The sequence below is a fragment of the Trachurus trachurus genome, assembly GCF_905171665.1.
Source record: "Trachurus trachurus genome assembly, chromosome: 12".
NCBI classification, from domain to species: Eukaryota; Metazoa; Chordata; class Actinopteri; order Carangiformes; family Carangidae; genus Trachurus; species Trachurus trachurus.
Genome location: NC_139908.1, coordinates 3,519,063 through 3,663,241, shown reverse-complemented (window position 1 = coordinate 3,663,241; position 144,179 = coordinate 3,519,063). Strand labels below are relative to the sequence as shown.

Sequence of the window (144,179 nt, the reverse complement as noted above, 5' to 3'; positions counted from 1 at the left end):
GTACGTACATTGTAAATACATAGTGTATTTTGGTGTACTTACAGGTCCTTGTTACACTTGTAATAAGAAATGCTTGTTACAATACCTGGTCAAAGTGGCCTCTCTCTTTGGGGAAGGGGTACATCTGCAAGAAAAATGGGTGAAACCACAACCCATGTTGCCTGGGAAAACTTTTCCCTCAGTCTTCATCCTGCCTCTTGAGTCTTGGAACATTTATGCTGTTTCACAACTTAGTCTATGTAACAGTTGTGTTAGTACACCGTTGTTACTCTTTGATACAGTGTAATAAGCACATTAAAGTGTACCTGCTGGGATACCTCAGTCCTTAAACATTAACTGCAATAACCAGTGTCTTTGATAGTGTACCACGTGTGCTGTTACACAACTTAGTATATGTAACAGTTGTGTTAATACACCTTTGTTACTCTTTGATACAGTGTAATAAGAACATTAAAGTGTACCTGCTGGGATACCTCAGTCCTTAAACATTAACTGCAATAACCAGTGTCTTCGATAGTGTACCACATGTGCTGTTACACAACTTAGTATATGTAATAGTTGTGTTAGTACACACTAGTTACTCTTTGATACAGTGAAATAAGCACATTAAAATAAAGTGTACCTGGGTCGGGATACCTCAACTCTTATAAATTAACTGCAATAACCAGTGTCGTTGTACTGTCTTTGAGGGTTAAAAAAGTTAAAATGTATATGTGCTTTTGTTCAAAGAAACCATGTCCGAGTGAGTGGTCTTCTCTTTGGTTCAGAGAAACCGCGTCGAAGTGAGCGCTCGGCTCGTCAAGTCCAGCTATGTTGTGTTTTTTCTGTTGCATGCTCACTTCTCATGCTCGGGTGTAAAAGTGAGCACAGACGGCTAAACAGACTGCTAAATAATATTGTTGGATGCTTTTGCCTTGGGGAATGTCTATCTGTGAGTAGAATATGTCAATAGTGTTACATGATTGTGTGTTTTTGTAATTAAGACATAATTAGTTATGTTTTCGGTAGGCTAAATATACCTTGCTAGCTTTCAGTCTATGCTAACTCTTTTCATTTTGTTAATCTGGATGCTAATTGAAGTGTACCTATTCATGCAATGATACTGTAAGTACTGTAAGTAAATTGTGTTTCTGTGATCATTTCAGTTTTACGGAGGAGAAATAGAGGACTTCATTAAAGGACAGGAAAAGATCAAGCCGTGTGGTTTTTTGGGGATAATAAAAATAAAGGACGATAAAGGAACACTGAAATGCATTTTTTTGAGTGTGTGGTTTATGCATACAGATTGCTGATGATGTTTTCAGTTCCATATGAATTGAGCATTGTCTCATTTTCTGAAAAAATGCTATTCTAGTTATTGGTTTATGTAAAAATACTTGAGTACCAAGTTTCTGCATGATGTTACATGTAAGTATGTAGCAGGTACACTTTATTTTAATGTGCTTATTCCACTGTATCAAAGAGTAACAAGTGTGTCCTAACACAATCGTTACATATACTAAGTTGTGTAACAGCACAAGTGGTACAAGATCGAAGACACTGATTATTGCAGTTAATGTTTAAGGACTGAGGTATCCCAGCAGGTACACTTTAATGTGCTTATTACACTGTATCAAAGAGTAACAAAGGTGTACTAACACAACTGTTACATATACTAAGTTGTGTAACAGCACGCGTGGTACACTATCAAAGATACTGGTTATCACAGTTAATGTATAAGAGTTGAGGTATCCCGACCCAGGTACACTTTATTTTAATGTGCTTATTCCACTGTATCAACGAGTAACAACGGTGTACTAACACCACTGTTACATATATTAAGTTGTGTAACAGCACACGTGGTACACTATCGAAGACACTGGTTATTGCAGTTAATGTTTAAGGACTGAGGTATCCCAGCAGGTACACTTTAATGTGCTTATTACACTGTATCAAAGAGTAACAACGGTGTACTAACACAACTGTTACATATACTAAGTTGTGTAACAGCACACGTGGTACACTATCAAAGACACTGGTTATTGCAGTTAATGTGTAAGAACTGAGGTATCCCAGCAGGTACACTTTAATGGGCTCATTCCACTGTATCAAAGAGTAACAAGTGTGTACTAACACAACTGTTACATAGACTAAGTTGTGAAACAGCATAAATGTTCCAAGACTCAAGAGGCAGGATGAAGACTGAGGGAAAAGTTTTCCCAGGCAACATGGGTTGTGGTTTCACCCATTTTTCTTGCAGATGTACCCCTTCCCCAAAGAGAGAGGCCACTTTGACCAGGTATTGTAACAAGCATTTCTTATTACAAGTGTAACAAGGACCTGTAAGTACACCAAAATACACTATGTATTTACAATGTAAGTACATGCTATTACATGCAGTTACATAGGTAATTACACTGTAATTAATTAGGTAATTACACAGGAACAAGGACCCCTTAAAATAAAGTGTTACCATTGTTTTTTTTTGTTTTGTTTTGTTTTGTTTTTGTCATTGTGGCCATCAAGGCATTTATGGAGCAGCTACAGTGTCCAAGACAAATTTCCCTGAACGGGACAATAAAGTTTATCGTATCGTATCGTATCGTATCTTATCGAATTATATGAGCTTGGTGCTTTTATTTTGACGGAAAGATAAAAACAGAGATTACATTAATTTTTTCTGAACAACTTTTCCATGTGGCGGCTTCAGGACACTTGGGATGATTGGTGAATTATCGATTTTGGGTGAAGTATCCCTTTAATATCTTGCATGTTTATATCTAGATAGCTTTATATTGTTCAGTCCTATTCCCATCCCTAATCACAACAACAACAACAACAACAACACACGCTGAGTTGCCACATGAATTAAAACAGTGACAAATGATCAGAGTCAATAATCCAGTGAAGCTCTAAATCCTCTCAGAGGAGCCAACGAGTCGAACTTCAAGCTGTTTCTGCAGAATGACGAGCCTGGTAACTGGAAACAAGTCCGTCCCAGTTCACAGTCGGTTCCTTTAATGGAAATCTGTGCTGGGATCTGATGTTCATGGTTAACGGTGTGGTGGGGGGGGGGGGGGGGGGGGGGGGGGGGGGGGGGATCTCTCTGTTAGTGGCGGCGCCGATTAGAATTACATGAGCGTATCGTCTCTCTCTTCAGTCAGAGTGCGGGTGTCAAAACAAAGTATTTTCCTCTTCATGAGATGCTGTTGGTTGGGTATAAAGTGACAGGGAGAAAAACTGTGTCTTTATTTTTCATTCATCTGTCGTCTGTGTTTGTGAAACGAGCAGAAAACAAAGTGGCTTTTACAGCGGCGACGCGGCTGCTTCCCTCTCGGCCCCGGACGCCTCGTAAAAATAACAGCACAAACACTTTTATTGTGCCGAGACCTTGAGGAGCGTTTACTGCACCAGAAGAACATGTATAGGACATAATGATGGCAGGAAATGTTCACACCAAATAGATCCCAGGCTGCACAAAGTGGCACAGACAGGACTGTTGAGCTGACAGGGTAAGTAAAGGAAAGCAGCGCAGGGATCAGGGCCGACGGTCTCTTCAATGCTGTTATTATTGCTACTATTATTATTTTTTTCTTCCTTGTGTCTCGTCATGAAGAAGCTGCGGATCCATCTGAGCTCTTTGCTGTTAGTCCGGTACAAAAGCAGTGAAGTGCATTAGTGTCCATGTCACTGTGAATAGACCACACACTCAGCAGCTCAATGAAACAAAGCTCCCGCTGAAGAATTAGCTCCTGTAAAAGCTGCTCGTCACATAGTGAAACACTCATGTATGCAGCTGTAGAGAAGATAAGATATTCATCTATTTCATCTATTAGTACTCCCATAGTGGGGAAATTGTCAGTATCGACAAACAGCAATGAAATGGAATAAAGTGCAATAAATAATAAATACAAAGTACTAAAAAAACAATATTTGTAAAACATAAATGAATGAAATTGTTCATAGAAATAGTTCACATCCTGATGAATAACAGACAAAGGAACTGCTCAGAAAATCAAAGTCAAAGAGAGTAAACCTGCACCACCATGCTAACATGCTGTAAATAAAGACGAACATTGCAGGTTTCTGAAGCTCACAGCGAGCTGCTGCGCCCTCGTCATCTTGTCAGAGTCCGACTCCGCCCCCTAACTCCTGTCTCATCCAAATATGGTCAAAGAGGAGCTGAGACTTCAGATTAGGATGGTTTGAGATGAGCAAAATACTCATCCAACTGTCAGGTGACATAACCTTAAACCTTAAAGGGACTATACGAGGAGTTTTCACACTACATTTCCCATGAGCCTCTGCGTGCACAGTGAAATTCTTGGACCGATGCAAGACGGAGGAAAGCCAAAACATTTGCCAAGAATGTTTTTATTCATCAAGAACGAAAGTCGGAGGTTGGAAGACAATCAGATACCATCATAGTACCATAAACGATGCCAACTAGCGATCCAGCGGCGTTATATTTGCATATTTTATATTATTAATTTTTTTTTTTTTTTCCTGCCAGATTTTTGTTTTTGGGCCGGATTTTTATCTTCTACTTTTGCCATTTTTTGCCCTTTTTTTTTTTTTTCTTGGCAGATTTTTTTTTTTCTTTTTCTGGCTTTTTTTTGTTGTGCTGGCCCTAATAGTCCTTCGTACACAGGTGACTGACTTTTTTCATATTTGTGAAAAAGCATTTAATTAATTGGTTGCAATCGGAGTGTGAAGAGGATTTCAAACAATTCTGTAAAAAAAGAATGCTCTAGAATTGGATCTCCAACCCTAACCTTTAATAAACCATAAACAGTTGGAGACTCACTCTAGTGGTCAGTGGAGGAACTGCAGCTGCAGGTTTTTAGCTCTGTAGACTGATGATTGGTGCTTGCTAATTAGCGGTAAATCAAAGCACAGCTGAGGCTGATGGGAACGTCACACGTGTCAGGTTACAACTTAAAGTACTGGAGAAATTAAAATGTGAACCAGGTGAAGGGACAACGAGGAGTTTTGGAAAAGCGAAGCGTTTTCACACTACATTTATGAGCCTCCGCGCACCGTGAAATTCTTTGACCGGCGCAAGACCGACTCATGTTTTCATTCATCAAGAATTAAAGTCAGAGGTTCAAAGACGATCACATACCGTCGTAGTTCCCACCATAAACGGCGATTCGGCGGCGTTATTCTCATGACTCGCCACGAAACCTAAACCACCACTAATAATAACAAAATAACAATAGAGACAAAACGATATATTTATAGAAAATGGGCCCATTAACAAGTGTGGGTAGCAGAGATTCATCCACATTAACGTGAGACTTTTTTATAACCAAATAGAAACTCCTCGTTGTCCCTTTAAATGAGTTATTATTGTTCATCCTGTCTAGACAATATCCAACAAATGTCAGAGCATCAACAAAAATACAAATCCTCGTCCTCTGAGGATCACGAACGTCTCTGACAGCGTCTGATCAGAATGAAGGATGAGTGATGATGATGCAGCAGGCCTGAATCCTGAATCCTGCAGCCGGCTCAAAGCTTTCAGCGCTCTCTATTCACAAGTTAAGACATTTGTTCACCAGGGCGATCACACTGCCATTTCCTCACAAAGAGCCGCTCGCCATGAATGAGTATGACTTTCAGCTGCTGCTCGTGTGTGTGTGTGTGTGTGTGTGTGTGTGTGTGTGTGTGTGTGTAGGGGGATATGGATAATGCTTGGCTCCTCCAGCATTAAACTCAGCCAAAGTACGAGGGCTCGACTTCAGCATTTCTATGGGGAGGATTCCTGTAAGCCGAGGAAGAGCTCTGTGGGCAGGTGATCAGTGGGATAAAGACGGGAGGAGGCGAGGAAGGAGGAGGGGAGGAGACAAGGGAAGGAGATGAGAGAGCACACGAGGAGGCAAGGGAAGGAGATAAGGATGGAAAACAAAGAGACAAAAAGAAGAATAGAAGAAAGAAGTAGAGAAAGAAAGAGATAGAAGAGAGGAAAATAATTAGTGATATCACTGTTATAGATTATGTCAAGAGAAATAATCACAATATCACAATTATAATGCATCAATATCTTCACAACACTATGAATGTGTGAAATCAAATATAGTCACTAAATACTAATTATATACACAAAATATTTGAAGTATCTGTTAATATAAGACCAATTTTTAATCCCTCGGGGGAAAAGTTTGAAATATTCATGTCGTAGATTATCTTCCATAAAGACAAGGACAAAAGAAGTTTATGACACATTACATCTTCGGACACCGACACTGTCGATCATGTTTGCACGCAAACTGCGAAACTATCCATCAAAGAAGTTTTCGGGACATGTTCGGTTTTTTGCATCCAACTCTGTGTGGTAACGTTGTGTTATTATCTCATAGTGTGGTGAATGTCCAGGTCACAACTTGTCCACCAGAGCGTTGTGGAGTTGTTGGATTGTGTATTTGATGAGTTTGATGAGGGAAACCAAGAAATCCCATGAGCCTCCGTAGCGTAGCTCTGAGCAGCTCACGGCTCTGCTCCGCCGTTCTAAAAATAGCTTGCACCGACAATTAAAGGTAACGAACCTACTGCTATGACTATAGGGATTATGGCAATGGGCCAATTTGCCAAAATGTTGAACTATCCCTTTAAATGAATGCCATTTAACTTTTCAACTTTGTTGAGGAATCTATACAACTGATTTATTAACCGTGGCGCTCAATACCACGTGACATCGCTACACAGAATTAGAGCTGCACAATTAATCACAATTGAATCAAAATCACAATATGGCCAAGTGCAACAACCAAGATGTGAGAGCTGTAAAATGTAAAATGTGGAACAACATTGTTTGTCGTCTGTTGTGTTGCTGCAGAGACATCAAATCATTCTCACGATGTAAAAGGGACCGGATTCAGCAAACATTGTTTTGAAATGGAAAATAAAAATCATATACATCTGCCCCATGTAATCACAGTATGATGCTGTTTGCATTTCATGCAGCCGAGACTAGAAAACATAGAAAACAAGGAGAGGAAACAAGAGGGGAGAAGAGCAAAGGAGGAGGAGGAGGAGGACAGAAAGAAGAGAAGAAAGTCAGACTGAACAATTAATCCATTTTGGCTCCAAATGATCTCAAAACATTCATACATATAGTTTTATTAATGACATCCTACACACACACATAACCGTGTAAACAATCATGATTTCAATACTGAACAAAATGACCGTGATTGTCATTATTTCCATAGTTGTACATCCCTAAAGAAAGTGTGGTGAGGGGAAGAAGAGGGGAAATGAGCGGAGGAAGGTGAGAAGAGTAAAGGAGGAGGAGAGGACAGGACATTCATACATATAGTTTTATTCTGAACGACATCCGACACACACATAATCGTGATTTCAATACTGAACAAAATTATCGTGCCCTAAAGAAAGTGTGGTGAGAGAATAAAAGGAGAGGAAACAAGAGGGGAAATGAGCGGAGGAAGGTGAGAAGAGAGAAGAAAGTGTAGTGAGGACAGAATAAAAAAGGGGAGAAAACTACTGTAGGGAAATAAAAATAAGAGAGGAGGGAAGATGAGAAGAGAAGAGGAAGTAAAAGAGCAGCAGAGTTAATGGAGAGATGAACAGAGAGCGGAGAAGACAATGACAGAAAACAAAGTGGAGGACGGAGGACCAGAGCCGTCCGGTCTCATCAGAGACGGCTGACATTATATCTCTGTCCTCCTCTCTCTCTCTCTCTCTGCCCCCCCTTCCTCCCCTCCTCTCCTCCCTCTCTCTTCTCCAATCTGCTGCTGCTGTTAGTTTGTTCTCCTAACAAGCCCTCATTTGCTGCAGCGTCCCTCAGGACAGGAGCCGGCTCATGTTTGAATAATGACAGAATAAGGATGGATAATAACCTCCAACAGACCCAGCTGTGTGTGTTTATGCATGCATGTGTGCTCAGCTGCTCTGCATCACACACACACACACACACACACACACACACACACACCAACACACACCTCTTTGCTGCTAACTCACTTCCTAATGCAGGAGTGCATGCAAGCCACTTTGTCTGGGAGTGCGTGTGTGTGCGTGTGTGTTTCTCTCGCTGTTCGTCACATACAGATCCTCCGACAAATCTATGTGGCAGCAACACAGCAGATAGAGTTCATATGGATTCATCCGGCATATGACAGATACTGGAAATGGATTTCAGAGCCTGTCAAAACAAACAATGCGTTTGTTGCTGCAGGCTGAGAGAGAGAGAGGCAGCCGGAGGGGAGCGGAGATGGATGGAGGATAGCGCCCGGCTCTGTCTCTCTGACTCTCTGACTCTCTGCTCCCTCGCCGCCACCGCTGCCGTCGAGCCTCAACCCGGCTCTTAATGCGGAAAGTTCACCCAAAATTCAAATTTCACTCAATATCTACTCACCCTCATGTCGACTAAGAGCTAGGGCTGTCACTTTGTATTCGACATTCGAAAATTCGTTCGAATGTGGGGTGAAAAGTTCGTATTCGAGCGGTAATGAGCTGCTCGATATGCAGGCTGCAGCAAAGATAGTACTCCATTTACCGTCTTTGGCTGCAGTGGCCAGTGCCTACCCTAACCCTAACCCTAACCCTAATTAGGGTTGGGATAATATTCGAATATATCCGAACGAATTACGGGTCATTCGATATTCGTTCGAACCTCATTTTTCTAAAAACTGACAGCCCTACTAAGAGCTGTGAGAAGTTTCAGAGTCCTCCGTTCCTTCTCTGAGTTACGGGGGGGGTCCGCGCAGCAGTATTTGTCCATATAATGGTTGTCAATGGATACCAACTTTCTTTGTCCAAAAAGACACACCAAAAAACATCCAAATACCTCCATACTGCTCGCTTGTAATGTCCCTCTTGTATTGAAGCCCCGACATGAGAAATTGTTCCGCCGGTCAGTGCAAATCACGCGAGATTTGCACTGACACAGGAAGAGCAGTGAACTGAGACACTGGGAGCTTCTGCTACAAACAAGCTTAAAATATAGACTTATTTAATTTTTTTCGGAACAATTTCTCATGTCGGGGCTTCGATACAAGAGGGACATTACAGACGAGCAGCATGGAGGTATTTGGATGTTTTTTGGTGTGTCTTTTTGTTACGAAGAAAGTCGGTATCCATTGACAACCATTATATGGACATATACTGCTACGCCGAGACCCCCTGTAACTCAGAGAAGCCACGGATATCTCTGAAAATTCTCACAGCTCGTAGTTGACATGAGGGTGAGTAGATGAGATGAGTGAAATTTGAATTTTGGGTGAACTATCCCTTTAATGCGGAAAGTTCACAGGCAGGCCAACACATACACACACATATACTACACACATGTACACATATACGTTCACACAGGGAGTGGTATATGTATGCAAACACACGTAGTGACACATTAAAGCACTTGTTTATTATCCCACTCCTTCTTCCTTTTCTTCGTCTTCCTCTTGCTCGCGTTCCATCCCATCATCAACGCTGTAACCAGATCCAGTGGTGTGTGACTAACACGGCTCGGGCTGCAGGGATGTGACCTCTGCTGCTTCCGATCCACTCGCTGTGTTCACGCCGCAGCAGGTTGAGTCAGACTGAACGGCTGTTAAGCTGGAGAAGCGGCGCTGCTGCTGCTGCTGCTGCTGCTGCTATCAGCGTGAGAGCGTTGAAGGGGAAAGGGTGTGAATTCGTCTTAGAAGTACAAATCTCACCAATCACAAATGTGTATATGCATGAAGTGTGTCAGTCAGTCAGTCAGTCAGAGAGACACACAACACACAACAGTCATTTAGAAACGCTCGACACGCTGCACACGTGTGAAAAGCTGCTGATAAACACACACATGTGAACTGTGTCCACACCAAATCGTGTCTTTTTTTACACTTTTTTTTCTCACCGAGCGTAAAATGAAACACAAAACGCTACGAGGTTTGTGGTTTTCTCACTGCGCCGCCATCTGCCTGGACTCTGATGAGCATCGCTGCAGCTCCAAGCACCAACACCACACATGAAGCAACTTCCAAGGACACGGTGACTCCACATGCACCTGTCTGCAGCGACGGCCGCTCACCTGAGGGAGATACAAGGACTCTCAGTGCGTTTCCATTATGTATGAAACCTAAATATTGCAATTAATAGCTGGTAACGGAAACATTCAAATTTCAAAAAACCTCTCCAAAACATTTTTACACTTTCATGAGGTGGTTTTTCAGACGTGTCGATATAAGAGTGTATCACAAAGTGTGATGGAAACACTTTTTTTCGCATTTACACGTCACTCCATGTAATTCATAATGTTTATCTGTTTCCGTTCGCTCTCTCTCTCTCTCTCCGTCTTTTCACCCAACCGGGTTATTTTAATAAAACTTTGGTGTGTGAGGTAGCTGCCTTGCACGCGATTTCATTTGCTGGAAACCATGGACCCAATTTTTCCCTCAATGAGGGAGCCAATCACAGAACGGGGGAGGGGGCAGCAAGACGATGACAACACACCGAAGCGCCTATGTTGATAGCTTGTCGATCCAACATGGCGGCAGACAGACGCTTTACCTTTTGATGCAGCGTTAGAAAGTGTTTTAAAGGAGCATTATCGCAAATCCAAATTCTTAATTCGGCCACTAGATGGAGCCAGGCGGAGCTTATCAGATATAAACAAGTGGGCAGCTGTCAGAGAGAGAGAGCAGCCTCGTTTAGTCCCCCCCCCCCCCCCCCTCCTCCTCCTCCCCCCTCCTCCTCCCTCGCAGGCTGAATGAACGTGCAATCGCGGGAAAAAGAAAACTCGCTAGTGGAAGCGGCAGCTCTACGTCACGCACAACCACAACAACGACAACAACAGCAACTGCAACTTCCTCCTTAATAACGCTGAGAGGACAGCTGAAGAAAGACACGGGACGTGGAGACAAAGTGTTCTACCAGCGATTCAGTGACTGTGAGCAGCCTAACACTGCTCCATTACTATTTACTGTTGCATATTTGTCCGGTTCGGAGGTCGGATTTGCGAGTTCCGAGTGCAATTGAACGCAGCAAGCGCCGGGCCGGCTTGGATCATAACAAAGACAAATGCTGCATTTGCCCCACGGACACTATACTGTTGGCGATTTTTTTTGTAAATTTAGTTATGGCTCCCCCCGACCCATCTTTTACATATGTCAGCTTATTTTATGCCATTACTGCTGTATTTGCGATAATGCTCCTTTAAGTAGTTTAGACCGCAATTTTATTTTGAAAAAAGAGCAACGTTTAGCGTTTTTTTCCACATCGGATTTCTGTCGCTCTACATACATCATCGGGTATGATTGAAACGATTGGCTATGAGCTACGTACAGACGCATTTGATAGACATTTGTAGCGCACTATAAACAGCTCTGGGCTTTCGTAAACCACGCGTCAAATATGAAAAAATGAACGGATGGTTCCCAGACCGAATCTCCAACTACACTGAGACGAGGTCTGGTGTTAGCCAGACTACATGTGAGGTCCAATCATTCAACTCAGTCTGATGACTCAGGTGGTGTCACACAATAACACGTCCGTGTGAATAACCAAACAATAGTTTAGTGAGACTACACTTTACTAGAATTACGGCTCATTCACAAAACACTTTTCAATGGAAACATCTGCAAATAGGAGTTGTAATTTTTCAAAATTTTATAAATATCACTTTTATTTTGGGAAAACCTGCAATGGAAACACAGCTAGTGATGCAGAAACATCCCAAATAAAAACTGCAGCCACACAAACCTGATGGAAACTAAGAGTTAGGCACATCATCAGCCAAATGTCCCGCTGTACGACGAACCTGTTCAACATCACGATGACGATATGACTTGCGATAAATTACCAAATATTCAGGTACGTTACGTTACGTTACGCCTAACGGTGTAGCTCAGGTTACAGTTAGAAGGTGCACTCGTAATTAAAACTTACTCGTGGCATTTCAGGCAACTTTTACTCGTGTTTATCATGCATGAAAATACAATTTATCAAGCAGCCCTAGTTCTGGTTTACCTAACAAGCCTAATTCAGACTTTCACAGCTCCTGGTTTAGGCCAGGAAAAGCTCCTGGTCTGGTTTCATGCGGAAAGAGTTTGTTATCAAAACCCCACAGAGACAGGAGTCTGCAGACAAACCTGGACTTTAGATCTGAGCCCAAACTCGGCTGCAAGTCGTCTCCATCATCAACCCCGACCAGACCAGACCACCTCCTGCAGACTCCACCGCTGTTCATTCAGAAAATACGGTGCCTTTGAACGCCTTGCACCCTCCTGGCTGTTATGTCCTCCTATAAAAACACATTTCCTGCTGCAGTTTAGTTGTATAGAAAGGTAATTTAGAGGAGATGCGGCTAGGAGGATGACGCCCTGCTGGGCTCCATCACAACACACTGACCACACAGCATGGTGGGTGGGGGGAGGTGGGGGAAGGAGAGACTGAGCAAAACAGTGGAGGAAGTGGTCAGTTCCAGTTAGTACAGAACAACCAGGCAGCAGGGAAATAATGAAAACGTACCGTGAATGTGACTGTGTCAGTGAACGCACCTCTGAAGTGCCGCGGCTGTTCAGTATTTTACTCACGCCGAGGTTAATGAGTGTCTGTTGAAACCCCGGACCAGACAGATTCCCACTGACAACCTCTATCTCTCTCCTCCGACATTATAGAAAATAAATACCGCGGGAAACTGTGCAAATTACAGGAAGCCAAGCACATTACAGTCTCTTAACGCAGAGCTACCGAGCTGTAAAACATATCTAAATTGCTTCACTAATTTTTATGCGGGGCAAGTGTGTGCACTGCAAGATCTATAATTATGAGCAAAAAAGGAAAAAAAAAAGAGTAGAAAATATAAATAATGAGTAATAAATGTAGTAACAATCTCCATAAGTGACATGTAAATGCTGCTCTTCACTACAGAAATGAGAGACTCTTGCACAGATGGCATGAAATCTGATACTACTGGAATATTTATGACACATTAATATCATATATTATATAGAGCAGAGCAGTGTTTCTCTACCAGGGGCACTCGGACCCCCAGTGGTACTTGGTGTAACTGCAAGGGGTAATTAAAATATTACTGTAATATTTACAGACATTCACCATTTTACTAAAATAGTGACCGGAGACATCCATCATTATTGCTAAAGCTGACAAATACAATTCAATATTTCATGCTTTTTTTCTGTACTTTTAATGTTTGTTTTTATTTTTATTTTTTCCATTTCCAATTCTTACTGTTAAATGTTTTCTTTTTGAGTTGCCCCTTAGTATGAAATGCGCTATAAAGCTGCCTTGCCGTGCCTAATCCAAGGCATTTTGTCCTAATCCCATATGTTTTAATGGGCAATTATATTATTATGCATTAATTAATTTCACAACACTATGAATATGCGAAATCAAACATAGTTTACACAAAATATTTAAGTATTTATTAAAATAGGACCAATTATTAATCCCAAAGTGGAAGTGTTTGAAATATTCAAGTCATTAATTGTCATCTATAACAAATGTTTAACTTTATTTGAATCGTTTTTTGTGTTTGTTTTTTATTAGAAACAACATGCTAACATTTAAATTCAATGTTACATAAGGTGAATGGACCAGTATCTGTGCATTTACCTTTACTTTGGTGCTGATCTGCCTTTTTTAGAAAGTGACGTATTTATGAATCTTTACGATTAATTAATTGTGGCTAATCTAATGCTACTAATATTATCTAATACTGCAATTAATTGTGAAAACAAGTAATTGTGACATCCCTACTACAAAGTCAACACTTTGTTCTTGTCAAATTATGAGTGTTTCAATAATAATAATAATAATAATAATAATAATAATAATGAATTTTATTTGTAATGCACTTTATATTGAGCAAACAATCTCAAAGTGCTACATAAAAAAAGTTAAAATTTGGAGAGAGAACGTCTCCCCAAAAGAAACAACTAATGAAAGGCTTGGAAGGCATGGAAAGTCTCCATTCATTTCTTAAGTGGGCTTTATTATGAAATATCACAAGATGGTGTTAAACTCACTGTTTGCTGTTTGTTACACACATCTGAAAAATACAGCATTAAAACTGTATAATTAGCGTCAGTAACTATGCAATGATGCAATTAAAAAGGCTTTTATTATTGCTGTCAAATGGGGTTTGGGACCTTTTTGAGTAACTGACATAGAGGCCATAGAATATGTAAAGATAGACATGACACAGACCAGATAGTGGGTGAAGCTGTTTCAATTTAATCACTAGATCACAAATTAGAAAACAACACGAGATGATCAAAGCCGGAGAGGAAACATGGTGCGTTCACAAGGCTGCACAGATGTCGGTAAGAAACAACAACAGAAGGGCATTAAAGAGAGCGAGGAAACACACGGTGTATGTTTTCATTACTGCTGCTCCATGGATGTGAGGTTTATCCACTACACTTCTGCTGTTTTCTGCTGTATATTTTCCACTAGTAGCCATCCTGTTGCTGGTATTGATCTTTAAGTCTGCGGACCCCCCTCTGTCTCCCCCAATTTCCCATCTCTCACTGTGACTAAAGTTTAAAAAAAGGCAAAAGTCTGAAACATATCTTTGAAAAAATATATATAAAATAAAAATGTTCTGTCTCCAACTTTCGAAGCGCTCATCTAAAAACACAGTCCCAGACTGTCTGTCTGTCTCGACATCTTAGTTTTACTTTTACTCTGTGGCAGACTCAATCAATTACTCACAAATACAGGAATCAGACACGGTCACATCCAAAGGAACCACTGCAGACCTGTGTAGTTATAGCGATATACACACACACACACACATACAGATCCACAGCAGAGCAGCAAAAAGAAAAAGTTCAACTCACAGTTTTTGGCGCAAGTCCATCAGAAACCACTTCCGGTCAGATGAAGCAGCAGAGGCCTCTCATGTCCCGTCAGCAATGGTGTCCTCCCATGGATATAGAGAGCCGAAGCGGAAGCAGGAAGTAACGGCGCCATGGGACCTCAATTCGAAAAAAGTCTCCATAGAGAAGAACGGGAGTCCAAGATTTATTTCGTGATCCGTTTGAATTGTGCGATGACGAAAAAATATGTCCTCTACCTGTTTAAAACATCACGTTTCATGAAGAGAAATCAGCAGTTTGTTGTAAAACTATTGTAAAATAAAATTCAGAAGAATCCGTATAACCAGAAAGACTACAGGTCTCGTAGGTGACGTCACCACATGCCGCCCTTTCCCGTGTCAGTTGATGACGTATTTTTTATGGGACACCAAATCTGTAGCGAGTCGTCACACAAAATACATTCTTCTGTTGCCGTTTTACGATAAACTGCTGATTTCTCTACATGAAATGTGATGTTTTAAACAGGTAGAGGACATATTTTTTTCTCATGGCACAATTCAAACGGATCACGAAATAAAATTTGCACTCCCGTTCTTTTCTATGGAGCCTTTTTTCGAATTGAGGACCCATGGCGCCGTTACTTCCTGCTTCCGCTTCGGCTCTCTATGTCCATGCGTCCTCTGGTGTTGCAGTTTACATCCACAGGTTAGCCTGCTTTAGCTTATGCTGCGTTCGAGACACCTCAGAACAATCAGAACAATGAATCTCCCAGTTGAAAACTCCGATTTCCAACTTCAAGGCGTTGAGATGCACCACAAAACATGGCAGACCGCGACAAACTCTTCATCAGTAGGTAATCTGTAAGCGTAAGTAAATATTGTGATTTTTTTTTTCTCCGACTTTCCCCGAGTGGGAGCTCCGACATGAGGTGGCGTTCAAATGCACTTTGTCAAGTAGCAGGTCAGACAATTCAGAGTTCCGAGTTGTCCTGAACGCAGCATCAGCACCGCCGCGTTCAAAGAGACCTGTCCGGTTAGCAACAGCTTCCTCTCTGCCGACTCCATTTTGGCTCGAACAAACTACACTTACCTATTCTACTACAACTAATTATTCTAACTAACTGCAGCCAATCAAAAACACAACATGGCGATATTTCCTCACAAAAACGTTCAACATCTTGTTTTGAATCTTCCGTTTCTTTCTGTATTTCTCCGTTTCGCGCTTCTCTCTTTTTTCCAGCTACCGTCATTTCCAGTTTCTCTCCCGTTCTGTTTCCGCCCCCTACCACACCCCTGACCAATTAACACAGGTGACAATGACTGACGTCTTCAACAACCAATCAAACAGCGCTACTGAAACTAAAGGGCACATTCTGTATTTTTCTTCTCTTCAATTTACCACAATTTGCTGTTTTTATATCATTAACAACGGTTATTTTTGACTTTCTCATTTAATTATGCATATATTTTCTTATTTACGACCAAATGATCTTAATCTTTCCCTTCTGAAACCAAATGACTTCCAGTTTAATTACTTTACAGAAGTATTGCCATTTTATCGTCACTTCATTGGAAATTAACTTGTTTTAGTCCCTTTTTTTATACACAAGGGCAACATTAGAAAATAGCTTTTTAAAAAGAAAAAAGAACAATTTCTGAGCAGAGCCCCCTGGCACAAAACTGTCCACAAACCCTACTAGCACTCAGCAGGACTGCATGGCCGCGCTCCAAGTGTGGACACATGACTGATTACAGATGCATGGTGCTTGATGTCACGGCCCACTGCTTCCACAGGCAACACGACACTGAGGCAGAACCACGAGCCAGGATCACATCCACTCCACAGGTCCTGAAAAAACAACATGCAAATAACTGGCTAATTAGACCGAGCCCTGCACTGCACTTAATTAGTGTTCGAAATCTAAAAAAACAGACAATATCCCGGAAGATTATTGTGAAACTCTGTTGAATATAGGCTATGTCTTGTCAGCTGTGCATCAGAAACAGCTTTTCTTTTTTTTCTTCTTTTTTTTCTTTTTTCACAAGAAATGAGCCTGTACGATTTTTTAATCCACTGTGATCCCATAGTGTGACCTCTGGGAGGACAAGACCTGATTTACATGATTGATTTAAGACCTGAAATTAAACGTATGGCTCTGACAGTAATGAAACTGCTGTGATTCATGTCCGTGGAGAACTTCTGCCGCGCTCTGAAAACTTCTTGACTAATGCTCTCACACTTTAGTCAAACTTGGCTCAACGTGGTTCATGAGGACTTTTTGGAAAATAAAAAGTAAATATAGGTTAAATGGATAGTTCAACATTTTGGCAAATTGGCCCATTGCCATAATCCCTATAGTCATAGCAGTATAGGTTTATTACCTTTAATTGTCGGTGCAAGCTATTTTTAGAACGGCGGAGCAGAGCCGCGAGCTGCTCAGAGCTAGAGTTGTTTTAGAGGTAAATTCAGAGACTGCTTGATGAAAAACTGTCCCTGAAGGCAACGAGCATCAGTGGTTTTGCATGAATTTACCTCTAAAACAACTCTGTGTGGTAACGTTGTGTTATTATCTCATAGCGTGGTGAATGTGCAGCTCACAACTTGTCCACCAGAGCGTTGTGGAGTTGTTGGATTGTGTATGAGGGAAACCCCATTAGAAGAAATCCCATTAGCCTCCGTAGCGTAGCTCTGAGCAGCTCACGGCTCTGCTCCACCGTTCTAAAAACAGCTTGCACCGACAATTACAGGTAACGAACCTACTGCTATGACTATAGGGATTATGGCAATGGGCCAATTTGCCAAAATGTTGAACTATCCCTTTAAGGATCAATTGGTTCCTATTACATTGCTCCATTTAGAAAATGCAAATATAATACAAACAAAATGATAATATAACCTTCCATTTTCAAACTATGAAATGTAACCTGTTGATAATAAAAAAAAAGTACATATACATAATTACCATTATGTACCGTAGCATAATTGGGTGTAGATTGTTCAACCTGTCGCTGCTCTCTGAGTGTGTGTAAATGATAAAATATTCATAATATCAGGTCACCGACGCTGCTGCGACAACAAGCTCTCCACAACTCATCAGCTCAGCTCGTCATAGTTTTCAAATTAAACCTCAATTTCCTCCTGATATTTTTAAAAATATTTTTCCCCTGGCATCTCGAGAGCTGCTCGTAATTGTCGCTCTGTGTGTGTGTGTGTGTGTCTGTGTATGTGTGTGTGTCTAAATTATATGTTTGTTGTGAATCTCAGTGTTTTGGCTCATGTTCACACCGTGTATGTTTTCATGTCTCCCTCAGAGAAACTACCTGAATAGAGGAGCGGAATAAATAGCTGCTGTTAGCTCACAGTGTTAGCCACGGCTGCAGCTGAACGCTTTGTAGCTTGCTGAGGTGTGTGTGTGTGTGTGTCTGTGTGTGTGTGTGTGTGTGTCTGTGTGCGTCTGTTGGCTCTGACACTGTGACAGTTAGAATAACACCTTGTTAGTTGCTGATGTTACACACACACACATCAGCCCAGTGTGTGGGTGCAGGTTAAGAGAGGAGGGGGTTGTTCTTTGTGTCATGGGCCAAACTGAAAACACCTGTTACTGAGGAGACGTTCACCTGATGACCCAACACACACACACACACACACACACACACACAGAGGCTGCTACCAAGCTCAGTTTATTCCACAACGCTCTGGTGGACAAGTTGTGACCTGCACATTCACCACGCTATGAGATAATCACGTATAATTATGTAACATTACGACACATGAAGCAAATACTCTGAACTACTTCGCACTTTTGAAATCCCTCCGCCCAGCAGCCGCGTCTGGAATGTAGTTCCGGCTGCATTTACCTCTAAAACAACTCCGTCTCCTAATGTTACATGATTATCTCATAGTGTGGTGATTGTGCAGCTCACAACTTGTCCACCAGAGCGTTTTGGAGTTGTTGGATTGTGTATTTGATGAGTTTGATGAGGGACAGGGGACCTGTACCGTTCACCTCCATTGTGTTCACTGAGTAGCTCACGTCTCTGCCCCGCTGATCTCAAAACAACATGCACCGATAATTAAAGGTAATGAAACTACTGCTATGACTATAGGGATTATGGTGAGAGGAGGATCTGACTAAATATTGAACTATCCCTTTAATTTGATATGCATTTACATGCATTGTCCCTGTCAAACAAATAAACACATATCTTAAAGGGATAGTTCAACATTTTGGCAAATTGGCCCATTGCCATAATCCCTATAGTCATAGCAGTAGGTTCGTTACCTTTATTTGTCGGTGCAAGCTGTTTTTAGAACGGCGGAGCAGAGCCGTGAGCTGCTCAGAGCTACGCTACGGAGGCTCATGGGATTTCTTGGTTTCCCTCATCAAACTCATCAAATACACAATCCAACATGAGATAATAACACAACGTTACCACACAGAGTTGTTTTAGAGGTAAATTCATGCAAAACCACTGATGCGCGTTGCCTTCAGGGACAGTTTTTCATCAACAGTCTCTGTATTTCCCTCTAAAACAACTCTGTGTGGTAACGTTGTGTTATTATCTCATAGCGTGGTGAATGTGCAGGTCACAACTTGTCCACCAGAGCGTTGTGGAGTTGTTGGATTGTGTATTTGATGAGTTTGATGATGAGGGAAACCAAGAAATCCCATAATGAGCCTCCGTAGCGTAGCTCTGAGCAGCTCACGGCTCTGCTCCGCCGTTCTAAAAATAGCTTGCACCGACAATTAAACATAACGAACCTACTGCTATGACTATAGGGATTATGGCAGTGGGCCACTTTGCCAAAATGTTGAACTATCTCTTTAAATAAAATGAATCAACAGACAGCCTAGTGCTGCACAGTGTATCAACCATCTTGACTCACTGGTTTCCACTCATGTGTTTGCCTCCTTGTGCGTGAGTGAGTGTGTGCACAAGTGCATGTGACCCGTGTTAATGTGTGTGATCACGCATGAGCGTTTTAACATTGTTATTTCAATTATTCCTGTGTTGTGTGGTCGAGAATAAATAGTGACAGCTCATGAATAATTCCAGTCTTGTGCAGGGAGCGTGTGTTTATCTACCCTTTAGACTGCTTATTGACATCACACACACACACACACATACACACAGAGGTCCCCACAACATGAGCAATACCTGGACCACACCCCCACAAACACACACAAACACACACACACACACACACACACTGCTCCACTGGGCTGATAATGCCACTGATAATTAAGAGCGATACTGAATTAGAAAATGTAGGAGATAACGCCGCGTTGAGTCTAATTAAAGGCCGCTTGGCCCTCTTTAGCAGAAAATTAATTTGAATGCACACAGAAAAAATACATTCATGTATGTTGGCTTTTGCACGCACACTCACACACACACACACACAAACACACACATTCACAAGCGAGCAGAAGTAAACAAGAATAAATGATGCTCTCCTGGCAGAGAGCGGCGGCTGCACCGTGTTCCTGACCCTCAGCCAGAAACATTTATCACACAGGATTACAAAGGAAACACACAGTGGATGCTCCTGGAGATTAGCTGGGCTGCTATCAGCGCTCTGCATTTAAATACAGTACAGCCCTGACGCAGCCAATCACACACAGCTTTAACATGAGCTTCTTTATATTATCTTAAATAAATCCATATAATAATACATATTTTAACCCAACCTCCGTCTCAGCTTCATTTCTCTATTCTTATATCGTATTGGATATTAAAAATACTCATCTGCCCTCATTTTATTCTACTCTCATCGCAATTTTATATTTAAACTAGAGAATGCATTTCGTGAAGGAAATACAGCTGAATGAGCTAAATAAATTGTTGAAGCAATGCTGAATTAAGTGAAGAAACTGCTGAAGCAATCTTGAAGAGATGAAACAATATATGAAGAGTATGAAATTGTTGGAAATTACTTGAATTGTATATTAAAAACACATCATCTTCCCTCATTTTATTCTACTCTTATTGCAATTTTGTATACTAGAGAATGCATTTCCTGAAGGAAATACGGGTGAATGCTGAAAGCTGGAAGCTGAATGAGCTAAATAAATTGTTGAAACAATGCTGAATCAAGTGAAGAAACTGCTGAGGCAATCTTGAAGAGATGAAACAGTATGAAATTGTTGGAAACTACTTGAATTGTAAAAATACATCATCTGCCCTCATTTTATTCTACTCTTATCGCAATTTTATAGTTAAACTAGGGAATGCATTTTCTGAAGGAAATACGGGTGAATGCTGAAAGCTGGAAGCTGAATCAGCTGAATAAATTGTTGAAACAACGCTGAATTAAGTGAAGAAACTGCTGAAGCAATCTTGAAGAGATGAAACAATATATGAAGTATATGAGTATGAAATTGTTGGAAATTACTTGAATTGTATATTAAAAATACATCATCCCTCATTTTATTCTACTCTTATCACAATTTTATATTTAAATTAGATGCTCAAGCTGCACCAGCCAATCAGATTTGAGCAAATTTAGGCGTCTTATACTGAATGTGGCTTGTTTATAATTGGTCAAATGTACAAGGACAAAATAAAATACTTTTTATTTATTCACATCTATAGAGCTCGGCCTGCACACAAACCCACACACTGGTTTCCAAATGCCTCATGTGAGCTTTAACATGAGCTTCTTTATATTATCTAAAGTCATATAAAGCCATATAGCTAATAATTCATAAGACATACGGCTGTCATGTGTTTCATTTTAACCCCCTCTTCCTCCGTCTCATAGGAGAAGAGCTTCATTTATATCGAAGTATCTCTTTTTATATGGATTTGAATATTAAAAATACATAATCTGCCCTCTTCCTGTATCTTATTCTAGTCTTATAATGTATTTTACATTCAAAGTAAATGCTTTAAGTGACCTATACTGAATGTGGCTTGTTTATAATTGGACAACTAGATGAAGACGGAATAAAATACTTTTAATTAATTCATATAGAGCCTGGCCTATACACACACACACACACACACGGCACATGTACACACGACTAAACACATGTACACACCTGCTCATTTCATTCACTCACAACACGTCACTATAACATTAAAAGACAAACGACTGTGAACAATGCATGAATCAGTTAATTGAGTCGCTCTCTGCACGGTCGTCACCCCCCTCTGTGTGTGTTTGTGTATGTGTGTGTGTGTGTGTGTGTGTGTGTGTGTGTGTGTGTGTGTGTGTGTGTGTGTGTGTGTGTGTGTGTGTGTGTGTGGACGACAGACACGACACCGGACGTGTTTTTAAAAAGTCCATTAAATTAGAGACAAATGAGGAAACAATGGATTCAGTGTTGGAGACACGAGGGAGGTTTGTGAAACGCTCCTGTGCACAAAGAGAAAGTTTCAGACCCCTGCAGCGATGCTGAACCCGCTAACACTGACTGCCTGCTGCAAGCAGCCACACACACACACACACACACACACACACACAGCTCCCAGCAGTGTGTCTGTCCACACACACACACATACACACACAGTGGCAGAGCACCAGTCACTGTGAGCAATCAGAGCAGTGTAGAGAGACAGAGATGCCACATACCTGCCACTATACATCAACATCACTGCCTCACACTCGTCCATTCACATTCATGTCAACCAGAGAGGAAGAGGGGAGGGAAGGGGGGGAGGAGGAGGAGGAGGAGAGGAGAGATGGAGAGGAGAGGAGAGGAGAGGAGAGGAGAGGAGAGGAGAGGAGAGGAGAGGAGAGGAGAGGAGAGGAGAGGAGAGGTGGGGAGGAGAGGAGAGGAGGAGGAGGAAGAAGAGAGGAGAGGATAGGAGAAGAGAGGAGAGGAGAGGAGAGGAGAGAGGAGAAAGAAGAGAGGAGAGGAGGAGGAAGAGGAGAGGAGAGAAGAGAGGAGAGGAGAAGAGAGGAGAGGAGGAGAGAGGAGGAGGAAAAGGAAGAGGAGAGGAGGAATAAGCGAGGAGAGGAGAGGAGAGGAGAGGAGAGGAGAGGAGGAGCCATTCTTTCGTTTAGTGTTTGTTTCTTCTTAGCCGTTAGCACTCCGAATTAGCGACACAATATTTTTGTATATAGTAAATCACATTAAAGATGAACTCTCCTCCTCTGTGTCTCTAACTCTCCTGCATCTCCATCAACGAAGAAGCCGGTGAGAAATGAATCCATGGAGCAGTGGATAAGGTTATTTATCATCTACCATGTTACCATGTGTATGTCTGTGTAGTCTTATCTGTCATAAACAAAAAGAGATTATGGGTTACGGGTTAGCGCGTTACGTTTGTGTGGCGGCGTCGCCATGGAGACGAGAGCTGGGACACCGGGTCGGAGGCTCTGATCTTACAAGGTTGGTTTTCAGCCAAGAGACGCTCCATTCTCCCTGGAACTAGTTACTAGTCATTGTTTTAACCAGAACTAGGACTCTAGTAGGAGCTGGGAGTTAAGGTGGAAATGGAGCAGAGTTAAGGTGGAAATCCTGCAAACGTCTTCTCTGTGACTCCGCCCACAGGTTTCTGAAGCTCGGAGTGAAGCTGCTGCACTGTCACCATCTTGGCAGCGTCTGACTCCGCCTCCTAACTTCCTGCTAAGCCCAAATATGGTCAAAGAGGAGGAGCTGAGACTTTGTGGTCCTTTAAAGAGGAACTATGTAAATCCGGTCGCTTTTCCGCTGTTTTGCTAACCCTCCTCTCCTCCGTGTGCATTTGTTTCCAACGAAGCCGGTGAGAAATCAATCGATAAGAGCGGTAGATAACGTTATTTATCATATAGCCTACAATGTTACGACGTGTTTATTTGTGTAGTTTAATCTGTTATAAACAGGAGATTACACGTTACGGAGTGCGTTAAAGTTGTTTTTCAGCCAAGAGACCTCCATTCCCCCTCGTAAAAAGTTAAGTCATTTATTAAACCATCACAATTATTCCAAAGCTGTTGAATTAAAGTATACAGATGTAGCATAGTTAAGCTACAGATCCTGCAAAGTTAGATAGTAGGTAGATACTGTGCCAAACACACACACAGTCCCATTAGCGTCGTTAGCACAGCTGGGCGTCTTGCTCCGAGGCTAACCCGAGGCTAATTCATCTGCCTGCTAATAAGCTAATTAATGAGCTACACAAACAATCGAGGTGGTGAATACAGACACTGATACATGATACCGTAGTGGAACAACCTGTCAATAAATCGACACAGGCCAAATCAAATTATATTATTTTAAACTTCTCGACAAACTGACTCAGCTGTTTTTTTGTACGGTCACTTTTTAACACATAGCCTATATGAAGATATACTGTATGTTTAAGATGTAGCTATACATTAAACATGATGAATGTGATTCCAGATTAATGTTGACATTTACATCCTGGGAAAATGTATGTTTCATATGACTGCAAATATAAACCTACATAAATATATAAATGTACATGTGATATAGTCATATGGGAAAATTGAATATGTGATCTAAATGTGTCAAAAACAGTGTGTGTGTGTGTGTTTGTGGATGAAGAAGGCTGGAGTTTTGTTATTCAGCTGTGATGTGGAGGTTTTAGGGTTGGGGCGAAGGAATGTATTATGTTAATGAGTGTCCTCGCAGAGATAGACCGTGTGTGTGTGTGTGTGTGTGTGTGTGTGTGTGTGTGTGTGTGTGTGTGTGTGTGTGTGTGTGTGTGTGTGTGTGTGTGTGTGTGTGTGTGTGTGTGTGTGTGTGTGTGTCCTGACCTCGGGGATGACAAAACTTGTCCTCTTAAATGTCAGCCCACAGGTTTGTGTCCCTTCACCTGGTGGAAGTGATTTACATGATGCAGCCTTTTTGGGACCGAAATCAGACTTAACCCCCGAGACAGAGACAGAGAGAGAGACAGAGACAGAGAGAGAGAGGGAGAGACAGACACCGGGCGGACAAACAGACAGACAGAGAAACAGAGAGGGAGACAGACAGACAGACAGACGGATAGATGGACAGACAGACAGGTGGACAGAAAGAGAAACAGAGAGAGAGACAGACAGAGAGAAAGACAGACAGATGGACAGAGAGAGACAGACAGGTGGACAGAAAGACAGACAGAGAAACAGAGAGAAAAACAGACAGACGCACGGATAGAGAGAGACAAACAGAAAGACAGAGAGACAGACAGATGGAAAGAAAGACAGACAGGAAAACAGAGAGAAAGACAGACGGATAGATGGACAAACAGACAGGTGGACAGAAAGACAGACAGAGAAACAGACAGATGGAGGGATAGATGGACAAACAGACAGAGAAAAAGAGAGAGAGACAAACAGGTTGACAGAAAGACAGACAGAGAAACAGAGAGAGAGACAGACAGACTGATAGACAGAGAGAGACAAACAAACAGACAGGGAGAGAGACAGACAGGTGGACAGAAAGACAGACAGAAACAGAGAGAGAGAGACAGATGGATGGAGAGATTTTTTTTTTTTTTTAAACCAAACTTTAATTATCAGTCCATACTATGTCACATAACTCTGTCAACTTCAATCACACAGTTGTGACAGAGAAAAACAGGACACAATCAACAGAGCAAAAGACAATGCTGGATGGAGAGATAGAAAGAGAAAGAGAGACAGACAGACAGGTGTTCTCTCTGTCTCCCTCTGTATCTGTGTGTGGGCACCATGTTTCCCTGCAGGCTGACCTCTGACCTCTAACTCTCTCCTCCTCCTCTGGTAGGTAAAAGAGTTTGAGTTTCTCGTGAGGAAACGCAGCAGAAATGAACCTGGTGATGAAGAGTCTGAAGCAGCAGGTGAAGCAGAAAGTTGTGATGATGAAAAACATGTTGTTTAATTTCAGGTGTAGTTTTGGTATCTGTGGGGAAGGAAACAGCTGATTGTCTGTTTCAGCCTGTGGCTTCGTGTCTCTGACTAAATATCACAGGGAATTCTCCAAAAGACGGAGATTAAAGGAAAACGGTGTTTTATTGTTTTCTACACCTGTTTAGATTATTATAAATGTTAGCTGGGAGTGAACAGGGATCTCTCTTTCTCTCACTTTGCCCGTGTTTAATGAAAACATGCTTCTTTCAAGGCATCATGGGAAATGTAAGATTCAGTGAGTGCTGCTGGACTACATGTACATGTACAAGTCCCTGTGAGATGTTTAAGGCCCATGGGATGTAACAGTACCTCTTCTTCTTCTGTCTGGCTGTGGTAAAATGAGAAGGAGGAGAAAGAGTCTCTGACACAGATTTAGATAAATATATTCCAGCCAACAGAGACACTAGTGATACTGTTACCGTCTGTTTATACAGCTGTTTAACTATGACACCTCAGAGACAGATGTTTGTGTTAAAGCTCCATACAGTATAAAGGTAGATGTTTGTGTTAAAGCTCCATACAGTATAAAGGTAGATGTTTGTGTTAAAGCTCCATACGGTATAAAGGTAGATGTTTGTGTTAAAGCTCCATACAGTATAAAGGTATATGTTTGTATTAAAGCTCCATACAGTATAAAGGTAGATGTTTGTGTTAAAGCTCCATACAGTATAAAGGTAGATGTTTGTATTAAAGCTCCATACAGTATAAAGGTAGATGTTTGTGTTAAAGCTCCATACAGTATAAAGGTAGATGTTTGTGTTAAAGCTCCATACAGTATAAAGGTAGATGTTTGTATTAAAGCTCCATACAGTATAAAGGTAGATGTTTGTATTAAAGCTCCATACAGTATAAAGGTAGATGTTTGTGTTAAAGCTCCATACAGTATAAAGGTAGATGTCCATGTGTAGTGTGATTATAAAGCAGCTCTAGGTTCTATATTAATACTGTGAAAGTATCAAAGCCTCAGTCCACAGAGAAATGCACACAGCCTGTATTCAGAAACTGAGCCTTAAAACCAGCCGTCAGGACTTCCTGTCACTTTGTGATGTCACAACGAAGCCCCGCCCCCTCATCACCTGGACCCACCATCCAACAACTTTGCAGGATTTGGTTTCTCTGGGTGTTTTATTCTGAAATCTGCTCTAATTGTATTGGATCAGTCAGAAAACAGTCAGCCAATCAGAAGAGAGGCTCAGAACCTCCTCTCTTCTGATTGGCTGAAACAGACTTGTTGCTCCAGAGAGAAGCTGAGATGTTTTGTAACTTCTGTGTCCTTGTGTTTTCTGTTCAGACATGAGTCGGAGATGTTCAATCTCCTCAGACTCTGTTCTACCATTTATTCTCGTCTTGTCTGAAAAACTGAACACGTTGGTCGGTCGTTGTCTTTGACTCACTGAAGAAGAACACACACACACACGATGTCTCTTAAGTAAATATTTAATCTTTTAATGAGAATGAAATCAAATGTAACTGTGGGACGTGGAGACGCTGAGCTCGTCCTCTTCTCTCCTCCTCCCACAGCACATCTCTCAGATCACAGTGAATTGTATTGAGATGAAGTGGTGTTGTTTTCTCTGAGTGTCTTTAGGGGGTGTATGAAGGGGGGGAGCGGGGGGTACTTTACTTTTATTCAGCCGAGGTTTGTGCAAGTTAAACAAAAACACAGAGAGAAACCACATCCAAACGGTTCAGACGCAGCTTTATCTGGTGTCTCAGCGGCTCATGCTCAGCTGTCCACAGAGAGCTCTGACCACTGTTTGGCTTTAGAGCGTCGCTTTCATCTTCCATAAAGCTCCTCTGGAAAAAAAAAAAGAGAGAGAAAGAAAACAACAACGCAACGGCGGCCTATATCAGACGCTGTCGGGCACTTAACCGACTTTGACTCTCATCTTTAAGTTGAACTTTCATGCGTGACCTGGTGGCATTTTGGAGACGAAGACACGACTCATCAACGACCGCTGAAGAGCTGGGTGAAATGTTCCCACATATGATTTTTATTATTGGATCAGAGAGAGAAGATAAACACACACACACACACACCCAGACAGAAGCTGCTGCGTCGATATCCACAGAGGAACTCTCACAGGTCAACAGCGCCTCCCTGTGGTCGTTTACAAAACTACACCGGTCTCACACTTGATTAAAATTAATAAAAAAAGATGTAAAGTGAATGAAAATGTAATTTACCAATTGACCTTCGGGTTTCAAATGTCCTTGAATCGAAAATACTTCAATTATTAAAAATCTTGTTATTAATAAATAGTCATATTCAACTATTTAAAGCTCCATAAAGGTATATCTTTGTGTTAAAGCTCCATACAGTATAAAGGTAGATGTTTGTATTAAAGCTCCATACAGTATAAAGGTAGATGTTTGTGTTAAAGCTCCATACAGTATAAAGGTAGATGTTTGTGTTAAAGCTCCATACAGTATAAAGGTAGATGTTTGTATTAAAGCTCCATACAGTATAAAGGTAGATGTTTGTGTTAAAGCTCCATACAGTATAAAGGTAGATGTTTGTGTTAAAGCTCCATACAGTATAAAGGTAGATGTTTGTATTAAAGCTCCATACAGTATAAAGGTAGATGTTTGTATTAAAGCTCCATACAGTATAAAGGTAGATGTTTGTATTAAAGCTCCATACAGTATAAAGGTAGATGTTTGCGTTAAAGCTCCTTCAGTATAAAGGTAGATGTTTGTGTTAAAGCTCCTTCAAAATAAAGGTAGATGTTTGTGTTAAAGCTCCATACAGTATGAAGGTAGATGTACTGTAAATATTAAGCCTATTGAGCCTTAAAACCAGCCGTCAGGACTTCCTGTTACTTTGTGATGTCACAACAAAGCAGTCACGCCAAAGCCCCGCCCACCATCCAACCGACAACTTGCAGGATTTGGTTTCTCTGAGTGTTTTATTCTTAAATCTGTTCTATTTTCATTAGATCACTCAGAAAACAGTCAGCCAATCAGATAAGAGGCTACAGCTCCCATGATGCATTGGTGCCATCCATGGTTGTCTTTTATTTTTCTGTGAGCTACAACTTTTTTAACTCATATTTGTTTCCTGTTAGTTGTAAAAGCAGCCGAATCACCTGTGGTCCCTTCCTATTTGCAGTGCAAGTAGATAAAAACTCAGAGGTTAATCCTGACAGTTACGTCCAAGCCACGTTTCATCTCCGTCCATCCAGTAATTGTTGAGATGTGTCAGTCTGGAACAACACTGACATTCACAGTATTGATCAGTGGATGGATGTTAATACATTTATTGTTGGATGGAGTGGAGCTCCTGCTGGAACTCTCTGCCTGTTTATGATGCATGAAGCATCTCATAAATAAACATTCAATGCATCCTGCCTCATAAATAATCCGTCAATACTTGTCACACACCTAAATGTGATTAAAACACGACGGCAACGGATCAGAGTGATGAGACGACAGCTTTTATTTCACATGATACTTGAGGCACCGTCAGGAAACAACATTCAACAACAAGGCATGCAAGCTGATGATCACCACCAGTCAATGTGCACACTGTTCAAACAGAAATACATAATTCATACACATTTGAAGGCTGATGTGCAGCAGACAAGTCGAGAACTGAGAGATCACACAAACACAGAGTAACATGAAACACAAAGAAACCAGAGCTTTGAGCTTTTGGCACCAGAACAAAAAGAAAAAGAAGAGTCGACAACATCAAGAGGACGTCTGGTTGGAAAAAAAAAAAGCTCACATCACACATCAGCATCGTTTAAATGTCCAACACTTTTACTCTAATGTCCCATCACAGACATGGCTTTCATGTAAAGGCATGCATCAGAGCCAAACACACACTCCCAACAAGGCCTCGTACTGTATGTCACCACGGCAACACAACACAAGTGTCACAGTCAGTCGAACGGCAGGAATGTGAAACACCTCGCATTCACTCAGGTGAGACTCGTTCCCCCCTGAATCAGCTGCACATGAACTGAGAGAAATAAAATAATCTGAAAATTAACATATATGCAAATTAAACAGGAAATGAAAACATCCTGGACACTGTGACATCACTGTAGGTGCAGCGAGGGGGCGGCGGCTTATACAGCTTTATTACCTTTAGAATAAAACTTAACTTGGTGTTATTTCCTCTTTTTTTTGAGTCTACATCGCCATCTACAGGCCTCAACGCAGACCGAACGCACACTGACAAAAATGCAATCGTTTAATTTTCAGCCCTTTAAAATCTGGCTCCGCCCCCTCCTTCTCACCACAGCCAATCACAACCACTTGCTGGTTTTTTTAAGTCTCTGTTTCTCACCAAAAATCTTTGTATGAACAGCAAAAAACTATTTCTGGATGCGTCCTTAAACACACCACACATTAAAACATTCCTCCGTTTGACATCTTTGGAAATATTCTTATTAGTTTGTGTTCTGGAAAATACATGTTATATCTTATTTGTTTAATTCAGACAAACACTAAACTGTAAAAATGTACAGTTTGTCATTGTACAGGCAGGATTGTGTTGTGGTTTGGTCTTTACTGTGGCTTCTTCTTCCCGTACAAGACACAAAAATAATCATGATTTCCTCATTACACACATAACACATTATTTCCTCCTTCACACTCGACATTCTCACTGTAAACATGAAACCTCTGTGTGTGTTGGAGTGTGTTTCTCCTCCTGTTGAGTGGATTGTTCGTGAAAAAGGCCGCATGAAGTTTCACAGGACGGTCACAGCATCAACACAACACCGTATGAAGGCAGTGAGGTCTGAATGAAGCACATGGAAGCAGCGCGGGGCTGGAAGTGGGCGTCGGAGGTCCCGTTAGTGTTTGGCCTCTCGGGGGTAGAACTCGGCTAAGGTGCTCTGAGGGATCCTCTTCAACATCTCTTTGGGGAAGATCCTCATCAGCTGCCATCCGATGTCCAGAGTCTCAAACACACTCCTGTTCTCATAGGCACCTGGACACAGAACAGAGGTTAGTACATCCACACTGTAATAACCCAGTGATGGACTTAAAGTATTGATCAGGATTAGTTTTCCTTATTGACACCTTTACTCTCACAAAAAAAAAACGCGTCAAAGCAGAAGTTAATCCCTCCCTGAGCTTGATAACTGACTTCAAAATCTACATATTCTAATGCTGCGTTCAAGACAACTCGGAAGTCGGAAAAAAACGAGCTCCGAGTTGTAAAAAATGAATTGAACGGAGTTGAACTCGGAAATTACAGGTCGGAAACTCGGGTATCATATCAGAGCTCCGACTTTCCGACTTGACGTCACGACAACATCAAAACATGGCGGCCCTCGTCTTAAACGGTTAGAATTTAGACATTTTAAGTTATTTTATGACGTTTTAATGCATATTTTTGTGTATTATTGCAGTAGCCTTTATGAAATACATTTATATTAAGCTGTGATTGTTGTATGGTGTGAAATTGCGGTCCTCGTATGTGACGGAAATAACGTTGAACTGTTATCAAGGCCATAACATTATATATGTGCACTCATCTGCAGCGTCTCCTCTCCTCCAAAATAAACATCATTTACTGCTGCATTTATTTTTCGTATTCAGCTATGAGCCACAATATGCCAAACTTCCTTCAGGTATCCATGTTTTTTTTCTTCCGAGTTCCTGCAGCGTGAACGCAATGATGTCGGAAGTCGGAAATTTTCGAGTTGGGAATCCCGACCTCCGAGTTGTTATGAACACAGCATTAATATTACAATCTATCAGTTGGTTCAGCAGCTAAGAATCATCAGCTGTGGCCCCACTGCACCTTGGGCAATGAAGTTTTTCTCGAACTTAGTCAGGAACTCCAGGTAGAGCAGATCATCGGCCGTCAGAGCCTCCTCCCCCACCACAGCCTTCATGGCCTGGACGTCCTTCCCTATGGCGTAACATGCGTACTACACACACCACACACACACACACACACACAAACAAACAAACATGTTTTTAGACTCATATGGAAAAGCCCTGTGTGTAGAATGATGCAGGAGTGTGTGTGTGTGTGGTGTGTGTGGACGTACCAGCTGGTTGGACACGTCGGAGTGGTCTCTGCGGGTCATTCCTTCGCCAATGGCAGATTTCATCAGACGAGAGAGCGATGGAAGCACGTTGATTGGAGGATAAATCTGAGGACACAGGAACACAAAGTCACCAGCTCATCACACACTTCCTGTCCTGAGTGACTCCTTATGGTCGTATCCCTCCGCCAAACAGACTAGTTCCAGTAACATCCTGTTAATAGACAGAGCTCAGAGCCTGGCTGTGACACATGTAAACCACTAGAGGCAGCAAACATACTGTCCAATTAGAGCTGTCAAGACCAGTAAGTTTCACGTCAAGCCTCTTGTTAGGAACAAGTCTTGATTAAACTCTCAAGCTAAGACCAGCAAGTCTCAGATCAGGTTAAAAAAAGTTTCATTTCAGGACTCAACAAAACGAGTTCCAAGTCAAGACCAACAAGGTCCAAGTCAAGACCAACAAGTTCCAAGTCAAGACCAACAAGTTCCAAGTCAAGACCAACAAGGTCCAAGTCAAGACCAACAACTTCCAAGTCAAGATCAACTGGTTGCAAGTCAAGGTCAACAACTTCCAAGTCAAGATCGACAGTTTCCAAGTCAAACACAAGTTCCAAGTCAAGACCAACAAGTTCCAAGTCAAGACCAACAAATTCCAAGTCAAGACCAACAAGTTCCAAGTCAAGATCGACAGTTTCCAAGTCAATCCCAAGTTCCAAGCCAACATCAACAAGGTCCACGTCAATGCTAACAGTTTCCAAGTCAATCCCAAGTTCCAAGCCAACACCAACAAGGTCCACGTCAATGCTAACAAGTTCCAAGTCAAGACCAACAAATTCCAAGTCAAGACCAACAAGTTCCAAGTCAAGATCGACAGTTTCCAAGTCAATCCCAAGTTCCAAGTCAAGACCAACAAGGTCCACGTCAATGCTAACAAGTTCCAAATCAAACCCAAGTCCCAAGTCAAGACCAACAAGGTCCAAGTCAAGACCAACAAGGTCCAAGTCAATGCTAACAAGTTCCAAATCAAACCCAAGTTCCAAGTCAAGACCAACAAGGTCCAAGTCAAGACCAACAAGGTCCATGTCAATGCTAACAAGTTCCAAATCAAATCCAAGTTCCAAGTCAAGATCAACAAGGTCCAAGTCAAGATCAACGAGTTCCAAGTCAAGACCAACAATTTCCAAGTCAAGACCAACAGGTTCCAAGACAAGATCGACCGATTGAGAGCCGAACCCATTCTTTGGATAGGTTCTAACCAACAAGGTCCAAGTCAAGACCAAAAACTGTTGTGTTGAGTCTGGAACCATCACCTTCATCAGTCTAAACCACATCATGAGACTTGAACTCAAATCTCTGAGTCATTCCCACATTTCTAGTTCATAAAAAACATCCTTCTTCACCTGTGTACAGTTCAAACATCTAACCATGTGTTTGACCCTAGTCCTCGTTACCTGTCTGTTGTGAAGTTGTCTGTCCACGTAGATCTGTCCCTCAGTGATGTAACCAGTCAGGTCAGGAATAGGATGAGTGATGTCTGAGAGACACAAGAACACACCATCAAATCAACATCAACACAGCAGCCATCAGCACTGTGTGTGTTGGTGTGTGCGTGTGTGTGGTGTGTACCGTCGTTGGGCATGGTCAGGATGGGGATCTGGGTGATGGAGCCGTTACGTCCCTCCACTCTGCCCGCTCTCTCGTAGATGGTGGCCAAATCCGTGTACATGTAGCCAGGGAAACCTCGTCGGCCCGGCACCTCCTCCCTGGCTGCAGACACCTGAGACACAGATTGGATGAGTGCAACGCTGGAGAGTAAACACACAATTTATTTCCCATTTCCTGCAGCCATTTCAGAATAAATGCACTGAAATTGCGGCTGACCTCTCGGAGCGCCTCTGCATAAGAGCTCATGTCGGTGAGGATGACGAGGACGTGCTTCTCACACTGATAGGCCAGATACTCCGCTGATGTCAGAGCCAAACGAGGCGTGATGATTCGCTCGATGCTGCAGTAAAGAGGAGAGGTTTAACTAAAACATCATGCTTTATAACTCCTGATGTGAAGATCTCTGGACCGTGGATAATGACTTAATTTGGAGAAAACACATGTACAGTTTAATTTTCACAGCTTTAATTACTGAATATAATTATCTTCATGAAAATAAAGAGCAGAGAATAGACAACTAAGGATGGAAAATATCACAATAAACAACTTCCTGCAGTGAAACGTCTGCAGCTTCTGGTTTCAGCTTCACACAAAACTCACTCATAATTCATATTTTCTGGTTTCTACACCTCGGGTCCATGAATGTATTAAATCTGAAGCTGATAGGTAAACGTTTTCAGCTTCTATAAATCCTACACTTCAGTATTAACAAACAAACAAACAAACATATAATAAATGTTAGAGGTCGTACGTGGGGTCGTTGGCCAGGTTGAGGAACAAACAGACGTTGTCCATGGAACCGTTCTCCTCGAAGTCGGACTTGAAGAACCTGGCCGTCTCCATGTTCACCTGTTGACAAACACACAACACCTGAGTGACTCTAGACTCAAATACATGAACTATTATCATGTTAATCTCAGTCGAACACCTGAACACACCTGCAGGGATTGTGACATCACAACTACTCCAACTGGAGCCAATCAGTGTGCAGTATGAAACTTACACAGTGTAAAGTGGAAGCCTGAGTTTAATCGAACCTTTTCTGTATCAGTGTGTGTGAGTGTCCTTCACTCAGAGTTTGACCTCCTACCCTCAGGTAGACGATACAGAGTCCCTCGCTGTAAACTCAACTGTTTTAATAATTCTGTTATCCCAACTTCCATCAAATTTCTTAACAATACTGCTTGAGTTTGTGCAATAATTCTTACAGTGCTCTTACTATGGTGAATTTATGAGGTGTATGTATGTGCTATGTTGTGGGATATGTGCAATATGTGTTATGTTATGTGCTTTGTGCAATGCTGTTATCTCTTGTGTTTGCTGGGTTGGTATGGCTGAGGTGTATTGTTTTTGTCATTGTGGCCATCAAGGCATTTATGGTGCATCTACAGTGTCCAAGACAAATTTCCCTGAACGGGACAATAAAGTTTATCGTATCGTATCGTTCTAGAGGAGGTTCACTTGAGGTAAAACTGTTTGTCACCGCGTCTGAATCTGCAGTAGAAGAAGAGTCACAGCGTCTCACCCCCATGGCGGCGAACACGATGGCGAAGTTGTCCTCGCTGTAGTCCATCACGTCCTTGGACTTCTTCACCAGACCGGCCTGTCGGCAGATCTGAGCAGCAATCTGGACCAAGAAGGGAGGGAGGAGTGAGTCAGTTACACATCTACAGTGTGTGTCTGTGTGTGTGTGTGTGTGTGTGTGTGTGTGTGTGTGTGTGTGTGTGTGTGTGTGTGCACCTCGTTGTGTGGCAGCCCTGCAGCAGAGAAGATGGGGATCTTCTGGCCTCTGGCGATGCTGTTCATGCCGTCGATGGCGGAGATGCCGGTCTGGATCATCTCCTCAGGGTAGATACGGCACTGAGGGTTGATGGGCTGACCTGAAGCATGCACAGAACATTAATATAAAATATAATAAAATGCACAAATTTACAAGGTCAAGGTCAAATGAATCACTAAACTCTAATTTCTCCTTTAACATCTCTTATATGTTGTAAAACACACATTTACAGACTTATATTAATGCATATTTTCAGTGTTATTGTGTGTGGTTTGCTCTCTTTGGTTCAGACATTTCGCATTGTAATAAATCCTCATGAAAACCTGTGTAAAGTTTTATTCATTCAGTTTGTTATTTGACATCTCTGACTTGCTGGGGCAGACGTTGTTTGGTGTCACCCGCTGAAAAATATCCGTCTTTCTCAGACTTTTTTAGACGGAAAAAAATATATTCGGGTCAATGTATAAAAAAATAGGCTATATAAAAAAAGCAAAATGATCGAGTCATTTGTTGGATTTTAACTGAGCTCCACACTACACAGCTGTGTCGATTTGTACATGTGAAGTTTACAGCTGTAGTAAAACTAAGAAAGGCATTCCATTGCTTTTTTTAGTGATTGTTCATATATTTTTAATTGAATAATTAAAGCTGATATATGATAGAAAATCAAACATTTTGGGGTGAGGAACAAAATACAGAGTTTAATTTACTCACTGAGAGAATTTAACTGTTACTTACTGATATTCTAAATATCAAATGATTTATAATGAATTAACTGAAACTTAAACTAGTGGATTATTATTATTTGATGATGATGAGAATGTTTTTATGTCCCATAAGATTCGTACCCATGATGTCCAGGAAGTCCTCGGCCAGGACGGCCGGTCCTCTGTCGATGGGTTTCCCAGATCCATTAAACACACGACCTGCACACACACACACAAACACACACACACACACACACTTTGAAGCTGCTTCATTCGTCTGAATTGAACTGAATTTAATTTATCTTCTTGAGTTCTGTCCTACCCAACATGTCCTCGGAGACAGGCGTCCTCAGGATGTCTCCTGTAAACTCACAGCTGGTCTTCTTGGCATCGATACCTGACGTCCCCTCAAACACCTGCAGAGGGCGCCGAGGAAGAGGAAATATTAGTTTTCTTCATTTGACTTTTTACCACATTTGTTCTGTTTAATGTCTGAAGGGACAGAGACAAACAGAGGATGTGTCGTAGACGTGTCCAGATCTGAAGACAGGAAGTCAGTGAAGATGTAAAGATGCTTCAGATACTAAAACATCTGGAAACAACAAACGTTCGGACCTCAAGTGCAGCAGGTAACAGCAGTTACAGTGTTTCAGAGGAGAAGTGAAGTGTTTGACCTGTAGGTGTATGGAGGTACATTTGTGTCTTTATTATTCAATCAAAAGAAAAGTTGATTTAAACAAAATTAATATTTTCAATCAAAACAAACTTCACTTCAATCAAAAAAACCTTTTTAATAAAAAAAAGAAAATGATTTGAATGCAAAAAAATATGAGACCCACAAAATTGCATTTGAACCCCTTTTTTGATTGATTGAAAGGGTTTTTTTGATTGAAGTGAGTTGACAGTGAGTTGTTTAATCAACTTTTTTTTTTACTGAATAAAAAAGACACAATTATCCTACCCATAATATACAAAAAAGATTACTTTAATCCCCCAAAAATATTTTCAATCAAAGAAAAAAAGTGGGTCTCAAATAATTTTTTGCATTCAAACCCTTTTTTTTTCTCTGATTGAAATGTTTTGCTTTTGATTGAAGTGAAGTTTGTTTTGACTGAAAATATATTTTTTGTTTAAATCAACTTTTCTTTTGATTGAATAATAAAGACACAAATGTACCTCCATATTACAGTAGGTGGCGCCAAGTTAAAACAAAACACAACAGTGATTCGTCCTCTGGGGAACGTAGACGTCCTGTAACATCTAATGACTGTGAATCTAATGGTTGTTGAGATCATTTAGGTTCATGTTACAGTAACACACATACAGACACACACACAGACACACACAAACACAGTGGGTACCTGCACCACGGCCTTGGAGCCGGTGACCTCCAGCACCTGTCCGCTCCTCTTGGTGCCATCGGGCAGCGTCAGGTGGACGATCTCAGCGTACCTGGGGAACTGGAGGAGATCGAGGTTACAGGTGACGTCATCATCTATCAACCTATTTATTCTTATTATTCTTATTTATCTACAGTGTTTGGAAGGAGAACATCTGTAACATCTGATCGGGGGCGTGGCCTGTTCCTCACCTTCACCTGGTCCAGGATCACCAGCGGCCCGTTGACTCCAGACACTGTTTTATAGGCTGAGGAGGGAGAGAGAGAGATTGTTTGATAAAATGTTTATTACCGGTCCGTCCTTTATCACACTTGCTAATCACAAATTACAACAAAGAGAAAAAAAGATAGATAGATAGATAGATAGATAGATAGATAGATAGATAGATAGATAGATAGATAGATAGATAGATAGATAGATAGATAGATAGATAGATAGATAGATAGATAGATAGATAGATAGATAGATAGACATACAGAGACAGAGAGAGAAAGAAAAAGAGAGACAGAGAGAGAGAAAATACAATAAAATAAGTAATATAAAACACAGCAGAAGAGGAAAACTGATAGAAAGTAACTGAGTGAATGTACTCAGTTACTATCATCACTATTCCTGACGATAATCAGCTCTATAATCAAACGGACGTGGTTGTGACTCAGCAGCAGCGTCACGTGCAACAGGTGTGAGAGTGACAGATAGAGACAGACATGCACTTCCTGCTCTACTGTGAGAAGTATTCTTTAATAAGAAACTCTCACTTCGGGGAAATAGAGAAGAAAATAAGAACGTTTCACATGTTTAACCCCAGAAGAGAAAGTGTCAGTTCTGCTAGGTTAAGGGACAGCAGCAGCTGCCACAGCCTGACAGACTCACTATAACATCACAAATGCATAGATCTATATGTAATTGTATAACATTGTATTGTACTATACAAAATATGAATTGTATTGTAATATGTATGTAGCCTAAATATTTTGTAAATGCTTTGGCAATAACACATTTCTGTTCATGCCAATAAAGCTGTTTGAATTGAATTGAATTGAGAGAAAATAAAATAAAATAAAACGCAGAATAAGAGGAAAACTGATTGAAACTAACTGAGTAAATGTACTCAGTTACTTTCATCACTATTCCTGGCGATAATCAGCTCAAACGGACGTGGTTGTGACTCAGCAGCAGCGTTACGTGCAACAGGTGAGAGAGTGAGTAGTGATGATGATGATGGTCATAATGATGACCTCCTCCACTGATGGAGCAGCGGAGCCACCGACTCAGATAGATAGATAGATAGATAGATAGATAGATAGATAGATAGATAGATAGATAGATAGATAGATAGATGTATAGATAGATGTATAGATAGATAGATAGATAGATAGATAGATAGATAGATAGATAGATAGATAGATAGATAGATAGATAGATAGATAGATAGATAGATGTTTTGATAGATGTATAGATAGATGTATAGATAGATAGATAGATAGATAGATACTGTAGATGTATAGATAGATAGATAGATAGATAGATAGATAGATAGATAGATAGATAGATAGATAGATAGATAGATAGATAGATAGATAGATAGATAGATAGATGTTTTGATAGATAGATGTATAGATAGATGTATAGATAGATAGATAGATAGATAGATAGATAGATAGATAGATAGATAGATAGATAGATAGATAGATAGATAGATAGATAGATAGATGTTTTGATAGATGTATAGATAGATGTATAGATAGATAGATAGATAGATAGATACTGTAGATGTATAGATAGATAGATAGATAGATAGATAGATAGATAGATAGATAGAACGATAGATAGAACGATAGAACGATAGAACGATAGAACGATAGAACGATAGATAGATAGATAGATAGATAGATAGATAGATAGATAGATAGATAGATAGATAGATAGATAGATAGATGTTTTGATAGATGTATAGATAGATGTATAGATAGATAGATAGATAGATAGATACTGTAGATGTATAGATAGATAGATAGATAGATAGATAGATAGATAGATAGATAGATAGATAGATAGAACGATAGATAGAACGATAGAACGATAGATAGAACGATAGAACGATAGATAGATAGATAGATAGATAGATAGATAGATAGATAGATAGATAGAATACTTTATTAATCCCCAAGGGGAAATTTAAAAGCAGCAGCAATGAGAAAAAACATTAGAAACTTTAGCGACAGAGAGACAGAAAGAGAAAAAGAGAGAAAGAGCGAAAGAGACAGACAGGGAGAAAATAAAACAAAGGAGAGAGAGAGAAAAATATAGACAGAGAGAGAGAAAATAAGAGGAAAACTGTTACTTTTATCACTATCCCTGAGATAATCAGCTCTATAATCAAACGGACGTGGTTGTGACTCAGCAGCAGCGTTACGTGCAACAGGTGAGAGAGTGAGTGAGTGATGATGATGATGATGATGATGATGATGATGATGATGATGATGATGATGATGATGATGATGATGATGGTCATAATGATGATGATGATGATGGTTTCATGTCCCTACACCCCCTAATCATCCTCCTCCCCCTCCTCCTCCTCCTCCTTACTGATGCGGGGCTGGGTGATGTAGTCTCGGCTCGCGGCCATCGCGTGCTCCCGGGAGGCGGCGGTGCGCGAGGCCGAGGCCGAGTCCGCGGTCGGTGCTGCGGCCGTCGGTCTCCCGCCGCCGCCGCCGCTCACCGCCGAGGACAGCTCGCTCATGGCGCCGTTCACCATCCCTCTCAGCGCCTTCATCGCCATGGTGATGGTGTTTCCTCCCACAGCGGAGTCAAGTCAAGTCCGGTCTGAGTCGTGACAGCAGCACGAGGCGCATGCGCAGTGACCACAGCTGGTTGGAGATGGAGATTGGCTGCAACACATTTGGGGGTAAACAATGTTTGTCCACAGATGTGTTGCAGCCAATCTCCATCTCCAACCAGCTGTGAAACAATGTCAAAGTCTCTTGCTTTTTAAGTTACAATCCTGTGTTCTTTTAACACGCTTAAAGAACTTTTATTGAAATGTCAACCCCTGTGATTCTTTTATTTTATTTTATCTTGTTAATGTGATGTTAGCTTGTAGTGTTTCAAATGCAAGCAAATGTTTCCTCAAATTAGTTTTTGTAAATTGATGTGTATTTCAAATTGAAATGTACGGTAAATTGTGATGTGAAATAAAGTTTTTGAAAAAAAAGAGTTATTTATTTATTGATGTCACTTTACAAGAATAAAACTACCTGAATATTAATAAAAATAACAACAATAATCAGTAGTTCTCAATGTCATACCATTTTTATTTAAAAATCCCATTTTTAAACTTTCACAAAGCTTCATTCTCCTTTTTTTTTGTCATTTGCAACAACAGCGTTTGTTTCATGACGTTACCGACGACAACAACCAATCAATCATCAATACACCCAGTCCATTAACTGATAATCAACTGATCGTCTCAGCTGAAACAACTCGTCCACTAATCAATTAATTAACTGGCATTAAAAATCAACAATCAACATTTTTTCAACAATCCAAAAGCTTAAATAAAATAAAAACATTTAAATAAAACTGGTTCTATGAGGACGAGTCTGCTGATCATCCTCCAAAACTGATCTATAATCAATAATAAAAGTGATCAGTTGTTAGTTTTGGTTGTAAACACTGGAAAAAATGTGGAAAAAACAAAACAAAAAAAAAAACGTACAGATTAAATATAAAATACTCCAGTACAATTTACTCAAAAATTAAGACATGCAACAGTGATTCTCTTTGATCGACCGGGATCAACGCTTGGCTGACCGGGGGTCAGTGAAGGCACCACGCCAGAGGCTCGTCCTGCTGCGTTCAGGGAGCCGCAGGAGCGTCCGTGAAAAACAATACGCTAATTTAAAAACACGGGTCAAAGACTCGTCTCGTTTTTATTGAAGAGTTTTAATCTTCATCATAAACGTGACACGACAGAAAATGTGAAACACCTTCAACCCAAAAATATGAAACAATTAAAGGGATAGTATCACTTTTTTTTTTTAAGTGGGGTTGTATGATCTCCAAATAGCCCCTAAGTACTTTAATTGCAGTAGAAGACTCTCTGCACTCCTCCCGTTAACAACGCCAGCCCATAATAGCCCTGCCCAGAGATTTACAACATACAGTGTTGTGAACAGACCCAAAGAAACGGCCTATTTTCGCTGCCTAGAATAAAAACTGTGTTTTTCCTGCCCTTTGAGGGGCTGGAAAAAATTATATTATAGTGAACAATGGAACTGTGTATTTTTTTTCAGGTAAAACCTCTTTTAGGCCGTGAAAATAGGCCGTTTCTTTGGGTCTGTTCACAACACTGTATGTTGTAAATCTCTGGGCAGGGCTATTATGGGCTGGCGTTGCTAACGGGAGGAGTGCAGAGAGTCTTCTCCTGCAATTAAAGTACTTAGGGGCTATTTGTAGATCATACAACCCCACTTTAAAATTTTTTTACTATCCCTTTAAGTCACCGTGGTAACCGACTCCTTCCACCTGTTCACCTGCACCGGGACAAAAACACCAGTGGACGAGTCGGTCGTTGTGACGTCAGAGCTGCGGTGTGACATCATCAGTGGTTGTTGTACCCGTTGGCTCTGTGTGTGTGTGTGTGTGAGTGTGTGTGTCTGTACGGGTGATGCCTCGTCTTTGGCCCCGCCCACTGCTCCTGGTCGTAGCCGCCGCCGCCGCCGCCGCCGCCGCCGCCCCATTGGTCCGTCCAGCCGGGCGAGGAGGAGGAGGAGGAGGAGGAGTAGTGCTGGTGGTGGTGGTGGTGGTGAGGAGGGGGGGCAGGGTCTCTCCAGTCCTGTGGGCCGGGACCAGGGCCGTACCGCGGGTGGGGGGGGGCTCTCCCCCACTGGCGGTTGGGGGGGGGAGGGGCGCTCCACCGGTACGGGTCGGAGTGGGGCGGGGCCTCGTGTTGCGGGTGGAAACGAGGCGGAGCGAAGTAGGGCTGGCGGTGGTCGTGGCGGTGGTCGTGGTCGTGGCGGTGGTCGTGGCGGTGGCCGTCGTGATGGTGGGGGTTGAACCCTCGAGGGGGGTAGGGAGGTCTGTGGTGGGGGGGTAGGGGGGGCAACAAGGTTTATCAATAACACAACAAACTTTTATAGAACAAAATCTCCTTGTTGTTTACAACTACCGTAGATGACCAAATAGTCGCCCGCGTGCAATTATCCTCTGGCTAAGCCCCGCCCCCTCCACTCACTCGGACAAACAGTCAACATTCGGTGACAGTTGCTATGGCAGCTGTCACAGTAGGAGACATTTCACAGGAGGCAATTGATGATTTTTGGAGACAGAAAAATTAAATATCATCTCGAAGTCACCAAAACTTAACTTAGCTTTACTGCTATGGCTGCCGTTTGCCACGAAACGCCGATAGCGATGGGCTAACTTCTGTTAGCCTGTCTATGGAGTTTTGCATTATACGTTAGCATTAAGCTAGCGGACTTTATGCTTAGTTGTGATACTGGCTAACATCTAAACATCTCTGACAATATGTTGCCTCAAATACGTTGTTGACTTAACTTAGAACAGATGTAGACATCCTTGTTAAGTTTATCCACGTTTAGTTGGTGTTGTGGTCCACTGCATAACTTTATCCAGAGCAGACACTTCTCTCGGTTGAGATGTGGCTTGGGAAAGGGTTAAAAAAATCCCCCCGTGGCCTCTCAGGATACCTAGTGTCAGAGTTGCATGTACCCCATGCACACCGTCTGACCATTTTAAACTTAAAATGTCAAGAAAAAACATATAAAAACGAATGAAAACTGACTAACTGCAATGCATTTCAATGGACGTGGAAGCAGAGAATGTCCGAGTGTATGGGCTAGCAATGCGCACTGTGATTGGCTCATCGTGTTTGGGGGCGTGGCTTAGCCATAGGTCAATTACGCGCCTGTGCTCTAATAACCGCCGGGGTCCGAGCTCATTTGGCATAATAAACGCCGGTTCCATTAAACGCCCGGGCGATTAAGTGTTTACCATAGTCTTGCACAGAAAACAAAAGTTTTTTTTAACAGCACTTCACCGGCTCTCACCTCTTCTGTCAGTAAGCCCCTCCTCTCGCTCTCTCTCTCGCATGCAGGCGCACACACACACACACACACACAGACACACAAACACAGGCGCGCTAGACTGAGGGATATAGGGATATACTGTAGATAAATGTGCTAATGTACAGTGTTGAAATTACCGCGATCGACCCCCCCGTCATCATTCATAACACTGCTCTGATCAGCTCCCTGTGTCGCGGTAACACAGACAAACTGTCTTTTTATTTATTGTCTGATGTCAATAAAGATGCGTCGGGGAAAAAAGTTGTTTTGTTCCAGTGGTCCTACGGTGAGCTCCTTGTTCTTTGCATGATGGTCTGGTGCCATTGCAAAAATAAATTGTAGCCTGTTGCAAATATGCGCCTAGTTCTTATAAACGCCTGGGGTCCAAGTCAATTTAGCATATTAAACGCCCGGGCTACTAAATGGTCATCTACGGTACTTCCGGGTAGAAAACCAGCATGAGAACAACAGTGACAGACAAGAGTTTCGCTATATATATATATATATATATATATATATATATATATATATATATATATATATATATATATATATATATATATATATATATATATATATATATATATCATTTTCCATATTACTATATCGCCGTTTAGACTAATCTGATGTTTGCAAAGTTTATAAAACCAATGATTGGACAAACATTACTATTTACGTGTGCACGTTTTTGTAATTAGTCATGGTTATCATAGATTAGCCGGGCTAACGGTTAGCTACCTGTTTAACTTTAATAACTCAGTGACTCAATAAACGCTCCATGAAAAAATATTTTCTCCAGCGGATATCTGAGTTCCAACATGACTGAGCTAACAGGAGTAGTTTCATGTCGTGTCCCACAACGGGAGGGTTTTAACAGCTGACGTCCTGCTGTTAGCTTAGCTACCGCCGTTAGCTTAGCTACCGTTAGCTGTCCCTGTCAGCTGAGCCACTAATGCTTTCTAGACATCGTGATTCCCCCAAACTGAATAAATACAACACATAGCAACACAAAACACACACAGAAATAGTAATGTGTCTTCAATCATTTCAGATTTGTCTAAACAGTGATTGAGCGTGAAAAACATGATATATAGCTAAACTCTCGTTCGTTACTACTGTTCTCATTCAAATTATGTGCTGGTTTTCTACCCGGAAGTACAAGGCGAATGAACAGCTGAGATCAGGTGAACAGAATAAGCTCCGCCCCCTCCTCACCTGTGGAACCAGGGCTCGTTACCCGGCCCTCGTCTCTCCTCTGTGATGTCACGGTTGCTGTTCAAAGATGGCCGCCGAGCAGCGAGGCCTCTCTTCGGCTCCAGGTCCTGGTCACACTCGTCCATCCCCTCGTTACTGACGGACAGACACAGTCATCATTTGAAATAATTAATTATTGTGAATGCTGAACGCTCTTCTCAACCATTATACACCATTAAACCTATTTACAAATTCATACAAAATCTCACATCTTCTACTTTTTAATCTATTCTCAGTCATTGCTTCACTCTGCTTTTTCAGAGTCTGGTATTGAAACTGCATTTTCAAGTCTAAAATGCTCAGTTATGGCGTTGATTAGCAATTTTGCTCCTGAAATGCCTTGTAGCAGAGCCCAAAAGCATTTTTTTTAAAAAGTGCATTGTTGGTTTAGGGGGTCTTTAAACTATATTATGGGTAGGATAATTGTGTCTTTATTATTAAATCAAAAAAAGTTGATCAAACAACTCACTGTCAAAAAACCTTTTCAATCAAAGAAAAAAAGGGTTCAAATGCAATTTTTCGGGTCTCAAATATTTTTTTGCATTCAAATCCTTTCCTTTTTTTTTTTGATTGAAAAGGTTTTTTTTATTTAAGTGAAGTTTGTTTTGATTGAAAATATCTATTTTGTTTAAATCAACTTTTCTTTTGATTGAATAATAAAGACACAAATGTAGCTCCATATTATTTCCTCCTGTGACTTTTCTTACAACTCAGATCGTTGTGTGTGTGTGTGTGTGTGTGTGTGTGTGTCACCTCCTCTTGGGTCCTTCCTTCAGGTCTTCCAGGTAGTTGACCCTCTCGATGTGGTGACCTCGGGCCGTGTTGAACACTGAGGGACAGAGACACGTTGTCACTTCCTGTCGCCACTTCAACAACAACAACAACAACAGCAACAACAACAACAACAGGGCAACATGAGGACTCACGCTCCACGGCCTCTTCAGGATCCATCCCATCCACGTCGATCAGGTACCTGCAGGTCACAGACAGCCGTTAGCAACAGGCCACGCCCCCTAACCCCCCTGACCCCCCCCTCTCCTCCTCTGGTCACTCACCTGCAGACCAGGTAGCCGGTGCGGTTCAGGCCGTGGGTGCAGTGAACTCCGATCAGCTTGTCTGAGGGAAAACACAACAAAGCTGATGACATCACAGTGACATCACAGTGACATCACAGTGACATCACTCAACAGGAAGTGGTGGTTGGATTTCTCCCTCAATAAATGGTTGAAAAATCAATTAAATGGTGTGGAAGTTTGGTTTTGTCAGCTACAGGTGTGTGTCCTCATAGTTACAGATAGGGATAGTTCAACATGTTGTCAAATTGGCCCATTGCCATCATCCCTATAGTCATAGCAGTAGGTTCGTTACCTTTAATTGTCGGTGCAAGCTGTTTTTAGAACGGCGGAGCAGAGCCGTGAGCTGCTCAGAGCTACGCTATAGGAGGCTCATGGGATTTCTTGGTTTCCCTCATCAAACCTTACGATACAGAGTTGTTTTAGAGGGAAATACAGAGACTGCTTGATGAAAAACTGTCCCTGAAGGCAACGCGCATCAGTTTATTGATGAATCAATTAAATGACGTAGATTTAATAGCAGCAGTAAACCAAGGTTCACGGTGATGTGTTTGAGTCCAGTAGGAAATCACTGACTCATGTTGTGCTTGTTCTCGTTCCACTTGATAAGCAATTAATGATCAACTGATTATCTGAATCACTGATGATTGATCAGTGATTTGACCCAATAATCACTTTGGTTTCGTTCTAATTAAACTGAAACAAGAGTGAAGAGAAACATGAAACATGTTGGATTTCATCCAGTTTCCTTCTGAGCAACTGGTTTTGTTCTGGTCACAACAAGAACAAGAAGAACAGCTAAATAGTTTATTGGTGAATTGTCGGATCATGTGAACACTTTTTTTTTTCTCTTAGCTGAAGCTTCTCTTATAAAAACGTTTTAATGTTGCTCTCCTTCATGTTGTTTTATGTTTTTATGGAGCAGACACACTCTGATACTGTGACCTGTGAACAAAGTGAGTTGCTGTTGTTGATCAGTTTTATATTTCCAGGCGGCCGTCAGACCAGTGAGTGCAGGCTTTGGTGTGTGTGTGTGTGAGTGTGTGTGTGTGTGTGTGTGCGCGCCATCATCGGTTTTGAATGTATTTCCCTCTAAAACAACTCTGTGTGGTAACGTTGTGTTATTATCTCATAGCGTGGTGAATGTGCAGGTCACAACTTGTCCACCAGAGCGTTGTGGAGTTGTTGGATTGTGTATTTGATGAGTTTGATGAGGGAAACCAAGAAATCCCATAATGAGCCTCCGTAGCGTAGCTCTGAGCAGCTCACGGCTCTGCTCCGCCGTTCTAAAAATAGCTTGCATCGACAATTAAAGGTAACAAACCTACTGCTATGACTATAGGGATTATGGCAATGGGCCAATTTGACAAAACGTTGAACTATCCCTTTAACCACGAAGAATTCAAACAACACTACAGAATGGCGAACACACACTATAGTTGGTGCACTGTGTCTGTGACGGGGGGGCATGTTTCAACACAGCTGGAGTGTGAGGATTCACACTGATGAAAGGTGTGCGTGTGTTGTCGGGTGGTTGCTAGGCAACGTGTGTTTGGTTTGGTTTCTCACCGTTGTCGGCGTTGTCCCGTAGGAAGCGGCGAACGGCTCGTTTGAAGCTGAGGATGGCGTCGTCAGAGGGAACCTGCTGACCCGCCGTGAAGATCTTCACAAACATCAGAGAGTCTGGGAGGTCCTGCACCACGGCAACGGCATCATCAACAACAACAACAACAACAACAACAACAACAACAACACTCAGATTAGCTCCAGATTTAACCTTCCTGTTGTCCTCCTGGGTCAAGAAGGAAGGAAGCACGAAGGGAAAGAAGGAAGGAAAGAAGGAAGGGAAAAAGGAAGGTAAGATAGAAGGAGAGAGGGAACAGAAAGGGGTTAATTGGGTCAAAAAGGAAGGAAGAAGTAAGGACGGAGGGAAGGAAGGAAGAAAGGGAGTGAGGGAAAAGGGAAGGAAAGAAAGATGGAGGGAGGGAACAGATTCGTTCAAGGAAGGAAGAAGGGAAAGAATTGGATTGGATCAAAAGAGGAAGGAGTGGGTAAGGACAAAGGGGAGAAAGGAAGGAAGGAAGGGAATAAGGATTGTGGAAAGAAGGAAGGGAAAAGGAAGGAAAGAAAGATGGAGGGAGGGAACAGATCGGGTCAATTGGATCAAAAGAGGAAGGAGTAAGTAAGTAAGGGCGAAGGGGAGAAAGGAAGAAGGAAGGGAATAAGGGCCCAATTCCAATCCGACCCCTCACGGACTCACTGACTTAGAGGCGCGTTCACGGGAAGTCCGTGAGTGTGTGAGGGCTGTTCCACTGTCAGATCATCAAGTCAGTGAGTCAGTGAATGAGCCCTTACTGCCCCCCCCCCCCTTACCGTAAGTCAGCACCGATGCTGACTTTGGGTAGGGGAATTACCCACAGTTCATAGCGTTGTGAAGTCAAACACATGGGATGCCGTCGGAACGCAAGTGTTAAAAAAAAAAAGTAAATTAACACACGTGGACAGAGAGAGCTCCGCCGCTCTCTTTATTGTTAATGGACAAGAGCAACAACCAAAAAAAGAAAGAAAGAAAAAAAAAAAAAAAGAAGAAGTTTACTGTCAGTATTAACGTGCAGTTTGTGATTATTGATGATGATTTGATCAGATCTGATCCGGGAACATTTTGTTTTGAGTCCGTCCCCCTCACACACCTTGTGCGTGTTGAAAGTACGGTAAATTATCGGTCCAAGACCGGAGTCAACAACATGTTGTTGTCAAGGTAACATGTCGTGAGAGTGTGTAAGTGCTGCTCCATTCATGTTTACAGCATCTGGACCCTCACAGACTCTCACACTCTGTCACTTACAGCTGACGTCACTTTAGTCAGTGAGGGTTCAGGGCCTGAGTCTTTAGGGGGCGGATTGGAATTGGGGGAAGGATTGTGTAAAGAAGGAGGGAAGGAGGAGGAGAAGAGACCTGCAGGCTGTAGTATCGTGTGGTGTAGGTCAGGTCGATGATCTGTCCCAGCTCCTGCTGCTCTGCTCTCACGGCCTCCAGCAGCTCCCACGGCCCGAACACCTCCTCCGCCTGCTGCAGCTGCCGGTTCAGGTGCTGCACACACACACACACACACACACACACACACACACACACACAGGTGAGCGGTCACACACTCACTCACACTCACTCACACTCTCTCACACTCACACTCACACACACACACACACACACACACACACACACACACACACACACACACACACACACACACACACACACACACACACACACACACACACACACACACACACACACACACACACACAGGAAGTGTTCATGCAGCTCCTGACCTGGTTCAGAGGAACTTTGAAGGCGATGAAGCGAGTCCCGTGGAGTCTCCGCCCCACGGCCTGGTAGTCCAACCACCTGTCAGAGGACACGTGATGTCATCAGTGACATCATCATCATCATCTACGACATCATCCCTCACACACACACATAACAGGAAGTCAAATGGGCCAAATCCAAACCGAACATTGTACCCTTTAAAGGTGTACAGAAATGGCTGTTTGTCGCACCGAATTGTCACAAGCTGCAACACGAGTTTACCCGAGTGAGGAAAACGAATTTGATTGGTCGTTATCGAGCGGGCGGGATATTCAAAGCTTGGGGCGAGACCGAGCTCCGTGTGTGTGTGTTGTCTCAGACGTTTGAATGACGGATGACCGATCCAATATCAGTGGCTGGTGAATCGTGTACAGGCTGACGTATAACCCGTGCGCCTGCATTATCCAATGCGAAAAAAAAATACCACACTTTCATCCCGGATTTACTCAAAAATAATAAAATTTTGCACAAAGTTTGGGCTACATCGTCTGAAAGATGAGTTATTACATTAATTTTATGACCCAGAGTGGGCTTAAATTCAATTTTCTTTTCTGTACACCTTTAAACATGAACTGCACTGTTACGCTGCCACAATCAAGGACATAACAAATAAGAAAGCCGCCAAAACGTACTCTATTATGGAGAAATCTTCTGTAAGTTACTTGTAAAGGCCTCTGGCTGTCTTTTGTTTTTTGTTGTGTTTTTTTGTTCGCGTTATTGTCTCTCTTTCTGTTCCCATGGATGTAGTATATACTGATGTACGTATGTATGCAATTTCTGTCTCGCGAAGTTTTAAAAAATATATATCTATATATCTGTAACTGAATTACGACTAGTACTAATTCCAGTTTGAGATATCTTCAACGTCATTTTGACTAGTCAAAAACTTAATTACAGATATCTGAAAAGGGACATGTATATATTTAATTGAGGTGAATTAAAGATATCTGTAACTGGAATTATGACTAGTCAGAATCAAATTGTAGATATCTCAAACTGGAATTAGTACTAGTCGTAATTCAGTTACAGATATCTGTAATTCACATAGCGGATATCTGCAACTGAACTGTAGATATCTGTAATGACAAACCCCATACACATGAATGGCAAACGTGACGTAATTTGTCCTGGGAAGAACGTAGTTGTGGATAACTGAAATGTTCTTTTTGACAAGAGGCAAAACTGAATTAGGCTACAGATATCTACAACATATCCACTCTGGCTTTTAAATGTTAAAATGGCTTGCCATACACACACACACACACACACACACACACAGAGGAAGTCGTTGTTGCACAGGAAACGACTTCCAGAAGAAGATATTACACACACTTTTAACTGTGCTTGGTTGTAGCTCAAGAGGAGGTGGAGCTGCTTCGATCGCTGGTTCGATCCCTGTTTGGTCCAGATGTCAGAGTGTCCTCAGATCAGTCTGACCCCAGTTATCACCAGTGTGTGTGTGTGTGTGTGTGTGTGTGTGTGTGTGTGTGTGTGTGTGTGTGTGTGTGTGTGTGTGTGTGTGTGTGTGTGTGTGTGTGTGTGTGTGTGGATAGTAGTGAGGCCTTTGAGGGTTTTCTGACCATACGTGTCAATGTTTTCTGGTTAAGGCTGAATAAAGTTACATTTGAATAAAGCAGTAGGCTAGATGATGTGTTCACGTGTCAACAACTTCCTCCACAGGTTCAGTGACTACTTCACTGACCTGACACAACAATAAATGACTGTTTGTCTGGATTTAAAGTGGTTTTGTAATAAAATCGAAACCAAACATAACATCTCTGTTTCACATGATCTCCGTGAACGCCTCCTCCTCCTCCCGGTCACTCACCTGTCCGGTATCCCGTTCTTCCTCCCGTGTCGGGACATGGTCGCTGTGTTTATCTACCGGAGCTCGTTCTTCTTAAAAACAACAACTCTGTAATAATAATTTAAAAAAACACCACGTGCAGGAACCGGTCCGGTAACCGGCGTCTCTCCGGTTTGTTGCGCACGCGGCTCCGGTTCTGCCGTTAACACACACACACACACACACCGGGTCAAACCGGCTCAAACCGGGAGAGTGTCTCGACCCCGGGGCTTTAAAAACACCGACAAAAGTGTCTCAGAGTCTCAGTGAACGAGTTCCCTCCTCATTATTTATCCACTCACTCATCACACTTTCCTCTCAGGAACAGCTGCAGTCGCGTTAAGATGACGTAGCAACACGCAGGCAGTTTGATACGTGACGTCACACGAGCGCCACCTGGCGGCGAGAGAGAAAAATCCACCAGGGAAAAAAACATAATACATCCATGGAAAAAAAGCCTCTGAAATAAAGAAAGAAAAAAAATGCACCAAAAAAAGAAAAGAAAAGAAAAGAAAAAATATATAAAAATATAAAAAAAGCTAAATGCATAATAAAAAAGAAAAAAAAGTGAATCGGGAAAAAAAGACAAAAATCCATTAAAAAAAAGACAGAAAAAGAAAAATGCATTAGAAAAAAAGATTAAAAAAAGAAAAAGCTTCAGAAAAAAAGAAAAATGCATCAGAAAAGAAAAAATGCATCAGAAAAAGACATCAGCAACCTCTACAGACTTTTTGGCTACTTTTCTGTGTCAACACGTTGAAAAAAAACTTTGTTCTGGGTTATTAAAATGTATTGTTTGGTTTGTTTTCAGTCCCATCCCTCTTATTACATCAATGTCATATAATAATAATAATAATAATAATATAATGTATTTTTAGACAAAGCTCATAACCATTAATTCACTGATCCAACACCATGTTTTTGCTGTTTCGAAAAGGAAATCAAACAATACATCAACACAATTAATCTGGAGATCTAAAAACAAGAAAACCATAAAGACTCTGGAGTTGTGTTCTTTGTTTCCATGTTTTTGAAATGACTTTGTTTGTGTTGGCCTACTTTATTGCTCTATTTGGTTTCTTCTCCTGCATATTATGATACTAGATCACCTGTTCAATCTCCTGGCATCACTCTGCTTTGAACTGTAACCCTTTCATTCCCATACATACATTTGTGTCTGGCTTTCAACTGTAATCGACAATAAAATACAATAAAATCACATTTATTTCAGTGGAAACAGGAAATATAGTCAAGATGTGTAAATATCTGTCTTTATAAATATCGACATATCATTTCATGACAAGATTCAAAAACACAAGTGAAAGTAGCAAAAGCACAAGTGACCTTTACAAATAAATGATAACGCTGACACATTATATAATATATCAGGTCATAAAACAATAAGGAAGATAAAACAAACAGGTTCAACTCTGTGTTACCTGCAGCAGTAAAGTAGCCTATCATTTAATTTTCCACTTCTGATACAAACAAGTTTCAGTCTCAGCTCGAGTTTAAACTTCAGGTCCCGACAGATCTGTAGGTGGAAATCCTGTAATTATAGTTTGTGTGTCATTTAATGTGATCAACAGAAACTCACGGGCTCAGTCGGCGCTGAGGTTTGATTTGATTTGATTTGATGTGATGTGATGTGATTTGATGTGATTTGATGTGACAGGCTCAGAGGGACTGAAAGTGGAAAGTTACTGTGATCTGAGCTGCAGCCTGTGAAACTTGACAGGCTGGTTTTTTTATGGAAATTTCAGATGCAGTCAAGTCATATGACAGTTTAGCATCTTTTTCCGTCACAGATCTTGTTTTTCTTTTTCTACCAGGAAAAAGTTGGTTGCTGCCACTTTCCTCCCTGTACTTGATTATGGCGACCTCTTGTATATGTATGCCCCTGCAAATTGTCTGCGCTCTCTGGACACCGTGTATCATGGTGCCTTAAGGTTTGTCACTGGATGTAAAGCCCTCACTCACCACTGCACTTTATATGCCCCAGTTGAGTGGCCATCTCTGGCAGCACGCCGCCTTATACATTGGCATATTTTTATTTATCAAGTCATTTTGGGTCTGCTCCCCCTCTATTTATGTAACTACCTCTCCAAATCTCAAAGCAATTACCGCCTACGTTCAAATGAGTTTTATTTACTAAACGTGCCCAAAGTTAACAGTATTTATTTTTTTATTTATTTCGCACAACACACATGACATTAGTAGACAGCGCAGAAAAGAACAGAAGCAGATGTGTGGAGCGCCAGGTCTCCCAAGAAGCTATTTAAAGCTTATGGCGGGAGCCTCAAACGTAATACTAACGTATTACATATTCATACAATCATGATAGAAAACAAGACAAAACATACATCACAGAAATGACAGAGACAATGAGACAATACATAATACCAAACAATGCATATCATACAAACACAAGACAGATCAGTAACTCACAATAGACAAAGACATAAAACAGACATACCCAGATTACGATGGTAAATATGAGTTCAGAAGTTGCACCTTTAACCTTTTCTTGAAGACTGTGATAGAATTGGCTGTTTTCAGACTCTCGTCCAGCCCGTTCCAGATCAGCGGCCCCCTGGTGGTGATACATAGGCTAGTGCGTTTTAAACGTCTCTTTTTTCCATAAATGAGGTGTAAATTTCTGGTATGATAGCCATGCAAAGGGCTGCTGACTGGAATGAGCATAGACAGTTTAGGATTCAGGTTATGTACAACTTGGTAAATCATTGTTGCGTTCTGATGGATGTTGAAATCTGTAAGCCTCAAGAGATTAAGACTATGGAAGAGTGGACGTGTGGGAGTGTTGAAGTCAGAGCGAGATATGGCACGTATAATTTTCTTTTGTAAATTTTCTAATTTCCTAAAATGGGTGGGAAAAGTGTTACACCATAATACATTGCAGTAAAGTAAATGGGGCTCAAACAAGGATTTATATAGAATAAGTAAAGCAGATAAAGGAAGAACATAACGGAGTTTGAAAAATAAGCCAACATATTTGGACAACTTTACGAGAAGATGTTCGATATGACATGTGAAGTTGAGTGCTTCATCCAGGAGGACCCCAAGGAATCTTGTGGATTTCACTCTTTCCAGCTCCCTTCCATCAATCTTGAGAGTAAAGTTGTTCACAGGTTTTTTATTTGAATGAAATAATATAAAATTTGTCTTGTTGATATTAAGGGATAATTTGTTGCATTTAAGCCAAGTCACCACTTTATGCAGCTCTATATTGAGTAGGTCTTGAAGCTCATATGGGTTGTTGTGGGACATGAAGATACTAGTATCGTCAGCGAAAATGACTTTATGCAACAAACTAGAAGAATTAACAAAATCATTGAAATAAATAATAAAGAGCAATGGTCCCAACACTGAACTTGGTAAGCACTGCTTTAAGTATGCTGCACCTGCTGCTTGGAATGCACTGCAGAAAACCCTACAGCTAAAGGAGCTGATCAACCTTGGATCTTTGAAAACTCGTGTGAGAGAAATTGGAGCAGCTTCATACCGCACTTGTTCTTGTTTTAATGTGAATCCGAACTTTTAGTCCTGTTGCTTTTATCTTGTATTGTAGCCTATTTATCTGTGTGTTGTGTGATTTCTGTGTCATGTAAGTGTAGTAACTTTTTTGCTGCTGTCTTGGCCAGGCTTCCCTTGAAAAAGAGGCCATTGTGTCTCAATGGGACCGACCTGGTTAAATAAAGGCAAAATAAAAAATAAAAAAATTAACTATCTGGACATTACAATCCCAACATTATTCATTACAGGGTCAACACCGCTGGCTGCTAACTTTGTTCTTGATTAATAAAAAATAAAATGAAGTTCAGTGAAGCAGTGGCGTTAATATTAATGAGTCATCATCCCCAACTGTTGGAGAATAAAAGCTGTTATATTTCAGACGTTAGTGATCTCATTTTAGCTTCCAATGTCACAATGTCAAACAACCTAATGAACCTATGAACAGTCACTCTGCACAATTACAACAATTTGCACAATAACTTTTCTGTATTATATCTTTACTTTATTCTATTCTATTGTATATAAATCCTGAATTGTCTATAGTATATGTGTATTTTTTTTCTCTCTCTTTGTATATTCATACCTTTATTTATTTTCTCTCTTCCCCTGCCTTGACAGTTTTTGTTATGTATATAATTATTAATAAAGTAAAATAAAAAATAAAAAAATATTATTATCAAATTATTCCATTTCATCTTATTTTATTTTGTTTTAGTATTTTTATCGCTACTTTTTACTATTTTTTGTACCTTTGGTGTCTGAACCTGACACCATGTGAAGTTCCTTGTGCTGCTGTAAAGTGACCTTTACTGCTCTTGGCAATAAAAACTTTTCTGATTCTGATCCTAAAGAGTTTTATCATTGCACATGGGAAACAATTAGCATGAGTCTCACTAATGCAGTAAAACAATTATTAGCTGCTAAAATTCTTATTTTTGGACATTATAAAGCTGGTTTTAGCTGCTAACCTTTAGGCATTAATGAAAACCAAAGATAGTAGCCTGTTTATTATAGTCTGTATTACCTCTATACAGTCTGTGGTATTAGCACAACCAGTCATTATCACAGCTCTTTACAGCCGGTGGAAACCTACAGGTCACAGACTGTGTCATCATCTGACTTCCTGGCAGACAGCTGTCATGTTCATCATGAGACAATTATGTGTTTTATTACTGGGAAGTTGTGTGTTTGTTCTGGCAGAGGTTCAGGTATCTGTTGTGTTGTGTATAAAAAGGTGCAGCAGCCTGATCTACTTTCACTTTTATTCGACTGGTGGTGAATCATTGATTCATGTTCTGTAGCCCAGACATACCTCTTCACACACACACATACACACACAGCTGTGAGTTAAAGGGATAGTTCAACATTTGGGCAAATTGGCCCATTGCCATAATCCCTATAGTCATAGCAGTAGGTTTGTTACCTTTTAATTGTCGGTGCAAGCTATTTTTAGAACGGCGGAGCAGAGCCGTGAGCTGCTCAGAGCTACGCTACGGAGGCTCATTATGGGATTTCTTTGGTTTCCCTCATCAAACTCATCAAATACACAATCCAACAACTCCACAACGCTCTGGTGGACAAGTTGTGACCTGCACATTCACCACACTATGAGATAATAACACAACGTTACCAGACAGAGTTGTTTTAGAGGGAAATTCATGCAAAACCGCTGATGCGCGTTGCCTTCAGGGACAGTTTTTCATCAAGCAGTCTCTGAATTTACCATTTCCAAGTGTAAAATCAAACATTGTTGACTGTTGCTCTTATTAATCTAATCCTACACATACATGCATTCCCACCTGCGCTTCATACTCTCACTTACATTGCCTATGCTTGTCCTTTGACATGTGTAGGCTACATTGTTTGTTGTTGATGTTTATTGTGTAATTTTTTATCGTAGGTCATGTTTGCGAATGAGATTTTGTTCTTAAATATTTTATCTGGATAAATAAACATTAAAAAAAGAAAAAGAAAAATGCTCTGCTTGGTTTGTTCCTAGAGTCAACACCTGTTGATCTGCAGGTATTTTTCCATGATGAGTTGTGAAAAGACCAAGTGACATCATCAGGCTGAGTCATGTTTTTGTTTATTACAAAGTAAACACACAGGTAAAGTCATTTAATTATACATTAATTAAATATATGTACAAGCTATGTAAATATTTCTCTGTGGATGATGATGATGGTGCGTGAGGTCAGAGAGGCGCGGCGGTCGTCTACATTCCTGCAGATGGAGATAGTTTCAGTCGCTGACGTTGTGTCTGGCCTTTAACTGATGGACGGCGTCCGTGTCCTCGCCATCCCAGAGCCGACCAACGAGGTGGCAGAAAGCCCCGAGGCTCCGCCCTCTTTCCCCGGCTCGGCGAACGGGAACACCTCCCTGGTCAGACGCGTCAGCAGACACGGCATCTCCTTCTTCCCGCCCAGGACGCGGCCTTTGGCCTGGAAGGTGAAGGCCACGCGGTGGGACAGACGCGTCATGAGCCGCGTCAGCTCCAAGTTCCGGTTCCCGTCCTCCTCCTCCAGCAGCAAGCAGAAGGTCTGCAGGAAGACGGAGCCCAGAGGGTGCATGAACGCACCGTAGCCTGGGGAGACAGGAAGCAGGAAGGTTAATCACTAAACTTTTATCAGTTTTTTCTATTAATATGTTTGTCCTACAGGACAAATTATATATCAAAACGTGCAGTTCGATCGGGATCGGTGTGCTATTACTTTTCTCAACAGTTTAAAATCCCATTTTTGAAGTCAATGGGACGGGGAGACAAAAAGAGCGAAAAAGACCAATCATTGGAGTTTAACAAACGTCTACTGCTCAGGCATACTTTCACCTAGAGACTTCGTTTAAACTTTAAACAGTAGACACAAGTCTTGTGTATTGGCGTATTATTCCACGTTTTGATAGGTCATATAGTTTTTGATCAATCCCTGATCAATGACCATGATCATTTTTGGAGAAATTATGAGATTATAATGGGTGTGTATTGCACGGAATGTTCGTGTCAGAGTGCGTGACATCATCGGTTAGAGTGGGAGAGAGCCCAGGAAAATTCCAAATTTTTTCTCTTTCCACACTCGGCCCGGCCACAATTTACACTCTACACACATAATTTTTTCCAAATTTGTAGACAATCTTGTTATCTCTCATATCATCTGCTCAAAATATCAGAGAGACTTACAGAATTTAAACTCTGAGCCTCTAAGTGCGGCCACGTCTGTCTCTGCTCCTCATTGACTCCAATACAAAGATTTTCTGAGAGAAGCAGAACAGACCGATGTTTTAAAATTGCCAGTGTCTCCAAAATATTTACTGTAGAAACACCAAATCGTACCACATTTTTCAGGAAGTCCTTAGAGCAACGTTGATTTGTGGTTTTTTCCGATAGGAGTTACCGTTTTGTCACCGTAAGCCTAAATGTGAGACCGGTGCAGAGGCAGAAAATCACTCTTTTTCTCAACGTTTCTGTCTGTCTCAGCCTGGGGGGCCCCTATTGTCATTGGCAACCACCTCAAGTTGCCGTGGTAACCTCTGAGCCTCAGGCCAGAGCTCGTTAAAGGGACAACGAGGAGTTTTGGAAAAGCGAAGCGTTTTCACACTACATTTATGAGCCTCCGCGCGCACCGTACATTTCTTTGACCGGGTGCAAGACGGACTCATGTTTTCATTCATCAATAATTAAAGTCAGAGGTTCAAAGAGGTTCACATACCACCGTAGTTCCGACCATAAACGGCGATGCGGCTGCGTTATTCTCATGATTCGCAACGAAGGAAACGCTGGTCGGCTCGCCCAGCACTTCCGCCACCACTAATAATAACAAAATAACGATAGAGACAGAACGATATATTTATCGAAAATGGGCCCATTAACAAGTGTGGGTAGCGGAGATTCATCCACATTAACGTGAGACTAGGGGTGCACCGATTATTCGGTAACCGAATATATTCGGCCGAAAATTGCAAAAAAAGCAACATTCGGCCTTCGGTGGAATGAGCGCAAAGCAAGGCCGAATAAAAAAAAAAAAAAAAAAAAAAAAAAAGTCTGATAAATACGCGATCGCGCGACGATGGAAACGGCAGCTTAAACTTCATGGAGCTTTATTAGTAGGTGACTCCTACTGCTGGAAAAACAACAGCAACAAGAGCAGTGGGGGGGGAGCTGCACAGCGACCGCGCGCACCGTTGCACGTCGCTCCAAGAGCCCGGTGCCGGTGCGTCCTGTCTGCAGCGGAGACACGGCCACTGACAGGGCTGAGTGAGGGGACCGCGTTCCTGTAGGAATCATTTAAAAACCAAACAACAACATGCTGAGTAGGCTACGAAAGGGAGAGACGGCTGCAGCAGTTAAAACGAAAGCTCCTCGTCCCAGCATGTCGCCAACTCCGTCCGTGGCCGACAGCTTTTAAAACAGTGTTTCCCAACCTTGGGGTCGGGACCCCACGTGGGGTCGCCTGAAATTCAAATGAGGTCGCCTGAAATGTCTAGCAGCCTAATTGATGAATTAAAAAAAATCTGACCAAGAAAGGTTAGGAACCACTGTTTGAAAAGACACTTGGGTTTTTTTGGAATGTACTTGCATAGATCTTTCAGCACTCACAATGGGCCGATATAAATGAAAAACTTTATTTAACTTCTTGTGCTTTTTTGATGAGCAACGGCAACTGGAATATTCAAAAACTGTCAGAATAGTCAATAAACATTTACTTTCTTTGAAAATTAAGTTTAAAAAAATATTTTATTTAAAAACTTTATAACCACTTTCAGTATTCGGTATTATTCGGTTATTCGGCCAAGCGTTTTGATTTTATTCGGTATTCGGCTTCGGCCCAAAAAATGCCTTTCGGTGCACCCCTACGTGAGACTTTTTTATAACCGAATAGAAACTCCTCGTTGTCCCTTTAACTTCATAAACAATCCTGGATCCACACACACCAACACATACAGCTAGCTTCATGTGATTACAGTAACACACACACACACACACACACCAAAACACACTGGTAACATACACATGCGCACACTTCTCTCCCACACACACAAACACACACAGGTAACTTGACCTTAAGATCGTGGGTTTGATTCCCATGTTCACAGAGATGGTATGCCCGGCAGTAGCCCCCCGTGGTCCTATCAAAATTTCCCAGAGGAAATTTTCTAGTTTGCTTTTGTAATATTAAATATAATTCTTGTTTCTATCATTATGAATAAAATAAATAACTTCAGTCTGGTTTTGCATGGATATTGAAACTCTTTCTATTATTGTTTTTCTATATTCACAACTGGCTTCAAACATGGATCCATGTTTTATTAATATGTTATTTTTCATTAAATCACATTTTGAATCTCATTGATTTTAATTTCCTGCAGTTTATAGATGAATCAATTAAATGACATACAATAGCAGCAGTAAACCAAGGTTCAGGGTGAGGTGTTTCAGTCCAGTAGGAAATCACTGACTCATGTTGTGCTTGTTCTCGTTCCACTTGATAAGCAATTAATGATCAACTGATTATCTGAATCACTGATGACTGATCAGTGATTTGACTCAATAATCACTTTGGTTTCGTTGTAATGAAACTGAAACAAGAGTGAAGAGAAACATGTTGGATTTCATTTGTTTCCCTCTGAGCAACTGGTTTTGTTCAGGTCACAACAAGAACAAGAAGAACAGCTAAATAGTTTTTTGATGAATTGTCGGATCATGTGAACAGTTTTTTTTTTTAAATCTTAGCTGAAGCTTCTCTTATAAAACGTTTTTAATGTTGCTCTCCTTCATGTTGTTTTATGTTTTTATGTTTTTACGGAGCAGACACACACTGATACTGTGACCTGTGAACAAAGTGTGTTGATGTTGATCAGTTTTATATTTCAAGGCGGCCATCAGACCGGTGCAGACTCAGGTGTGTGTGTGTGTATGTGCGCATCAGCGGTTTTGCATGAATTTCCCTCTAAAACAACTCTGTGTGGTAACGTTGTGTTATTATCTCATAGCGTGGTGAATGTGCAGCTCACAACTTGTCCACCAGAGCGTTGTGGAGTTGTTGGATTGTGTGTTTGATGAGTTTGATGAGGGAAACCAAGAAATCCCATAATGAGCCTCCGTAGCGTAGCTCTGAGCAGCTCACGGCTCTGCTCCGCCGTTCTAAAAATAGCTTGCACCGACAATTAAAGGTAACGAACCTACTGCTATGACTATAGGGATTATGGCAATGGGCCAATTTGACATAATGTTGTTTAGAAGGTAAAAACTGTTTAAGGAAGTTTTGGTGGTTTATTGAAAAGGTTCTGAAGGTCATTTACAAGATTTTTGTCATTAATAAGGAGGTTCTCTGGATCGTTAATGGTGTTTAAAGGTCAACGGAACAAGACTTGGGTTGTTCTAGGGTTTGTTCACTGGTTTTGTTAGGGGTGCACCTGGTGCTGTGGCGTACATCACGGCCGTATCTATGGGAACGGAGCGATGCTGGAAGAAGCTGGACTGACTGAACTCGTCCTCGGCCGAATCCACCTCCACTCCTGCGTCCAGACCGTGTCCCCGACAGGCCTGAGGGACGACAGGAAGTTCAAGTCAGACACGTCCAGAGGAAAACAACAGTCTGATGATGATGTGTTTATGTGTGTGTGTGTGTGTGTGTGTGTTGTGTGTTGTGTTGTGTTGTGTTCACCTGCACCAGGAACACTTTAGACTTCCCCTCCATGCAGTCGCTGTCGAAGAAGCCGAAGAGTCGGGACAGTTGGACCGGTTCCCCGTCGGCTCCGAACACGCAGCCGTCCTCGCCGTGAGACGACAGGACGGCCAGGAAACAGTCCTTCACCGGCCGGCTGCTCTCTACACACACACACAACAAGAAACACACACACACACACACACACGACACACACGACACAACAAGACACACACGTCTTCAGTAAATTACACACTTCTGTCAGTATCTATTAGTCAGCGTGCAGACAGACCTGTAATGACAGGGTGACATGACGAGGCGTTTGAGTACACGGTGTTCATCAGTCAGGAGTGTGTTTACTCAGCAGGGTGTAAACACACACACACACACACACACACACACACACACACACACACACACACACACACACACACACACACACACACACACACACACACACACACACACACACACACACACACACACACACACACACACACACACACACACACACACACACACACACACACACACACACACACACACACACACACACACACACACACACACACACACACACACACACACACACACACACACACACACACACACACACACACACAGACACACACAGTGTGTTACGTGAACACAACTTGAACATCAGTTTATCAGCGGAGACGGTTTTATCTCCTATTAGTGATAAGAAGCTGTAAAACCCTCAGGTTGTTTGATATCTGGGAGGTTTCATAAGAGTCCAACATCCTGGTGCATGATGGGAACAACATCCTGCACCATGTGACCTCTGACTCACGGGACGATCATCAGAGAACCGAAAGAAGAAAGGTTTCTGGTTCTAATGTTCATTAAAAAGGTTCTAAGTGTAGTTTTACCGTTCGGTGAGAAGGTCATAGAGGTTCTTTAAAAGGTTTGGGGGTTTGTCGAGGTTGTAGTTGTTCCTCAGGAGCTTCTAGAACTCCTTAAAGGGACAACAAGGAGTTTGTATTCGGTTATAAAAAAGTCTCACGTTAATGTGGATGAATCTACGTTACCCACACTTGTTAATGGGCCCATTTTCGATAAATATATTGTTTTGTTTCAATCGTTATTTTGCTGGGCGAGCCGCTTTTCCTTACTTTCGGTTTCGTGGACGCTGCCCGGCGACTCATGAGAATAACGCCGCCGAATCACCGTTTATGATCGGAACTACGACGGTATCTGATCGTCTTCCAACCTCCGACTTTCATTCTTGATGAATGAAAACATTCTTGGCAAGACGTCCGTTTTGCATCGGTCCAAGAATTTCACAGTGCGTGCGGAGGCTCATGGGAAATGTAGTATGAAAACACTTTGCTTTCCAAAACTCCTCGTTGTCCCTTTAAGAAGGTTCTTTGGTGCAACAACTCGTCACTGAAACACTTTGGTTCCTTAAGAACGTGTCACATTGAGGAGCTGCAACATCTATAAGGCATTTAAACAGTGAATCAGTGAATCGTCCAGAACTCAAAAGGATCAGAACGTTTGAAAGCCTCCACTTTCTCAGGCGACTACACAGCTCTAACATCATGAACATCTTCTATTGCGCTGCCAGTGAGTCCATCCTGAGATACGGCATTACATCCTGGTTCGGTAATCTCACAGTAAAAGCCAAATCTCAAATACTTAATCTGGTTAAGACGGCTAGCAAAATCTTGGGTTCCCCTGTCCCACAGGCCACCATTAGGTTGGACTCTATTCTAGCAGATCCTACGCACGCACTTCTCCCTGAATATGAGCTCTTAAATTCAGGTAGAAGATACCGAGTCCCCCTGTGCAGGCACAATCGCCTCAAAAACTCCTTCATTCCTCTGTCCATTAAATTTATGAATGAGCAGCTTGTGTGATGATATGATATGAATGTTTGCGTGTCCATACATCTGCCACTAGTAGGCCTACTCTCTGAGGCATATTGCACTTGAATGATTTTACTGTATGTTTTTAGTACTTTCCTGCTGCTCTTCTTTTGTACGGTTTTTGTCTTGTTGTGAAGCAGCACTGCTCTCTGTCCCAGAGAAATTTCTCCCACGGGAGACTAATAAATGATTTTGACTTTGACTTTTTGAACCTCAAACTAGAAAAGAAGCTGCTGCTGCAGAAACACACAAAGTCCTGAAACATCTGTGTTTGTGTGTGTTGTGTTGTGTTGTGTTACCTTTCTTGAACAGCTGCTCGATCTCCTGGCCGCTCAGGTCATTGTGGACAAACACCTTGAAGCCCAGTTTGCTGAGCGTGCGGTGGAGCCTCTTGGCGTCCTTCTTGGCCCCCGGCCTGCGGCCCAGCTCGACCCCGGGATCGAACTCTGCGACGGACACGACCAGCGCTCGGTTCTGCTCTGTGTGTGGCATCTCTGCTGCTCTGACTGCCTCTGGATCCACATCCACTTTTCTTTCTTTCTTTCTTTCATTCTGCAGCAGCTGTAAAACTGAGGGCCACGCCCCCTCATCACCTACACCTGCAGCTGTACGACCGTATATGGAACTTCCTCTCAGGCTGTGGATGAGTCACATGAGCTGCTGTCATGTAGAGTTGCATAATCCGGCCTTTTCCTTCCCTCGCTGTGCCGGGAAACGGCTGCACGTGTTTTCCCTCAGGTATGTCTGCAGGTGAGGCAACAGCTGATTGGACGTCATCGCAGCGTCGCCGCGTCGCTGTTCAGTTATCTGTGCAATTATGATTTATTGGCTTGTTTCAGAGAAGGTTTTGAGATCATTTATGGCTTAGATAAAAAAAATATTAATGAGATGTTATTAAGTATAAAACATGATTTATTCAGCAGCTTTGAACTTCAACAAGAGGAACTTTATGTGACATTAAAAACTGTGGAAAGTTCAGAGGAACGAGAACTGAATGAGCTGCAGGTTCAGTAACAGGAAGTGAAGCTGTGATAATAAAAAACCACAGAGGTGTTTTATACTTCCTGATTTTCTGCTTGATTGTGGATTTTTTATTGTTTTAGTTTCTCAGTTGTTGTTTTTTATTATGGGAAACTTTAAACTCTCGTTAAACTGGGTCAAGTCAAGTTAAGTTATGTTTTTACGGTGGAAATTCTGCACATTAAACCGGTCTGTGGCGGTGCATCATGGGATATCCTGGTGACTCTTGATAGAGCTTGAAGTGAAGTTCTGCAGTGGATTTAATAGATTAATTTATGACTTTAAACAGCAGTTAAAGTTTAATGAACTCAATCAGCACCATGTTCATGCAGCAGTTTTGATCCAGAGTCAGTTCATGAGCGCTGATGTAAAGTAGAATAGCTCGTGAACTTCATGTGAAGTATGATGAAGATGCTTTATTAACATTAATTATCACCTCTTATGCTTTATTATTGAACTTTGTTTCAATCTAAAGCCGTTCATTCTGGTAAATAAATAACATTTTTATTCAGTAGATTAATATTTATTCTAGTAAAATATCTACAACTACTAAAATATTTAGTAGATAAAATAATAGTTAAAGGGATAGTTCACCCAAAATTCAAATTTCATTCTCATTATCTCCTCACCCTCATGTGGACTAAGGGCTGGGAGAAGTTTCAGAGTCCTCCGTGGCTTCTCTGAGTGACAGCGGGGCTCCGTGCAGCACTGCATGTCCATATGACGGTTGAGAACGGTGCTCACTTTTCTTCGCCCAAAAAGACACACCAAAAAACATCCAAATACCTCCATGCTGCTCGTCTGTAATGTCCCTCTTGTATTGAAGCCCCAACATGATAAATTGTTCCGAAAAAAATTAAATAAGTCTATATTTTAAGCTTGTTTGTAGCGGAAGCTCCCAGCACTGCTCTTCCTGGTCCGTCCAAATCTCGCACGATTTGCACTGACACCCAGTTCACGGCTCCGCAAATCGCACGAGATTCTGGCAGAGCAACATTGGGAGCTTCCGCTACAAACAAGCTTAAAATAAAGACTTATAAAAACATTTTGGGAACAATTTCTCATGTTGGGGCTTCAATACAAGAGGGACATTACAGACGAGCAGCATGGAGGTATTTGGATGTTTTTTTTGGTGTGTCTTTTTGGACGAAGAAAAGTGAGCTCCGTTCTCAACCGTCATATGGACATGCAGTGCTGCACGGAGCCCCGCTGTAACTCAGAGAAGGCACGGAGGACTCTGAAACTTCTCCCAGCCCTTAGTCCACATGAGGGTGAGGAGATAATGAGTGAAATTTGAATTTTGGGTGAACTATCCCTTTAATATTTATCTACTTTCTTCTAGTTTTGTACTTTTGGTTCGTCAGAGGGATTTTATAATAATGAGACAAACATGAACAAACAAAGAGACCACGCCCCTGCGGCTCCGTCAGAACTCGGTGAGATTTATTAACACAGAGGAACCAGAAACAGACTCTTTAGGACCCAGTGAAGCACCGCGAACCTGTGACATCATCGTTCATCCATCAGAAAACGGTTTTTAGAAAAAAGTGACAAAAAAATACAGCGTCTGAAGAAGAGAGAGTCAAATATTGACCAGTTTTCATACTAAATATAAAAGTGATACATCTATAAAAAAAAAAAACAAGTTTAAAAAAAAAACGAGGCGTCGTATTTACAGCGTTTTAAAGGGATAGTTCAACATTTTGGCAAATTGGCCCATTGCCATAATCCCTATAGTCATAGCAGTAGGTTCGTTACCTTTAATTGTCGATGCAAGCTATTTTTAGATCGGCGGAGCAGAGCCGTGAGCTGCTCAGAGCTACGCTACGGAGCCTCATGGGATTTCTTGGTTTCCCTCATTAAAACTCATCAAATACACAATCCAACAACTCCACAACGCTCTGGTGGACAAGTTGTGACCTGCACATTCACCACACTATGAGATAATAACACAACGTTACAAGACAGAGTTGTTTTAGAGGGAAATTCATGCAAAACTGCTGATGAGTGTTGCGTTCAGGGACAGTTTTTCAGCAAGCAGTCTCTGTATTTACCCTGTATTGACCTCGAAAACGGCTCAGTTTCGTAACATTCCCTTATTATCTCATAGCGTGGTGAATGTGCAGGTCACAACTTGTCCACCAGAGCGTTGTGGAGTTGTTGGATTGTGTATTTGATGAGTTTGATGATGGAAACCAAGAAATCCCATCATGAGCCTCCGTTCGTAGTGTAGCTCTGAGCAGCTCACGGCTCTGCTCCGCCGTTCTAAAAACAGCTTGCACCGACAATTAAAGGTAACGAACCTACTGCTATGACTATAGGGATTTATTATGGCAATGGGGCCAATTTGCCAAAAATGTTGAACTATCCCTTTAAAAAAAAAAAAAAAAACGGAAGACGCTCACAGCTGATTGGTTCTTCTGAGGAAGAGCGGCTGCGACTGCATCAAGGCACCACTGTGAGCGTTGTGAGCGTTGCTCGCCGCTGCTGATTGGTGGTGGTGGTGGTGAGAGGAGGAGGTGGGGGGCGGGACCAGGAAGGGCGGGGGGAGGGGCGAGCTCCTGCAGGAGGAGGAGGAGGCGGCGAGCGGCGAGGAGATGGGCGTGTCGGAGGAGGAGGAGGATGAGGAGGGCGTGGACGGTCCTGTTGTCATGGTAACGGTGCTGCGGCCCAGCGGGGGGAGGAGGGGCGTGGTCGTCCGGTGGGGCTTGGTGGTGAGGGACAGCGGCTGCAGCTGCTCGCCGCCGCCGTACGGGGACGTGTGGCCGAAGTGCGTGTGCTCGGTGTGTGTGGGCGCGGGGGCGGCGGGCGAGGCGAGCGCCGTGGTGGGCGTGGCCGGCGAGTCCAGCGAGGAGGCGGGGCTCGCCTGGGACAGGTGTGTGTGCGTCAGGTGAGACATGGTGGCGTGCTGCGGCTGTGACTGTGACGGGTGGTGGTGGGGGCGGGGGGGCTGAGTGTGTGCAGCGTGTGGGGGCGGCGGTGTGAGCACGGTGTGGTGGTGGGAGTGGGAGTGGGAGTGGGAGGAGGGGGGCGTGTCCTCGGGGCCGGGGGAGGGGGAGGAGGGGCGGGGCCGCTTCAGCTGGGGGGGGAAACTCTCCGCTGCAGGAGCTGAAACACACAGAAAGTTTAGTTTAATTTATTCGTTTAATACGGGACAATGTGCATTTACATTAATCATTTAAAGGCCCCATGCTGTGCACTTTTCTCTGGGTTTATTTACCTGCTGATGTCCCTAACAAGATGTATCACTGGTTTTGAGTACCTGTGATCTGCTTAATATGGTTTATTCTGCCCCTTTCTGTTGCCTCTTTCTGGAGCTCTAGCAGGCACAGGTCATTTGGCCAATCAGAAGAGAGAATGAGAACCTCTCCTCTGATTGGCTCACTGTTTTTGAATGGCATGCGGTCAGGCCAATCACAGGCAAGTAACTGAAACCTAAGCTGCATTCATAAAAAAAAAAAAAAAAACTGGTCACGGTGGGCGGAGTTACCTTGTGTTTGACATCACAGAAAGGAGGAAGTGCTATCTGCTCGTCTTAAAGAGAATGTTCCTACAAATGGGCGGTGTGTGTTTCTCCGTTTATGACCAGTCTGATGCATGGGGCAGTATATACGTGGCCCAGAGACCTCCCCAAGCACCAAAAAATAACCAAAATCAAATTTTTCATGCCATGGGGCCTTTAAAAAAAATGAAAAGATGGTTGCACCAGATTTAGCTCCCAGCTAATTTCAGCATTCACACTATTGTTCTTCTGTTCGGCCATTTTCTTCTGCCTTTTTACGGTCTTCTTCTAGTCCTTCATACTTTGTGCAACAATTTTCAACAATTCATATATCAAATCGTGCAGCTTTTTCTGGACATTATCGGAATGACTTTTCAAATATTCATACTTTTTGCAATATTCAACTATTTCTATTTCTATTTTTTTTCCCCCATAGAGAATGCATTGGAATAGTCTTCAAACTCTTCAAATCTTCTTACTTCTTTCAGCCACTAAAGCTTCACCATACTTTCTGCTAGAGACTTCATTCAAATTCTAAGCTGTAGACAAACTTTTTAAGTGTTCCTCTATGACTCAGCTTATTGATATCTTCAACAGTTTCCGATATTTGGCCGTTTTAAAATCATTAAGTTTTTTGACAAAATCCAGCTTTATAATGGGTGTGTGTTGCATCTAACGAGCAGAGCTAGAGTGGCGACATCGTCAGCCAGAGTGGAGAGAGGCAAAAAAACATTCTCAAAATGTTCTGGCTAAACCGTCAGCACGGCCACGGTCAAACATTTGTATGGTGATCACTGCTTGCACTATTTGCTAATTCTGCAATAACGTTCAGCTGCTTTCAGCATTCACACGCATTTCCATCAGGAAATGCTACTTTGTCTAGTTTCCATCTGTAGTCCCTACACATAACATATAAGTAATAAAATACACAGAATACAAGCTATTATACAAAGATGAGGCATAAAAAGATACAGAATGACAATGGACAACATTTAGACAACAACATGTATGAGGTAGGCAAAGTGCAAAGTGCTCATAGCAGCATGATTATTCACACAGAGTTCATGAAGTCATTAATCAACTTGTCATTAATAACTGATCAATAATTAATCAATAATCGACTCTCTCACCTTCAAACTGAGTCTCGCTCTTCGCTCTCTTCCTCTTCTTCTTCTTCCCCTGAACAAAACACACACACGTTTAGTCTCACATGTTGTTGGTGTGTGTGTGACTGGACTTAATGGACATTAAAGGAATAATTTACCAAAAAATGAAATTCACCCTCATGCTGATGGATACTCCGGAGAAAATCTTTATTTATTTATCCCCGAGGGGCAATTCAAGAGCACGCAGACCCACACACATGCATACAAAACCATAAGCATGAAATAAATACAACTTTAAAGTGTAGTGCATTAAAGGAATAGTTCACCCAAAAATGAAATCCAGTCATTATTGACTCACCCTTATGCTGATGAATACTTTTTTTTTATTCCTCAAAGTGCATCTGGAGACCCGGGAGGCCGGTTCCTAGTCCAACCAAAACTTTATATGAGAGTCAATAGGGACCGACACAAAAACGTCCATAAAACTACAGAAAAACCATTTAATATTCCTCCACACTGCTCGTCTGTGATTCAACACAGGACTGTTGAGGCTGTAAAAATGTCCTAAATGCCGTTGTTTCCAGTAAACTCTGGACTATATCCCTTCAGGACTCTTGGATTGCAGTGGACGAGCAGTGTGGAGGAATATTAAATGGTTTTTGTGTAGTTTTATGGACGTTTTTGTGTCGGGTCCCATTACTCTTCTTTCGTTGGACTAGGAACCGGCCTCCCGGGTCTCCAGATGCACTTTGAGGAATAAAAAACTACTCCGGGGTATTCATCAGCATGAGGGTGAGGCACTAATTTTTTTTTTTTTGGTGAACTATTCCTTTAATGCACTACACTTTAAAGTTGTATTTATTTTATGCTTGTGGTTTTGTGTGTGTGTGTGTGTGTGTGTGTGTGTGTGTGTGTGTATGTCTTTGTGCTGAACTGCTCTTGAATTGCCCCTCTGGGATAAATAAAGTTTTCTGAATTGAATTGAATTGTATTGTGTGTACTCACGTAGTTGTCTCTGGCCGACCAGCCGGGGTAGAGCTTGGAGTGCAGGAGTCTCTCTTTACGAGCCAGTTCGTAATATTTGGCCTGTTCCTCTTTGGTCAGAGAATGCCACTGTGGACGCAATACACACACACACTGTTAGATACACATACACACTGATAAAAAAAAAAAAAAACACACACACAAACTGATAACATGCAAACACTGTTAGATACACACATTGATAACACACACAAATACATATTGTACAATATTCTGACTAAAGTGAAACAATGAAATATTGAAATAAATATTAAGAAAACGACTTTATTTCTAAAATACGATTCATTTCTCATTTTATTCTACAAAAGTTTTACTTTTTCACAACTTTTCTCTACATTTTGTGTTTTTTTTTTCCTTTAAACTATTTTTAAACTTAATTCTACAAACATTACAACTTCCCTCTCTCTCATGTTTCTGATATTTATTATTTCAGTGACACTGTGGTTTGTGTTTGTGAAGATAAATGTGATTTTAAACCTCATGGAAACATGAATAAAACACTGCTAAGAGTTTTTATCTGATGTTGTCATAATAATAATAATAATAATAGTAGAAGTGTGTGTAATAATAATATTAGTAGTGTGTGGTGTGAGTCTGACCCTCTGTCCCAGGATCTGGTTGATGGTGGCGCTCTCCTTGACTTTACACTGCGACACCACCTTGGGTCTCTCCTCCCTCATGTACAGCATGAAGGCGTTGAGCGGCTTCTTGATGTGCGGCCTCTTCTCCTCCTCCTTCTCCTGCTGAGAGTCCAACATCATCGACTTCCTGTCACACACACACACACACACACACACACACACACACACACACACATGCACACACACAGTTAGAGTTAGAGGTCATGTGACCCGCTGTGTAGTGTAGTACAGTATAGTGTAATGTAGTGTAGCGTAATGTGTAGGCTAGTCAGGTGTAGTGTAGTATAGTGCAATGTAGTGTAATATGGTACGGCGTAGTGTAGTGTATAGTATAGTTTGTATAGAGTAGTGTAGTATAGTTTGTAGCATAGTTTTGTATAGTATAGTGTAGTACAGTACAGTACCGTACAGTAAGGTGTAGTATATTATAGATTAGGTTAGGTTAGTTCCGACCGGTTCCGACCGAGCAATTTGATTGGACAAGAGACGTTCCCTGAGTGCTGATATACAGTATAACAGCACTGGGACTTTTTACAGACGTTATCACTCCGCTGTTCAGCTGGACAGGAGCTAAGTCAGAGCTACGCTCCCCATACAGGAGCTGCCCCATCTCTCTGCTGCTGCTACAGTTATAAACGGACCTGAACATTAAAACCTGGACCTGACCTGGTCCGTCTAATTGGCGATACATCTCTACTAAACCCGGCTGGGGAAAAAAAAATCGCCGCGGGGGCAACTACGTTTTGACGGTGATGTGTTTTGATATTAGCGTTAGCTGTTGTTAGCCACGTAGCTCAGCTACTTAGCTTCAACTGTGTTTATATTGATTACATAGATGATAAACAAATGTAATACGGTATCGATAACGTCTCTGTGTCTTCACGCTGGTCCTGTTGCTCCGGTGCTAATCAGACACGGGCTCAGAACTAGAACCAGAACCAGCACTGGAAGCAGCTCGGTGGAGAAGCTTGTAGCTAGTAGCAAGCTAGTATGAAATGTTTATGTGTTGCCTGGCAACAGCCTTGTCTCCCTTCCAGTTGCGGAACTATTTCTGTTGGCGGAGCCAAAGAAATGATTAAATAAACAAACAAATCATAATCTCTTGTAGTTTATTACTGTTAACTAATAAAATGATCTCGTAGCAACATCACACTGGAGGTCGTATTTATTATCACTGTATAGTGTATAGTATCATGTAGTATAGTGTGTAGTATAGTGTAGTATTATAGTATAGTGCAGGTCCTGACCCCGGCTGGTTGTTGTTGTATTGTATAGTATTGTGTAGTATTGTGTAGTATAGAGTAGGTCCTGACCCCGGCTGGTTGTTGTTGCTGCTGGTCCCCGGCTCCTGCTTCACCGTGGTAACGATGGCCGGGTGGGGGATGGAGGACTGGGGGGTCGGCACCAGACGGGGGGAGAAGCCACTGGACACCAGACTGACACACACACACACACACACACACATGTTCAACACCACAGACTATGAACTCGTCACAATAAAACCTTTGCACTAAGCCTTCAAAATAAAAGACACAAAGAATAAAACAAACTTTTCTCTCCAGTGATTTACAGTTACAAAATTAACTCAACTACGAGATCACTTTGACCTTTGACCCCAGAAGTCTAATCAGTTCTTCATACAGTCAAATTGTCTGTGAGATATTGTGTCCACAAGGACGAGACGACAAGGTCGGGACGAGACAAAGACAAGATGGCGGCTGTGACTCACCTGGACAGAGCAGCAGGTGAGAAGCCTCCAGCCAGGGGGTACATGGTCTGACCGGGCCTGAACACAGGAGGACACACACACACCAGACTGGATTAGGTCACTGGAAATGGACTTTTCCCGTGGTGCGGACACAAACCACCAATCAAGTGAACCTTTTCTGATCTAACAGACTTCAGTTGTTTTCAGAAAATGCAGAAAATCATCACTCATTAGTGCCGTGCCAGTCAAAATGAGCCAGAGAGGAGAGGACGCACCCGTAGCTAGGGCTGAACCATTTTAGGAAAAGATCTAATTGCGATTTTTCTGGCAGATATTACGATTTCGATTTGATTCACGATTTTCTACAAATCAAGCTTCAGTGCAATATTCATAATGTACAGTAACATTTACAAACATAACAAAAAATTACATCATACCATTAAAACATTAAATGCCATTGCTCTAATGCGGTGATTTCAACACTGTACAATTAGCACGATATAGCGCATTTACTATAAAATTGCAATTTCGATTAGAAAATGCTAAATCGTTCAGCCCTACCTGTAGCCGTCTCTTTTTGTGCAAGTGACGTAAATGCACACATGTGACCGGAAATACCGTATTCAAAGCGAGAAATGCATCCATGACCTCCATTGTGTTACTATTGTGCTCCTTTTTAATGCAAGATCCCATTGATAAGTTTCATCCAATGACTGAGCGACTGTGAGACACATGTGCTTTTATTTACAGAGTCGGTCTGCTTGTAAAAAAAAAAAAAATGCAACGTAAATATGAACAGCACCAAATTGGGACTTTTCCTCATGTGAATACGCGTCACATACTGGTGTGTGTGTGTGTGTGTGTGTGTGTGTGTGTGTGTGTGTGTGTGTGTGTGGTACTCACAGCCATCCGAGGTGGTGTGGGATCTGAGCCATCCCTCCAGGTGAGACGGGGTAACAGGCAGCGTGAGGCGACCGGGACATCCCTGCTTCAACACAGCAGCAGCACAGCAGTCAGTCACATGTTCACTGTGTGTGTGTGTGTGTGTGTGTGTGTGTGTGTGTGTGTGTGTTTATAGAAGGGATCTGATTGGACGATGATATGGAGGTACATTTGTGTCTTTATTATTCAATCAAAAGAAAAGTTGATTTAGACAACAACAAAAAATTCAATCAAAACAAACTTCACTTCAATCAAAAGCAAAACATTTCAATCAAAGTCAAAAATTGCATTTGAGCACTTTTTTTTTTTTGATTGAGGTGAGTTATTATTTGATTGAAAATATTTTTTGGGATTAAAGTCATCTTTTTGTATTTAAGATATATTATGTGTAGGATAATTGTGTCTTTATTATTCAATCAAAAAAAGTTGATTAAAGAACTCACTGCAATCAAAAAAAACTTTTCAATCAAAGAAAAAAAGGTTCAAATGCAATTTTATGGGTCTCAGATATTTTTTGCATTCAATTCATTGATTGAAAAGGTTTTTTTGATTGAAGTCAAGTTTGTTTTGATTGAAAATATCTCTTGTGCAAAACATATCAAGTGGAGAGTTCTCTGTTATCATGGCGGGGACTACGACGGCTGCCAGGGCAATACTTATTCTCTGAAAGACACCTAAATCCCCTGAACTAAAGAGTGGATAAACATTATGGTTAAAACAGCTTCATATGAAGTTATGCTCGACAAGATGAATAACAGGAATAAGGTCAAGGCACCAGTCTGGGACTTGTTTTGGACTCACATCACTATGACTGATGATCATACAGCTTGAACACCGTTTTCTGAGTGTATCCAACATGTATGTATCCACCTGTTGTATGTACAGTATATGTTCTCCAGCTATGTGAATGCATCAATATGTCCCCTATACACCATTGCATCATTTATATCATTTACATAATTTATGTGGTATTCTTATTTTATTTTTGTTTTGCTATGCCACTGACGCCACATGTAACGTGCATAAGATGTCTGAAAATGTCAGATGTACTACTGTCATACACCAGAGATAAAAGAAATAAAAACTTGAATTACAAAAAAGAAAATATCTCTTTTGTTTAAATCAACTTTTCTTTTGATTGAATAATAAAGACACAGATGTAACTCCATACGATGACAGGCTGAGTGTGTAGTCTTTACCTGCGTCAGGAGAGAAGCCGGGCGAGGCTCTCTGGGGGGAAAAGGCCTCGGGGCTGTAGGACAGCAGCGGGTGCAGGTGGGTCATGTGGGGGTGCACGCTGTTGGACTGGACACACACACACACACACACACACACACACAGAGGACAGGTGGTGAGTGCAGCTGCAGTTCCTCCTCTGTCCACCAGGTGTCAGTCAGACTCAACCTGAGACCGTCAGACCTTCACAGTTCACTTCCTGTCTCTGAGTCGGACTGGACGGAGGCTCAGCAGGGACAAAAAGCCTCAGACTGAGTGAGTGAGTGAGTGAGTGAGTGAGTGAGTGAGTGAGTGAGTGAGTGAGTGAGTGATTGATTGACCGGTCAAGACCGAGCGTCACATGATGATGTTTCTGCTTCTGCTTCTGTGGAACCAGAGGAACTTTCTAGGAACTTGTGGTGGTTTTCTGTGGAACGGCAGCGTGTGTGTGTGTGTGTGTTTCACCGTGTGTGTGTGTGTGTGTGTGTGTGTGTTACCAGGTGTGTGTGTGTGTGTGTTACCAGGTGTGTAGGAGTAGCAGAGTCTCTCATCGTCGATCTTCCAGGGACGTCGAGCAGAGGCCACTGGAACGGTAGATACTGGAGGGAGAGAGAGATTTATGAATTTATTATTATCATCATCATTTAATATGATTATACATATATTAGGTTTATTTGTTTAGCACAAAAAAAATGCGTATAACACTGCGCAAGGAGGGAACGAAGTCCTGGCGACAAAACCTTATGAATAGTAATAGGCAGATCTTGTTTCCTGTTAATAAACTTATGGATGAAGAGGCATAGAGATCTACAGTGGAAACCGCTTAGTAATCAACCGCTTATGGATCAAAAGGCCTGGGACAGAATAATTTCTATACAAATGCTGGTTAAGTAATTTGTTTATAGTAATCAATAAATCCGCTTATAGTTTTCATTTTTGGTCATTTTATGAATGAAAATGTGCAAAAACAATTTCAAAACTACGTGTAGCCTATTTATTTTATTTTCGGTGGTGTCCCTTTAACGTGCACTGCTGCAGCAGCCCGCTGCTTTTATTTGAATATATTTGGTTCTGTGAGTTGTGTTTGTTTTGTTTCATTGATTCTTGACACTTTGGCTACATAGTTCTGGTAACGTTCATGACAATAAAGATAATTTAAATTGAATTGAGAGAGAGAGAGAGAGAGAGAGAGAGAGAGAGATAGAGAGAGAGAGAGAGAGAGAGAGAGAGAGAGAGGATGAGGATGAATGAAAACGGAGTAGGAGGAATTGTACTTGATGAAGCTGCAGAACCAGAACTCTTCATCATCATCATAATCATCAGGTTTTATAACTAAAACCAGGGTTTAGACCAGTGGTTTTCAACCTTGGGGTCGGGACCCCACGTGGGGTCGCCTGGAATTCAAATGGGGTCGCCTGAAATGGCTTGTAATTACTAAAAAATGTTTAACTAAAAAATTACTGAAAAAAATATTCTTTTAACTAATTATTATTCTTTTTAAAATCATGATTAAAACACCACACACAATCATAAACAACTGTGAGACAACTTGTGAGGTCAAAATGGGGTCGCGAGGCAAAAAAGGTTGGGAACCGACTCACTGGTTTTAATCTGATTCGTTGGAATCGGTCGATGAGTTGAACAACAACAAGAACATGAACTCTCCGGCCTGCGTTAACGAGATGTTGGTGATAACGAGCAAAACTGATTCTTCCTGACTGCACCTGAACTCATCACCTGTCAGTCACATGTTCAGTTCAGTTTAGTGTATAAAATAAAACCCCTGAAGCATCAGCTGCTGCTGGGTTATTTTGTGTATTCGACATCTATTATAGGAAATAATCACACACCCACACACACACACACACACACACACACACACACACTGAAAACCACACAAACACACACACACACTCACACTCGTCATCAACAAACTGTGAGGACCTGGAAACATCCGAGTGAGCAGGATGTTGCGGTCGCTGCTGATGCTGATCTGATACCAGGTGAGATAACGCTGCTCATCTCCCACATGTTTACATTCCACACACACACACACACACATCTACACACACACACACCTACATACATACACACTCACACATCTACACACACAGAGATTCACACACCTACACACTTCGACAGAAAGAGAACTAAGTTATGAATAAAATATATTTTTAAAAAGACACCGAGCTGAAGGTCAGATGGAAAAATCACCAGCAGAGTGTGTGTGAATGTGTGTGTGTGTGTGTGTGGGGGGTTGTGTGTGTCTGTGTGTGTGTCTGTGTGTGTGTGTGTTGAAGCTCTCGACTTGGCCAAAGACAAAGAGTCCAGAAAGTTTTGCCTCCGTCCGCCCTGCCCCCACCCCCCGAAAACCTCCAGAGTCCAGACTGTGAGAACAGAGACCCCCAACCCAACCCCCCCTTCACACACACACACACACACACACACACACACACACACACACACACACACACAGCACAAGACAATAAAACGCGGTCTTTGCTGCTCATTGGGCCGTGAGTGACGTTAACAGACACGACAACAAGCTCCTCCCCCTTCTCCCCCTTCTCCAACAATAGTCAATTATAGAGAAATGATGATGTCATAGTGATGTCATCAGTTGGTCCTGAAGAGCGACGGGGGAGAAGACCGATTTTTCTGAGGAACCCTGAATGCAGCATCTCCGAGCCACAGGAAGCTCCGCCCACAAGTACGCATCATCAAGGTGTCCCGTCCAGGTAAACAGGAAGTAGATCTGCAGAAGGTCAACTCCACTTATTCATGAGGGAGTGGTGGAGGCCGATGAGCCAATCAGGAGCCACCGTGGGCGCCGACGTCATCGACTCATAATCTCTGTCCCCTGGCATTTAAAAAAACATAAAACACAAAAAAAAAAAGACACACAACCCCCGGAGGCTTCAAAATAAAACGAAAGCCTGGAATTTTCTAAATGAAAACTAAACCCCAGAGTTTTCAAAATAAAACACAGCCCTCTAGGGTTTCAAAATAAAACCAAATGCCAATGCAATTTTCATAATAAAAACACAAACCCCAGAGCTTCCAAAATAACATTCAACCCCCAAAGTTTTCAAAATGATGCTGAATTCCCTAAAAAAAATGTCAAAATAAGACACAGCCCGAATGGATTTTCAAAATAAAACAGGCCTAGCAGTGTTTCTGGAGCTGAAAACTGGTTCAAGCAAAATGGCAGCCTCATATGGACAGGAGTGTGTTTTTTCCACAGCACCTGAATGCATCACATCAGAAGAAACTGAAGAGTCATTAACAATCTTAAAGGGATAGTTCAACATTTTGGCAAATTGGCCCATTGTTTTTCATCATCAGTCTCTGCATTTCCCTCTAAAACAACTCTGTCTGGTAACGTTGTGTTATTATCTCATAGCGTGGTGAATGTGCAGGTCACAACTTGTCCACCAGAGCGTTGTGGAGTTGTTGGATTGTGTATTTGATGAGTTTGATGAGGGAAACCAAGAAATCCCATAATGAGCCTCCGTAGCGTAGCTCTGAGCAGCTCACGGCTCTGCTCCGCCGTTCTAAAAACAGCTTGCACCGACAATTAAAGGTAACGAACCTACTGCTATGACAATAGGGATTATGACAATGGGCCAATTTACCAAAATGTTGAACTATCCCTTTAAAAAGTGATCAATCTGAATAAACAATTAGTAAAAACTTGTGGTGAAGATGGAGATGAGGGAGAACTATTATTATTATTATTTCTAAATTCAAGCAACATGTGGAAACAGAGGAGGTCAGTGAACGCATCGTGAACTCAGTCGTTGTTAAAGAGGGAAACGACGAACGAGGAACCAAACAGCCGCCATGTTGAATGTGAAACTAATTACATTTCTCCCTCTTATCCACAGCTCATCTCACTCACTGGGCCTCGGACACGTGCACGCTGACACACACACCCACACACACACACACACACACACACACACGCACACACATACACACACACCCACCACGCCCCCTCCTCCTCCCTCCCCCTCTTCACCGCTGCAGAAAACCCCGTGACATTTGAGGACCGTGGCTGTACACACAAGCAGAGCACTGTCCAACATACAAGAACACACACACACACTCAGAGACACACACACACACACACACACACACACACACACAGACAGACACACAGACACACAGACACACACACCAGGAATCCTGTTCTCTAGAAACACAAACACAGAGTTGCAGCTCGGTCCCGTCCCCCGTCCAGAGGCCCGAGGAAGCTCCGGCTGAGAGCGCTAACTGGATCCAGCTGTTGGAAATACCAGGAAAATCAATGTGCGCACACACACACACACTTAGACACACACACACACACACACACACACTCACACACAGACACAGACACACACACACACAGACACACACACAGCACAATCACTCTATTACAGGGGGAAGCATAAAATCACCGTGTGACTAGAGGCAGAAGTTATTAGGCTGACTGCTGTTTATGAAATACTACACACACCCACACACACACACACACACACACACACACACTTGAGACAAAGGGTAACAGATGTGAAACGCACACACACAGACACACACACACACATTAGGACAGACTGGATCTAAGCTGCTGCAGCCGATCGATCGGGTGTTTTACTGTTGATTAGAAACAATTTAAAGCTCATGAATGAATCCCCGGCTCCCAGACAAAGACAAAGACATCCCTTCTTTGTTCCCGTGGAAACCACAGTTTCCTCCTCATCGCCGTCGTCGTAGTAATGGAAGAGTGTGACGGACAGGACGATCACAGAGACAGAGGGTTAAAGGACAATTCCGGGCAATTTCAACTCGGGGCTGTATTTTCGTACAATTGTGACTTTTTTCTCATAAAATGATGACTTTATTCTCTAAGTCTGATACATATTTTTTCCTCAATGTGGCCCTACTACTCCGTCAGTGTAACATTTTAGGTCTAAAAGAAGGAATCTGAAGATTTTCAGTTTAATTGCTACTGTTTTGCGGTAGTTGTGTCTGTCCGAGAAGTTTATTTACTTCAATGAAGCCGACATGTTTGTAAAACTAGATTAATTCAAAGTCTGGCGGAGTCGAGACCCAAGTTGACGCTTGGTGTGTTCAGGTGCAGTCGGAAGCTCCCGTTTGTGTCATAAACACAGGAATATCAACTCTTGACTTGCTTGAAGTGAATAAACTTCTCGGTGCATGTTTGAGTCGCCGTCTGACGCTGTCTGTGGCTTTGAGGGATGGAAACAGCCTAAGCAGCAGAACTTCAATCCGCTCCCATTCATCGCTGCCGTGGCGATGCGGGGACAGACACAACTACCGCAAAACAGGAGCAATTAAACTAAAAAAATCTTCAGATTCCTTCTGTTAGACCTAAAATGGTAGGAAAATACATGCAGCCCCAAGTTGAATTTGCCCGGAATTGTCCTTTAATCATGAGACAGAGTGACAAAGGGTTAATGTGAAGTTGTTGTGTGTTTCAGAGCTCCAGTTACAGCTGGAACTGCAGGAAACAACTACACAACACACACACACACACTTACAGACACACACTTACACACTTAGACACACACACACACACTTGCAGACACACACACACACACACACACACACACACACACACACACACACACACACACACACACACACACACCGAGTGCAGCTGCAACACTTAAACAAACCCATTTACAGTTATTGTAGATTTCCTGCTCACACACACAAACATGTGGACTGAGGTGAAAACAACTGTGCAGTGTGTGTTGTGTTGTAAAACCACAGTGTTAGTGTGTGTGTGTCTGTGTGTGTGTGTGTGTGTGTGTGTGTGTGTGTGTGTGTGTGTGTGTGTGTGTGTGTGTGTGTGTGTGTGTATATATAGGTGTGTGTCTGTAAGTGTGTGTGTGTGTGTGTGTGTAGGAGGCTGGTATTTTAAGACGTTGGAGACAATGTGGAGTAAACAGAGGAATTCTGGGATTGTCCAGAGGAACCCACTTTACCTAAACAAGCACAGACACACACACACACTGTTACACACATATATACACACAATGTTACACACACACATATATACACACAATGTTACACACAGACACACACACACACACACACGGCCGGTCAGAGACTCTCCAGTCAGTCTGATCAGTTCATCTCCAGCTGCCATTCACTGCTGCTCAGGTGTGACACTGCTATGAAGCTGTGTGTGTGTGTGTGTGTGTGTGTGTGTGTGTGTGTGTGTGTGTGTGTGTGTGTGTGTGTGTGTGTGTGTGTGTGTGTGTGTGTGTGTGTGTGTGTGTGAGTGTGTGTGTGTGTGTGACCAGTTTAAACAGTCAACCACCATCTTTTATTTTTTTCTTCCTCCTGTGGTGAAGTTTTTCCTCCATGAACGACGACATGAGTTCAACCTGAGAGATTCTTCACCCACTGACCCTGAACGCACCACACAGTGTGTGTCGTCACCGCTCAGTGTGTGTGTGTGTGTGTGTGTGTGTGTGTGTGTGTGTGTGTTCAGGTTGTGTTGTGTTGTTTGAGTTTAGATTGACTGATTGATTGAAATCTTTATTTCTAACATGTCTGAGCAGTGAACAGAGAATCAAAACAAAACCAACTAACTAACTAACTATCCATAATCAAAGAAAAATAAAAATAGATAAAAACGACTTATTTTACTACTAATTAACTAATAATAATAAATAAAATAAAGTTAAATATGTTTGAAAAGGAGTAGGAAGAGGTCAAAACTTATTAACTCCTACCCTCACTCTCTATTTCCTTATGATTATTTATTTTTATATACTATATTTTATTCCTTATGACCAATTATCATTTCATATAGGCTATACATACATATATATAGCCTGACAAGCCAGACTATATCATTAACATGTCTAGTCTGGCAACGACCGGTAGACCTCGGCTCAATCCAGGGGGCGGGATGAAGGCTGTCTTTCAAACTGCCTCTGCACCAGTAGGGTAGCGCTACGACCAATCAGAGCAAAGAGCAGGATGACGTCGGTAGATTAAACTTTTCCCATATCCCTTCTGTAAAACATCAAATACATCCTTCTTCTAAATGAACGACTTCAGTTCAGTTTCTTGCTCAACTTTGAAAGAAAATGACAAGTTTGATTCTTTCAAAGTTGATGCCAACGCCGATTCAAACGATCCCTTTGCCAAAGCCATCTTCTTGTCATGTTTTTCACCATCGTAAAGTATGTCGTCATGGCGTTAACCCGCCCAACGACTCTCTAAACAGACAGAGCGCTGTGATTGGTGAACACAAACGGTGTTCGAGACTCAAAAAGTTCCTGTGGCTCGTTTCTAGACCTACGGAGCAAAGAGATTTGCTGCCGCTAGGGGGCAGCTAGATTTCTAGGCTATAGATATATACACAGTACTGTGCAAAAATTGTAGGCAGTTTTAGGCAGGTGTGAAAAAATGCTGTAAACTAGGAATGCTTTAAAAAAAATGGAAGTGTTAATAATTTATTTTCATCAATTAACAAAAGGGAGTGAATGAACAGAAGAGAAATCTAAACTAAATGGTTATTGGTGTGACCAGCCTTCATTCAGATTTATGAAAATATTCTTACTTCATAGCACTTTTACACTGCTGCCTAATACTTTTGCACAATACTGTATAGTACAATATACTTATCAGTATAATACTGATGATAATAACAACTCAACAATAACAACAGTTGAGAAGGAGGAGATTGCCTTGCACAGCACAGATCAGAACCTCACAATGGTGCCGGTGGTGTCAGGAATAAAGTGTAGCTACCAAATAAATGCAATAGTGACCGGTGTAGCTACCAAATAAATGCAAGTAGTGACCGGTGTAGCTACCAAATAAATGCAGTAGTGACCGGTGTAGCTACCAAATAAATGCAAGTAGTGACCGGTGTAGCTACCAAATAAATGCAAGTAGTGACCGGTGTAGCTACCAAATAAATGCAAGTAGTGACCTGTGTAGCTACCAAATAAATGAAGTAGTGACCGGTGTAGCTACCAAATAAATGCAGTAGTGACCGGTGTAGCTACCAAATAAATGCAGTAGTGACCAGTGTAGCTACCAAATAAATGCAAGTAGCGACTGGTGTAACTACCAAATAAATGCAAGTAGCGACCGGTGTAGCTACCAAATAAATGAAGTAGTGCAGCAGCCTCAATAAATGTGTCCAGCTGCCAGAGTTGTCCGGTTGCGGCTTCCACAGACTCCCAAAACAAACGTCAGAGCAAATTTCCTAACAAGCGTTATAAACTGACCACAGACTCTGGATAGCGAGGCTAATTTCTGTTAGCCCGTCTATGGTGTTTTACATTATACGTTAGCATTAAGCTAGCGGACGTTATGCTTAGTTGTGACACTGGCTGTGTGTGTTTTGAATGTTGTTTCAAACTATGTGGGTTTGATTGAACATCTTTGATGCTTAAATATATATATATTACCGCTTAATATATTGCTTTACTCCTCTACACCGGCCGTTACCATGGTTGTATCCATGGTACCTGCACCGGCCGTTACAATCGCAGTCGGAACGTTTTAATTACGCGATGTAATACGTCATTAACAGTGCGGCGGAGTAATGTCCGAAAGTGTTTTTTCATTTGACCAGTGAGTCACTATATAGTCACTATATTGAATTCACTATATAGTGAGTAGGGAGGAGAGAATGAGGGAGGGATTTCAGACACAACCTGAGTTTCATTGTGTTATTTGAATGTGGTTGTGTTCAACTGTCCCGGTCGAGTTGATAGAAGCTCAAACAAATGATCTGGAGCATGATGTGAAAGGCAGCGTGTGTGTGTGTGTGTGTGTGTGTGTGTGTGTGTGTGTGTGTAGACAGGTAGTCGGAGCTTCCTGCCTCCTCCAGTAAACAGCCTGTGTGTGTTATGGTTCAGGTAGCGTCCAGTCAGCGTCAGTGTGTTGTGTGTGTGTGTTTACCTTGAGCTGCTTCAGACTGCCAGGAGGCTCATCACCCCCCCCCCCCCCTCACTCACTCACACACACACCCCCCCTCCTCTCTCTCTCTTATAAACACACCTCTACCAGTGAGCGGGACACAAGGTCTCCAGTGTGTAAAGAGAAATGTGAGGGAGGAGCCGGAGGAGGAGTGTGTTGTCTCAAGGCAACAGGCTGAGTCACACGGAGGAGAGAGTGTGTGTGTGTGTGTGTGTGTGTGTGTGTGTGTGTGTGTAGAGAGAAGCCACAGGCAGTTTGTTAGGTATAATGAGATGTAACGACCCCCCCCCCCTCCCTCCCATGGAGCCGTGCATTAGGACCATTCAGACTCTGCTAATGACAACAATGACCCACAAACACAGGAGGAGGGGGGGGGGGGATTACAAAGCTGAGGAATGCAGGTGTGTGTGTGTGTGAGAGTGTGTGTGTGTGGGCCAAATCCACAGAGGAAAAGACTTTCAAAACAAACCAGAGGAGAAGAGGAAGAAGAGTAAGGAGGAGAAAAAGTGTAAGAAGAAGGAGAGTAAAAGCCTTTGCACACTGGGTCCGTTTTTTTTTGTCCGATATTGCCACACGTCAAAAATAAATTGGACCTCATGTTGTGTCGATCATGTTTACACACCGAGTCCCAAACTTTCGTCCGTCATTAAACTTTTCTGGACAGGTTCGATTTGATGGGTTTTTCGCATCCGTGAAAAGTCTTTTGACCAATCACATCAGAGTTTATAGGCTGGAGAGGGAGAGAGAGGGGGGGGGGAATCACAGCTGAGTGGGTACTTGTCTGTGACTGTGTGTGTGCGACAGCCGCTGTTCAACGCTGTGTGTGTCTGTGTGTGTCTGTGTGTGCGTCAGCCGCTGTTCAGGATCATGGGAATTGACCGTGTTCTGTTTACTGTGTGAGCTAATAATCAATATCTATCAAACTGGACCACTGACATCCTATAATAAACAGTTGAAGTGATGATGATAGTTCCGCTGCTCATTAACAAGCAGCAGATCCTCTCTCTATTGGCTCCTCTCAGGATGGACACAATATTTTAATTTTTCTCTTTCATTTCTCAACAAGTGAGAGAACCACAAAGTGCATCAATGCGTGACGATTTTTGTCTCCCTCTCCGAAATTTGGAACACAAAATAAAAAACGCATGCGAATAAAACGCAACGGACTCGGTGTGCAAGGAGCCTGCGCGTTACGTTTTTTGTTGGACGACGGATACGAAAAACGCATGCGAACAAAACGGACTCAGTGTGCAAAGACCTTAAGGAGGAGAAAACGAGTAAGAATAAGAAGGAGAGGAAGAGGAGTAAGAAGGAGAAGATGAGTACGAAGACGAAAAAGTGTAGGAAGAAGAGTAAGATGGAGAAAGAGAGTAAGAGTAAGAAGGAGAGTAAGCAGCGTGTGTGGATGACTGATCTGCAGCTCTGAGTCTGGAGTCAATAAACATGTAATAAACAGCTAATAAACCTGTTGTTACCACAGAGCTGTAAACTCCAGAGCAACAAGCTGACACCTGAACGCACCACCACCACCACCACCACCACCACCACCACTCCTCTGCTTCATGTTTGTCCTGGACCGAGCTTTAAATTCCTCTCTCTGCCAGCAACCAGGACCGGTTTAGATCCACAGCTCTGAGTCTGGAGGCCCAGAACCAGAACCAGAACCAGAACCAGAACCAGAACCAGAACCAGAACCAGAACCAGAACCAGAACTGGTCCTAGACCTGGTTCTGGTTCTGGTTCTGGTTCTGGTTCTGGTTCTGGTCTAATCCAGATCAGCCTCCTTAAAGCTGCTGCTGCTGTGGAGACGTCAGGAGATTGAGCAACAAGCAGCAGCAGCTAATCTGTGTGTGTGTGTGTGTGTGTGTGTGTGTGTGTGTGTGTGTGTGTGTGAGCTCATTCCTGCTGCAGCAGCCTCACTGTGTCCAGGCCTGTCCCATCACACACACACACACACACCACACACACACACACACACACACACACTCACACAGACACACACACAGAGAGACACACACAAACACACAGAGACACACACTCAGAGAAAATCAAATACTAGTGCACAAAGAGCAGCTTTTAGAGACGGTGATGAGTCAGGCCTCAGAGAGAAGCAGCTCCGACCTGTCGAGGTGAGTCACACACACACACTAACACACTCACATACACACACAGACACACACACACACCGACCTGCACAGGCAGAGTTTGGTTCAGTTTGTTTCAGGAGTTAAAAACAGGGAAGAAGCTCCGTCAGAGGTCAGAGGTCGTGTGAGGTTTGAACTGAGAGAGAAGCTCCTGTTTCTGCTGCAGAATGATTCATCCTGCAAACATCCCACGCTCTGCTCAGGCCCTGAACACATCACGAGTTCAGACCCATAGTTATCGATTATAAAAGTTGCATTGACTCAAGCTTCTCCTGAACAACAACAACATCATCATGAAACTGCAGGTTTTAAGTGTTGCCTTCACTTCCCCTCTGTAAACTACAGTTTTCCTCTGCAGGAACTTTTTCCTTCTTTACTAAAAGCTGAAACCAACAAACTCCTGTCGTCACAGATTAATGTGATCGTTTTCTAAACCGACTGATTAATCCTTCTTTAGTCTTTAAAGGGATAGTTCAACATTTTATCAAATTGGCCCATCACCATAATCCCTATAGTCATAGCAGTAGGTTCGTTACCTTTAATTGTCGGTGCAAGCTGTCTTTAGAACGGTGGAGCAGAGCCGTGAGCTGCTCAGAGCTACGCTACGGAGGCTCATTATGGGATTTCTTGGTTTCCCTCATCAAACTCATCAAATACACAATCCAACAACTCCACAACGCTCTGGTGGACAAGTTGTGAGCTGCACATTCACCACGCTATGAGATAATAACACAACGTTACACCGACAATTAAAGGTAACAAACCCACTATGACTATAGGGATTATGGCAATGGGCCAATTTGCCAAAATGTTGTACTATGCCTTTAAATGGTCAAAATCTCCCATGATGCACTGGGTCAGACTCAGATCTCAGTTTTCTGGGAGCAGCTTCATTCATGTCACTGCACCTCCTCGGCGGGAGGTGCAACCAGGACGGACAACATCAAGACGAGGCAAACACAGCTGGATACCGTGTGTGTGTGTGTGTGTGTGTGTGTGTGTGTGTGTGTGTGTGTGTGTGTGTGTGTGTGTGTGTGTGTGTGTGTGTGTGTGTGTGTGTGTGTGTGGTTACCGTGCGGCCGCCGGGCGTCAGCGCTCCGTTGGCGAGGTAGGGGCTGCACAGGTTGCCCAGGTCTGGGATCATGAAGAAGGGGTAGCCGACGTACGGCGAGGGCTGGAACAGAGCGCCGTCCTGCTGCTGCCGCCGCATCGCTAGGAGACAAGAGACAAGGGTGACATCATCAGAGCGCGTCAACGATCAGAGGTTCAGGAGGAAAATCAACCCGGTAACATCAGAGACTTTTAAAGACAGCGACTTTTTGTCGTTGATATCAATGAACCTTCATTTCAGACTGAGTCAAACATCGTTTTATCGATTGGAGGAGCTGAACATTGAGCCGAGCGCCGATGGAGATGTGGGACAAAGAGTTTCTGAGTCGCACGAAGATTTAAAAGTGACACAGATGAAGCTCAGTAATTATCCAGTAATACATTCATTTAGTCTTCTATTTACTTTAATTTAACTTTTTTTTTGCTTTGTTCTTATGTTCAGGCTGTGATTTATTGTCCATACCATGACAGCTTCGAGTACAGCTCAGTCTGCAATCTGCTTCATAATAATCACAATAATATGATATGATATGATATGATATGATATGATATGATATGATATGATATAATATAATATGATATAATATAATATAATATAATATAATAATAAAAAGTCCTGCAGACTGAGCAGATCTGAGAACATTCGCCTGCAGGTTGATGGAAAAGTTTGTGCAAATTTTTAGATTCATTCTTATGTGTCAAATAAAAACTAAATTGTGTTTTGCATCACGTCATCCAGCTTCTGGAGATCAGTGCAGTTCATTTAAACAAAAAATAAGTAAAACATGATACTGGTTTCCTTTTCTTTTCTTTTTTTTAAAGTGAATCCAACTCCCTGAGTCAGAAGGAAATTAAAGGAAGATTTAAATCACACGGTTAAACAATTTGAACGTGTAAAGGTCTGTTTCTAATGGTGCGTTCAATGACTGTGTGTGTATGTGGGAGGTGTTGTGGTGGAGGGTCATTCTGAGGTCTGCTCCTCTTTTCACTTTCACTTTCCAGGTCGGTTCTTCCTCCAGGATCTGCTGAGCTCTACAGGAATCTGACCCCCCCCCCCCCCCTCACCCCTCCTCACCCTCCTCCTCCCTCCCTCCTTCAGTCAGTCTGTCTGTGTGTGTGTTGTGTGTTTTGTGTTTCCTGAGCTGCAGGTCAATACAACACACACACACACACACACACACACAGAGAAATATTTTACACCCACACACTCAGAAAAGAAATCACAGCTCAGTGTCTGCTCTGATTTAAAGTCAGGAGATAAAACAAAAAACAAAAACTTTGCACAAACTTTTTCCCCCTCTGCACCACAGACTCTTACCTGTGCAGCCAGGTGTGTGTGTGTGTGTGTGTGTGTGTTTGTTAATTGTGTGTGTTACATGTGGGTATAAACTTGATACCTACCCTCCTCAAACAGCCGACTCTGCCGGGCCCGGCTCTCCAGGTCTGGACCGGGCTTCGGCCGTCTGTCTGCCTGCATGGACAACACACACACACAGATACACAGATACAAAATGTAAACAAAACCCTGACCAGCATTGTAGAGATTGTGCAGCAGCCACACACACACCAACACACATCAACACACACCAACACACACCAACACACACCCCCAGGATCCACAGACTTTTGACACCAGAAGTCACTCAAACTGTAATTTATATAAACTAGTGTTGTGCGATATGGACTAATTATTACATCCCAATAAACTATGTATATTTTCATGCATTCCCCTTGTAGCCTTATGCATTTTGTATTATTATTGTGTGTTGTGGCATGAGTGACACCTTCAGTGACCTTAATGACGCCACTACAGGCAAAAACATTGCTTTTTTGTGCACCGATCAATCAATTTTGAGATTTTGTGCTATTTTGCTTCCTTAAGAAATGGTAGAAAATCCACATTAAGGTGTTTTTTTCTACTTAATTTTGTCTCTTTTGTCTGTAAATTTCTCCTAAATTCACCAAAAGGTAGTCCCATAACCCATGTCTATCAGGTATTTCCTTTGTATCAGCAACAAACCGTAAAAGTACCATTGACAATAGCAATCTGTGGGATTTTACAGTAAACCTTTAAAGGGATAGTTCAACATTTTTGCCAGTTCTCCTCACCATAATCCCTATAGTCATAGCAGTAGGTTCATCACCTTTAATTATCGGTGCATGTTGTTTTGAGATCGGCGGGGCAGAGACGTGAGCTGCTCAGTGAATACAATGGAGGTGAACGGTACAGGTCTCCTGTCCCTCATCAAACTCACTTCAAACTTCCATGGTTTAGTTAGTCGTGGTAAATGCATGGATTTTTTCCCCCCAATGAAAATCTGTAAAATGCATGGATCATCACACCAGCTTTTGACAATGGATATCACACAAATTGACATCCGTGTTAAAAGCCAGCGTTAATAGATCCATGCGTTTACCGCAACTATGACAACAACTGAAAATCATGGAAACGTAAACGTACAATTCCACCGGAAATGCAAAACCGGCTTCCGGTTTTGACCATAGATGACATTCGGAAGACTTGTGGATACGTTATTATGGCATAGCGTGGTGAATGTGCGGGTCACAACTTGTCCACCAGAGCATTTTGGAGTTCGGGTTGTGTATTTGAGGGAAAGGCGAAAGTACCATTGACTTCCATTGTGTTCACTGAGCAGCTCGCATTTCTGGACTATCCCTTTAATCTAAGTAATTAGCCTAACTTGGGAAGTTTCATGGTGATGCCTGTCAGTTTAATTATTTTGACCCTATCCACCTGTAGTATCCCACCTTAATTAGGGCTATCTATCTATCTATCTATCTATCTATCTATCTATCTATCTATCTATCTATCTATCATCTCATCTATATTTATCCCTTATCTCATCTCATCCCATCTCTTGCCTGGTCCACTCCGGACTTGAACTCACCTCCGAGTCGGACCCGCTGTTGGTCTCGGACTCGTTGACCAGGGAGGACTTCACGTCGTCCAGGTCTCTGTCCGCCGACACGTCGTTCCTCTTCTCCTCCTGCTCCCCTTCGTCCTTAAAGGCGATCAGCTCGTCGCTGGCGCCCAGGTCGTCTCCATCTGCCCCTCCGCCGCTCAGCTGCTGCGGCTGCGGCATCTTGTTGTTAGATTGTCCCTTCCTCTGTCTGTTAGAGTTGGAGCAGTAGTGGATGATGTGACGTTAGCCGCCGCTAGCAGCTAACGGCTAACTATAACAGTTCAGCAACAGTTCAAAACTATTAAAAAACACCCACAACACCGGGGGGAAGCCTGTCCGAAAACCTCCCGTGTGGGGTTAACTCTGAGCCGGACACATCACTTTAAGGTGTTGCTGTGAAGTTTAGCAGTGTTTTGTCCCCTTTTGTGTGTCTTTTTATGTTTAAAAAACGTCTAAAAACCAAACACAACAAACTAAACTAGTAACTAGCTAACGTGCTAGCTGCTGCTGCTGCTGCTGCTGCTGCTACCTGCTGCGTTCACGGACGCTCCGATTTCTCAGCGTCGAAATTCCTAAGGTGTTGGGAGGGAGGAAGAAGAGAAAAAAAATATCCGAAAAAGAAAAATCCGACTTGTTTCCTTACGTGAAAATGAAAAAATAATCCACACGCGGAGGAAAGTCACTCATTTATTTAGCCCGCCTGGAGCTGCTGCTGCTGGCATGGTGGTGGGGGAGAACCGAGCCGAGCCAAGCCGAGCGCAGAGTCCGTCCGCCCGCTACTACCGAGTGAAAAGTTTCGGTCCTCTTCGGTGCAGTTTGTCCAGCAGGAGGAGGAGGAGGAGGAGGAGGAGGAGGCCGCCGTCGTCTGGGTTAATAATAATCCCTACATCGTTAGTCCAGGTTGAAACGTGCATAATCCCACAAAGACAGAGTGTGTGTGGTGTTTTTTTTTTTTTTTTTTTGTTGCTTTACAGTGTCCGTTTCCGCATTTCACAGTGTTTGCTGATTCAAGAGGTTTTTCAATCTGGAGGTTGGAGGAGGAGGAGGAGGAGGAGGAGGAGGAGGCGTGGGAAACAGAAGAGCTGCTGAAGTGGACTGAGAGGAAAAGACCGAAGAGGGAGGAGGGAGAGAGGGAGGGAGAGAGGAGGAGGAGGGGAGAGGGGAGAGGGGGGAGGACCCGGGATATCTATCTTCGCTGACCCCAGATCAGTTCAGCCAACTCCTGTGTGCAGGAGGCGGTCGGCGGCTGAACTGATCCCAGACCAGGCGACAAACAACAGGTTGGTTGTGTTCGGTCCCATTAGTTTGCTGAGGAGGCACAAAGAGGAGGAGGAGGAGGAGGAGTCAGAGGAGTTAAAGGAGCAGAGAGAGAGAGGGAGAGGGGGGGGAGAGGCTGCTGCTCTGGCCGGGGGAGGAGGCGCCTCTGTCGGCCTGAGCTCCGAGGGAAGAGCCGCTGGTAGGAGACTCGATCCTCCACGGGGCTCAGACAGACAGAAAGACCGTCATCATCTTCAAACTCCCGTCACGTGTCTGTGACGTCACTGTTCACCGCTACTTTATGAAGTCATTAAAACATCTGTATCATTAGGCCTATTGTTATCATTAAAACATCTGTAAACAAAAGAAACGTGATGTGGTACCACAGTCACTTTACAGTCACATCTGTATGAACATCTCTCTGAACATCTGTCTGGACATCTTCCCTCTTAACATCTGTAGGCTATGAACGTCTTCTCTAAACATCTGTATGAACATCTTTCCGCTTAACATATGAATATCTTCTGTATGAACATCTGTTTGAACATCTGACATATTTTGACTCTGAACATCCTCACTCTCTCTGAACATCTGTATAAACATATTTCCTTGTAACATCTGTATGAACATCTTTCCTTGTAACATCTGTATGAACATCTTTCCTTGTAACATCTGTATGAACATCTTTCCTTGTAACATCTGTATGAATATCTTCTGTATGAACATCTGCCTGGACATATTTTGACTCTGAACATCCTCACCCTCTGAACATCAGTATGAACATCTTACATCTCTCTGAACATCTGTATGAAAATTTATCTGAACATCTGTATGAACATGTTTTCTCTGAACATCTGTATGACCATCACTACTGCCTGAACATCTGTATCAAGATCTTCTTCCTGAACATCTGTATGAACATCCTCATTGTCTGGACATCTTTTCTGATCTGTCTGAACATCTTCTCTTTGTGAACATCTGTCTGGACACTCCCACTGCTTGAACATCTGTAGCAGTGTCCTTCACTCTGAACATCTGTATGAACATAATTCAGTGTGTGAGCATTTCTCTAAACATCTTCTGATATGAACATCTGTCTGAACATCTGTATGAACACCCTCTCTCTGTTCCTGTCAGTGAACTCATCCTCATGATGATCGTCAGCTTCATTAATGAGCCACTAAATAAACTATGAGGATAAACGTGTAATAAAAGACAGATGATTAATCAATACTACACTCACACACTAACACACACTAACTTGCACCTCAATAGTAGCCTCCCTGTGGAGAACAACCTGGTGGTAATTAGGGTCTATTGGCCCGTGCCCCTCCTCCTCCTCCTCCTCCTCCTCCTCCTCCTCCCCCTCTGAGTCTTTGTTTGCTCTGTCGTTTCTTTGTTTAGTTCGACCTCTTATAAACTTCATCCATGTTCTGAGTGTTTCTATGTTTTAAGTTTTAAGTTCCTTCACTGAGACGAGTTCTGAACGAGGCCTCGTGTTAATGAACCTATAGACTTTTACCTGTTGCTCTTCAGTGAAACATCTGTTCGTCCAACAACATCTGTACTGACTCTGATGTGGAAACTCGTCTCAGTTGCATCAAGTCTTAACACCAAACTTTTCCAAAATGGCCTCCAGTCAGTGTGTGAAGGAGCTGAACGCAGCAGCAGCAGCAGCAGCAGATTTATTCAGATTCTATCAGCTGAAGTCTGGCTGTGATTTTATCGGCCAGATGTCTGACTCTCTGCCAGATGTTGGCTGTGATGCAACGGTGCTGTTGTGTGTTGTTGTTAGCTGGAGACGTGTGCAGACAAATAGTTTTCATATGAAATACAAATGAACTTTGGATTCATGTTGATAAAAATGAGTCCAGGCAGCGATCACGTTTCTCTGGAAACATATTTATTAAAGCACATCAGCAGGAGGAGGAGGAGGAGGAGGAGGAGCAGCTGTTAGACTGAGCCTTACTCATTCAGCTTCATTCATTAAACATTTATCCTTATAAGCTTTGATCAGTCAGAGCATGAAAAAAACAACAATTGGAAGTTATCAAGTTTAAAATGTGAGAAAAAAAGGAAATATTCTGGGAAAACAACACAAAAATCTGAAAAAAAATGCAAACAAGAAAAAATTAAAATAAGAAAAATAAAGAATTTGTGACAATTTTTTTCTCCCAAACATAAGTAAATAATGAATGAGAAAAATATATTAATATTTTAATTTGAAGAAAAAAATTCAGAGAAAGAAAACTCAAAAATGTATAAAAAATGATGAAACGAAACAGATAATTTTACAAGAAAAAAAAATTATTTGTAAAATAATTGTAATGAAAAATCTGTGAAAAAAACACGTTTGCAAAACAAATAAAATAAAATAAAATGAAAAATAATAAATAAATATTTTTAAAAAAAATAATTTTTTAGAAAAAAAGTAAAACAAAAGAAACACACAACTAAAAAATTGCGGAGAAAAAAAACCCTCAATTTTTTTTTTTTTTAAAAAGAAGAGAATTTCTCTTTCATTTAAATTTACAAAAAAATTGACATGAAAAAAAAAACTAAAAAAATAAAAATAAAAAAAGACTTGATGATTCCTGTCTAAAATAACAAATAGCAGCAGGAGCAGGAGGAGGACAATGCCCCCCCCCCCCCCCCCCCCCCGGCCCTCCAGGACTCGGCTCGGTCCCCTCCAGCTGTTAGACCGAGCCCTGTTTTCATCCATCCGTTTCCACCATATTTGAGCTTCCTCAACACACAGAGCGTGCACTTGCCTTCCTTGGAAACAAAAGAGGGATTTCCTCCTCATCCACAGGCAGGCCCTCGAACACACCACACACACACATACACACTGTGCACTGTGTGTGTGTATGTGTGATTGGGTGGGGGGGGGGGGGGTCAGTACAGCAGGGGGCAGGGGAGGGGGGGGGGGGGTAGTTACAGCTGAAGTGAGGTATGCACACAGAGCGCTGCAGCTCTGGGAGAAGATCCTCAGAGTCTGGACCCGAGCCAGGGACTGAACCCCCTCTGTAATCCCACAGCTGCTGGTGTGTGTGTGTCTGTGTGTGTGTCTGTGTGTGTGTTCAGTCAGTGTACAATGGCTGTTTCAGTGTCTGGCCACAGTGTGTGTGTGTCTGTGTGTGTGTGTGTTTCTCATTACTCTCCATCACCCTGACAGCCTGTGGAGCTCTGTCTGTCCTTCTCTCCGTCAGTCTGTCTGGATGTGATGGATTTCCTCGTCCTCTCTGCAGGTTTCAGGTTCGTCGCCTCTTTTCCTGCTCGTAACGCTGGAAGTGAAACCGGAGCCGTGGGCGTTTTCCTTTCCAGCAGATGTTGGTTAGTCGTCGTCGTCGTTTTTCTCTCTCAGTCTGAGTCTGAGACACAAAGAAAAAGAAAGAAACTCCAGAGTGAAAGTCCTGCATGAGGCTCGAACCCACAGAGGATGAAGAACAAGGAGGAGGAGGAGGAAGAAGAGCTCCTCTGGTCATTTAACTGAAAATATCAAAGTATTCATCCTCTTGTCTGGTGTTTGAGCAGCTCATCAGATGTTCTCTAGGAAACTTGATCTTTTTTATCAATACAGATTATAGATTATAGTGTTTTATCTTTCAATGGTTTGATCAGTCGACAACTACGGCGTCATAAAAGGGACAAAAAAGTTTGAAACTGAGATTTTTCTACTCAGAAAAAACTTGAATACTGTCCAATGTTATGAATCACAAATCACAAATTAGCAATAGTACACTAAAAAAAATGTAAGTTAAAAAAATGTGACAAAAAAATAGTTTTGATGATAAAAATGTATGAAAAAAAAACAACTAAAAAGCTGTGTTTTCTTCTGACGAGGAGGAAGCTGCAGCTCTGAAACGCTCTGGTGACCTGGTGTCGTTGTTTCCTCGTTGTTCAACCCAACTGACAAAATAAAGTTTGATAAAAATCTTCCACTGGAAAAAACAAACACGTCTATCTGTGCAGCCTGCACAGTGAGTGACCATGTGAGTTTTCTTCCTACACGGGAAAAACAACACAAACACATAATCTTGAGTTGTTGTTGTTTTCTCCAACGGTGTGTTAGGGTTACATTGAGATTTTTTTTATTTTCACAGATTTTGTGAATAAAGTCACACTTTTACGAGAATAAAGTCATAATTATACAAGAATAAAGTGGCAATTTTATGAGAAAAGGTCGTAATTTCACAAGAAAAAAGTTGTAATGGTACCAGTAAGTGGATATGGTGCTGTTCTGGTTCTTTCTGTGGAATAGATGCATTTTCTTGCATATTCTTTTCAAACCATCAGGACTTTGAAAAGAATCGATACCTGACTTTATTCTCGAAAAACTGTGACTTTATTCTCGTGAGATTGTGACTTTATTCTTGAAAAATTGTGACTTTATTCTTGAAAAATCGTGACTTTATTCGTGAAAAATTGTGACTTAATTTTCGTGAGATTGTGACTTTATTCTTGAAAAATTGTGACTTCATTTTCGTGAGATTGTGACTTTATTCTTGAAAAATTGTGACTTTATTCTTGAAAAATTGTGACTTCATTTTCGTGAGATTGTGACTTTATTCTTGAAAAATTGTGACTTCATTTTCGTGAGACTGTAACTTTATTCTCGAAAAATTGTGACTTCATTTTTGTGAGATTGTGACTTTATTCTTGAAAAATTGTGACTTTATTCTCGTAAGATTGTGACTTCATTTTGTGAGATTGTGACTTTATTCTTGAAAAATCGTGACTTTATTCTTGAAAAATTGTGACTTCATTTTCGTGAGATTGTGACTTTATTCTCGAAAAATTGTGACTTCATTTTTGTGAGATTGTGACTTTATTCTTGAAAAATCGTGACTTTATTCTTGAAAAATTGTGACTTTATTCTCGTAAGATTGTGACTTCATTTTGTGAGATTGTGACTTCATTCTCATAAAATCGTGACTTTATTCTTGAAAAATTGTGACTTCATTTTCGTGAGATTGTGACTTTATTCTCGAAAAATTGTGACTTCATTTTCGTGAGATTGTGACTTTATTCTTGAAAAATCGTGACTTTATTCTTGAAAAATTGTGACTTCATTCTCATAAAATTGTGACTTTATTCTTGAAAAATTGTGACTTTATTATGGTAAAATTATGACTTTATTGGTGTAAAATTGTGACTTTATTCTTGTAATATTATGACTTTATTCTCGAAGTCTGTCAAAAAAAAAAAATCTCAATGTGGCCCTAATACTCTGGTCGTAGTTTTCTCCTTAATTTGTGACTTCATTTTCGTGAGATTGTGACTTTATTCTTGAAAAATCGTGGCTTTATTCTTGAAAAACTGTGACTTAATTCTCGAAAAATTGTGACTTTATTCTCGTAAGATTGTGACTTTATTCTTGTAATATTATGACTTTATTCTCGAAGTCTGTCAAAAAAAATATTTCTCAATGTGGCCCTAATACTCTGGTCGTAGTTTTCTCCTTAATTTGTGACTTTTATTTTGAAAATTCAGAAGTAACTCCAACCCCATTAGAAAAAGTCATTTTTATCACATGATCCATTGATTAAATTGACCAAAATGACATCATCATTATTATCATTATTATTATGATGATGATGATTATTATTATTAATATTTACAGTGAGGGGACAACCAGAGGTCAGAGGTCAGGCTGAGGCGGCGGCCATGTTTGGTGAGAAAAGAGAAGTTAAAAGATCAAAGATGAAGTAAGTTCTCGTTTTTAATGTGTGAGACTGATGTTGACATCATCTTGTTGTTCACTTCCTCTTCTTCTTCTTGTTCTTCTCCTGCGGTTTAAAGGCTTATTTTTCTTCGTGGAAACAAACGTACCTGTGTGTCTCTTCAAACCAACGCCTCATGTTTCCGAGGCGACAGTCAGGTGACATCAGTTTCTCACACTTTGTCTCGTCTCATCGTCTCATCGTCTCGTTGTGTCGTGTGAACTGCAGAGAAATAAAAAGAGTTTTTCATCATTAATCAGAGTTTGTCATCTGTAAAACAAACAGGAGGAACCTGAACGCCTCGCCGTCATTCAAATGTTTAGATTTACACAGATATACGACGCCGCGGATCAAACCCAACCGGCCCGACCGGCTCCTCACACACACACACACACACACACACACACACACACACACACACACACACACACACACACACACACACACACACACACACAAACTGTAGTCAGACGGTGAAGAAGCTGAAGGAGAGAGAGAGTGTGTGTGTGTGTGTGTGTTTTACACAGTGAGAGTTTGGCTTTTACAGTGTCTCATTTCCTCTCTGTTCCTGGGCTGTAATGAGCTGTGTAAACACACACACACACTCTTTCTACACACACACTCATTCTACACACACACTCTCTTTCTACACACACACACACTCGCTCACAGCAGCAGCTCATTTACAAACTCTCTCCAAAATTAGAAACGTCTCCCTCAAGCTTTTTCCTTTTTTTCCCCTTCTTTTTTTTAATATATATATTTATTTTTGAGTTTTTCTGTTCTTTCTGTGTGTGTGTACAGTGTGTGTGTAGTGTGTGTGTGTGTACAGTGTGTGTGTGTGTGTGCTGGATGGTTGAGGACTGAGGTCATTGACAGCTGGAGTGAAAGGTTATTTCTCTTGGAGGAGGAGGAGGAAGAGGCAGCTGCACCTGGAGCTCCGAGACGACGACGACCACCACGACGACGACGACGACTCATCATCCACCACAGAGTGTGTTCAGCTTTTCATTACACACCATAAACAACCAGTTAACACACACACAGAGACACACAAAAGGTGTGAATCAGAGAGTTAATGGTACCTGTGTAGATAAGGGAGGAGGGGGAGGAGGAGGGGCAGAGGGAGGTAATGGGGTAAAAGTTTTTAGAGGTGGAGTGGGGGGAGGGGAGTTTACAGCCCCGGGGGGTAATTTGCTCGTGAGTTAGAGTCCATCAATCACCCATTCATTTACTAACAGGATCGTCTGCCGGCCCCTCCCCTCCTGTGTCAGTGTGTGTGTGTGTGTGTGTGTGTGTGTGTGTGTGTGTGTGTGTGTGTGTGTGTGTGTGTGTGTGTGTGTGAGTGAGAGAGAGAGGGAAAACACAGTGTGTAATTGCATTAATGTCAGTAACAGTAATAGTGTAACACTGGACAATTGGATTAACACTTGTTGAGCGTGCGTGGGCGGGGCCACTCAAATATTTATCTGTCAATCATCTGACATCATCACATGAAAACAGGAAGTGAAACAGAATTAAACTAAACAGCTTTTGGTAACACTTTACAATAAGGGTCCCTTAATTAAGTAAGGGATAATGTATAGTTCGGAGGTTGTTATGGAGAAATAAACCCCGACAGGTTGTATGGAACCCCGACGCGAAGCGGAGGGGTTTCATTCAACATGAAGGGGTTTATTTCTCCATAACAACCGACCAACTGTACATTATCCCGCTTATTACACGGTTTACGAGTGAAATAATTAATTTGAAACATAATGTTGATCAAAATACGACTTTCATCGATTTAAAATTGCATTTAGCGAATCTGCAAGACGTACCGGTCACTTCCGCTGTTTTGCCGAGCCTCCTCCCGTTCGTGCATTTGAAGCCTTTGATAATCAATCAGTGGATCGATGGATGACCATACACGTGTTAAGATGTGTGTATTGTGTGTAGTCGTATCTGTCATAAACAAGAGATTAACTTTACTGTTTACGGGGTGCGTTTGTGTCGCGGAGCCGCGGTGCCAGCTGCACCGAGAGGAGAGGAGAGGAGAGCTGTGACACCGGGTCAGAGGCTCTGATGCAGGTCTGGTTTCCAGCAGCGATGTGAAGGAGCCTCCACTCTACTTGTAACAGGTTACAAGTCATCTAACATCAATATTAGTCCGAAGCTGTTTAATGACGGTAAAAATGAAACACAAGGTAAATATCCTGCATAGTTTCTCTTTTCTGTGCTGCGCTGATCAGAGCGGCGTCCCTAGCAACGGTCTGTTATACATGACGACGGTCCGTTATACAGAAATAACAGACCGCAGAACGCAGCGCTGGACCAATCAGAGAGCAGGATTCAATAGAGCCGTGTAATAACATTAGGTATGGATTACTCAGCATTAATTAACACATTAGTTTATATATTAATGCTTAATAATGTACTAACTAACATTGATTAAGGGACCCTTACCCAGATTTTTATTTTCTCTCATTTTCCTATTAATTATGGAGCAAGAAAACTTTCAAACTGAGCAGAAAGAGGTCAAAACAAATCACACACTGACATTCAATGATTTTTTTAATGTTTTTTATTTCATATTTTATTTAAATTCATATTTTTTAATCAGTTTCAGTCAGTTTAAGATTTTGTTTGTGTCACTTTGTCCGTTAGAAGCTGTTAACACCATTTATAATTGGGTATTATTCACATAGGCATCATCTAAATATATGAATATAAGATGATAACATATAAAATACTTGAAGTAAATGTAAGTTTATTTAAAGAATGCATGTTTATGAACGATTTAAATGTTTATAAATGATTCTATTTATTGATTTTCTATATTTATTCACATGTATAGGGTATATGTAAAATATGTCTTCAATATAAACATACTGGTATGTTTCTATATTGGTCGATATATAAAATCCATATTTCTCTTTTTTTAACGTAGTTTATAAAGGCATGTGTGTTTCTTTAAAAAAAAAAAGGTATTATTGCTTTTATTGTGTAAAGCACTTTGTGTTGTGTTACTTAAAGTGCCAAACAAATTATGTAATAAAATCTGATTGATTGATTAATTGATTGATCGATTATGTCCATGACCTGGAAATAAACCAGGAAGTTTAACTTCATGATGCGTTTGAGGAACCTGGCTCTGGATCTGGAGGAGAGAACTGTGTGATCTGATTACGAGCACATACCTCAGCGTTACTCACACAGTCACACACACACACACACACACACACACACACACACACACACACACACACACACACACACACACACACACACACACACACACACACACACACAAACATACACAGTGATCACAATCTGAACAATCTGACTCGGTTTATTTTTTCTTTCTCTGTAATGAACCAAAAGATTCAGAGGCCGAAGACACGAGGAAGACGAGCTTATCACAGCATCACACACACACACACACCAGAGACGACGTGTGTGTGTGTGTGTGTGTTCAGGAACACGGCAGGAAAGTCTGTAAAACTCCACGTGCAGCATTCCCTGCGTTAAACCAGCGAGTGTGACCTTTGACCTGTGTGACACGAGCGTCTATCACCGTGGAAACTTCACAGTTTTACGTTTTTCTGACTCAGATGTCAGCAACAAAACTCTTTTTCTTCTTTGTTTACCTTCAACATCGATCTGTTGTGTTTTTCTCCAGTTAAATGCTCCTCATCAGGAAAAACTTAAAGGGATAGTTCAACATTTTGGCCCATTGCCATAATCCCTATAGTTATGTCAGTAGGTTTGTTACCTCATGTGGTTTTGCATGAATTCACCTCTAAAACAACTCTGTGTGGTAACGTTGTGTTATTATCTCATAGCGTGGTGAATGTGCAGGTCACAACTTGTCCACCAGAGCGTTGTGGAGTTGTTGGATTGTGTATTTGATGAGTTTGATGAGGGAAACCAAAGAAATCCCATAATGAGCCTCTGTAGCGTAGCTCTGAGCAGCTCACGGCTCTGCTCCGCCGTTCTAAAAATAGCTTGCACCGACAATTAAAAGTAACAAACCTACTGCTATGACTATAGGGATTATGGCAATGGGCCAATTTGTTAAAATGTTGAACTATCCCTTTAAAGGTTTTTTTCACTCAGGTAGATTTACAAACACCGAACGTTCTGTGAACGTCTCTTCATCAGCTCTAAATCAACAGGAGACCAATTTATGTAAATGAAGTGTAGTGGTGTGTGTGACTTACTGTTTCCTGCTGGTTGTGTGTGTGTGTGTGTGTGTGTGTGTGTGTGTGTGTGTGTGTGTGTGTGTGTGTGTGTGTGTGTGTGTGTGTGTGTGTCGGCCTGTGGTGAATCTAGTTTCCCTATGAAAACAAGTCATTATATTAAATAGAGGGAACTTTGCATGAGAGGGCAAACAAGGACAAGTAATTAATATCAGATTTAAATTTAGTCAAGCGACTCCAGAGGCTTCAACAGTTTGATTTAATGAATAAAAGAGCTTTTTATTAAATATTTTTATCTATCTATCTATTTATTTTCTGTCATCATTAAATGTTAAAAAGTGTAAAACAAAAACTCAGAGTCTGACTTCAATGAAGAAAATATAATTTATCTAATTATATTGTATAATTAGGGCCACGGGCAATCGCACCGGGCACTGATCCCTACAGCTATGAAATAGCTGCAGGGACCAGTGCCCGGGCGAAGCCCGGGCACTACTGTTATTGTGTGGATTTTTTCTTATTAGTGTGACTGCTGAGCAGTCACACTATTGTTCTTCTGTTTGGCCATTTTCTTCCGCCTTTTTACGGTCTTCTTCTAGTCCTTCATACTTTGTGCTATTTCAACAATTCATATATCAAAACGTGCAGCTTTTTCTGGACTTTATTGGCATTACTTTTCTCTTTTTAACTCTTTATACTTTTTAAAATATTTAACTTTTTAGATGTTGACAGTTTGCAGATCATTAACAGACAACAGTCTTCTTGACAACTCCACTGTAGTGTAGTGGTTAGGGTGTCTGCTTCCCAACCCTAAGGTCACTGGTTCGAATCCAAGGGAAGAACTCTTGTTATGTTATGTTGAATTCTGCTCTCCTCCCCCGCCTTCAATTGGTCACAGGTGTTTGTTATCTTCTTGATTACTCATACCAGTTTGCAGCACATCATCACATTACAATGAATGACAACAGGATTGAAAGCAGTGTGCTCTCTGTAGCCGAGTGGCAGAGTAAAGGTTTAGTGATCATATGGTCATGGGTTCGATTCCTGCCTTAGTCATTTCACATCATTGCTTGACTTTTGATTCCAATTATTCAGCTGTCATTGGACAGTCTTTGATTCCTCATAGTATAAAGCTCATTGTATCAAAGATTTTCTTTACCCCTCACATACTGTCTCTGTCTGTAGCCTAGTGGTTAGCTTGCTGGTCTGGAGACCTGAAGGTTGCTGGTTCAAATCTTGCCTCAACAACAATTATAGTGCATTATTTTCCCAGTTGTCCTCTGTTGACTTCTGATAACTTGCTTCATGTTGAAACTGCTGCTCTCAGCCTGAAATTCACAGACATTTTCATTCTAAGTCATTCAAGCTTGACTCTCAAGCTTTCTTGGTGTTAACTGTGTGTGCACCGTGGCCTAGAGGCAGAGTGGAAATCTAATGACCATGAGGTTGTGGGTTTGATTCCGACCTTGGTAAAAAATTTGTATGGTGATCACTGCTTGCACTATTTGCTAATTCTGCAACAGCGTTCAGTTGCTGTCAGCAGTCACACCATTTCCATTCTTGGAAATGCTTTTTCTAGTTATTTTTCCACTTCCGGCCAACTTTCGGTTCGCTACTAGTCCTGCAACTCGAAGAGTTGCAGGCCAAATTATATATCAAAACGTGCGGCTTGATTGGGATCGGTGTGCTATTACTTTTCTCAACAGTATACGAATTTTTCGCGACGTAAGTCGCGAAAAACCGTGCAAAATTTTTGCATTGAAATGAATGGGACGGGCGGGAAAAAAAGAGCGAAAAAGACCAATCATTGGAGTTTAACAAACGTCTACTGCTCAGGCATACTTTCACCTAGAGACTCCATTTAAACTTTAAACAGTAGACACAAGTCTTGTGTATTGGCGTATTACTCCACGTTTTGATAGGTCATATAGTTTTTGATCAATCCCTGTTCAATGACCATGATCATTTTTGGAGAAATTATGAGATTATAATGGGTGTGTATTGGACGGAATGTTCGTGTCAGAGTGCGTGACATTATCGGTTAGAGTGGGAGAGATGCCAGAAAAACTCCAGATTTTTTCTCTTTCCAAACTCGGCCCGGCCACAATTTACACTCTACACACATAATTTTTTCAGAATTTGTAAGACAAACTTGTCCTGTCACTCATCATCTGCTCAAAATATCAGAGAGACTTACAGAATTTAAATTCGGAGCCTCTAAGTGCGGCCACGTCTGTCTCTGCTCCTCATTGACTCCAATACAAATATTTTCTGAGAGAAGCAGAACGGCCTGATGTTTTAAAACTGCCAGCGTCGCCAAAATATTTACTGTAGAAACACCAAATCGTACCAAAAGTTTCAGTAAGTCCTTAGAGCAACGTTGATCTGTGTTTTGTTCTGATAGGAGTTACCGTTTTGTCATGCTGAGCCTAAATGTGAGACCGGTGCAGAGGCAGAAAATGGCTCTTTTTCTCCATGTTTCTGTCTGCCTCAGCCTGCGGGGGCCCCTATCGCCGTGGTAACCTCTTTGATCCTCAGGCCAGAGCTCGTTAACTTCATAAACAATCCACCTGGCGCTCGTTTAAATGTTTATAAACACAGACACAGCTAAATCAGACTGACACAGGATGCAGCTACTAACTAACTATGTGTCAAGTCAGTCACACACACACACACAGACTCTAGAGCCAGCTTCATGTGATTACAGTTACAGACACACACACACACACACACACACACACACACACACACACACACACACACCTTCATGTGATTAAAACACAGTTAACGTGCAACAGAATTTAAACTTAAACCATGATTTAATCTGGTTTTAAAGTTAAACCTTGTTGGTGTCAAATGCGTCAAATGCCTCTCGTGGGAGCAGCTGATTGAGTCCCCCCCAGCTGAAAGCAGCCCACCCCACCAGCCAGAGGGTCCAGGACCATAGGGACTGCAGTGGAGGAAGGCTGCCTTAACACCCTGCACAATGGCACCCAGTACACAGAAGTTAGACAGGACCAGTCAGCCCATCACCTGGTCCGTTCAACAAATCAGTTTATGCTACTGTGATTTATGTAGCCTAGTTAAATACTACAGTAATCATCATAGTGTATTGGCAGGAAAGACCATTTAAATCTGTATCAAATATCGATTAATGAATTAATCGATAATTTGCATGTTGGTCTTGGTTAAGTACCACCTTGAAAAAAAAAACAATGTTTTGTTGCTTAAGCTATTCAGTCATTCAATGGTATACTAAAATCCATGTGAAAAAAATGCTTCTCACTGTTCTCAGGTCAAATTTTTAAATGCGATTAAAATGCAATTAATTGCGATTAATTAATTACTTTGGGTTTGATTCCCATGTTGACAGAGATGGCACAACCGGCAGTAGCCGTGGCCCATTCAAAATTTCCCGAGAGGAAATTTTCTAGTTTAATCATATATTGTTGTGTTTAGTTTGTAACTTCACATCCTGACCAGCAGGTGTCGCTCTGTTCACAAGAAGCAACAGACAGTCAACATGAACTTTATACTGACACACACCGACACACAAATACAGTTGTGTGTCTGTACCTGAGCTACATGTTCCTCTTCCACCTGTGGCTTCACTCCTGCTGTTCTGATTGGTTGTTGTCCATTGGCGCCACCTGCTGGTAGAAACGTGTCATTACACGTCAGAGTCATTCACAATAGTTGAAAAATATTGATCATAGTGATAGGTTGGGTCCGGGCTATTTTTTGGCAAATTTAGGCCATCTGAGAGAAATATGTTGATGCATGACATATGAACAGATACATTAGGGATACAGTTCAATCAATCAATCAATCAATCAATCAATCAATCAATCAATCAATCAATCAATCAATCAATCAATCAATCAATCAATCAATCAATCAATCAATCAATCAATCAATTTGATGGTACAATTATTGCCTGAGCAAAAATGGCTTTTGCTTTCACACAAATATGGATGTATAAAATTGCATGTGAGGTTTTATTGGATTTTCCCCACCAATGTTCTTTATTTTTGCTTTTTAAACAGATGCTCCCTTCCCCACAAAGAATACATGAAAATAATAGGTAAAAGTAACTAAAAAAGTGTATCTCTTTATATATATATAGGTCTCTATATGTTACACACATCGTAGATGTGTGTAACATATAGAGACATAGAAGTAAAGCAAGCGAGACATAGAAGTAAAGCAATCTTCTGACCCTCTGACCACAATTATGTCAAGTTTCAAAGCTGTCAGAGCTTGTGTTATTAATCTACATGAGTTTATATGTCTTAACTCCCACACACGAGACACGGTTTTACAAGGAAATTACAGTACAGTAGATAACCTTTGTTTCTTACATCCCACAACAGTCATTTATCTATTTATTAAAAAACCCATGAAAAGGCCCTTTTCAATATGAGGCATGAGCCTAGAACTGCTCCTCTGAATTCGTTCTGGACTAACCTGTTCTTCATTCAGTCACTTTTCAAAGCTCCACCCCCTCACATGACTCCCCTGAGATAAACCAGGAAACACTGCATCAGTCCCAGAGACGCAGACTGAAGAAGAGACGATCAGATTCAGCTTCAGACCAAACCAACAACTTCCTGTGAGTGAGTCCAGCTACAACACTGCTGCTTCAACCTGCTGACACTCCACACACTGAAGGTGAGTTTGACTAAAACCTGGACTCAGAGTCACAGTAAACTTCTACCCAGGGGGCAAAATCCCAGTTTTTTGGAAAACAGACACGGAGCGTTGTAAAAGGTTTGACACCAGAAATGATATCTAGGAACTTCAAGGATTAAAACCTGGGTGGACAACCCAGTCAACTAGCTGCTGGAAAGCTACAGGAGGCAAAAACCCCTCTTCTTGGGTAATTTTATGTAAATGCAAATATTTAGGTACTACAATGGCATAAATAGTCATACAACTCTAGAATTTGGCAGAGAGTATCTTGACACATAGGGGGAGGCATGAAAAAAAGATTCTGGGGTTTGTTGCAACTCAATTTTAAGATATCACCCTCAACATCCCAAAAAAGACAAAAAAAGTACTGTTCGCCTGACAAATTCTCATGAAAATTATGATTTTTCAGCACTTTATGGAGAATATTTATGCCTGACATGTATATAGAAAACTTCCTTAATTCACAAGCTTCCATTTGAGTCCAAGATAGCCTTTCTATCTCAAAAGCCCCACTTGCTGTGGCCAACGGTCTTCTCTATCTATCTGTTCACTTTGGGGAGACCAGAAATAGAATGATTTAATCATGTCAGTTAACATGTAGTTTTTCACAATAGTTGTTGCATTGTTTGGAGACATCATGTAGCTTTCCAGTAGCTAGCAGAAAGGCTATCTTGGACTCAAATGGAAGCTTGTGAATTAAGGAAGTTTTCTATACATGTTAAGCATAGATATTCTCCATAAATGGCGGAAAAATCATAATTTTCATGAGAATTTGTCAGGCGAACAGTACTTTTTTTTGTCTTTTTTGGGATGTTGAGGGTGATATCTTAAAATTGAGTTGCAACTAGGGTTGCAAAATTCCGGGAATTTTCAAAGTTGGAAACTTTCCATGGGAATTAACGGGAATATATGGGAATTAACGGGAATATATGGGAATTAACGGGAATAAATCAGAAATTTACAAAATTGAAGGTTGGCCCTTAACAGGGAACTTAAATATAGTTGGAGAAAATATATTGTAGCATAATCTTGGCCAAAACAACCAGATTTAATGCAAGTGCACTTGAATATCTATGCTATTCCATGCACACAGCACACAGCACACAGCTTACTGCAGGGCTATTGAGGCCACACCCCCTACATGCACTGTGCATTCCTCCATCACATTATTTTGCATGGATGTCTGCTTATGACAAAACAAAATATTTACATTCATGTTTGGACATGATATAGTTTGTTTAAATGACCCCCAATTTCTAGTTAATTCCCATAAATTCCCAATAATTCCCATAATTCCTGTGGAAAGTTTCCAATTTGGAATATTTCCAAAATTCCCCAGCTTAACTTCCCATGGAAAGTTTCCGGAAATTTACCGGAAATTTTCCGCCCCTTTGCAACCCTAGTTGCAACAAACCCCAGAATCTTTTTTTCATGCCCCCCCCCCCCATGTGTCAAGATACTCTCTGCCAAATGTTATAGTTGTATGACTATTTATGCCATTGTAGTACCTAAATATTTGCATTTACATAATTTCGCCAGCAAAATTACCCAAGAAGAGGGGTTTTGGCCCCTGTAGCTTTCCAGCAGCTATTGACCGGGTTGTCCACCCAGGTTTTAATCCTTGAAGTTCCTAGATATCATTTCTGCTGTCAAACCTTTTACAACGCTCCATGTCTGTTTTTTTGCTTTGCCCCCTGGGTATTCAGTCAAGTCAGTAGAGGAGGGAGGGGAGCCATGACTGACTCTACTTCCTGTCTGCCGTGTTTTCAGATCCACTCAGACTAAATGGCTTCCAGATCAGAGGAGGATCTCTGCTGTCCGGTCTGTACGGAGGTCTTCAGAGATCCTGTTGTTCTGTCCTGCAGCCACAGCTTCTGTAAAGACTGTCTGAAGAGCTGGTGGAAGGAGAAACGAGATCCACTGTGTCCAGTTTGTAAGAGAAGATCTTCAAGAGACCAACCACCTTGTAACCTGGTGTTGAAGAACCTGTGTGAGAGCTTCTTACAGCAGAGAGAGCAGAGATCTTCAGAGGCTCTCTGCAGTCTGCACTCTGAGAAACTCAAACTCTTCTGTCTGGACCATCAGCAGCCAGTGTGTCTTATCTGTCTGCATTCAGACACACACAAAAACCACAGAATCAGTCCCATCGATGAAGCTGCTTCACAACTCAAGAAGGAACTTGAGGAAACTCTGGAGCCCTTAAAGAAGAAGTTAAAGGGTTTTGAAGAAGTTCAAGTGGAGTTTGGTCAAACAGCAGAACACATTAAGGTCCAGGCCCGACACACAGAGAGGCAGATTAAGGAGCAGTTTAAGAAGCTTCACCAGTTTCTAGAAGAGGAAGAGGAGGCCAGGATGGCTGCACTGAGGGAGGAAGAGGAGCAGAAGAGTCAGAGGATGAAGGAGAAGATGGAGGCTCTGAGCAGAGAGATAGCAGCTCTTTCACACACAGTCAGAGCCACAGAGGACGAGCTGAGAGCTGAAGACGTCTCATTCCTGCTCAACTACAAGGCTGCAGTGGAAAGAGTCCAGCAGCGCCCCCTGCTGGAGGATCCACAGCTGGACTCAGGAGCTCTGATAGACCAGGCCAAACACCTGGGCAACCTGACCTTCAACATCTGGAACAAGATGAAGGACATGGTCTCCTACAGTCCTGTGGTTCTGGACCCAAACACTGCTGATCCAAGACTCATCCTGTCTGAAGATCTGACCAGTGTGAGGCTAGGAGACAAACAGCAGCTTCCTGACAATCCAGAGAGGATTGATTCTTACTGCTCTGTCCTGGGCTCTGAGGGTTTTAACTCAGGGACTCACAGCTGGGATGTCCAGGTTGGAGACAATACATACTGGAGACTGGGTGTGTTAACAGAGTCTGTGCAGAGGAAGGGACACAACGTAGGCTCTGGATTATGGGTGTTATGGTTCAATGGAGATAAATACTCAGCATGTTCACCATCAACTCAAGCATGGACTCGTCTCCCAGTGCAGAAGAAGTTCCAGAGGATCAGAGTGAATCTGGACTTGAACAGAGGAAAACTGTCGTTCTCTGATCCTGATACTAACACACACATACACACCTTCACACACACTTTCACTAAGAAGATGCTTCCATACATTTATACTGGTGATTTCCTCCAGGTGAAGCTGTTAGCAGTGAAGGTGTCAGTGTCAGTGGAGCAGAGCAGTTAGAGATAAAGAGGACGATCATATTTATCATGTTGTTTATTTCTTGAAGGGAAAAGTCAGTGGATTGAACTTGTTAAACTGCACCTGTCCTCCTGCTGCCTCAGTATTACACTTTTCCTTTAGATCTACTTTTCATGTGTAAAATGTTTTCACTCTTTTTTCTTTCCCTTTATGAGTCATTTCACATTACATTTGTTATTATGACTTTGTGTGGAGTGATGAGTTAAAAAATTATACATTACTTAACATTTGATTCTTCTTCTCCAGATGATAAAATTTCAAACAGTAAAAGTTAATTACATATGTGAAAAGTTTGTAAACGATCTAAAATGTATTAACATGTCAGTCCATCACCAAAGCTGTATGTACATTCGTTCCTGTTTTCATCAACATAATAAAATGTTGTCTTGACTTGGATTCATATTCATCTTCGCCTTTAACGTCTCCTGCATCTACACAACATCACATTCTCTTTATCATTAGCAGCAGAGGTGGAGGAAGTTCTCTGAACAGATATAAGTACTGCACTGAATATTACTGAATATATCATCAGGAAAGTATTGGCTGATCAATCATGTCAGTGCTGAAGCATTTTGCTGTTGTCGTTGGTCAAAGTGGTTTAACAACTTGGTACAAGGCGATGGGTTGGGTCCGGGCTATTGTTTTGGCAAATTTAGACAATTCTGAGCAACAAACAAGAGAATAGGAAGACAAGACAGTTGACATTATAATGTTCATTTTGCACCAGTCGAAGCTCAAACCCACAACTTCTGCAACCAAAGACCATCATCTATCAATCTGAGCTAATTGACAAGTGGCAACTCAACAGTGGCTTCATAAACTGAGTAAGCCATTCACTGTCATTCAGGCAGATTTGAAACCAAAAAAATCCAGTTATTAAGACAAAAATCTGAAAATACAATTATTGCATCTAGACAGCATAGAGATGTTGGTAATTTGTTTTTAAAAATGATTGATTTGCTCCACAAGTGAATAACCAACGTTTAAATATGCCATTGTTACATTGACTCCAATTGTTCAATTGTTCTGACCACAATTATGTCAAATTTCAATGCTTTCAGAGGTTGTGTTATTAATCTACATGAGTTTATATGTCTTAACTCCCACACACACGACACGGAATGACAAGGAAATGTGTACAGTAGATAAACTTTTTTTCTTACATCCCTATGCACAACAGAAATATATTTATTCATTAAAAAACACAAGAAAAAGCCCTTTTCAATATGAGGCAAATGCCTACAACTGCTCCTCTACATTCACCTGGACCGACCTGTTCAACATTCAGTCACTTATCAAAGCTCCGCCCCCTCACATGACTCACCTGAGATAAACCAGGAAACAGTTTGTTCCTCTTCAGTCCCAGAGCCGCAGACTGAAGAAGAGACGATCAGATTCAGCTTCAGACCAAACCAACAACTTCCTGTGAGTGAGTCCAGCTACAACACTGCTGCTTCAACCTGCTGACACTCCACACACTGAAGGTGAGTTTGACTAAAACCTGGACTCAGAGTCACAGTAAACTTCAGTCTAGTCAGTAGAGGAGGGAGGGGAGCCATGACTGACTCTACTTCCTGTCTGCTGTGTTTTCAGCTTCACTCACAGACTAAATGGCTTCCAGACCAGAGGAGGATCTCTGCTGTCCGGTCTGTACGGAGGTCTTCAGAGATCCTGTTGTTCTGTCCTGCAGCCACAGCTTCTGTAAAGACTGTCTGAAGAGCTGGTGGAGAGAGAAACAAGATCCACTGTGTCCAGTTTGTAAGAGAAGATCTTCAAGAGAACATCCACCTTGTAACCTGGCGTTGAAGAACCTGTGTGAGAGCTTCTTACAGCAGAGAGAGCAGAGATCTTCAGAGGCTCTCTGCAGTCTGCACTCTGAGAAACTCAAACTCTTCTGTCTGGACCTTCAGCAGCCAGTGTGTGTCATCTGCAGAGATTCAGACAAACACAAAAACCACAGAATCAAACCCATCGATGAAGCTGCTTCACAACTCAAGAAGGAACTTGAGGAAACTCTGAAGCCCTTAAAGAAGAAGTTAAAGGGTTTTGAAGAAGTTCAAGTGAAGTTTGGTCAAACAGCAGAACACATTAAGGTCCAGGCCCGACACACAGAGAGGCAGATTAAGGATCAGTTTAAGAAGCTTCACCAGTTTCTAGAAGAGGAAGAGGAGGCCAGGATGGCTGCACTGAGGGAGGAAGAGGAGCAGAAGAGTCAGAGGATGAAGGAGAAGATGGAGGCTCTGAGCAGAGAGATAGCAGCTCTTTCACACACAGTCAGAGCCACAGAGGACGAGCTGAGAGCTGAAGACGTCTCATTCCTGCTCAACTACAAGGCTGCAGTGGAAAGAGTCCAGCAGCGCCCCCTGCTGGAGGATCCACAGCTGGACTCAGGAGCTCTGATAGACCAGGCCAAACACCTGGGCAACCTGACCTTCAACATCTGGAACAAGATGAAGGACATGGTCTCCTACAGTCCTGTGGTTCTGGACCCAAACACTGCTCATCCAGAACTCATCCTGTCTGAAGATCTGACCAGTGTGAGACATGGACGAGACAAACAGCAGCTTCCCGACAATCCAGAGAGGTTTGATGATTACTGGTCTGTCCTGGGCTCTGAGGGTTTTAACTCAGGGACTCACAGCTGGGATGTCCAGGTTGGAGACAGTACAGGATGGACACTGGGTGTGTTAACAGAGTCTGTGCAGAGGAAGGGAGGCAGCAAATGGTCTGGATTATGGATGTTGTTGTTCAGTGGAAATAAATATTCAGCATATTCACCATCAACTTCATGGACTGATCTCCCAGAGCAGAAGAAGCTCCAGAGGATCAGAGTGGATCTGGACTTGAACAGAGGAAAACTGTCGTTCTCTGATCCTGATACTAACACACACATACACACCTTCACACACACTTTCACTCAGAAGATGTTTCCATACGTTAACACTGGTGTTAACCTCCCAGTGAAGCTGTTACCAGTGAAGGTGTCAGTGACAGTGGAGTAGAGCAGTTAGAGATAAAGAGGATGATCATGTTTATCATGTTGTTTATTTCTTGAAGGGAAAAGTCAGTGCATTGAACCTGTTAAACTGCACCTGTCCTCCTGCTGCCTCATTATTACACTTTTCATGTTTATCTACTCTTCATGTGTAAAATATGTTCACTCTTTTTTTTTGTATCTTTATGAGTCATTTCACATTACATTTGTTATTTTGACTTTGTGTGGAGTGATGAGTTTAATTGTACATTACTTAACATTTGATTCTTCTCCTCCAGATGATAAAATGTCAAATAGTAAAAGTGATTCTGGTTTAATAACATACATGAAAAGTTTGTATCTGTTCATATGAAATGATCTAAAATATATCAACATGTCAGTTCATCACAAAAGCTGAATGTACATTCATTCCTGTTTTTCATCAACATAATAAAATGTTGTCTTGACTTGGATTCATATTCAGCTTCGTCTCCTGCATCTACACAACAATAAATGTTGTGGACGAGTTTCAGTACAAATTCTCCCAAACTGAGCTGGAAAGTTCATATTTAGTTTGAATTTAGTTCTTTAAGTTGTAACTGAAGCTCATCCTGCAAAAGTTTGATAAAAGCTGTGTTTCTGTCGTCATTGTAGTATTCACAGCTCGGGTAGAATAAACACGGACAATGTGCTTCGGTCTCACTCCGGCGTACATGTGCCGCCAACCTTTATTGTGGTTACATGACTGTGTCGCGCCCTGGCGCACCTGGCTTACGTCATCAACTAGTGGCCTCGTAACTATGCCAAAATACCACATCTCCTTTCTTTTAAAGAACAAAAGACCGTTTCAAATATTAGCTTCTGGAAACTTTAGCAAAACTGAATGTAACATTCTTAACATTGACTCAGGTATTTTTTTTTTAATTATGGCATCACAATAAACAATTATACCATCAAAGTCATTCAACAAACAATTTCACCATCAAAGTCATTCATTCTTTTTTTTTTTTTTTTTTTTATAGGTCCAGTATAGCTCTTGGCTTCACTATGCGACCTGATTTAGTGGTGGTAAAGTGCAAGGGTTCCTTGGGGCCTGGTTGACCCATGGTGTCTTGCTGTAAAGTCATTGAGTCAGTATTCTCATGATCAGGGTCACGAGCTGGTGTTTCTTTGTCAGTGCTGTTATCAGTCTTTAGGAGATGGCGCCTGTTGCGTCTCAGCACCTGACCTTCTTCTGTGAGGATGTTGTATGATCTCTGGGTGCCTGCTGAATCCACAACTGTTGCGGGCTCCCATCTTCCATTTTGCAGTTGGAAACGGACTACTGCTCCTGCAGGCAAGGCAGGTTGTGCTTTTGCAGTCTTGTCATAGTATAGCTTTTGCCTTGTCTGACAAACTTCTCTCCGACTGTGAACTGTGCTGCGACAGACGAGCTCCGGTTGAAGCTGTTTCTCCGTGGATGGAAGGATCGAGTGCAGACGCCTGCTCATCAACAGCTGCGCTGGCGATTTCAATCCATCGACCGGGGTGTTCCTATACTCTAATAGGCTCAGGTAGGGGTCTGTCCGCTGCGCATGTGCTTTGTCCATGAGGGTTTTGGCTGTCTGGACAGTCTTTTCAGCCAACCCATTGCTCTGTGGGTACAGTGGGCTGCTTGTAATGTGCTCAAAGTCCCACGCACGAGCAAAGTCTTTGAACTCCCTTGAGCTATAACAAGGTCCATTGTCACTCATTAGTGTCTGTGGTATGCCAAACCTAGCAAACATAGCCTTGAGTTTTTGGATGACTGTGTAAGATGTGAGGCTGGTGATTTTTTCCACTTCAAAATATCTGCTGTAATAGTCAACAACAACAATGTAGTCAGTGTTGTTCCACATGAACAAATCTGTGGCTATCACCTGCCATGGTCGCTCCGGAATAGGATGTGAAATCATCGGTTACTTCTGGGCGGAGTTGCGTCGCTCCTGGCAGATGCTGCAAGATTCTACCAGCGCCTCTATCTCCTTACCCATCCCGGGCCAGAACAGTACATCTCTTGCTCGCTGCTTACATTTTTCAATCCCTAAGTGTCCTGTGTGGATGCGTGACAGCATTTCTGCTCTGAGTGACTGGGGCACGATGATTTTCTCTCCTTTTAGCAGGATACCATTTGTCTCTGATATCTCGTCCCTGTGGTTCCAGTACGCAGCAATAGCAGGTGGACATTTCTTGTGTGACTCAGGCCACCCTGAGGTGCTGACCCGCCTCAACATTGAGAGTTGCACATCTTGGGCTGTGGCAGCTCTGATCTCTGCCATTTTGTTGTCACTTACTGGCGCGTTACTGACCACAGAGTGTATTTGTAAGTCCATACCTTCACTCAACGTGCTGTCGTTGCATTCAATCGGAAGCGTGTCGGCAACTGGTATCTGTTTTCCAGGCTTGTGTGTGATGACGATGTCGTATCGCTGTAGTTGCAGTATCATGCGTTGAAGTCGTGGGGGAGCCGCTGCCAGAGGCTTCCGCATGATTGACTCCAGCGGTTTGTGGTCGGATTCAACAACCACTTGACGACCGTACAGGTACTGATGAAACCGTTTGCATCCAAAAAGCACAGCATAAAGCTCTTTTTCTATCTGAGCATAGTTTTCTTCAGTCTCATTCAGTGCTCTGGATGCGTATGCGACTGGTTTCTCTTCTTGGAGTAATACGGCTCCCAAGCCGGATTTGGATGCGTCAACCTGCAGCTTCACATCTTTTGTGTGGTTGAAGTATGTGAGTACAGGGCCAGGCTCTTGTGTTAGAAGATCTTTTACCTGCTGGAAAGCTGTGTCGTGATTCGAGTCCCAGATAAACTCGTTGCTCTCTTTTAACAGTTGTCTGAGGGGAGCTGTTGCCTCTGAAAGTCTGGGGGCGAACCTGGAGAGGTAAGTGACCATGCCCAATATGGTCTCCAGCTCTGCTTTGTTGTGTGGGGGAGCCATTTCTCTGATGGCCTTGACCTTGTTGGGGTCAGGCCGGATGCCTTCTCGTGTCAGTCTGTGACCAAAATAGCTCACCTCCGGCACACATATGATGCTTTTGTCTTCATTCAACTTTATTCCTCTCTCTCTCGTTCTTTCCAACATGGCGCGCAGGTTTGCATCATGTTCCTCCTTGGTGCGGCCATATACCAGGATGTCGTCTACGATGGCTGCGACGCCCTGGAGCCCTTCATAGGCTTCATCCACCCTTCTTTGAAACTCGTCCTGCGCAGATATGATTCCAAACGGAAGTCTTTTGAACCTGAATCTGCCGAAGACAGTGTTGAAGGTAGTGAGCATGGATGATTCATGGCTTAGTTTAATTGTCCAGTAGCCAGATCTGGCATCCAATACGCTGAAATATTGTGCTCCAGCTAATCTTGGTGTGATGTCGTCGAGAGTGGGAAGGGCGGGGGCTGCTAACTCATGGTGCGTTCAAAGAAACTCGTACTTTGTGTTTTTCCTTCCTGTGAAGTCATACCAGTTCGATCTGGTACGAGTTCACGGGTCGGAAGTTACGAGTGGCCGTTATAGGGAACTTTCACAGACAACAGGATGGTAAAAACACGAGCTACGGGTTACCTGGAACGCTACCAAGTCGTAGTTGTGACTTGAAGCTGTAACTTACGGTTTCAAAAGCCTGCCTTGAACGCAGCATTAGCCGAAACGGCCGTGAAGCTGATATCTGCTTTAACATTTGATTCTTCTTCTCCAGATGAAAAAATGTCAAACAGTAAAAGTGATTCTTGTTTGATTACATGTGTGAATAGTTTGTATCTGTTCATATGAAATGATCTAAAATGTATTAACATGTCAGTTCATCACAAAAGCTGAATGTTCATTTATTCCTGTTTTTCATCAACATAATAAAATGTTGTCTTGACTTGGATTCATATTCAGCTTCGTCTCCTGCATCTACACAACAATAAATGTTGTGGACTAGTTTCAGTACAAATTCTCCCAAACTGAGCTGGAAAGTTCATATTTAGTATGAATTTAGTTCCTTTAAGTTGTAACTGAAGCTCATCCTGCAAAAGTTTGATAAAAGCTGCGTTTCTGTCGTCATGGTGTCTTGAACTAGTTTCTTCTCTGCAGGCCTGTGTTTGAAGTTCTCCACTAATGAATTAAGACTCTTTAGACGTTAAATGATCCACAAACAGAAACTAAACAGAGCAACCGCATCATCCTGCAGAACTTTCAGTTTGACAAAGCTCCGCCCCCTCACATGGCTCATAAACCAGGAAACTGCTGCACTTCCTCTTCAGTGCCCGAGACGCAGACTGAAGAAGAGACGATCAGATTCAGCTTCAGACCAAACCAACAACTTCCTGTGAGTGAGTCCAGCTACAACACTGCTGCTTCAACCTGCTGACACTCCACACACTGAAGGTGAGTTTGACTAAAACCTGGACTCAGAGTCACAGTAAACTAAAGTCAAGTCAGTAGAGGAGGGAGGGGAGCCATGACTGACTCTACTTCCTGTCTGCTGTGTTTTCAGCTTCACTCACAGACTAAATGGCTTCCAGACCAGAGGATAATCTCTGCTGTCCGGTCTGTACGGAGGTCTTCAGAGATCCTGTTGTTCTGTCCTGCAGCCACAGCTTCTGTAAAGACTGTCTGAAGAGCTGGTGGAAGGAGAAACAACATCCACTGTGTCCAGTTTGTAAGAGAAGATCTTCAAGAGACCGACCACCTTGTAACCTGGTGTTGAAGAACCTGTGTGAGAGCTTCTTACAGCAGAGAGAGCAGAGATCTTCAGAGGCTCTCTGCAGTCTGCACTCTGAGAAACTCAAACTCTTCTGTCTGGACCATCAGCAGCCAGTGTGTGTCATCTGTCTCCATTCAGATACACACAAAAACCACAGAATCAGACCCATTGATGAAGCGGCTCCACAACTCAAGAAGGAACTTGAGGAAACTCTGGAGCCCTTAAAGAAGAAGTTAAAGGGTTTTGAAGAAGTTCAGGTGGAGTTTGGTCAAACAGCAGAACACATTAAGGTCCAGGCCCGACACACAGAGAGGCAGATTAAGGAGCAGTTTAAGAAGCTTCACCAGTTTCTAGAAGAGGAAGAGGAGGCCAGGATGGCTGCACTGAGGGAGGAAGAGGAGCAGAAGAGTCAGAGGATGAAGGAGAAGATGGAGGCTCTGAGCAGAGAGATAGCAGCTCTTTCACACACAGTCAGAGCCACAGAGGACGAGCTGAGAGCTGAAGACGTCTCATTCCTGCTAAACTACAAGGCGGCAGTGGAAAGAGTCCAGCAGCGCCCCCTGCTGGAGGATCCACAGCTGGACTCAGGAGCTCTGATAGACCAGGCCAAACACCTGGGCAACCTGGCCTTCAACATCTGGAACAAGATGAAGGACATGGTCTCCTACAGTCCTGTGGTTCTGGACCCAAACACAGCTCGTCCAGAACTCAGCCTGTCTGAAGATCTGACCAGTGTGAGACATGGAGACAAACAGCAGCTTCCTGACAATCCAGAGAGGTTTGATTCTTTCTGCTCTGTCCTGAGCTCTGAGGGTTTTAACTCAGGGACTCACAGCTGGGATGTCCAGGTTGGAGATGGTACAGACTGGATACTGGGTGTGTTACCAGAATCTGTGCAGAGGAAGGGAAATAACATAGAGTCTCAATCATGGATGTTATGGTTCTTTGTAGATAAATACAGAGCAAAGTCACCATCAACTCCATTCATTGTTCTCCCCAAGCAGAAGAAGCACCAGAGGATCAGAGTGAATCTGGACTTCAACAGAGGAAAACTGTCGTTCTCTGATCCTGATACTAACACACACATACACACCTTCACACACACTTTCACTCAGAAGATGTTTCCATACATTGACACTAGTGATCTCCTCTCAGTGAAGCTGTTACCAGTGAAGGTGTCAGTGACAGTGGAGCAGAGCAGTTAGAGATAAAGAGGACGATCATATTTATAATGTTGTCTATTTCTTGAAGGGAAAAGTCATTGAAATTAACCTGTTAAACTGCACCTGTCCTCCTGCTGCCTCATTATTACACTTATCTACTTTTCATGTGTAAAATATTTCCACTCTTTTTTATCTTTATGAGTCATTTCACATTACATTTGTTATTATGACTTTGTGTGGAGTGATGAGTTTAAAAAATGTACATTACTTAACATTTGATTCTTCTTCTCCAGATGATAAAATGTCAAACAGTAAAAGTGATTCTGGTTTAATTACATGAAAAGTTTGTAATGAAATGCTCTAAAATGTTTTAACATGTCAGTTGTGTGTGCGTGCGTGCGTGCGTCCGTGTGTGTGTGTCTGGCCTGTGGCGAATCTAGCTTCCCTAACACAAGTCATTATATTAAATAGAGGAAACTTTGCATGAGAGGGCAAACGAGGACAAGTAATTAATATCAGATCTAAATTTAGCTGAGTGACTCCAGAGGCTTCAACAGTTTGATTTAATGAATAAAAGAGCTTTTCATAAAATCTTTTTAGCTCATATTTTCTGTTGTCATTAAACAAATTAAAACAAAAACTCAGTGGCTGTCTTCAATGAAGAAAATATAATTTATTTAATCACATTAAATAATTTAATCATATATTGTTGTGTTTAGTTTGTGTTTGTAACTTCTCATCCTGACCAGCAGGTGTCGCTCTGTTCAGAAGAAGCAACAGACAGTGCATGAACTTTATACTGGCACACACACACACCCACGCACAAATACAGTTGTGTGTCTGTACCTGAGCTACATGTTCCTCCTCCACCTGTGGCTTCACTCCTGCTGTTCTGATGTTGTTGTCCATTGGTGCCACCTGCTGGTAGAAACGTGTCATTACGCTGGACTCTCTTCCACTCGAACAGCAGTGCAGATAAACGGTTCCGGGCATGAGGAGACCCTGAGGAAAACCCAGGACACGCTAGAGGGACTATGTCACTCGGTCGGCCCGTAAACGCCTTGGGATCCTCCTGGAAGAGCTAGAGGAAGAGTCTGGGGAGAGAGAAGTCTGGGTTTCCCTGCTCCGACTGCTGCCCCCGCGACCGGGACCCGGATAAGAAGAAGGAACTGGGTGGATGGATGTTCACTAACTGAACAGTAGAGAGGATCATCAGAAGAACCAGAACCAGAACCAGGACCAGAGTGAGGACCAGGACCAGGACCAGGACCAGGACCAGAACCAGAACCAGGACCAGAACCTGAACTTGAACCAGGACAAGAACCAGAACCAGGTCCATAACCAGAACCAGAACCAGGATCAGAATCCGGACCAAAACCTGAACCAGAACCGGGTGCCGCCATCGGGTCTGTCCTTTCACCGATGCTTTTTAATGACCTACCAGAGACAACATCAAGACGGTCTGGGTCTGCAGACGACCTAGCTATCAAGATAGAACAACCAACGTGGAGGGCGGTGGAAGAGGGTCTGAACCAGGACATGGTCACACTGGCTGCATACCAGAACCAGAACCAGAACCAGGACCAGAACCAGGACCAGGACATGGTCACACTGGCTGCCTACCAGAACCAGGACCAGGACCAGGACATGGTCACACTGGCTGCCTACCTCGGCAAGTGGCGCCTGCAGCTCAGCACTGGGAAGACAGTGTCGGCAGCATTCCTCCTCAATAACACGGAAGCCAACAGGGAGCTTGAGGTCTTCACAGACAACAAACGTTTGGAGTTCCAGCAGGCCCCAAAGTACCTCGGCGTACGCCTGGACAGGACGCTGTCCTACAGACAACATATCGAGGAAGTGAGGGCCAAAGTAACATCAAGGGTCTCGCTTATTGGCCGCCTTGCTGGCACGACCTGGGGTGCCTCTGCCAAGGTACTGCGTATCTCTACCCAAGCCCTCGTCTTCTCTGTAGCCTGGAGCAGAAGCCCACAATCCAAGAAGGTTGATGCGATCACTAACAACGCCCTTCATATTATAACAGGCTGCCTGAAACCCACCCCTGTGTTCTACCTGCCAGTCCTAGCAGGAATAGTCCCAGCCGGTTTACGGCGAGAGGCTGCCACCCTCGCCCTGGCAAGGAAAGCCCAGGAACACCACTGGCACATCCTGCAAAACACCACGACAGCACACAAAAAGGCCCTTTTCAATATGAGGCACGTGCCTACAACTGCTCCTCTACATTCACCTGGACCGACCTGTTCAACATTCAGTCACATTTTAAAGCTCCGCCCCCTCACATGAGTTAGTTATTAACACAGAGGACAAAGTCCCAGGAACTTTATTGGACTTTGTCAGTCCCAGAGACGCAGACTGAAGAAGAGACGATCAGATTCAGCTTCAGACCAAACCAACAACTTCCTGTGAGTGAGTCCAGCTACAACACTGCTGCTTCAACCTGCTGACACTCCACACACTGAAGGTGAGTTTGACTAAAACCTGGACTCAGAGTCACAGTAAACTTCAGTCAAGTCAGTAGAGGAGGGAGGGGAGCCATGACTGACTCTACTTCCTGTCTGCTGTGTTTTCAGCTTCACTCAGACTAAATGGCTTCCAGATTAGAGGAGGATCTCTGCTGTCCAGTCTGTACGGAGGTCTTCAGAGATCCTGTTCTTCTGTCCTGCAGCCACAGCTTCTGTAAAGACTGTCTGAAGAGCTGGTGGAAGGAGAAACAAGATCCACTGTGTCCAGTTTGTAAGAGAAGATCGTCAAAGTCAATTCCACCTTGTAACCTGGTGTTGAAGAACCTGTGTGAGAGCTTCTTGCAGCAGAGAGAGCAGAGATCTTCAGAGGCTCTCTGCAGTCTGCACTCTGAGAAACTCAAACTCTTCTGTCTGGACCATCAGCAGCCAGTGTGTGTCGTCTGTCTGCATTCAGACACACACAAAAACCACAGAATCAAACCCATCGATGAAGCTGCTTTGAAATTCAAGAAGGAACTTGAGGAAACTCTGGAGCCCTTAAAGAAGAAGTTAAAGGGTTTTGAAGAAGTTCAAGTGAAGTTTGATCAAACAGCAGAACACATTAAGGTCCAGGCCCGACACACAGAGAGGCAGATTAAGGAGCAGTTTAAGAAGCTTCACCAGTTTCTAGAAGAGGAAGAGGAGGCCAGGATGGCTGCACTGAGGGAGGAAGAGGAGCAGAAGAGTCAGATGATGAAGGAGAAGATGGAGGCTCTGAGCAGAGAGAGAGCAGCTCTTTCACACACAGTCAGAGCCACAGAGGACGAGCTGGGAGCTGAAGACGTCTCATTCCTGCTCAACTACAAGGCTGCAGTGGAAAGAGTCCAGCAGCGCCCCCTGCTGGAGGATCCACAGCTGGACTCAGGAGCTCTGATAGACCAGGCCAAACACCTGGGCAACCTGACCTTCAACATCTGGAACAAGATGAAGGACATGGTCTCCTACAGTCCTGTGGTTCTGGACCCAAACACTGCTCATCCAGGACTGATCCTATCTGAAGATCTGACCAGTGTGAGACGAGGAGACGAACAGCAGCTTCCTGACAATCCAGAGAGGATCGATTATCTCTGCTCTGTCCTGGGCTCTGAGGGTTTTAACTCAGGGACTCACAGCTGGGATGTCCAGGTTGGAAACAATACAAACTGGATGCTAGGTGTGTTAACAGAGTCTGTGAAGAGGAAGGGAACCAGCATATGGTCTGGGACATGGATGTTATGGTTCACTGGAGTTAAATATGCAGCAACGTCACCATCAACTCTATGGACTGTTCTCCCAGAACATAAGACGTTCCAGAGGATCAGAGTGAATCTGGACTTCAACAGAGGAAAACTGTCGTTCTCTGATCCTGATACTAACACACACATACACACCTTCACACACACTTTCACTCAGAAGATGTTTCCATACATTCAGACTAGTGATCTCCTCTCAGTGAAGCTGTTACCAGTGAAGGTGTCAGTGACAGTGGAGCAGAGCTGTTAGAGATAAAGAGGACGATCATATTTATCATGTTGTTTATTTCTTGAAGGGAAAAGTCATTGAATTGAACCTGTTAAACTGCACCTGTCCTCCTGCTGCCTCATTATTACACTTTTCATGTTTCATGTTTTCATGTCTATTTTTCATGTGTAGAATATTTTCACTCTTTTTTATCTTTATGAGTCATTTCATATTGCATTTGTTATTATGACTTTGTGTGGAGTGCTGAGTTAAAAAATGATAAATTACTTAACATTTGATTCTTCTTCTCCAGATGATAAAATGTCAAACAGTAAAAGTGATTCTGGTTTAATTACATATAAAGTTTGTATCTGTTCATATGAAATTATCTAAAATGTATTAACATGTCATTTGTGTGTGCGTGCGTGCATGAACTTTGCATGAGAAAGCAAACAAGGACAAGTAATTAATATCAGATTTAAACACATTTAGTTGAATGACTCCAAAGGTTTCAACAATTTGATTTAATGAATAATGAGTTTTTCATAAAATCATATTCTGTTGTCATTAAACAAATTAAAACAAAAACTCAGAGTCTGACTTCAATGAAGAAAATATAATTCATTTAACTATATTAAATTAATTAATCATATATTGTTGTGTTTAGTTTGTGTTTATAACTTCACATCCTGACCAGCATGTGTCGCTTTGTTCACAAGAAGCAACAGACAGTCAACATGAACTTTATACTGACACACACACACACACACACACACACACACACACACACACACACACACACACACACACACACACACACACACACACAAATACAGTTGTGTGTCTGTACCTGAGCTACATGTTCCTCCTCCACCTGTGGCTTCACTCCTGCTGTTCTGATGTTGTTGTCTATTGGCGCCACCTGCTGGTAGAAACTGTCATTACGCTGGACTCTCTTCCACTCGAACAGCAGTGCAGATAAACGGTTCTGGGCATGAGGAGACCCTGAGGAAAACCCAGGACACGCTAGAGGGACTATGTCACTCGGTCGGCCCTTGAACGCTTTGGGATCCTCCCGGAAGAGCTAGAGGAAGAGTCTGGGTAGAGTGAACGCCTTGGGATCCTCCTGGAAGAGCAGGAGGAAGAGTCTGGGAAGAGGGAACGCCTTGGGATCCTCCCGGAAGAGCTGGAGGAAGAGTCTGGGGAGAGGGAAGTCTGGGTGTCCCTGCTCCGACTGCTGCCCCTGCCACCCGGATAAGAAGAAGGAACTGGATGGATGGATGTTCACTAACTGAACAGTAGAGAGGATCATCTGAAAAACCAGAACCAGAACCAGAACCAGAACCAGAACCGAGCCGATCTGTCCAACCCGTCTACAGGGATACAGGTGCCGCCATCGGGTCTGTCCTTTCACCGATGCTTTTTAATGACCTACCAGAGACAACATCAAGACGGTCTGGGTCTGCAGACGACCTAGCTATCATGATACAACAACCAACGTGGAGGGCGGTGGAAGAGGGTCTGAACCAGGACATGGTCACACTGGCTTATCATATAGGGGTTATCATATAGACCCATGTGTGTTCTTTATATTACTGTCGAGGATGTAGGTCCATTGGGATCAAACAGACAAGTGTTGTTGCCACATTTACAACTTGTCGTTTTTTATGAATGTAGTGCTTGATTGTAATTTCGTTAATGTTATTTACATGATGATGTTCCTCATTGTTCTGTGTAATATTTTCTATAGTATTTTCTGACATTTTGTGACTGTTTTAATCACAGTATGTAGCTCATAAATGTTTTGTGTATGTATGTGAATGAAATTGGAATCAGCTGGCTTTGAGTTAAATAGTGGACACACCCACTGACCTGGTAACGCTGAGGACGGCTGATTGCCGAAACGCGTCCGTTTCTCGCTGCCGAGCGGTTTTTATGAATTAAAAAGTTTTCAACTTAAAGTGAGTGCTGTCACAACCCTTTTTTTGACTTTGAATTTTTTGGACTGGCACCCGATTCACCCGTTCATACCTTGAGTTGAGCACGCCAAGTTTGCTGATTATCTATTGTTTGGGGCGGCGCTCCTCACCTGCTCGGCAGCATGTCTTTTGATGAGATTGATAAGTTCACTGAAGCCAGAGCTTCCATTTTTGCTTTCTCGGACACAGACAGTGAAAGAATTCTTTTCCCTCTCGATGCATCACAAGAAACTTTTGCCTCGACGGAGTCCACGTCTCAGCACCTGGAACATCTGAGAAAGAGAGAAGTGCGCTACATGCTGCATGGCTCTACTCTGTCCCAATACTGGAGGAATAAGAGAATTCCCAGGGGACTGAGAATCAACAAGGTGCCAACACTGGGCAACAACAACCCAATATTTTGCAAGAAGTGGTGTGAAGTCCTCAACAAGTGCTCGTTGGACTTGATGTTACTGGTGATTGAACATACACAGGAGGAGCTGGCCAAAACCAGAACGGATATTTCCGACTTACAAGGTGAGCTGCAGACCAGATTCAGCCCCGAGCAGATGTCTGCATTATACGAGCGCTGCACCTCCATGATCGAGGCTTACAAGAAGGAACTGTCGGAGGTTAAACTCCAGAAATATCGACGTGACACGCTGGACTACAAAAATGACCGGGTCTATCCTTGGCTGTCCGGGCGCACGGAGAGGACGCGCAGGACGCACAGGAGGGGGACCGATCGGCCATCTAGCGGACGGTCGACAGATGAATCCGGGAGTGAGTCCACCTCGAGCCAGGCACGTTTTTTAGTGCCACCACCACCACCACCACCACGGCGCACCGTCGGGACCAGAGGAGCCATAAGAGGAGGCCAACGCGACGAGGGGGTAGGAGGCGCAAGTTGGCGCCCGAGGAGATCTCCAAGGTCTCGAACGTAATTAATTTATCCAACAGACAACTTAATGATACAGAGATGCTATTGTTATCTAAGGGCTTATCCTTTGTGCCGTCTAAAGAAGCTGATCTATTTACAACGAAAGTTGAACTTTTTAAATTTTACCGCACTGTTAAGTTGAGATCATTCTTCTGTAAAGATCCTGGGCATGATTCTCCTTCTGTGCGTAATGATCCACACACGGCAGGGGGAGAGCCTATTGATTCACAAACTGTCAGGAGGTTTAAACCCAAGAGTACCTTTATCCCCCCCGTATTTAATGCATCAGTACAGACTTTTTGTAGATTAGTTGACAATGATGTGAAGTCTATGTTTTCATCTTCGGACACTAACAAATGTGTTATATCTTCCGTCTTATTAATATAACAATGATTTGTCGGACCACGACGTCTCTTCAAAGATTTATTGATAGCGGTACAACTTGTTAGCCCATGGCTACCCTGGCAACAACAACCTAGCACAGGTTACCCAGCATGCACCAGGTGCATCTCAACTACGGGTCCTAGTGTAACCCAAAATACACAACATCTCCTCCCCTCTTACAAAGGATGTACTACAGAATTAACAGGTGAGCGTTTACTCAAATTCTTCTGTCTTCACTGTAACATGACAGTAACAATATCACAAACATTTCCCCATTTCTCTTTATCCATTCAACTAACTGTATATGGTGTAACAACAACTCTCTGTTTTAATAATTATTTTCCTTATAATTATCCTAACTTGGGAGCGAGGGTAGACTACCTCAACCCCCCCATGACCCATGGGGATTATTCTGCCCCGTTGACTTGGGTCAGGTGCTCTAACTTAATAACTCAGACGAACAGGAGACCGCCGCTCTCTGGTGGGGTAGCTGCGGTCTGTAGAAACATCAGTCTCTGTGTTCTCAGGTGAAGAGTCTGCTTCTGGCACTGATGCAGCAGAAGATGTCACAGTCTCTTTTCCAGTCACATCCGCAACTGGAACCGTTGTCCCTGGTGTGTTTACTTGCACTGGTGGATAAACTGATGAGTTGATGAGTGCCTCATTAGGATCTTCAAAAGACCGTTCGGCAGACACTGGTGAGGTCTGTAGAAGTTGATCCACGTGCCTTCTCCAAACACTATCAGCAACTTGTACTGTATATGAGACTGGTCCAGTTTGTGCAATAACAGTTGCAGGAACCCACTTAAGTTCACCTCTGTAGTTCCTAGCAAGCACAGATTCACCAGAGCTGAAAACTCTCTCCTTGACCCGTTGACCCCTGTACATTATTTGTTTCTCTTGTTGTTTCTGTACAGTGTCTTTCACTGCTGACGGTTTCAAGAGATCAAAGGTCGTGCGCAGATCTCTCTTGAACATCAGGTTGGCGGGAGACGTCTTTGTGGTTGCATGTGGACTGTTCCGGTAGTTAAGCAGAAATTTGTGCAGTCTCTGATGTAGTGTTCCTTGACCTTGTGATGTTTTCAGTGCGTGTTTCATTGTCTGAACAAACCTTTCTGCGAGGCCATTTGTTGCAGGATGGTATGGAGCTGATGTAATGTGCTGCACTCCGTTAGCCTGCAGAAAAGCCTCCATTTCCTGTGAAACCAGTTGAGGTCCATTGTCAGAGACTAGCTGTGTAGGAGATCCAAACCTACTGAACATTTCTCCTAGTGCTTCTATGGTCTTCTCTGTGGTGGTTGATTTCATGATAGTCACTTCAGGCCATTTGCTGTGTGCATCAACAGCAACAAGAAACATTCTGTCCTCATATGGACCTGCAAAGTCAATGTGCACACGATGCCATGGCTCCTGTGGGAACTCCCAGGGGTGAAGAGGAGCTAGTGGCGGGTTGTTTCGGACCTTGTGACAAGATGAACAGCTTTTAGCTATCTCTTCAATCTGTTTGTCCATATTTGGCCACCAAAAATAGCTTCTTGCTATTTCCTTCATTCTCACTATTCCACTGTGTCCTGCATGAAGTTGCTGTAACACTTTTGTTTGAAGTGACAGGGGAATAATGACTCTCCTCCCCCATAGCAAACATCCCGACTGAACAGAAAGCTCCGCCCGCTTCCCAAGGAAGGGCTTCAAGTTTACATCCTCACCTGCAGGAAGACCCTTAATGATCAAGTCCATCACTGCCGACAACACAGGGTCATTTCTGGTCGCTTTCTTTACCTGTACAGCTGAGACAGGTGCTTTTTCTACCTCCCTGAAGTAGAGAATCTCCACAGTGTCCGAGTCCGGCTTCTTGACAGGAAGTGGTAACCTGGATAAACCATCAGCGTTGCAGTGAGACTCTGCTTTGCGATACTTTATGTCATACGAATGTCCAGACAACAGCAACGCCCACCTCTGCAGACGAGACGCAGCAAGGGACGGAATCCCTGTGTGAGGTCCCAGGATGGTTGTGAGAGGTCGGTGGTCAGTTAAAAGTGTAAACTTCCTACCATATAAGTACTGGTGAAATTTTCTAACACCAAATACAATGCTCAGAGCCTCTCGTTCCAGCTGAGCATAATTGGACTCAGCCTTGTTTAATGTTCTCGATGCGAAAGCAATTGGCTTTTCCTGGCCATTTGGCAGTACGTGGGAAATCACTGCCCCTACTCCATACGGAGAGGCGTCGCAGGCCAGCTGAATCGGGAGCGAAGGATTGAAGTGGGTTAGGACCTCCGACGCAGTCAGTGAATCCTTCGCCTTCTGAAAAGCCTCTTGGCAGCTTGCTGTCCACTGCCATGCTTCCTCTTTGCGTAGCAGGTTATGTAGTGGTTTCAGAAGCGATGCCAAGCTCGGTATAAACCGTCCGTAGTAATTCAACAGTCCTAAGAATGACTTAAGCTGGCTGACATTTTGTGGTGGGGGTGCGTCCACAATCGCTGTGATTTTTGAAGGTGAAGTATGTAGTCCATTAGCGTCGATCACATGACCTAAATATTCAACAGATGACTGGAAGAAGTCACATTTCTCTTTACGGACTCTCAATCCGTATTCCTTCAGTCTCTGAAGAGTTGCATCCAAGTTGCGCAGATGCTCTTCATCATCTGCTCCTGTACACAGGATATCATCCAGGTAACACTGCACTCCAGGTAATCCGCTCAGGATTTGATCAATAGCTCGCTGAAACAATGCCGGGGCTGATGTGATGCCAAAAGGCAATCTGCAGTATCGAAAAAGTCCCTTATGTGTGTTGACAGTCAGCATTTCACGTGACTGCTCTTCAACATGCATTTGTAAGTAAGCCTGGTTGAGATCTATTTTGCTGAACTTCTGTCCCCCACTCAGGCCAGCAAACAAGTCATTGATCAGAGGAAGAGGATACTGCTCGGCTGTTAGTACAGGATTCACTGTTACCTTGAAATCTCCGCAGATCCGAATTCCTCCGTCCTTTTTCGGAACCGGGACGATGGGCGTGGCCCACTCGCTTGTCGTCACAGGCTCCAGAACTCCATTCTTGACCAGCGCATCCAAGTCAGCCTCCACCTTGGGCCGAATGGCGTATGGCACCGGCCGAGCCTTCATGGACACTGGTTTGCTGTCAGGTTTGATATGCAGCTTCACTGTTATTTTTTTCATGCTGCCCAACTTCTCACGAAAAACATCCTTGTGCTTTTCCAGGATAGTCTGCAGCTGCGTGGAACCGTGTGACAGCTTCCTTATTTCCTGCCAGTTGAGTCTGATTCTCTTGAGCCACTCACGCCCCATTATGGCAGGACAGTTCTTTTGGGTAACGTACACTGGCAGCTTGGCAGTTTGATCATTACAATGAACAGTCACCTCTGTCATTCCTTTAATCTGCACTCGATGCCCAGTGTACCCTTTAAAAACTGTGTCGGAAGGTTGGAGTGGAAGGTGCTTCAGAAACTTCCTGTAAACATCATATGACACTAATGATGCTTTTGAACCTGTGTCTATCTGCATTTTTACAGAATGTCCTTCCAGCTTGGGTCTGGCCCAAAAGCCGTCTGAAGTGTCATCAACAGTCAATATTCGCACAGTATTTATTGCAGTCGACACTTCTTCTTCTGAGGAATCACTCAGTCTGCCCTCATCACATTTGACTGTGCGAACATGTCTTTCCTTTTTGAATTTTTCCGTGTCTCTTTTATTTCCAAACTTTGAGCCTTTATCCATGCCCTTCTTGTTCCTGCATGCACGTGCAACGTGGCCTTTTTTCCCACAGTTGTTGCAGTCCATTTCCTTGCACCAGCAATCATTAGCAAGGTGTCCTAACTTGCCACAGCGGAAACATGGTCCTTGTGCATTTGTTTTACCACTGTCCACCTTGTATATTCTGCCTGTAGCATGCAGAGCATGAGCTTCTCTTGAAGCCAGTTCCATGGTCACACTGATATTAATTGCCTTGTCAAGAGTCAAGTCACTTTCTGTGAGTAATTTCTTCTGTGCAGCTTCATTTCTTAATCCACACACCAGTCTGTCTCTTAATGTGTCATTTAAAGCATCTTTAAACTCACAGTATTCAGCTAATTTCCGCAATGATGCAACAAACATGGTGACCGACTCACCCTCTTCTTGGTTGCGTTTGTGAAACCTGAATCTTTCAGCGATCACCAGGGGCTTGGGTGAAAAATGCTTGGTCAGTGTGTCCACAATTTCTTCGAAAGTTTTACTGCCTGGCTTTGCTGGTTGTACAAGGCTCCGTAGCAGGTTAAAAGTCTTTGGCCCAATCACACTCAAAAAAATGGGCACCAGCTTATCATCCTCTATTCCATTAGCCTCGACGAAATATTCGAACCGCTCTGCGTAGGAGCTCCATTGCTCCGTGCTTTCGTCGAAGGGACCGATCGAGCCAATAACTCCAGCCATTTTCTGCTCCTGGTTAAAAGGCGTTCCTCCCTTGACAAATGCTCCTTCTCGTAATGTCGAGCCTTTTTCCGGCGTTACTCACGGTGTTTTTCCTTTCCTTTTTTCCCGCTGCATACTCCTCCCCGCTTAGCTGAAGGCAGTCGCATCCACCGGAGCACACACGGCGAAGCTTCCCTCTCCGGCGGCGTCTAACACCCGGGCAGCGCGAGGCATCGGCAGGGAAAAAACAAAACAAAAACGGCATAAAATATTCCTCCGTCGCGCACTGCAGCGTCGGTCCAGTCGTCCTCGTCGCCACTTTTGTTATATCTTCCGTCTTATTAATATAACAATGATTTGTCGGACCACGACGTCTCTTCAAAGATTTATTGATAGCGGTACAACTTGTTAGCCCATGGCTACCCTGGCAACAACAACCTAGCACAGGTTACCCAGCATGCACCAGGTGCATCTCAACTACGGGTCCTAGTGTAACCCAAAATACACAACAAAATGCTTCTCTAATTTGTCTCCTGAGGAAGAACAAGCCCTTAATAATCTGTCCAATGATGTCTCTATTGTAATACGCGCTGCAGACAAGGGGGGAGCGTTTGTTTTACAAAATAAAGGTGCATATTGTGCAGAGATATTAAACCAACTGAGTAACAATGCTTTTTACACCCCCCTCACCTGTGATCCCACTCCGAGGTTTGCGCAAGAGATTAAGACCACTCTAGACTGGGCCGTAAATAATCAATTTATTTCACAAGATGAATTTGGTTTTTTGCTACAGACTAATCCTATACGGCCAATTCTTTACACTTTGCCTAAGATTCACAAAAGTTGCCAAGAGCCAGTTCCAGGCCGTCCGATTGTGTCTGGGATTGGATCCCTCACGGAACCGATTTCCCAGTTCATTGATTTTCACATTAAGACACTAGTGACACAGTTACCTTCCTATACACGTGACACTTCTGATTTTTTGACCAAGCTGACACATGTGGGGGATGTCAATGAAAATGACTTTTTGTGCACAATGGATGTGGCAAGTTTATACACTAATGTGCCACACGAAGAAGGACTAACGGCTTTACGACATTACCTGGACTCAAGAGTACAACAAACACCATCTACAGAGGTTTTGATGAGATTCTCTGAAGTTGTGCTAACAAAAAATTATTTTAGGTTTGGTAAAGATTTTTTTCTGCAAAAACAAGGGGTCTCGATGGGCAGCCCGTTCAGTCCTAATTATGCAAACCTTTTTATGGGTAAATTTGAAGCAGATTTCGTTTACAGTAACAATCCTTGGTTTCCTTTAATTAAATGTTGGTACAGATATATTGATGACTTGTTTTTTATCTTTTCCGGCACTGCCGACGATTTGAAAGGGTTCAACGAGCATTTAAACTCCAGACTGGATACTATTAAATTCACTTTAGAATCCAGTACAGAATCGGTGTCCTTTCTGGATGTGAGAGTTAATAAATCAGAGTTATTACAGACCACTGTCTTTCGCAAAGAAACAGACAGAAATAATTATTTACATTTTTCTAGTTATCATCCACATAGCTTAAAGAAAAGTTTGCCTTACAGTCAGTTACTGAGGCTAAAGAGGATCTGTAGCTCAGATGAGGATTTTCAGAAACGTGCTCATGAATTATGTGATCGTTTCCGTGAGAAAAAGTATGACCAACAGTTATTGAATGAATGTATGTCTAGAGTCTGTGAGAAAACAAGGGACAGTCTTTTTGTGCCCAGGGTCCCTCAGTCTGATCGGAAGTCCATAGTTTGTACCACTACTTTTTCTCCCATGTCACAGTGTATCAAAGATACGATTAAGAGACACTGGCATATTCTGTCAAGCGACCCTGTAGTGGGACGAGAGTTTACAAACCCTCCCTTATTCGCCTATAAGCGATCGAATAATTTGAGGGATAAATTGGTGAAAACAAATTTCTATGTCAAACCCTCACATTTTGTGAGTTCCTTGTCCCCAGGTAACTTTGCCTGTTTAAATTGTGTGAATTGTAATTCGTTAATTAAAGGGGACCATTTCACACATCCTCACACAGGCAGGAAAATTAAGGTGAGGGGCAGGATTACCTGCAGAACGACGCATGTCGTATATCTTATTAAATGTCCATGTGGTTTCTGTTATGTAGGGAAAACCAAAAGAGAATTGAGGATCAGAATCTCGGAACATAAAAGTAATATCAGGAACCATGATGAGAAGTCACCTATCGCCAGACATTTTAACTCAGCAGGCCACGGAGTCTGCAGTTTGAGATTTATGGGGATAGAAATTGTCGATCTCCCTCCTAGGGGAGGTGACAGGGAGAAGAGACTCCTCCAAAGGGAGGCTTATTGGATTCACCGTTTACAGACGGAGCATCCGAGGGGGTTGAATGAGGAACTGTTATTTTCATGTTTTCTGTGATGGTGGTTAGTGATGTAGATGTGGTCCTCCTCACTGCCTGGAGTGAATTGCGTGTATGTTCATTCCTCTTCTCGGGCAGTGGTCGTACCACATTTGTTTATCACTGACCTTTATCTACGGGGTTATCATATAGACCCATGTGTGTTCTTTATATTACTGTCGAGGATGTAGGTCCATTGGGATCAAACAGACAAGTGTTGTTGCCACATTTACAACTTGTCGTTTTTTATGAATGTAGTGCTTGATTGTAATTTCGTTAATGTTATTTACATGATGATGTTCCTCATTGTTCTGTGTAATATTTTCTATAGTATTTTCTGACATTTTGTGACTGTTTTAATCACAGTATGTAGCTCATAAATGTTTTGTGTATGTATGTGAATGAAATTGGAATCAGCTGGCTTTGAGTTAAATAGTGGACACACCCACTGACCTGGTAACGCTGAGGACGGCTGATTGCCGAAACGCGTCCGTTTCTCGCTGCCGAGCGGTTTTTATGAATTAAAAAGTTTTCAACTTAAAGTGAGTGCTGTCACAACCCTTTTTTTGACTTTGAATTTTTTGGACTGGCACCCGATTCACCCGTTCATACCTTGAGTTGAGCACGCCAAGTTTGCTGATTACACACTGGCTGCATACCAGAACCAGGACCAGTACCAGGACCAGGACCAGGACCAGAACCAGAACCAGGATCTGAACCAGGACATGGTCACTCTGGCAAGTGGCGCCTGCAGCTCAGCACTGGGAAGACAGTGTCGGCAGCATTCCTCCTCAATAACACGGAAGCCAACAGGGAGCTTGAGGTCTTCACAGACAGCAAACGTTTGGAGTTCCAGAAGGCCCCAAAGTACCTCGGCGTACGCCTGGACAGGACGCTGTCCTACAGACAACATATCGAGGAAGTGAGGGCCAAAGTAACTAAAGGGTCTCGCTTCTTCGCCACATTGCTGGCACGACCTGGGGTGCCTCTGCCAAGGTACTGCGTATCTCTACCCAAGCCCTCGTCTTCTCTGTAGCCTGGAGCAGAAGCCCACAATCCAAGAAGGTTGATGCGGTCACTAACAACGCCCTTCATATTATAACAGGCTGCCTGAAACCCACCCCCGTGTTCTACCTGCCAGTCCTAGCAGGAATAGCCCCAGCCGGTTTACGGCGAGAGGCGGCCACCCTCGCCCTGGCAAGGAAAGCCCAGGAACACCACTGGCACATCCTGCACAACACCATGACAGCACACGAAAAGGCCCTTTTCAAAATGAGGCACGAGCCTAGAACTGCTCCTCTACATTCACCTGGACCGACCTGTTCAACATTCTGTCACTTTTTAAAGCTCCGCCCCCTCACATGACTCACCTGAGATAAACCAAGTTAGTTATTAACACAGAGGACAAAGTCCCAGGAACTTTATTGGACTGTGTCAGTCCCAGAGTCACAGACTGAAGAAGAGACGATCAGATTCAGCTTCAGACTGAACCAACAACTTCCTGTGAGTGAGTCCAGCTACAACACTGCTGCTTCAACCTGCTGACACTCCACACACTGAAGGTGAGTTTGACTAAAACCGGGACTCAGAGTCACAGTAAACTTCAGTCAAGTCAGTAGAGGAGGGAGGGGAGCCATGACTGACTCTACTTCCTGTCTGCTGTGTTTTCAGCTTCACTCACAGACTAAATGGCTTCCAGACCAGAGGAGGATCTCTGCTGTCCGGTCTGTACGGAGGTCTTCAGAGATCCCGTTGTTCTGTCCTGCAGCCACAGCTTCTGTAAAGACTGTGTGAAGAGCTGGTGGAAGGAGATACAAGATCAACTGTGTCCAGTTTGTAAGAGAAGATCTTCAAAGTCAGAACCACCTGTTAGTCTGGTGATAAAGAACCTGTGTGAGAGCTTCTTACAGCAGAGAGAGCAGAGATCTTCAGAGGCTCTCTGCAGTCTGCACTCTGAGAAACTCAAACTCTTCTGTCTGGACCATCAGCAGCCAGTGTGTCTCATCTGTCTGCATTCACAAACACACAAAAACCACAGAATAAAACCCATCGATGAATCTGCTTCACAACTCAAGAAGGAACTTGAGGAAACGCTGGAGCCCTTAAAGAAGAAGTTAAAGGGTTTTGAAGAAGTTCAAGTGGAGTTTGGTCAAACAGCAGAACACATTAAGGTCCAGGCCCGACACACAGAGAGGCAGATTAAGGAGCAGTTTAAGAAGCTTCACCAGTTTCTAGAAGAGGAAGAGGAGGCCAGGATGGCTGCACTGAGGGAGGAAGAGGAGCAGAAGAGTCAGAGGATGAAGGAGAAGATGGAGGCTCTGAGCAGAGAGATAGCAGCTCTTTCACACACAGTCAGAGCCACAGAGGACGAGCTGAGAGCTGAAGACATCTCATTCCTGCTCAACTACAAGGCTGCAGTGGAAAGAGTCCAGCAGCGCCCCCTGCTGGAGGATCCACAGCTGCACTCAGGAGCTCTGATAGACCAGGCCAAACACCTGGGCAACCTGACCTTCAACATCTGGAACAAGATGAAGGACATGGTCTCCTACAGTCCTGTGGTTCTAGACCCAAACACTGCTCATCCAAAACTCATCCTGTCTGAAGATCTGACCAGTGTGAGACGAGGAGATGAACAGCAGCTTCCTGACAATCCAGAGAGGATTGATGGTTATTTCCCCTCTGTCCTGGGCTCTGAGGGTTTTAACTCAGGGACTCACAGCTGGGATGTCCAGGTTGGAGACAATACACACTGGGTACTGGGTGTGTTAACAGAGTCTGTGCAGAGGAAGGGAGGCAAGATAGGGTCTGGATCATGGGTGTTATGGTTCTATGGAGATAAATACTCAGCAAAGTCACCATCAACTTCATTCACTGATCTCCCAGAGCAGAAGAAGTTCCAGAGGATCAGAGTGAATCTGGACTTGAACAGAGGAAAACTGTTGTTCTCTGATCCTGATACTAACACACACATACACACCTTCACACACACTTTCACTCAGAAGATGTTTCCATACATTCACACTGATGAAAACCTCCCGGTGAAGCTGTTACCAGTGAAGGTGTCAGTGACAGTGGAGCAGAGCAGTTAGAGACGAAGAGGACGATTATATTTATAATGTTGTTTATTTCTTGAAGGGAAAAGTCAGTGAATTGAACCTGTTAAACTGCACCTGTCCTCCTGCTGCCTCATTATTACACTTTTCATTTTGATCTATTTTTCATGTGTAAAATATTTTCAATCTTTTTTATCTTTATGATTCATTTCACATTACATTTGTTATTATGACTTTGTGTGGAGTGATGAGTTAAAAAATGTTATAAAACGGACGCTTCGCATCGGGCCGAACAACGCCCCTTAGCCGTGGTATAATGAGCATATACCACGGCCTGTCGTGATATATTGCTTAAATAAATTACTTAACATTTGATTCTTCTTCTCCAGATGATAAAATGTCAAACAGTAAGAGTGATTCTGGTTTAATTACATATAAAGTTTGTATCTGTTCAAATTAAATTATCTAAAATGTATTAACATCATTTGTGTGTGCGTGCGTGCGTGCGTGAACTTTGCATGAGAAGGCAAACAAGGACAAGTAATTAATATCAGATTTAAACACATTTAGTTGAATGACTCCAAAGGTTTCAACAATTTGATTTAATGAATAATGAGTTTTTCATAAAATCATATTTTCTGTTGTCATTAAACAAATTAAAACAAAAACTCAGAGTCTGACTTCAATGAAGAAAATATAATTCATTTAACTATATTAAATTAATTAATCATATATTGTTGTGTTTAGTTTGTGTTTGTAACTTCACATCCTGACCAGCATGTGTCGCTTTGTTCACAAGAAGCAACAGACAGTCAGCATGAACTTTATACTGACACACACACACACACACACACACACACACACACACACACACACACACACACACACACACACACACACACACACACACACACACACACACACACACACACACACACACAAATACAGTTGTGTGTCTGTACCTGAGCTACATGTTCCTCCTCCACCTGTGGCTTCACTCCTGCTGTTCTGATGTTGTTGTCTATTGGCGCCGCCTGCTGGTAGAAACGTGTCATTACGCTGGACTCTCTTCCACTCGAACAGCAGTGCAGATAAACGGTTCCGGGCATGAGGAGACCCTGAGGAAAACCCAGGACACGCTAGAGGGACTATGTCACTCGGTCGGCCCGTAAACGCCTTGGGATCCTCCCGGAAGAGCTTGAGGAAGAGTCTGGGGAGAGGGAACGCCTTGGGATCCTCCTGGAAGAGCTGGAGGAAGAGTCTGGGGAGAGGGAAGTCTGGGTGTCCCTGCTCCGACTGCTGCCCCCGCGACCCGGACCCGGATAAGAAGAAGGAACTGGATGGATGGATGTTCACTAACTGAACAGTAGAGAGGATCATCAGAAGAACCAGAACCAGGACCAGAACTAGAACCAGGACCAGAACCAGAACCAGAACCGAGCTGATCTGTCCAACCCACCTGCAGGGACACAGGTGCCGCCATCGGGTCTGTCCTTTCACCGATGCTTTTTAATATTATTAATATCTACATCTATGACCTACCGGAGACAACATCAAGACAGTCTGGGTCTGCAGACGACCTGGCTATCATGATACAACAACCAATGTGGAGGCGGTGGAAGAGGGTCTGAACCAGGACATGGTCACACTGGCTGCCTACCAGAACCAGGACCAGGACCAGGACCAGGAAAAGGACAATGACCAGAACCAGAACCAGAAACCAGGACAGGGCCACACTGGCTGCCTACCTCGGCAAGTGGCGCCTGCAGCTCAGCACTGGGAAGACAGTGTCGGCAGCATTCCACCTCAATAACACGGAAGCCAACAGGGAGCTTGAGGTCTTCACAGACAACAAACGTTTGGAGTTCCAGAAGGCCCCAAAGTACCTTGGTGTACGCCTGGACAGGACGCTGTCCTACAGACAACATATCGAGGAAGTGAGGACCAAAGTAACATCAAGGGTATCGCTTATTGGCCGCCTTGCTGGCACGACCTGGGGTGCCTCTGCCAAGGAACTGCATATCTCTACCCAAGCCCTCGTCTTCTCTGTAGCCGAGTACTGCACCCCAGCCTGGAGCAGAAGCCCACATTCCAAGAAGGTTGATGCGGTCACTAACAGTGCCCTTCGTATTATAACAGGCTGCCAGTCCTCGCAGGAAAAGCCGCAGCCGGTTTACGGCGAGAGGCTGCCACCCTCGCCCTGGCAAGGAAAGCCCAGGAACACCATCGGCACATCCTGCACAACACCACGACAGCACACAAAAAGGCCCTTTTCAATATGAGGCACGAGCCTAGAACTGCTCCTCTACATTCACCTGGACCGACCTGTTCAACATTCAGTCACTTTTTAAAGCTCCGCCCCCTTACATGACTCACCTGAGATAAACCAAGTTAGTTATTAACACAGAGGACAAAGTCCCAGGAACAACTTTATTGGACTTTGTCAGTCCCAGAGTCACAGACTGAAGAAGAGACGATCAGATTCAGCTTCAGACCAAACCAACAACTTCCTGTGAGTGAGTCCAGCTACAACACTGCTGCTTCAACCTGCTGACTCTCCACACACTGAAGGTGAGTTTATGGAGCTATTATTGTTGCAATATTATTTGCAAATGCGTATCTCAATCTGTGTGTGCGTATTCAGATCTGTGTGTGCGTATTCAGATCTGTGTGTGTGTAATATGATCTGTGTGTGTGTATTCAGATCTGTGTGTGCGTATTCAGATCTGTGTGTGTGTGTTCAGACCTGTGTGTGTGTAAAAAAAATCTGTGTCTGTATTCAGATTTGCAAGTGAAGACAAATCTGCAAGTGCATGCAAAGATCTGTGAATGTGAACACAGATCTGTAAGTGTACATAGATCTGTAAATGTGTAAACCGATCTGTAAATGCGTACTTAGATCTGTAAATGTCTGTCATCACTTACAACTCAGGCAGGAGCTCTCAATTGGCTGTGTTTTTACACGTGACTTTTGCAACACTTCTGCCGCGGCAGATCTGTGATCTGAAAATGTGTAGAAATGATATTTGTCTGTGACCTCAGTGTTCCTTTGCCCTGAGCTCAGGCTCACAGGCTCACGCTGCCTGGCTGCAGTAGCAGTACCGACCCGGTCCGTGTACGAAGTATAATTCAATTACGTTGTTCACTTTGTACCATGAGAAATGTCGTTTTTACCGGTATTTCCTGTTTGATTGACGTGAGACGTACAACGCAATTCAGCGCACCGAAGTGCCCGCTTGTTCCTTTCTCCAACTTGTACAATGAAAATTGAAAAAGGAAGTCGAGAGCCGGAACCAGCCTTCAAAGTAAAAGCTCCGCGTTTTGATGGCTACAGCAACGGACAATTTAAAAGAAAGAAGAAGAAAAACTCCGAAACGAATTAAATACTTAATTCACAACAAATCGCCTCCTAAACGATTACCATTTACCCCAGTAAAAACGACATTTCTCATGGTACAAAGTGAACGACGTAATTGAATTATACTTAGTACACGGACCGCGGTAGCTACTGCTACTGCAGCCAGGCAGCATGAGCCTGTGAGCCTGAGCTCAGGGCAAAGGAACACTGAGGTCACAGACAAATCTCATTTCTACACATTTTCAGATCACAGATCTGCCGCGGCAGAAGTGTTGCAAAATTCACGTGTAAAAACACAGCCAATTGAGAGCTCCTGCCTGAGTTGTAAGTGATGACAGACATTTACAGATCTAAGTACGCATTTACAGATCGGTTTACACATTTACAGATCTATGTACACTTACAGATCTGTGTTCACATTCACAGATCTTTGCATGCACTTGCAGATTTGTCTTCACTTGCAAATCTGAATACAGACACAGATTTTTTTTACACACACACAGGTCTGAATACACACACACAGATCTGAATACGCACACACAGATCTGAATACACACACACAGATCTGAATACGCACACACAGATCTGAATACACACACACAGATCATATTACACACACACAGATCTGAATACGCACACACAGATTGAGATACGCATTTGCAAATAATATTGCAACAATAATAGCTCCATATGAGTTTGACTAAAACCTCGACTCAGAGTCACAGTAAGCTTCAGTCTAGTAGATATAGGGAGGGGAGCCATGACTGACTCTACTTCCTGTCTGCTGTGTTTTCAGCTTCACTCACAGACAAAATGGCTTCCAGATTAGAGGAGGATCTCTGCTGTCCGGTCTGTACGGAGGTCTTCAGAGATCCTGTTCTTCTGTCCTGCAGCCACAGCTTCTGTAAAGACTGTCTGAAGAGCTGGTGGAAGGAGAAACAAGATCCACTGTGTCCAGTTTGTATGAGAAGATCGACAAAAAAATGACCAAAAACCAAACAGGCGATTTTAAAAAGACGACAGGTACGCGCCTGTCGTTTTTTTTTGACCAAAATTTTTTTTTTTTTTGACCAAAAATTAAAATTTCTCCAAATTTCTCCAAACTCGGGTATATCATCTGGGGGTCCGAGGGGAGTCCAACGCAGAAGGTTTGGTTGAAATCGGGCCGGTGGTTTTGGAGAAAATGACCAAAAACCAAACAGGCGATTTTAAAAAGACGACAGGTACGCGCCTGTCGTTTTTTTTTGACCAAAATTTTTTTTTTTTTTGACCAAAAATTAAAATTTCTCCAAATTTCTCCAAACTCGGATATATCATCTGGGGGTCCGAGGGGAGTCCAACGCAGAAGGTTTGGTTGAAATCGGGCCGGTGGTTTTGGAGAAAATGACCAAAAACCAAACAGGCGATTTTAAAGAGACGACAGGTACGCGCCTGTCGTTTTATTTTGACCAAAATTTTTTTTTTTTTTTGACCAAAAATTAAAATTTCTCCAAATTTCTCCAAACTCGGATATATCATCTGGGGGTCCGAGGGGAGTCCAACGCAGAAGGTTTGGTTGAAATCGGGCCGGTGGTTTTGGAGAAAATGACCAAAAACCAAACAGGCGATTTTAAAAAGACGACAGGTACGCGCCTGTCGTTTTTTTTGACCAATTTTTTTTGACCAAAAATTAAAATTTCTCCAAATTTCTCCAAACTCGGATATATCATCTGGGGGTCCGAGGGGAGTCCAACGCAGAAGGTTTGGTTGAAATCGGGCCGGTGGTTTTGGAGAAAATGACCAAAAACCAAACAGGCGATTTTAAAAAGACGACAGGTACGCGCCTGTCGTTTTTTTTTTTACCATTTTTTTTTTTTTTTTGACGAAAATTTAAAATTTCTCCAAACTCGAATATATCATCTGGGGGTCCGAGGGGAGTCCAACGCAGAAGGTTTGGTTGAAATCGGGCCGGTGGTTTTGGAGAAAATGACCAAAAACCAAACAGGCGATTTTAAAAAGACGACAGGTACGCGCCTGTCGTTTTTTTTTGACCACATTTTTTTTTTTTTTGACCAAAAATTAAAATTTCTCCAAATTTCTCCAAACTCGGATATATCATCTGGGGGTCCGAGGGGAGTCCAACGCAGAAGTTTTGGTTGAAATCGGGCCGGTGGTTTTGGAGAAAATGACCAAAAACCAAACAGGCGATTTTAAAAAGACGACAGGTACGCGCCTGTCGTTTTTTTTTTTACCAATTTTTTTTTTTTTTGACGAAAATTTAAAATTTCTCCAAACTCGAATATATCATCTGGGGGTCCGAGGGGAGTCCAACGCAGAAGGTTTGGTTGAAATCGGGCCGGTGATTTTGGAGAAAATGACCAAAAACCAAACAGGCGATTTTAAAAAGACGACAGGTACGCGCCTGTCGTTTTTTTTTGACCAATTTTTTTTTTTTTTTTGACCAAAAATTAAAATTTCTCCAAATTTCTCCAAACTCGGATATATAATCTGGGGGTCCGAGGGGAGTCCAACGCAGAAGGTTTGGTTGAAATCGGGCCGGTGGTTTTGGAGAAAATGACCAAAAACCAAACAGGCGATTTTAAAAAGACGACAGGTACGCGCCTGTCGTTTTTTTTTGACCAAATTTTTTTTTTTTTTGACCAAAAATTAAAATTTCTCCAAATTTCTCCAAACTCGGATATATCATCTGGGGGTCCAAGGGGAGTCCAACGCAGAAGGTTTGGTTGAAATCGGGCCGGTGGTTTTGGAGAAAATGACCAAAAACCAAACAGGCGATTTTAAAAAGACGACAGGTACGCGCCGGTCGTTTTTTTTTTACCAATTTTTTTTTTTTTTTTTTACCAAAAATTTAAATTTCTCCAAATTTCTCCAAACTCGGATATATCATCTGGGGGTCCGAGGGGAGTCCAACGCAGAAGGTTTGGTTGAAATCGGGCCGGTGGTTTTGGAGAAAATGACCAAAAACCAAACAGGCGATTTTAAAGAGACGACAGGTACGCGCCTGTCGTTTTATTTTGACCAAAATTTTTTTTTTTTTTGACCAAAAATTAAAATTTCTCCAAATTTCTCCAAACTCGGATATATCATCTGGGGGTCCGAGGGGAGTCCAACGCAGAAGGTTTGGTTGAAATCGGGCCGGTGGTTTTGGAGAAAATGACCAAAAACCAAACAGGCGATTTTAAAAAGACGACAGGTACGCGCCTGTCGTTTTTTTTGACCAATTTTTTTTGACCAAAAATTAAAATTTCTCCAAATTTCTCCAAACTCGGATATATCATCTGGGGGTCCGAGGGGAGTCCAACGCAGAAGGTTTGGTTGAAATCGGGCCGGTGGTTTTGGAGAAAATGACCAAAAACCAAACAGGCGATTTTAAAAAGACGACAGGTACGCGCCTGTCGTTTTTTTTTTTACCATTTTTTTTTTTTTTTTGACGAAAATTTAAAATTTCTCCAAACTCGAATATATCATCTGGGGGTCCGAGGGGAGTCCAACGCAGAAGGTTTGGTTGAAATCGGGCCGGTGGTTTTGGAGAAAATGACCAAAAACCAAACAGGCGATTTTAAAAAGACGACAGGTACGCGCCTGTCGTTTTTTTTTGACCAAAATTTTTTTTTTTTTTGACCAAAAATTAAAATTTCTCCAAATTTCTCCAAACTCGGATATATCATCTGGGGGTCCGAGGGGAGTCCAACGCAGAAGGTTTGGTTGAAATCGGGCCGGTGGTTTTGGAGAAAATGACCAAAAACCAAACAGGCGATTTTAAAGAGACGACAGGTACGCGCCTGTCGTTTTATTTTGACCAAAATTTTTTTTTTTTTTGACCAAAAATTAAAATTTCTCCAAATTTCTCCAAACTCGGATATATCATCTGGGGGTCCGAGGGGAGTCCAACGCAGAAGGTTTGGTTGAAATCGGGCCGGTGGTTTTGGAGAAAATGACCAAAAACCAAACAGGCGATTTTAAAAAGACGACAGGTACGCGCCTGTCGTTTTTTTTGACCAATTTTTTTTGACCAAAAATTAAAATTTCTCCAAATTTCTCCAAACTCGGATATATCATCTGGGGGTCCGAGGGGAGTCCAACGCAGAAGGTTTGGTTGAAATCGGGCCGGTGGTTTTGGAGAAAATGACCAAAAACCAAACAGGCGATTTTAAAAAGACGACAGGTACGCGCCTGTCGTTTTTTTTTTTACCATTTTTTTTTTTTTTTGACGAAAATTTAAAATTTCTCCAAACTCGAATATATCATCTGGGGGTCCGAGGGGAGTCCAACGCAGAAGGTTTGGTTGAAATCGGGCCGGTGGTTTTGGAGAAAATGACCAAAAACCAAACAGGCGATTTTAAAAAGACGACAGGTACGCGCCTGTCGTTTTTTTTTGACCACATTTTTTTTTTTTTTTGACCAAAAATTAAAATTTCTCCAAATTTCTCCAAACTCGGATATATCATCTGGGGGTCCGAGGGGAGTCCAACGCAGAAGTTTTGGTTGAAATCGGGCCCGTGGTTTTGGAGAAAATGACCAAAAACCAAACAGGCGATTTTAAAAAGACGACAGGTACGCGCCTGTCGTTTTTTTTTTTACCAATTTTTTTTTTTTTTGACGAAAATTTAAAATTTCTCCAAACTCGAATATATCATCTGGGGGTCCGAGGGGAGTCCAACGCAGAAGGTTTGGTTGAAATCGGGCCGGTGATTTTGGAGAAAATGACCAAAAACCAAACAGGCGATTTTAAAAAGACGACAGGTACGCGCCTGTCGTTTTTTTTTGACCAATTTTTTTTTTTTTTTTGACCAAAAATTAAAATTTCTCCAAATTTCTCCAAACTCGGATATATAATCTGGGGGTCCGAGGGGAGTCCAACGCAGAAGGTTTGGTTGAAATCGGGCCGGTGGTTTTGGAGAAAATGACCAAAAACCAAACAGGCGATTTTAAAAAGACGACAGGTACGCGCCTGTCGTTTTTTTTTGACCAAATTTTTTTTTTTTTTGACCAAAAATTAAAATTTCTCCAAATTTCTCCAAACTCGGATATATCATCTGGGGGTCCAAGGGGAGTCCAACGCAGAAGGTTTGGTTGAAATCGGGCCGGTGGTTTTGGAGAAAATGACCAAAAACCAAACAGGCGATTTTAAAAAGACGACAGGTACGCGCCGGTCGTTTTTTTTTTACCAAATTTTTTTTTTTTTTTTTACCAAAAATTTAAATTTCTCCAAATTTCTCCAAACTCGGATATATCATCTGGGGGTCCGAGGGGAGTCCTACGCAGAAGGTTTGGTTGAAATCGGGCCGGTGATTTTGGAGAAAGTGACCAAAAACCAAACAGGCGATTTTAAAAAGACGACAGGTACGCGCCTGTCGTTTTATTTTGACCAAAATTTTTTTTTTTTTTGACCAAAAATTAAAATTTCTCCAAATTTCTCCAAACTCGGATATATCATCTGGGGGTCCGAGGGGAGTCCAACGCAGAAAATGACCAAAAACCAAACAGGCGATTTTAAAAAGACGACAGGTACGCGCCTGTTTTTTTTTTTTTTTACCAATTTTTTTTTTTTTTTGACGAAAATTTAAAATTTCTCCAAACTCGAATATATCATCTGGGGGTCCGAGGGGAGTCCAACGCAGAAGGTTTGGTTGAAATCGGGCCGGTGGTTTTGGAGAAAATGACCAAAAACCAAACAGGCGATTTTAAAAAGACGACAGGTACGCGCCTGTCGTTTTTTTTTGACCAAATTTTTTTTTTTTTGACCAAAAATTAAAATTTCTCCAAATTTCTCCAAACTCGGATATATCATCTGGGGGTCCGAGGGGAGTCCAACGCAGAAGGTTTGGTTGAAATCGGGCCGGTGGTTTTGGAGAAAATGACCAAAAACCAAACAGGCGATTTTAAAAAGACGACAGGTACGCGCCTGTCGTTTTATTTTGACCAAAAATTTTTTTTTTTTGACCAAAAATTAAAATTTCTCCAAATTTCTCCAAACTCGGATATATCATCTGGGGGTCCGAGGGGAGTCCAACGCAGAAGGTTTGGTTGAAATCGGGCCGGTGGTTTTGGAGAAAATGACCAAAAACCAAACAGGCGATTTTAAAAAGACGACAGGTACGCGCCTGTCGTTTTTTTTGACCAATTTTTTTTGACCAAAAATTTAAATTTCTCCAAATTTCTCCAAACTCGGATATATCATCTGGGGGTCCGAGGGGAGTCCTACGCAGAAGGTTAGGTTGAAATCGGGCCGGTGGTTTTGGAGAAAATGACCAAAAACCAAACAGGCGATTTTAAAAAGACGACAGGTACGCGCCTGTCGTTTTTTTTTGACCAAATTTTTTTTTTTTTTTGACCAAAAATTAAAATTTCTCCAAATTTCTCCAAACTCGGATATATCATCTGGGGGTCCGAGGGGAGTCCAACGCAGAAGGTTTGGTTGAAATCGGGCCGGTGGTTTTGGAGAAAATGACCAAAAACCAAACAGGCGATTTTAAAAAGACGACAGGTACGCGCCTGTCGTTTTTTTTGACCAATTTTTTTTGACCAAAAATTTAAATTTCTCCAAATTTCTCCAAACTCGGATATATCATCTGGGGGTCCGAGGGGAGTCCAACGCAGAAGGT

The 144,179-nt window shown here is 42.6% G+C and overlaps 7 protein-coding genes and 1 pseudogene across 8 annotated transcripts; 4 read left to right on the top strand and 4 right to left on the bottom strand.

The window, feature by feature from the left end:
• Positions 1-30,406: 30,406 nt before the first annotated feature.
• Positions 30,407-39,949, bottom strand: atp6v1b2 (ATPase H+ transporting V1 subunit B2; the record flags this gene model as incomplete). Its single annotated transcript, XM_083983139.1, has 14 exons — positions 30,407-30,543; positions 31,363-31,492; positions 31,616-31,720; positions 33,064-33,146; positions 33,239-33,389; positions 33,494-33,617; positions 34,029-34,126; positions 34,803-34,904; positions 35,018-35,157; positions 35,906-35,983; positions 36,087-36,180; positions 37,126-37,224; positions 37,356-37,411; positions 39,757-39,949. The coding sequence occupies 14 exons, from the start codon at positions 39,947-39,949 to the stop codon at positions 30,407-30,409; spliced, it is 1,590 nt and encodes a 529-aa protein (XP_083839265.1).
• Positions 39,950-41,607: 1,658 nt separating this feature from the next.
• Positions 41,608-51,105, bottom strand: LOC310994591 (uncharacterized protein). Its single transcript, XM_083983325.1, has 9 exons — positions 50,778-51,105; positions 48,913-48,988; positions 48,539-48,673; positions 47,153-47,276; positions 45,566-45,626; positions 45,437-45,483; positions 45,264-45,339; positions 44,472-44,606; positions 41,608-42,248 (listed from the first exon to the last, which is right to left on the bottom strand). The coding sequence occupies exons 1-9, from the start codon at positions 50,813-50,815 to the stop codon at positions 41,771-41,773; spliced, it is 1,170 nt and encodes a 389-aa protein (XP_083839451.1). The 5' UTR covers positions 50,816-51,105; the 3' UTR covers positions 41,608-41,770.
• Positions 51,106-56,596: 5,491 nt separating this feature from the next.
• On the bottom strand, positions 56,597-63,369 carry LOC310995034 (caspase-3-like; the record flags this gene model as incomplete). The annotated part of the gene is made up of 4 exons (XM_083983961.1): positions 56,597-56,913; positions 60,738-60,867; positions 60,989-61,152; positions 63,177-63,369. 4 exons carry the CDS (start codon positions 63,367-63,369, stop codon positions 56,597-56,599), a joined length of 804 nt encoding a protein of 267 aa, XP_083840087.1.
• Positions 63,370-66,298: 2,929 nt separating this feature from the next.
• On the bottom strand, positions 66,299-90,024 carry LOC310995033 (transcription factor 7-like 2; the record flags this gene model as incomplete). Its single annotated transcript, XM_083983960.1, has 12 exons — positions 89,180-90,024; positions 87,672-87,741; positions 86,233-86,372; positions 74,577-74,654; positions 74,040-74,145; positions 72,802-72,886; positions 71,920-71,976; positions 71,504-71,626; positions 70,149-70,317; positions 69,511-69,618; positions 68,530-68,578; positions 66,299-67,005 (listed from the first exon to the last, which is right to left on the bottom strand). The coding sequence occupies exons 1-12, from the start codon at positions 89,372-89,374 to the stop codon at positions 66,299-66,301; spliced, it is 1,887 nt and encodes a 628-aa protein (XP_083840086.1). The 5' UTR covers positions 89,375-90,024.
• Positions 90,025-104,911: 14,887 nt separating this feature from the next.
• Positions 104,912-111,253, top strand: LOC310995032 (annotated as a pseudogene). Its single transcript has 4 exons — positions 104,912-105,026; positions 106,818-108,227; positions 109,702-109,735; positions 109,845-111,253. The product of its transcript is annotated as an uncharacterized misc_RNA (transcript).
• Positions 111,254-115,742: 4,489 nt separating this feature from the next.
• On the top strand, positions 115,743-117,140 carry LOC310994740 (nuclear factor 7, ovary-like; the record flags this gene model as incomplete). Its single annotated transcript, XM_083983544.1, has 1 exon — positions 115,743-117,140. The coding sequence occupies one exon, from the start codon at positions 115,743-115,745 to the stop codon at positions 117,138-117,140; it is 1,398 nt and encodes a 465-aa protein (XP_083839670.1).
• A 2,331-nt stretch (positions 117,141-119,471) lies between these two features.
• LOC310995031 (E3 ubiquitin-protein ligase TRIM39-like) lies at positions 119,472-121,099 on the top strand (the record flags this gene model as incomplete). Its single annotated transcript, XM_083983959.1, has 2 exons — positions 119,472-119,577; positions 119,687-121,099. The coding sequence occupies exon 2, from the start codon at positions 119,702-119,704 to the stop codon at positions 121,097-121,099; it is 1,398 nt and encodes a 465-aa protein (XP_083840085.1). The 5' UTR covers positions 119,472-119,577; positions 119,687-119,701.
• Positions 121,100-132,851: 11,752 nt separating this feature from the next.
• Positions 132,852-134,252, top strand: LOC310995030 (E3 ubiquitin-protein ligase TRIM39-like; the record flags this gene model as incomplete). The annotated part of the gene is made up of 1 exon (XM_083983958.1): positions 132,852-134,252. One exon carries the CDS (start codon positions 132,852-132,854, stop codon positions 134,250-134,252), a length of 1,401 nt encoding a protein of 466 aa, XP_083840084.1.
• Between the last annotated feature and the right edge of the window lie 9,927 nt (positions 134,253-144,179).

Coding starts and splice junctions, on each gene's coding strand:
- LOC310994591 (XM_083983325.1), bottom strand. CDS start 50,815: ATGTCCCGACACGGGAGGAAGAACGGGATACCGGACAG. Junction 45,484..45,565: donor ACCGGCTACCTGGTCTGCAG/GTGAGTGACCAG, acceptor TGTGACCTGCAG/GTACCTGATCGACGTGGATG. Junction 42,249..44,471: donor AACGAGCCCTGGTTCCACAG/GTGAGGAGGGGG, acceptor CCCCCACCACAG/ACCTCCCTACCCCCCTCGAG.